The sequence below is a fragment of the Akebia trifoliata genome, chromosome 8 (assembly GCF_017979445.1).
Source record: "Akebia trifoliata isolate Shusen 1 chromosome 8, ASM1797944v1, whole genome shotgun sequence".
NCBI lineage: Eukaryota > Viridiplantae > Streptophyta > Magnoliopsida > Ranunculales > Lardizabalaceae > Akebia > Akebia trifoliata.
In genome coordinates, this window is record NC_141382.1 from 50,411,365 (window position 1) to 50,555,543 (window position 144,179).

General features: G+C 34.1%; 10 protein-coding genes and 1 long non-coding RNA gene across 16 annotated transcripts; 5 read left to right on the forward strand and 6 right to left on the reverse strand.

Moving 5' to 3' along the window:
- Positions 1-4,049: 4,049 nt before the first annotated feature.
- On the reverse strand, positions 4,050-7,324 carry LOC147397568 (uncharacterized). The gene has a single exon (XM_086449341.1). It carries the CDS (start codon positions 7,288-7,290, stop codon positions 4,195-4,197), a length of 3,096 nt encoding a protein of 1,031 aa, XP_086305467.1. The 5' UTR covers positions 7,291-7,324; the 3' UTR covers positions 4,050-4,194.
- Positions 7,325-29,327: 22,003 nt separating this feature from the next.
- Positions 29,328-32,573, reverse strand: LOC147397569 (uncharacterized). The gene is made up of 3 exons (XM_086450209.1): positions 30,600-32,573; positions 29,495-30,380; positions 29,328-29,413 (listed from the first exon to the last, which is right to left on the reverse strand). The coding sequence occupies exons 1-3, from the start codon at positions 32,571-32,573 to the stop codon at positions 29,328-29,330; spliced, it is 2,946 nt and encodes a 981-aa protein (XP_086306335.1).
- Positions 32,574-34,735: 2,162 nt separating this feature from the next.
- Positions 34,736-38,202, forward strand: LOC147397570 (uncharacterized). The gene is made up of 4 exons (XR_015180696.1): positions 34,736-35,217; positions 35,364-35,465; positions 36,264-36,329; positions 37,368-38,202. It is a non-coding gene; the product is annotated as an uncharacterized LOC147397570 (long non-coding RNA).
- A 21,460-nt stretch (positions 38,203-59,662) lies between these two features.
- Positions 59,663-62,857, forward strand: LOC147397571 (uncharacterized). The gene has a single exon (XM_086450910.1). The coding sequence runs from the start codon at positions 59,743-59,745 to the stop codon at positions 62,827-62,829; it is 3,087 nt and encodes a 1,028-aa protein (XP_086307036.1). The 5' UTR covers positions 59,663-59,742; the 3' UTR covers positions 62,830-62,857.
- A 4,310-nt stretch (positions 62,858-67,167) lies between these two features.
- PLA2-ALPHA (Phospholipase A2 family protein) lies at positions 67,168-69,531 on the forward strand. The gene is made up of 4 exons (XM_086449352.1): positions 67,168-67,357; positions 67,436-67,478; positions 68,302-68,427; positions 69,297-69,531. The coding sequence occupies exons 1-4, from the start codon at positions 67,229-67,231 to the stop codon at positions 69,473-69,475; spliced, it is 477 nt and encodes a 158-aa protein (XP_086305478.1). The 5' UTR covers positions 67,168-67,228; the 3' UTR covers positions 69,476-69,531.
- A 1,011-nt stretch (positions 69,532-70,542) lies between these two features.
- Positions 70,543-77,807, reverse strand: BZIP9 (basic leucine zipper 9). Of its 4 annotated transcripts, none has more exons than XM_086449351.1 (6): positions 77,354-77,807; positions 72,608-72,731; positions 71,813-71,975; positions 71,613-71,688; positions 71,314-71,439; positions 70,543-70,981 (listed from the first exon to the last, which is right to left on the reverse strand). In XM_086449351.1, exons 1-6 carry the CDS (start codon positions 77,675-77,677, stop codon positions 70,661-70,663), a joined length of 1,134 nt encoding a protein of 377 aa, XP_086305477.1. In that variant the 5' UTR covers positions 77,678-77,807; the 3' UTR covers positions 70,543-70,660. The 4 variants fall into 4 exon arrangements, with proteins under 4 accessions (XP_086305477.1, XP_086305476.1, XP_086305475.1 ...); XM_086449350.1 differs by having other exon boundaries at positions 71,786-71,975; positions 77,354-77,806; XM_086449349.1 differs by having other exon boundaries at positions 71,813-72,023; positions 77,354-77,806.
- An 8,264-nt stretch (positions 77,808-86,071) lies between these two features.
- LOC147397574 (Pseudouridine synthase family protein) lies at positions 86,072-90,172 on the forward strand. The gene is made up of 9 exons (XM_086449355.1): positions 86,072-86,480; positions 87,352-87,423; positions 87,592-87,750; positions 87,895-87,942; positions 88,030-88,110; positions 88,723-88,839; positions 88,930-89,031; positions 89,196-89,354; positions 89,745-90,172. The coding sequence occupies exons 1-9, from the start codon at positions 86,160-86,162 to the stop codon at positions 90,114-90,116; spliced, it is 1,431 nt and encodes a 476-aa protein (XP_086305481.1). The 5' UTR covers positions 86,072-86,159; the 3' UTR covers positions 90,117-90,172.
- Positions 90,173-90,729: 557 nt separating this feature from the next.
- Positions 90,730-94,577, reverse strand: LOC147397575 (cation transporter HKT1;3-like). The gene is given in 4 exon segments (XM_086451483.1): positions 90,730-90,928; positions 91,292-91,498; positions 93,474-94,081; positions 94,083-94,577. Coding segments are annotated over 4 exon segments (1,494 nt in total). The 5' UTR covers positions 94,563-94,577.
- A 3,305-nt stretch (positions 94,578-97,882) lies between these two features.
- Positions 97,883-109,398, reverse strand: GALAK (galacturonic acid kinase). 3 transcript variants are annotated; one of them, XM_086449356.1, is made up of 14 exons: positions 109,026-109,392; positions 107,616-107,729; positions 105,442-105,513; positions 104,542-104,585; positions 103,931-104,084; positions 103,694-103,759; positions 102,555-102,634; positions 101,676-101,775; positions 100,415-100,590; positions 99,745-99,785; positions 99,616-99,644; positions 99,290-99,359; positions 99,067-99,156; positions 97,883-98,346 (listed from the first exon to the last, which is right to left on the reverse strand). In XM_086449356.1, exons 1-14 carry the CDS (start codon positions 109,056-109,058, stop codon positions 98,102-98,104), a joined length of 1,314 nt encoding a protein of 437 aa, XP_086305482.1. In that variant the 5' UTR covers positions 109,059-109,392; the 3' UTR covers positions 97,883-98,101. The 3 variants fall into 3 exon arrangements, with proteins under 3 accessions (XP_086305482.1, XP_086305483.1, XP_086305484.1); XM_086449357.1 differs by lacking the exon at positions 99,067-99,156 and having other exon boundaries at positions 109,026-109,398; XM_086449358.1 differs by lacking the exon at positions 109,026-109,392 and having other exon boundaries at positions 105,442-105,497; positions 107,616-107,716.
- A 4,942-nt stretch (positions 109,399-114,340) lies between these two features.
- LOC147397577 (transmembrane protein, putative (Protein of unknown function, DUF599)) lies at positions 114,341-117,605 on the reverse strand. Its single transcript, XM_086449359.1, has 2 exons — positions 117,383-117,605; positions 114,341-115,039 (listed from the first exon to the last, which is right to left on the reverse strand). Exons 1-2 carry the CDS (start codon positions 117,548-117,550, stop codon positions 114,488-114,490), a joined length of 720 nt encoding a protein of 239 aa, XP_086305485.1. The 5' UTR covers positions 117,551-117,605; the 3' UTR covers positions 114,341-114,487.
- Positions 117,606-133,237: 15,632 nt separating this feature from the next.
- LOC147397578 (protein SMALL AUXIN UP-REGULATED RNA 51-like) lies at positions 133,238-133,974 on the forward strand. The gene has a single exon (XM_086451645.1). The coding sequence runs from the start codon at positions 133,321-133,323 to the stop codon at positions 133,822-133,824; it is 504 nt and encodes a 167-aa protein (XP_086307771.1). The 5' UTR covers positions 133,238-133,320; the 3' UTR covers positions 133,825-133,974.
- Positions 133,975-144,179: the final 10,205 nt, after the last annotated feature.

Below are 144,179 nucleotides of genomic sequence, written 5' to 3' on the forward strand. Positions count from 1 at the left end.
AAGAGTGTTTTTCTTTCATCTTTGTTCTTTAAATTTCTTTGTAACTCCATTGAAAAGGAATTGAATTGTAACATAAACTCTTCTCATTCTCTTTTATACCATGTTGTCTTTATTTTACTATTGTTGTAATTTGTTCCTCTCGATGATTGGCTAAACTCTCATTAGAGAGGTCGATGATACCGGAGCATCTTAATATTGTTGTTTCAATTCCATTATTTCTGTTTTAATTATATTCTTATAAAGCCTCTTAAAGTGAGATCATCCACTTTGTATTTCTAATTCTAACTTTGATGATTATTGTTTAGATAAGTTCAAACTTAATCATGCTTTGTGATGAATTTGAAATATAAGTTGGATATCTTCAAAATTTAGGATTCATAATTGCTATTTTTCTAGTTACCTTCAAGTGATTAATTGATTTATCTTCCAATCCACGAATAACAATTTGTTACGTGGATCGAGTTAAAAATAAGAATTATTCAACATTAAGATAACTTGCAAAGGTTAATTTATTCTCTCTAAGCCCCTTTTACATAATTTCAATATCTATTCTTGCTCTCATTTCAATTTTATTTCATTTCTTAGTTGCAATTTTCTAATTTATTTTAAAAATCTGTTTTTCAAAACTCTTTTTTAATTTCAATTCAAATGAACATTTGAATCACGATTGTCCCTGTGGAATGAATCTTACTTACCCAAATTATATTTTAATATTTGTTCAATCTACATAACATCGATCAACCCCTTAATGGGTCCTAAACCTTGCTTAGACCTACAACTTAATCATAGAAAATTATCTAACTTTATCAATACATGGCTTTGTATTATCACTCTCACCATTCATCTTATCACTACATAGGTGGTGGCTTAGAGATGTATATTCTATCTAGGAATTTTTTATTTTTTATTTTTGGTACTTTTTGATTGCTTTGTGAGGTTCCTTGAGGCTGTGAGAGTTGCAGAGATTTGAGAACTTGTGAGGTTTATCATTGTTACTAGATTGATCTCCCTCTCCTCCATGGACATAGGCAATTTGGCAAACCACATAAATCTTGTGTTCTTTGTGTGATATTTTTCTGTTTTATTCTTGCTCATCTTATACTTTCAAGATTGATAATCAAGTATATCAAATCACTTGGTTGGATGTCGCTTTAGTTTCTTTGGTGTGTAATTTCTATTTATATTGATCGAGTTTGGAAGGAGTGTCCTTCAATATTTAACTGATTGGTCAACCTTGTAAGAAAGGGTATACTTGAATTCTTAATCGCTCTCTCTATAGATGGGTTGGTATTATCACCATCGATCTTCTCCCTACTTAAGTAGGCTAGTGAGATGTGTTCTCCTTTCCAAATTGATGACTTCTTTTGAAAATGGTATACTTGGTCAACCTTGTAAGAAAGGGTATACTTGAATTCTTAATCGCTTTCTCTATAGATGGCTTGGTATTATCACCATCGATCTTCTCCCTACTTAAGTAGGCTAGTGAGATGTGTTCTCCTTTCCAAATTGATGACTTCTTTTGAAAATGTTACCAAAGTCACTTAAATGCCCTTATCTTCAATCGATTGCAGAAAACCTTTGCTTCTTTGTAACTAAAAACAAATCATCTTCAACCTCTCACAAAATCCGCCTTTAAAGTCAGACGGGACCTGTTCATCAAACGAGGTTGGATCGGTTTCCCAAGCATTCATGAGTTGAACCGATAGTAAAACTTATTTTTTGAGCATATTGAATTACATGTCCCATTGAACAAGTGCTCGATTGAGTCAATGAAGAGGCCAGTAGAGACCAAACTTAATAAATCTTAAATCGTTTATTGCATTTTTAAAAATCTCTTTCTAATATTATTATTATTGCGGTCAATTGATGGTTTTGTAAGAGTCAGCAAAATGCATGTGGATTCTATTTATAGATTCTGAAATCAATTCTAAGACATAATGTCGGCAAACAAAAAAAATTATTCTGCGGGTGAATCTTATGCAAACAAAACAAGGCTATAAGGCTATAACAGCTGAAAATCAAAACAAGCCAACTCCAAAACTAAAACAAAAAAGAAAAAAAAGAAAGAAAAAAAACATGCAAACCTCAAACAGAGTGCCAGCCATCTACTTCACTCATCGCCATCAACTATTTTCAACTGTTTGGGTAAAATCTTCTACCTACATCTTTGATATTAAGGTTTTACCTACTTAAACCTTCAAAACTTTAAGAACTCGATAAGATTTTTTAATAAGTAGAAAACGATAGAATTTTGCATAGGAAGAAAGGAGTTTGAAAATGAAAGATCAAAGATCAGGAGCTTGAAGACTGGTCTGTGTAGAAAACTAGGAGTTTTCATTAAGTTGAAGTTGAAACTGATGGATTAAAAATGCGGACTTGAAAAAATTAGAGTTTTTGGTTAAAAGTTGTAGATGAGGACAATTAGAAAACATTAAAACTTTGGGTAGAAATACCAAGGATTAACGAGGTTGAAAAGGATGGATTAAAGGTGAGGTTGAAAATCTGGACGATCAATAGTTTTGGAAAGAAAAAAGTATGAGTTTTGGGATACATTTTTATGATGAAGTTATTTAGGTCATTTTTCGTTAATCATTAAGAAAAGACCAAGATCAGGGCATTCATATCATCAATTTGAAAACATAGCATCGTATCTCAAGTGTTCACCAAAATGTAGGGAGTTACGTCTAAATCACCTGTGCTTTTAGAATGCCCATATCTCGATGCACTTATTGTAGGGATAAAATCGATATTTCACCATATAACCTTTTCATCATTTTGACAAATAACTTATTTAGCAAGAATAATGCTGAAGTGACCTCAAGATTGGACCTCACACCGCACACCTTGACATGAAAGTGTATGAAAACTATAGATGCTTTTCCTCGAGATATGAGTGAAAAAGTATCTATGATTCCGATCCACTTTATTGTCAAAAAGTTCAATATGAGGTCCAGTTTTGAGGTCACTCCAGCACGACTCTTTACCAAAACCAATTTTCTTTGGACTTTGTAATAATTTGGAATGTGTGTTGTCTCGATTAAAAAAAAATGATTTTTTGGCATGGCAGCTTACCCCTGTCATCTTCAATCGCTTCAAATTCTACACTAAATTCTTTCTTTTCCTATTTGACCTTGTCTGCACCTATTTGTTGAGAACCTTTAAATTTTTCTATAAAAAATTCATCCTCCTCAACTTCCCTAAAAATCTTATCTAATTTATAAAGTCGAAGGTTTAAGGAAAAATGGAATCTTGAGGTTGAAATGAAGGTAAAGATTATTTTTGTCATAGAGCTTTAAAATTATGGGTTTCAGGGGAAAAAGCAAGTGTTCTAGGCTAGAGATCGAAAATGAGAATACTTATGTTATTTTCTATTAACCTATCAGAGAAGACTGAGGTCAAGGACCACCTACGGTAACCCATCCCATAGTGGACTGAGTAAGACCGATCACAACTATATTACAAGTCTATTAATGGACTGATTTGGGTGAGAATAAACTTGTGTAAGGTAGCAATTAGCTACTATTATCATTAATTTTACGAAGTTTCCAGAAAAAAAAATGTCCTCTAGACATATTATTTGTAATTTCTGAAGGCACTGATTGAATGGAATGATGATATGATATTAGGGACTACGCCATTCATTTTCCCATTAGAATCAACTTTAGATATGGTTTCGATTACAAAATAAAAAATAAAAAAATAAAAAATTATCCCATAATAAGAAACATAAATCAACGTAAATAAAAAGTGATGGTTTTATGCTTAGGTTTTTAATATTTCACATCACGACGTCGACTATAGTAAAGGGTTAGCAACATGAGATTCTAATCTAGATTCTTAAATTAAGTTGTAGAAACTATGTAGACTAACAACACATACAGATGCATATTACCATAGCTTATACACTCTTCCTCAATAACCTCTCTTACTCTTTCTATTTTTGTAACGATTTCCTTTATATTGCTTTCTATAATTGTAAAGATCGCCTATGATTCCCTCTTGTAAGAATTCTATATGTACAAGATGATACAATCAACATTGGCACATAATTCAAATCCAAAACTTTCTTTATCAATATATGACATTTTATAGAGAAATCTACAAACAGAAAGTACTAACCATTTATATACATAGGTATCCCAAGCTATAATAGAACATCACCACCATTATTCTTCTTCATATACAAGATTTCTATTATTTTTTCGACACATATCCAACAATTTTCAATGCCAAGCCATCAACACATCTCCAGTACTCAAACCACAATTTTTTTTTCAGAGCCAACACCAAGAAAAGACCCCAAAATCCAACCCCATAACCCAAAACAACCACCCCATAAAACAACCACTTCAATCTCCCATCCTCTTTGTCTCCTTCTTTCTTGATGGCTTTTGTATCAGGATTATCATCACAACTCTTTCTTGTGGGGAGTCCACACAACAATTCATTACCAATGAAAGCTAATCCATCCCAACTCAACGTATCAAAATGAGATCCTGTTGGAATTCTTCCACTCAAATTGTTATAAGACAAATTCAAAGTCGTAAGAAAGTCGATCGAAGTCAAACTTTGTGGAATCACACCAACCAAATGGTTGAAACTGAGATCCAATGATTCTAATCCAACCATCCCTCCAACACTAGTAGGGATTGAACTCGAGAAAAAATTATGCGACAAATTAAGCATGTAAAGTCCCTTCAGTAGACCAATTTCTTGTGGGATATTTCCCGAAAGAATATTACACGATAAATCGATTCCACTGAAGTCGCTAAATACCAACACGAGCTGTTGAGTGAACCCTTTTGTCACTATTTCTAATTGCACCCCTAAAAACTCTAATGATGTCTGACAACCGAGTAAGGTTCTGGTCTTGGGTCGGCTCATTAGCGTCTCCAAATTGCTGATGTTATGAGGAATGTGACCTGAGAGATTGTTATTAGACAAGTCTAGGAATTGGAGTTTACGAAGATATGTAATCTCTTTTGGGATTGATTCATTGAATGAGTTTGAAGATAACACCAGAATTTGAAGATTTTGGAGGTCGCCAAGGAAAGCAGGAATCCTTCCATGAAAATTGTTGTTTCCTAAGTTCAAAACCTGCAAGTCATGAAGTTGTCGAATGAAACTAGGAAATGGGCCTACCAAATTGTTGTCCTGCAATTGTAGTGTTTTGAGATTTTTGTCCCATTCAAGTTCGTTCGGGACTTGTCCTGTGAGATAGTTTCCTTCAAGGCTGAGAGAAATAAGAGAATAGCAATGCTTAAGGCTAGAAGGTATTGGCCCGGAAAGTTGGTTGTGTGAGAGATTAAGACTTGCCATAACATAGCCTGGTGAACATATAGAGTTTGGAATTGGACCGGAAAGTTCATTTCCTGACAAGGAAACAAACCTTGCCTTAGCCAATCTTTTTCCTACTTCACTTGAGATTCTACCAGAGAATTTATTTAATGAAAGATCAAATTCTTCAACATTCCCAGGTGGAAGAGGAAGAGGGCCTTGAAGGTTGTTATTCTCCAAACCTAGTTTTGTGGTTAAAAAAGTGCTGCTGAGATGAAGAAAATGCGGTACAACTCCGTGGAGTTTGTTTCCCGATAGATCTAAGAAAGAGAGGTTCGGGAGTTTAAAGAGACAAGAAGGGATAAGTCCTGTTAGGTTGTTAGCAGGCAACTCTAAGCTAGAAAGCAGGGTCAGATCACAAATGAAAGTAGGGATAGATCCATTCAAAATGCACGATTTTAGTTTTAGCCTCTTTGGTTGAAAGTTAGATGGAAAAGGGTATTTAAATGACTCTACATTTACCCCACACAAGCCAAGTACTATACTACTTGGGTTGGACTTTTGGAACAAAGAGACCAATGACACAGTTCCTTCCATAGAGTTTTTAGCAAGATTAAATGTTCGAAGGTTTGAAAGGTTGCCAATGCAACTAGGTATTTTTCCACTAATTTTGTTACCTCCCAAGTGAAGGTGTTGAAGAGATGAAATCTCGCAAATAGATTCCGGGATGGGTCCTTCTAAACTGTTTTCACCAATGCTTAAGAGTTTGAGATTATCAGGACTGGAGGTTGAGAAAGGGAGGTAACCTGTTATGTTGTTGTTACCGAGGTCTAGATATTGTAAATTTGACAGATTTGAAATCGATGTAGGTATGGATCCTTGAATCCCACAATATGATCCATCAAAGTAGACCAATTTTGAGATATTGGAAAGTGAAGGAGGGATTGATCCGACAACATTAATTGATGAGATAGAGAACGTTTGGAGATTAGGCCATGAGAGGGCAAGCTTCCCAGTGAGATCCATGATGAGATTGGGATTGGCATCCACAGAAAGTTGTTGTAGTTGAGGAAGGTAAGGAATTGAACCTCGTAAATGACAGCTTACGAGGTGAAGGGTGGAAAGAGAAGTGAAATTAGCTAGTTGAATCGGGATTTGTGTGTGGATGAAATTGAAATCCATTAGGAGAGAGTTTAGACTTGAGAGATTCTGGAATTCAAAAATTGGAATTGGACTAGAAATACCACAATCAGAGAGAACAAGAACCCTTAGATCAGAAAGGAAAAATATCGACTCTGCCCAATTCTTACTTGAAGATGCCATAGATAGATCGACACCTGTCAAACTGAGCTCCCTGAGATTGACCAACCCTCTCAACCAACTCAAATCTGTTGAACAAGTGTAACTACTGCTAAAGTAAGAATATGGGTAGTAGAAGGATTCTTTCATGGTCGAGATATTCCAGGCATATGATGAGTGGTCATGAATTATGAAAGAGCAAGAGATATCGAGGTATTGAAGGGAAGAAAGGTTGGCAAATTGTGTTGTAATAGAGCCTGAAAACTTTGAATTGGAGAGGTTAAGATAAGAGAGATGTTTGAGATTAGCAATCTGAAGAGGGATTTTGGAGAATTGGAAATTATTGAAACTTAAATCGAGATACTTGAGATGAGTAAGGGTGAAAAGAGAGGGAGAAATTGTACCATTAATTGCAGTGGATCCCGAGGAAGTGGGGATGAGTTCTGAATTGAAGTTATGCATGAAATTCTCCGGCGTAGGATTTGGAAGGTCGACACTGACGACATGGAAGGATTCAGAACAATGAATTCCATGCCAATTGCAACAGTTTTTTCCTACCCAAGAGGATAAACGACCAGAAGGATCGGTGAGAAAGGATTTGAAGTTCAAGAGAGCGATTCTTTCATCTTTGTGGCACCCATGACTAACGGAGTCGGAGAGTTGAGACAGGAGGAAGACAAGAAGAGGAAGAAGAAGAAGTGGATGTAATTCCATGGCTGTGAAATTGTTTGCTTCAGAGTACTGCTACTTTTATAGCGGTGAAAACTTGGTAGTTAATTAGTTAAAAAGTTTTTAATTATCAGAAATGCCCTTGCAAGCCATAGGTCAAGCGGTAGAGAAGTGTCTTTCTTTGGTCGATGGGGACTACATTTAAAACTTGGTCCACCATGATAATTTAGTCAAGTCAACTGATGACTTTAGTGACTCAATTTGTCTTTTTTTTTTTCTTTACCTCAGATGTCTCTCACATACTTTAACTTTATCAAGTTGCAATATTTTGTAATTTAGATAACTAACAGAGATAGTAAAAAACAGAGATATATTAATGGTATTAGCAACACAAAACCAATTTTAGTTTTTTTCAAATTTATTTTCATACTTATATTCAATTTTTCAAAAAAAAAAAAAAATTTAATAAAAGGATTTTGTTAACTTAAGGCCTTAGGACACGTGTTAAAGTGCAATAAATACACCTTGAAAATAAGTACTTGAGGGTATTTTGATAAAAAAAAGATTTTATAAAGGGTATTTTTGATAGAAAATCCAAATTTTCAAAATGTATTTATTACACTTTAACATATATATGCCCTTAACAAGAACTTTAATAAAAGAGTTGTGGCCTAAAAGTGTATTGTAACCCTACATGCTTTTCATCCAGATATTCTTAATAAAAAAACTATTTTTAATTCTGACTTGGACATCTTAGGCCTGACCGGTCAATATGCTATTATTGAGTTTGTACACCAAGTTACTTGAAAAAGAGAGTTACTATTGGCACCCCAATTAAAAATAGAGGAAATAAGTGAATGGTTGATAATAAGTAAAGGTTGGGCTGCCAACAAAAATTCTCCTTTATTTTGTGTGTGTGTGTGTTAGATTTTTTTTTTTTTTTTTTTGGGTTAACTAGGATTTTATATGATCTTTGTCATAATTATAAGCAAGTAAAATTGTTTGAACGAGATTATAATGTGAGACAAACCTTGCTAATGTTGGAAGAGTGTTTTAATCTTTTATTGGGGTGTGATAAATAATTATTAAATTGGGAGTGTCAAATAGCAGATCTCTTAGAAAACTGCTTAAGTTGAGATGATTGGGGGCCAAGTTTCGAGCTGACTAGGAGTGTTTTAGAACTAGGGTTACCAACATGATTATTGTAGGGGTTGGTAAAATCTAGAGTGCTGTGTATTTCAAGGATTTCCTCCAAAAATTTATCGTTCTTTATTGGTTGCACTCAATCAAACGCAATCACCACAATCACAATTCAAAGATTACATTCCGAGATGCCAAAAAGTCAATCCACCGACTCCAGCAAGTATTTTTTCCCCCAAATACTCTCTCTTCTTTGAAAATGAGAGCTCTCAAGATTTGACAAATATCACATTATTTGACATTATTTGTTGTTTCATTCAAACTTAAATCTTTATGTTAATTTGTAGTTTCAATGCAAAATAAGTAAATAAATAAATAAAGAATAATGCTAAAGCAATGAAAAGCGGCTATGGTTCTGCACACTTTCACATCACGATGAGCAATATGAGGTACAATCTTGAGGTCACTCCAACACAACTCATAAATAAATAAAAATATAATGTCCTCTCTTTTATTCAATTTTTTCTCGCATGTTGTGCATGGTAACAAAGTTTGGATTCTGTAATTATTCGGCAAGGACTCAATTCAATTAATTTAGAGAAAAACATAAAAAATTTGTGAATAAAGCACAATTATTATTATTATTTTTTTTGAGATTATAGGAATGATGTTTTTTTGGGTTTTTTTTTCCAAAACCTATCATCTCCAACCTCTCTAAATACTCAGAATCTTATTCTTGAGATTTGAATGTTGATGAAAATAATATTTTAGAGTCAAAGGTTCTTGAAGATGAAGTAATAAAATAATACAAAATTTTAAACAAAAATGTTTGAACTAGTGTTAAAATGTTTGTAATGTTGAGATTTTAATTTAAGCCAAACCTTGTAATGTTTGAAAAGTGTGTTTTTAATTGGGGTATGATAAATAATTTAAGGAATTGGGGTGTCAATAGTAACTTTAAAAAATTACATATTTTTCACCTTGTTCCAATACCTTTAAAATGGACGGTAACAAACTCCAAATTAAAATTAAAATCCATGGCGGAAAATAAATTTACTTACATTTTTTATTTATTTGTTAAAATTTTGTGCTCTATATCCCATGATATTAGATAATGTCTTAGGATGGACATTTTTAGGAGGTTTGATTGAAACTTTCCTTACTTGCTAGGGAAAGTGTTTTTGTTTGATCGATGGGGACTTGCAGGCCAATTAAGTCAACTTGATGACTTTTTCTTTGACTTTAGTGTGTCAATTTGTCTTTTTTATCCCCTTCTTTTGATGAGCATGTGAAGACTAGGTTTAACCTCAGGTACCTTATGAAGTTTGAATAATTTGTATTTTAGATGAACAAGATAATAGTGTCAACCCGTATAACACGATTATTAAATGGGTCCGATTTGGGTTAGGGCATCCACCCACTTCACTCGTTTTGACATGTTTAGTTATTTGTCATTAACGAGTGGTTTTAAATATATCAACAATTAATTAAAAATCTTTTAAATTACCTATTTTTTTGTTATAAAACTTGATTTATGTTTTGTGATGTTTAATTTATATTTGTAGATATTGGTTTATGGTTGTGTGACTTTATTTTTAGTAATGATATTTTATTTTTGGTGGTGGAAATGAAATTATTTTTTCAAAAAAGATTATAATTTTATTAAACAGGCTATATATGAGTTGGGTCATGTATACTTATTTATAAATGGGGTTGGTTTGGATTTAAATTTTTGACACGATTACCAAACGGATTGGGTTTGGATTTGGCAAATTTTCATAATATCTTTACCTAAACATGAACATGACCCGACCCATTGCCACCCCCACTAGGTGATTTTTAGTGAGTCGATTTGTCCTTTTCCCCTTGGTAAACATGTGAAGTCCATGTTTAACCTCAGTTACCTCTCGGTAAACACGCTAAATAGTACATTGGCTGATGCGGTAAATGCACATAACAATTGATATTTTTCCTTGTGTAGCTCGAAGGAAAAGATAGGTGGTTCTGTGCACTTGCTACGTTAGTTGCGTACTAACCGTGTAGGTTTTAGCATGTCATTTTATCATTAGTCTTATTTTTTTTCCTTGTGGTTGTTGGTGTGTCATTGACTTCAACCATCTAAGAATAATTAATTATTGAAGGTATCCTGTAAAATTGACGGCATCCTAGACTCCAAAAGTCGATTCATGGTTGCTTGCAAGTATTTCTTCCACAAATGCTTTCTCCATCTTTGAAAATGGGAGTTCTTAAGATTGACAAATATCATTTTAAATGACCTTCCTTGAAGTTTCATTCATGTGTAATTCATTGTGTTCCGTCTTTTCTTTTTAACCTCAACTTATCTATAGAAAAAAACATAATGGCCCTCACAATTTTTTCCCTCCTTTTGTGTCCCCCTTGACAAGGTTATGTGATTAAACGCTAAAATTCTTCATTAAGAATTGTTTATTAGGTAAACAAATATTTGGTAGACCAAGCTATATTAACAAATATTTTGCTTGCATTATTAAGTTTTCCTTACGGAATTTTAAATGAGGAATCCGTGTTCCAAGAGTGGAAAAATTTAGTGTTTAATAGTCTTGTTTTAAAATTCAAATTTTACATAATAGAAGTTTATTATCTTATTCAAAGGTACATTATGCAATACCAAACATGCATAAGGAACACCATGCATGCCAAATATATGGGTTTGTGGTGTCATTTACAGTGCTGTTTAGTGTGCCTCCGGCCACAGTTCAGGTGCAGCTAGTAAGACTATAACAATGAAAATCAAAACAACAAAAAAGTGATTAACAAGAAGCAGCATGCAAACATAGAAACAGAGAGTACCAGCCATCTACACCGACAATATTTCTATTATTATTATTTTTTTTTTGGACATATATCCAACTATTTTCAACACCAAATTACCAACACATCTCCAATTCTTAGACGACCATTTTTATTTTTGAGCCAACACCAAAAAAGACCCCAAAATCCCCATAACCCAAAACAACCATTTCCCATCCCGTTCTCTTCATCGTCCTCTTCTTTGTAAGCTTTTGTATGAGAATCACCATCACAACTCTTCCTTGTGGGGAATCTAGACAATAATTCATTACCAATGAAAGTTAACCCATCCAAACTTTAAGTATGAAAATGGATTCCTCTTTGAATCCTTCCACCCAATTGTTATGAGACGAACTCAAAGATGTAAGAAAATCGATGAAAGTCAATTTTCTTGGGATCACACTAATCAAATGGTTGAAACTTAGATCCAATGATTCTAATCCCACCATGTCTCACACACTTGTAGCGATCGAGAAAAAAAAATTATGTGATTGATTGAGCATGTAAAGCTCCTTTAGTAGACCAATTTCTTCAAGGATGTTTCCCAAGAGAGCATTGCATGAGAAATCGACCCCACTAAGGTCGTTAAATACCAACTAGAGCAGTTGAGTGATCTCTTTCGTTACCATTCAAAATTGCACCCCTGAAAACTTGAATGAGGTCTCATAACCAAGCAAGATTTTAGTCTTGGGTTGACTCCTTAACCTCTCCAAATTGCTTATGTTATGAGGAATGTGACTCAAGAGTTTGTTGCTAGGCAAATTTAAGTATTGGATTTTATGAAGAAAAGTAATCTCTTTTGGGATTGATTCATTGAAAAAATTCGAAGACAACACCAAAAAATGAAGATTTTGAAGCTTGCCTACAAAAGTGGGAATCCTTTCATGATTCAAAACCTGCAAATCATGAAGTAGTGGAATGCACACTGCTATAAAAATGAGTTTTATGATTTTTAATTAAAAGTGTATGAATGCTATTAATTAAAAATGCCATAGATTGTGGACCTCTGCCAACAATAGCATTTTATTTGTGAGAATTCTATTAAATGTTGAAAATAAATAACGTTCGGGTGGTAGAACCCCATGTATTTAACGGGGTTTTCATTTTAAACACTATCAGCTACCCTACGACTCCAAACATAACTGTGGACATGGGATTTTCAATATTTTGGAAACATCCCTCCACTTTGGGGTGTTTTGGAGTCGCCACCATTCATTTTCGGAAAGGGGTGTGAATGGTCACCCGAAATTATTTTTCTTTGAAAAACATGGCATTTTGACATGTTGATGACTTTCGTACAGATAGGGTATATGGTCCAACCTTGATTCAAGGTAAGGGGGTCCATTTATGGAGTAGGGAAGGTGTTAGGCACCCTACTCCACCCACATAATGTGGTAACCTCGGATTCGATTTTTTTTAATAAAAAAAGAAAAGAAAAATAAAAAAAAGTTGATGTGTCTCCTCAAGTGTGAAGGGCTTTGATGTTGATTTAATCCATTGATGGCATTCTTATTGAAAAAAGGACTTAAATCATTGTGATGTGTGTGAAAGTATAGGGAAAGGGGTGAGTAGAGGAGGGGAGTTGAGGGGGGTGTTTCTTTTGCCAAACCCACCTTGATCTTGGGTTGATCTTCAAAGGATAAGTCCTTGCCTTGATCTTGACTTGCTTGAGAGTGTAGAGACTTGAGTTGAGTTGGAAATCCTAGAGAGTTGAGAGTGAAGTGTTGAGTATGGTAAGGTGAGTTGAGGATTGAGAGTAGTAAGGTGAGTTGAGGGAGAATTGTTGAGAGATTGATTCTTTTCTTTTGTTAGTTTTTTTGAGAGTCTTTTGTTGGATTTTTCATTATCTCTTGAGAGTTGAGAATGGAGGGATTTTTATAGAGGTTGGAGAGGTATTTTAAGGGTATAATAGGGTGAGGAATTGGAATAAGTGATAATGGCATGGGTTTGAAAGAAGAGGGGTATGAAATTTGAGATGAAAATAAGGGTAATTTTGTAATGGGGGAAATGGGTTGTGTTTTAACCCAAATGGTTTGGATCTTACCCAAATCCATTTGGGTAGAGTGTTTGGTGGGGTGAGATGAGTGATGGTTGATGGGAGGAATGGGGGGTGTAAGGGAGTTGTTTGGAGAATGAGTATTGAGATGGTTGAAGAGGTAAGGTGTTGGATTTGGGGGGATGGGTGGAGTAAGAGGTTGATTGGTTAGATTTTGGGAGAGTTGAAGGGATGGTGACATGTGGCAAATGGAGAGATGAAGAGATTAGTTGATTGGTGATGGTGGTTGGATGATTAGAGAGAAGAGTATGGGGTTGATGATGGGAGGTATGGGTTGAGGTGATTTTGTGGGAGTATTTTAAGGAAAAGTGATGGATGGATATGGGTTGTGATGTGGGTGGTTGATAGTGTTAGAGAATTGGGAATATGTTAGGGTATGTAGGGTATGGATTGTGATGTTGGTGGTTGATGATGAGAGGATGGGGAATAGGTTAGGTTAAGGTAGGGTTATGGGTTGAGTTGATTTTTGGAGAGAAGTGATGGAGTTGGTTGATTAGATGAGAGAGGTGGAAGGGTGTGATGACATGTGTCATTTTTTGGGTTTGAATTGGTGATTGGTTTGATGTGATGATGATGGGTTGGATTGGGTTTGGGTAGTGAATTGGGCTTAGGTTATGAGTTGGGCTTAGATTGGGTTGGGTTAATATTGGATTGGTTTTATGTTGGATTGGGTTTGGGTGTGGGCTTGGATAGGGAATTGAATAGTAATGAGGGTGGATTTGGGTTTAACAAGAGTGATTGGGCTTGGGTAGAATAATATTGGGTTGAATTTAAGGATGTAGGAGAGTGGTGAGGTGTGCGGGTCCATAGGCCACGTGAGTGGCCTCGGACATTTATTAATTGAAAATGCATTGGGTTTTTGTAGGTTTGGACTTTGGGGTCCGTTCCAATTTTTTTGATTTTTGGGGTATTCTACGTCGAGGGCCTGCTTAAATTCGGGTGTCTACAATAACAAAGGAAACAAAAATAGGAACGAATTTGTGCGAAAGTCTCCATCACTCACGAACATCTAAAGGTCTTTCCCCTCTCATGAACCCTAATCTCCCACTTTGTTCGATGGTTTTGCAGAAGACTCGACGGATCTTTTCTTTCTCTGTTCAATTTCAAACCCTAATTTTGTCTCTCTGTTTGATTTGGATTCCTTCGACGAAAACATGATATTTCTATGTTAGATCTCCAGAAATGACAATTTTACTGGAGATTTGATTGCTTCTAGTCTAGTTTAATCCCACTTTGATTGATTCTCAAAGAAGGAGTTAAACCTAAATCACGTGGGAGGTGGTTTTGCAATCTACAAATTTATAGAGAATTACAGGTTCAATTGACTTGGATTGGTTGTTTTAGTGGACAAAATAGATAGATAGAGAATTATGACTATCAAAGATTGGAATTCATTTTCTAAAGAAAGTATTCCTCTTGTCCCTCTTCATCTTCCTAATTTCTTTGTAATTTTTTGATTTTTTCTTTGAAAGAAAGAATTCTTATAGAAGTGAGATCTCAAGAGTGTTTTTCTTTCATCTTTGTTCTTTAAATTTCTTTGTAACTCCATTGAAAAGGAATTGAATTGTAACATAAACTCTTCTCATTCTCTTTTATACCATGTTGTCTTTATTTTACTATTGTTGTAATTTGTTCCTCTCGATGATTGGCTAAACTCTCATTAGAGAGGTCGATGATACCGGAGCATCTTAATATTGTTGTTTCAATTCCATTATTTCTGTTTTAATTATATTCTTATAAAGCCTCTTAAAGTGAGATCATCCACTTTGTATTTCTAATTCTAACTTTGATGATTATTGTTTAGATAAGTTCAAACTTAATCATGCTTTGTGATGAATTTGAAATATAAGTTGGATATCTTCAAAATTTAGGATTCATAATTGCTATTTTTCTAGTTACCTTCAAGTGATTAATTGATTTATCTTCCAATCCACGAATAACAATTTGTTACGTGGATCGAGTTAAAAATAAGAATTATTCAACATTAAGATAACTTGCAAAGGTTAATTTATTCTCTCTAAGCCCCTTTTACATAATTTCAATATCTATTCTTGCTCTCATTTCAATTTTATTTCATTTCTTAGTTGCAATTTTCTAATTTATTTTAAAAATCTGTTTTTCAAAACTCTTTTTTAATTTCAATTCAAATGAACATTTGAATCACGATTGTCCCTGTGGAATGAATCTTACTTACCCAAATTATATTTTAATATTTGTTCAATCTACATAACATCGATCAACCCCTTAATGGGTCCTAAACCTTGCTTAGACCTACAACTTAATCATAGAAAATTATCTAACTTTATCAATACATGGCTTTGTATTATCACTCTCACCATTCATCTTATCACTACATAGGTGGTGGCTTAGAGATGTATATTCTATCTAGGAATTTTTTATTTTTTATTTTTGGTACTTTTTGATTGCTTTGTGAGGTTCCTTGAGGCTGTGAGAGTTGCAGAGATTTGAGAACTTGTGAGGTTTATCATTGTTACTAGATTGATCTCCCTCTCCTCCATGGACATAGGCAATTTGGCAAACCACATAAATCTTGTGTTCTTTGTGTGATATTTTTCTGTTTTATTCTTGCTCATCTTATACTTTCAAGATTGATAATCAAGTATATCAAATCACTTGGTTGGATGTCGCTTTAGTTTCTTTGGTGTGTAATTTCTATTTATATTGATCGAGTTTGGAAGGAGTGTCCTTCAATATTTAACTGATTGGTCAACCTTGTAAGAAAGGGTATACTTGAATTCTTAATCGCTCTCTCTATAGATGGGTTGGTATTATCACCATCGATCTTCTCCCTACTTAAGTAGGCTAGTGAGATGTGTTCTCCTTTCCAAATTGATGACTTCTTTTGAAAATGGTATACTTGGTCAACCTTTTAAGAAAGGGTATACTTAAATTCTTAATGGCTTTCTCTATAGATGGCTTGGTATTATCACCATCGATCTTCTCCCTAGATGGTATTATCACCATAGATGGCTTTCTCTATAGTAGGCTAGTGAGATGTGTTCTTTTCAAATTGATGACTTCTTTTGAAAATGTTACCAAAGTCACTTAAATGCCCTTATCTTCAATCAATTGCAGAAAACCTTTGCTTCTTTGTAACTAAAAACAATTCATCTTCAACCTCTCTAAAACCAGGTTGGGTCAGTTTCACAAGCATTCATGAGTTGAACCGATAGTAAAACTTATTTTTTGAGCATATTGAATCACGTGTCCAATTGAACGAGTGCCCGATTGAGTCAATGAAGAGGCCAGTTGAGATCAAACTTAATAAACCTTAAATCGTTTATTGCATTATTAAAAATCTCTTTCTATTGTTACTATTATTGCGCTCAATTGATGGTTTTGTACGTGGGTACATAATATTCTATAGTAACAGAATCGGCAAAATGCATGTGATTCTAATTATAGATTCTGAAATCAATTCTAAGAAATAATGTCGGCAAACAAAAAAATTTATTCTGGGGGTGAAATCTTATGCAAACAAAACAAGGCTATAAGGGTATAACAGCTGAAAAAAAAAAAAAAAAACCAATACAAAAACTAAAACGAAAAAGAAAGAAAAAGAAAACTTGCAAACCTCAAACAGAGTACAAGCCATCTAGTTCATTCATCTTCATCAACAAAATTTCCATTATTTTTCCTACTTGCTTCCAACCATTTTCAACGCCAAGTTATCAACACATCTCCAATACTCAAACCACCATTTTTGTTTCAGAGCCAAAACAAAGAAAAGAACTCAAAATTCAACCACACTGTAAAATAACCATTTTATTCTCACAACCTCTTTATCTTCTTCCTCGTTAGCATCTATATGGGAATCACCATCACAGCTCTTCCTTCTCGGGAGTCCACACAACAATTCATTACCAATGAAAGCTGACCCATCCCAACTCAATGTATCAAAATGAGATCCTGTTGGAATCCTTCCGCTCAAATTGTTATAAGACAAATTCTAATTCGAAAGAAAGTCAATCGAAGTCAAACTTTGTGCGATCGCACCGATCAAATGGTTGAAACTTAAATCCAATGATTCTAATCTCACCATGTCTCCAGCACTACTAGGGATCAAACCTGAGAAACAATTATGTGATAGATTGAGCTTGTTCAATAGACCAATTTCTTGTGGGATGTTCCCCGAGAGTGCATTGCTTGAGAAATCGATTCCACTGATCTAGTTGAATACCAACTCAAGTTGCCGAGTGACCCCTTTTGTCACTATTTGCAATTGCACCCCTGAATACTTTGATAAGATTGCATAACCAAGCAAGATTCTGGTCTTGGGTTGACTCGTTAGTGCCTCCAAATTGCTTAGGTTATAAGGAACAAAACCCGAGAGTTTGTTGCTCGATAAGTTTAGGAATTGGAGTTTACGAAGACAAGTAATCTCTTTTGGGATCGATTCATTGAATGAGTTCGAAGCTAACACCAGAATTTGATGATTTTGGAGGTTGCCAACAAAAGCAGGAATACTTCCATGAAAATTGTTGTTTCTTAGGTTCAAAACTTGCAAGTTATGGAGTTGTCAAATGAAACTAGGAAATAGGCCTTGCAAATTGTTATTGTGCAATTGTAGTGTTTTTAGATTTTTTTTCCCATTCAAGTTTGTTTGCGACTTTTCCTGTAAGATAATTTCCTTGGAGGCTGAGAGAAATAAGAAAATTGCAAGGCTTAAGGCTAGAAGGTATTGACCCGGAAAGTTGGTTGTGTGAGAGATTAAGATTCATCATAACATAGCCTGGCGAACAGATAGAAGGTTGGAATTGGACCAGAAAGTTCATTTCCTGACATGGTAACAAACTTCGCCATAGACAGTCTTTCTCCAAACCTGCTTGGGAATCCGCCTGAGAATTTATTAAATGAAATATGGAGAATTACAACATTCTCAGGGGGAAGAGGAAGAAGGCCTTGAAGGTTGTTATTACTTAAAGCTAGTGTTGTGTGTACAATATAGTTTTTGAAATGTAGTGAATGTGGTAGTTATTCCAAGGAGTTTGTTGCATGAGAGATCTTAGTAAGAGAGGTTTGGGAGTTTGAATAGACAAGAGGGGATAGTTCCTGTTAGGTTGTTTACAGACAAATCTAAATGAGAAAGCTTGGTCCAATTACAAATAAAATCTGGGATAGATCCATTCAACTGGCACGATTGTAATTCTAGCGTTTTTATTTGTAAGATAGATGGAAAGGGGGATTGAAATGCCTCTACAGTTAAGGATCGCACATGGATTGGACTTCTGAAACAAAGATATCAATGACACAGTGCCTTCCAAAGAGTTTTGAGCAACATAAAATATTTCAAGTTTTGAAAGATTGCTGATGCAACTTGGTATTCTTCCATTGAAATGGTTTTAAACCAAAATTAATGTGTTGAAGAGATGAAATCTGGCAAATAGAAACTGGAATGGGTCCTTCTAATTTGTTTTGGAGTAAAGCTATAATTTGGAGTTTATTAAGAATTGAGATTGAGTGGGGGAGGTAACCTGTTATGTTGTTGTACCCGAGGTCTAGTTGTTGTAAATTTGAAAGATTTAAAATTGAACTAGGTATGGATCCTTGAATCCCACAATTTAGTCCAATGAAGTTGACCAAACGTGTGACATTTGAGATTGAAGGAGGGATTAATCTGATAACATTATTTGATGAGATGGAAAACGTTTGGAGATTCAACCAAGGTATGCAATTGAGCCTTGCAAATGACAGTTTTTGAGGTCAAGGGTGGAAAGAGAACTGAAATTAGAGAGTTGAATTGGGATTGGGGAGGTGAGAGAATTGAATCCATTTGTAGAGTATTCAAACTTGAGAGATTCTGGAATTCCAAAATCGGAATTGGACCTGAAATTCAACAATCAGAGAGAGCAATAACCAATAACCCTTAGATCAATAAGAAATGAGATATATATATATATATATATATATACATAGGGGACGGTTCAGCAGCCCTAAAGTTTGCCAAGTTCGGTGCCAAACATTTTTCAAAATATGGGTTAGAAGCTTTGGAATGAGCTGATTTTTTGTGAGGATGATCTCTATGATGAGGAGATCATCCTCACCAAAAATCAGCCTATTCCAAAACTTCTAACCCCATCAAAAGTGATTTACCAAAATTGGACGGTCCACGATTCTTCAACTTGTAAACTAGGGTTAGAAGTTTCAAAATGAGCTGATTTTTTGTGAGGATGATCACTTCACCGTAGAGATCATCCTCACAAAAAATCAGCCTATTCCAAAACTTCTAACCCCATCAAAAGTGATTTACAAAAAATGTTTGGCACCAAACTTGGCAAACTTTAGGGCTGCCGAACTGCTCCCATATATATATATATATGGGTGGCGTTCAAGGGCCAACTTTTTAGCAAACTTTTTGGCAAAACATTTTTCAAAACATAGGTTAGAGGTTTTGGAATGGGCTGATTTTTGGTGAGGATGATCTCTACGGTGAGGAGATCATCCTCACCAAAAATCAGCCCATTCCAAAACTTCTAACCCATGTTTATAAGTTGAAAAATCGTGGACCGTCCATTTTTTATTAACTGTTTTTGATGGGGTTAGAAGTTTTGGAATGGGCTGATTTTTGGTGATGATGATCTCCTCACCGTAGAGATCATCCTCACCAAAAATCAGCCCATTCCAAAATCTCTAACCTATGTTTTGAAAAATGTTTTGCCAAAAAGTTTGCTAAAAAGTTGGCCCTTGAACGCCCCCCTATATATATATATGGGGACGGTTCAGCAGCCCTAAAGTTTGCCAAGTTTGGTGCCAAACATTTTTCAAAATATGGGTTAGAAGCTTTAGAATGAGCTGATTTTTTGTGAGGATGATCTCTATGATGAGGAGATCATCCTCACAAAAAATCAGCCTAATCCAAAACTTCTAACCCCATCAAAAGTGATTTACAAAAATTGGACGGTCCACGATTCTTCAACTTGTAAACTAGGCTTAAAATTTTCAAAATGAGCTGATTTTTTGTGAGGATGATCTCTTCACCGTAGAGATCATCCTCACAAAAAATCAGCCTATTCTAAAACTTCTAACCCCATCAAAAGTGATTTACAAAAAATGTTTGGCACCAAACTCGGCAAACTTTAGGGCTGCCGAACCGCTCCCTATATATATATATATATATATATATATGTTTGGTGCCAAACATTTTTTGTAAATCACTTTTGATGGGGTTAGAAGTTTTGGAATAGGCTGTGAAGAGATCATCCTCACAAAAAATCAACTGATTTTGAAACTTCTAACCCTAATTTATAAGTTGAAGAATCGTGGACTGTCCAATTTTTGTAAATCACTTTTGATGGGGTTAGAAGTTTTGGAATAGGCTGATTTTTGGTGAGGATGATCTCCTCATCATAGAGATCATCCTCACAAAAAATCAGCTCATTCCACAGCTCCTAACCCATATTTTGAAAAATGTTTGGCATCGAACTTGGCAAACTTTAGGGCTGTTGAACCGTCCCCTATATATATATATATAGGGAAATGTTCAACACCCTAAGTTTTATCCTACACTTTAACAAATGTGTTTTGTCCTACATGAGTTAGAAGTTTTGGAATGGGCTGATTTTTGGTGAGGATGATCTCTATGATTGGAAGATCATCCTCACCAAAAATCAGCCCATTCCGAAAATTTTAGCCCCATGTTTACAAGTTGAAAAATCGTGGACCATCTATTTTTTGTAAACCATTTTTTATGGGGTTAAAAGTTTTGGAATGAGCTGATTTTTGGTGAAGATGATCTCCTCACCCATCAAAATTAGTTTACAAAAAATGGACGGTCCACGATTTTTCAACTTGTAAACATGGGGCTAAACACGTTTGTTAAAGTGTAGGGTAAAGCTTAGGGTGGGGAACGGGACCCATATATATATATGGGAAATGTTCAGTACCCTAAGCTTTACCCTACACTTTAACAAACGTTTTTTGTCTTACATGGTTTAGAAGTTTTGGAATGGGCTGATTTTTGGTGAGGATGATCTCTATGATTAGAAGATCATCCTCCCCAAAAATCAGCCCATTCCGAAATGTTTAGCCCCATGTTTACAAGTTGAAAAATCGTGGACCGTCCATTTTTTGTAAACCATTTTTGATGGGGTTAGAAGTTTTGGAATGAGCTGATTTTTTGTGAGGATGATCTCCTCACCATAGAGATCATCCTCACCAAAAATCAGTTTTTTTCAAAACTTTTAACCCATGTAGGACAAAACACGTTTGTTAAAGTGTAGGATAAAGCTTAGGGTGGGGAACGGGACCCTATATGGGAAATGTTCAGCACCAAACATTTTGGCAAAACATTTTTCAAAACATGGGTTAGAAGTTTTGGAATTGGGATATCATCACCAAAAATCTGCCCATTCCAAAACTTCTAACCCCATCAAAAATAGTTTACAGAAGATGGACGGTCCACGATTTTTCAACTTGTAAATATGGGGTTAGAAGTTTTGGAATGGGCTGATTTTTGGTGAGGATGATCTCCTCATCGTAGAGATCATCCTCACATATATATAGGGTCCCGTTCAGCACCAAACATTTTGGCCAACATTTTAGCTAACCATTTTTGTCCTACATGGGTTAGAAGTTTTGGAATGGGCTGATTTTTGGTGAGGATGATCTCTATGGTGAGGAGATCATCCTCACCAAAAATCAGCGCATTCCAAAACTTCTAGTCCCATATTTACAAGTTGAAAAATCGTGGACCGTCCATTTTTTGTAAACTATTTTTGATGCGGTTAGAAGTTTTGGAATGGGCTGATTTTTTGTGATGATAATCTCCTCACCCATCAAAATTAGTTTACAAAAAATGGACGGTCCACGATTTTTCAACTTGTAACTCACCAAAAATCAGCCCATTCCAAAACTTATAACCCATGTTTTGAAAAATGTTTTGCCAAAATGTTTGGTGCTGAATATTTCCCATATATATATAATCATATTTTATTTAGGTAATAAGTATTTAAATTTTTTTAAAATACTTTATTTTAATTAGAACATATAAAATCCTAGTTGACTTGGACGAGTTTTACTCATTCGTCTGAGATTTTCAAAATTTAGTCCTAGTCATCTTGTTCGTCTTGTGAGATTTTGCACTTTGGCCAAGGGAGTCCAAGTGAGATTTACAATGAGATCGGGATTGCCACCTACGTAAAATTGATGTAGTTGAGGAATGTGATTAATTGAACCATGTAAATGACAGCTTACAAGGTCAAGGGTGGAAAGAGAAGTGAAATTAGCTAGCTGAATTGGGAATTGGGAGCGGATGAAATTGAAATCCATTAGGAGAGAGTGTAGATTTGAGAGATTCTGGACATCAAAATTTGGAATTGGACTAGAAATTCTACAATCAGAGAGAACAAGGATCCTTAGATCAGAAAGAAACGACATCGGCTTTGCCCAATTCTTTCTTGAAGATGCCACAGATAGATCAATACCTGTCAAACGGAGCATCCTGAGATTGACTAACCCTCTCAACCAACTCAAATCTATTGAAGAAATGTAACTACTAGAAAAGTAAGAAAATGGGTAGCCCACCATGGATGTTTTTGATGTGGAGAAATTACAGGACAGTGATGAGTAGTCAATAATTATGGAAGAGCAATGAATTCCATACCAGTTGCAACAATTTTTTCCTTCCCAAGAAGATAAACGACCCAAAGGATCAGTGAGGAAGGATTTGAAGTTTAAGAGAGCGATTCTTTCGTTTTCATGAAAACCATGACTAAGAGAGTCGGAAAATTGAGAGAGGAGGAAGACAAGAAGAAGAAGAAGAAGTGGATGGAATTCCATGGGTGTGAAATTATTTGTTTGATCTGAGTGTGCAGATAGTTGAGGAAGGGGAGATACACGTTACATTCAAAGGGGTGTGTGTGTGTGTGTGTGTGTGTTAGATACACGTTACCTTAATGTACACAAATGTAGGAGGTACGTCAGCACCTGATCATCAGTAATTTTCATGGGAGTGTGATTTTGCAGACCCCGAGACTCACACTCTTATGGGCCCATGTGTGTTAAACAGCATCTCGAATTTATAAAAAGAATGAGGATCAAGTAAGGTGTCACGTTCTTGGTTAGAATTTAGAACACATTGTACTCCTAATCAAGCCGTTTTATACACGACAGGCGCTGTGTTTAATATCCAATAAAAATATTCCACCCTATGTTACTGTAGGAATGGGACACCATTCTAGACCACGACTTGAAAAAGTGAGTTGCAATCCAGAACGGTGTCTCGTTCCTATAGCAACCGAATCTGTTCATCAAACTTGCCAACGTTCATGGATAGCGATGATATTTCTTTATTGATGAAAATTGTGAAAATACAATATAACTTTTAGGGTTTCTGAACTTATAAAATATATGGCATTCTAGGGCAAAACACATGTTTTTAATTACAAAAATGCACTCAAAAGTTGTATGGACGCTAAAAAAAAGTCAATTTGGGCCTTCAGCCCCCACACCCCCGCCTATAGGATACCCCCAAAAAACTCAAGTGAGGGTCATAAACTAACAATAGGCAGCAATAATTTTTTTAAGAACGTGGTATTGAAAGCATATTTCTTTGATCCATAATTTATATACTCTAAAACTTGGACTCGCATGAGAATTGAATCAACTTGGTAATTCTTGATTTGACTTGAGCGAGTAGAAAGAATCTTTTTTTTTTTATCTTTTTCTGATAATAAGCATATGAAGGTTAAGCTTAATCCCAGCAAGGTTTAAAATGTCATATCGATTGAATGTTTCGATCAATAAAAAATTGATATGGCACCAGCCGATACCTTAATACATTCCTCATACATTTAATGTTTTGAGGGCAATGTTTCGTATACATTCAAATAGTTTAATTAAACCATGATCTCAGTTACCACTTACCTACTCTCTAAAACCTACCAAGTTTGAACAATCAATAAATAAGATGAGCAGAGCAACACAAGAACTTCATAGGAATTCATCCATTCCAGTACTACTCATGAGGTCTAGAGGTGTCAACGGGTCAATTTTGGTTCGGTTGTTATAGGAACAAATATTGCAATTGTTAAATTTTCTCGGTTCGGATTATCAAATTAATAGAACTAGATCTAGAATCATAAAAAATTCTCTTTCAAAAATTCCTCAGTTTCAATTCTCAATCTATTCCAACAAAATGGGATTTACAATCAGAGTTTTAGGTACTAATTTCAATTCATTCTAGTTAAATGGGTACCCATTGACACTCAATACGCTGGTCTTAGCAACATTGAAATTGACATTGTTTCAGATATTGCTGACGTGGATGTGTCTACGAAACCATAGATGCTTTTCATCGAGATACGAGTGAGAAGCATCTATGGTTCTGTGCACACCAATGTCAAATTTTCTATGTTACTATAGTATGACTCGTATATTTATTAAGAAGTCTTCTTTTTTTTCTATGAATTATTCTCCAACTTATTTCCCAACATATGAATTATTCAAAATAATTTTTCTCAAAAAAAAATTAAATTGTTATAGCAATGTGTTTTTCATTCAAAATCTTGGTTGCGATCATTCCAATCATAAATTATTTTTACAAATCCTGACATTTTGATAGGTCTTCATGCAATAGAAAATGGATGGAGAGTTCTCTCACAAGTTTTTTAAAATGATAAATAATATTAACTATTTTTATTTGGAAATAGAAGGGATATTTGAAATGTCCCTTCTATTTCCAAATTGATGACATGTCCCTCTTTGATAAGGGTTGGGATCGGTAGGCTCATGAAAGCGAACTCATATGTTCACACACAATCTTGACCGTGTATCTGTGAGATTCAACGATTGAGATATATCTTAGAGATCTATAATGTATTCTCAGGATAGATCTTTTATTCCAACCATTGGATATGGCATATATATGGTTGGGATTGTGTGTGAACGTATGAGTTCACGTTTCATGAGTCTACGGATCAAGACCCCTTTGATAAAACCTTCCATTGTTAAATAGGAGATATCTCTTATCTTGCAAATATTTTAAAAACGCATACCACATGATGATTTTGATTTTTTATTCACCCTATTTTGTAAAACACCCAAATAATAGTTATAATGGAAAAAATGAATTGGGCACTCCCTTATATCATGATCCCTTATTCCACTCTACGCGTGATTTTGGAGATCATGTCATCTCGTTTGTCTCATGAGATGGTGTAGAGCATGAATGATATCAAGATTTGGAACTGTGATATTGATAGTTAATTTGAATTAGTAGGAATATGTGATCTCCCATATATTTTCTGAAAATGTTTAATGGGTCCTATGAGTACAAAGACAAAATTGCCTCTAGAAAAAGAATCAGTACTGAATTTTTAAAAGGTTAATGATAATAAGTATAGTAAACATCATCTCGATATCTTCCTTGAACGAAACATGGCATCTCAACTATGTTGCATCTCGCAAAGATAAATGTGATGACTCTTACGAGATTTTCAAAATCTCTGAAAATCTCATCCAAGTAAAACTCCGTCAAGTCAACCAGGATTTATATATTTTATTTAAAACAATTACTTTTTTTATATTTAAATTCCTATTATCTAAATAAAATGTGATTTTATGACCAATCTTCCGATCTAAAAGATAATTTTTGAAAAAAAGAAAAGAAATATATATATATATATATATATGGGTCCCGTTCGGCATCCTAAGTTTTACCACACACTTTAACAAATGCGTTTTGTCTTACATGGGTTAGAAGTTTCGGAATGGGCTGATTTTTGGTGAGGATGATCTCTATGGTGAGGAGATCATCCTCACCAAAAATCAGCTCATTCCAAAACTTCTAACCCCATCAAAAATGGTTTACAAAAAATGGACGGTCCACGATTTTTCAACGTGTAAACATGGGGCTAAACATTTTGGAATGGGCTGATTTTTGGGGAGGATAATCTTCTAATCATAAAGATCATCCTCACCAAAAATCAGCCCATTCCAAAACTTATAACCCATGTAGGACAAAAAACGTTTGTTAAAGTGTGTGGTAAAACTTAGGGTGCTGAACATTTCCCTATATATATATATATATATGGGAGCGGTTCGACAGCCCTAAAGTTTACCAAGTTTTGTGCCAAACATTTTTTGTAAATCACTTTTAATGGGTTTAGAAGTTTTGGAATAGGCTGATTTTTTATGAGAATGATCTCTACGGTGAAGAGATCATATTCACCAAAAATCAGCTCATTTTAAAACTTCTAACCTTAGTTTACAAGTTGAAGAATCGTGGACCGTTTAATTTTTGTAAATCACTTTTGATGGGGTTAGAAGTTTTGGAATAGACTGATATTTGGTGAGGATGATCTTCTCATCATAGAGATCATCCTCACAAAAAATCAGCTCATTCCAAAGCTTCTAAGCCATATTTTGAAAAATGTTTGGCACAAAACTTGGCAAACTTTAGGGCTATCAAACCGCCCCCTATATATATATGGGAGCGGTTCGGCAACCCTAAAGTTTGCCAAACATTTTTTGTAAATTACTTTTGATGGGGTTAGAAGTTTTGGAATAGGCTGTGAAGAGATCATCCTCACCAAAAATCAGTTCATTTTGAAACTTCTAACCCTAGTTTACAAATTGAATAATCGTGGACCGTCCAATTTTTGTAAATCACTTTTGATGGGATTAGAAGTTTTGGAATAGGCTGATTTTTGGTGAGGATGATATCCTCATCATAGAGATCATCCTCACAAAAAATCAGCTCATTCCGAAACTTCTAACCTATGTTTTGAAAAATGTTTGGCACAATATTTGGCAAACTTTAGGGCTGCTGAACCACTCCCATATATATATGTGTGTGTGTGTGTTTTGACTTATTTCAAGAATTTTAATGTGTGTGTGTGTGTGTTTTTTGACTTATTTCAAGAATTTTAAAGTGGCGACCACCAAAGTCCTTAAATTAAAATCTAACAGTGTATTAAAAAAAATCTTAAAATTTTGTGACCAGATCATGTTTTGGGATGCACATGGATGGGAGGTCTGAAACTTTGCTTACTTGGTAGGGAAAGTGTTTTTATGTGACCGATAGGGACATGTTCAAAACTTGGACTTTGAATGCAAATTGAGTCAAGCCAACTGAATGCCTTTTAATTCAATTTGTATTTTTTTTCCCTTGATAAGCATGTGAAGATCAGGTTTAAACTCAGCTACCTCTCACATACCCCACCTTTAACCCTAGAGAGGATGCCCGTACCTAGAACTTTAGTTTATTTATTAAAAAAAAATAGTTTTAAATCTGACTTGGAAAGCTTGAGTTGATCGCTCCATCTGCCAATTTAAGTTTGTACATCAAGTCACTTCTAAACTTGATTGAGTTGAGATGATTTGGCTGGGTCTCGAGTTGATTGGGTCATTTTTAGATCAAAACTTGATTGTGGGGGTAAAATCAAGGATGGCGTCTTATTCATGGGATTCTTCCAATAATTATCATTCTTGAATGGTTGCAACCAAAACTAATTTGCAAGACTCCAAAAAACCTATTCACTATCTCTTGCAAGTATTATCCTAGAATAGCTCACAAGTATTTCTTCCTCAAATGCTTTCTCCGTCTTCTAAAATGAGAGTTTAGCGTCCAAAAATCATGTTAATTAAATGACCAGTTCCTTGTAATTTCATTCCCATCTAATTCAGCTTCTCTTTTTTTTTTGTTCTTTTGGGGAAGGGTTTTGTTTTAAACTCATCTTCTTAATCCAAATAAAAATAGATAATGACCCTAAGACAATTTCTTCTACTCTTCTTGTTCCCTTAGGTTAGAGTAGGTTTTATTTCCCACAAAAGCATCATAAACCTCCTATTATTTCATCATATACACTGATAATAATAGTTCTTAAAAAAGAAGAGATATGGAGTTTAAGCCCCCTCATGGGTCACCCATAGGGATTTATCCCTACTTACCTAATACATGTGGCTTGTGGGGTGTTGCATGTACCCGGGGGATTTGAGCGATATTTGGTGTTCTAAGAGGCTAGTTGCCTCACCCCTTCTAGTCGAGCCTATAGTCTAGAAAACCCATCATCAAAATAATAATAACAACAACAACAACTCTTCATCATCACAACCATGGCACGAAATTAGAATATGTTATTGATTAAGTTATTAACTACGAAAATTCTTCACATTTAAGTCTGGGAATTATTTAGTAGGCAAACAAATATTTCGTAGAACCAGAGTTATATTAACATATTTGTTATCAAGGTATTGCTTGCATTATTAAGGTATCTTAAGTAATTTTAAATGTGAAGTCCACATTCCAAGAATATGGAAAAATTTAGGGTTTAATACTATTTTTTTAAATCTTTAACTTAGCTCCCAAGTCCAACCAATCGAGTTGTTTTGTGACTCACACATTGATTTAGTTGAGTTGAGTCCCTCAAATTGACTCATTGAGTTTTACAGTTGTGATTAAACACACTTTCTGTTCAAGAAGATGTGATTTAACACAGATGGATTGCTTACATTACATGGTTTCCTTGTTTAACTTTTTACCAAATTTTGTACATGAATTATAGCATTATTTAAGTATTTTTTGCTAGATTTTTACCAAATAGAATTGAACATAGAATTTGTAGAAATCAGTTTTTAGAAACAACTTAGGCAAACAAATATTTGGAATCTAGGGGGTGAATCCCAGGCTTGTTTGCCCTTCTATAGTTTGCACTCCAATATTGCAAACTGCAAACATCCAAGTGTTTATAGTGCAACATATTTTTTGTAGCTAGTATGTAGGGGCAATCCAATTGGAATTTCCAACCTAATGCATTTTTCACTCATTTTCAATGAAATTTGTTCATATTATTTTTACTTCAACCCATCGGTGAGAATTTTTCATGTGATGTTTCTTGATTTCATTCTACATTTCCATCTCTAAAAACAATGAAAAAAAACGAGCAATAAAAAAGACCATTTCTTATCACTACAGAAATACATAAATTAAAATTTTACATAGTAAAAGCTCATAATCATATTCAATAGTACATTTATGAAATATCAAACATGCGTGAGGCACAAGTACACGTCGAACACATCTGTGTTTGTGGTATCACTATGGGCTACCATTGCACAGATTTGCAATGCAGCTTAGTGTGCCTTGAACCCACAGTTCAGGATGGGCGAATAAAGCTATAACAGCTGAAAATCAAAACAAACCAAACAAATAGCACGCCATAATTCATCGTCATCTAAGAGATTTCTATCGCTTTTTCGACATACATCCAACTATTTCCAACGCCAAGTTATCAACACATCCCCAATACTTAAACCACCATTTTTGTTTCAAAGCCAAAATCAAGAAAAGACCACATAATCCAACCCCATAACCCAATACAACCACCCCATACAACAACCACTTCCCTTTCCCAACCTCTTCGTCTTCCTCTTCCTTGTTAGCATCTGCATCAGAATAACCATCACAGACCTTCCTTGTGGGGATTCCACACAACAATTCATTGCCAATGAAAGCCGACCCATCTAAACTCAAGGTATCAAAATGAATTCCTGTTGGAATTCTTCCACTCAAATTGTTATAAGACAAATTCATAGTGGACAGAAAGTCCATCGAAGTCAAACTTTGTGGGATCATTCCATTCAAATGGTTGAAACTTAGATCCAATGATTCTAATCCCACCATGTCTCCAACACTAGCAGGGATTGAACCCGAGAAAAAATTATGCGATAGATTAAGCATGTAAAGCCCCTTTAGTAGACCAATTTCTTGTGGGATGTTCCCTGAGAGAGCATTGCACGAGAAATCAATTCCACTGAGGTCATTGAATACCAACTCGAGCAGTTGAGCAATCCCTTTTGTCACAATTTGCAATTGCACCCCTGAATACTTGAATGAAGTCTCATAACCAAGTAAGATTCTAGTCTTGGGTCGACTCATTAGCATCTCCAAATTGCTTATGTTATGAGGAAGGTGACCTGAGAGTTTGTTACTTGACAAGTCTAGGAATTGGAGTTTATGAAGAAAAGTAATCTCTTTGGGGAGCGATTCATTGAACAAGTTTGAAGATAACACTAGAATTTGAAGATTTTGGAGGTCGCCAACGAAAACAGGAATACTTCCATGAAAATTGTTGTTTCTTAAGTTCAAAACCTGCAAGTCATGAAGTTATCGAATGAAACTAGGAAATGGGCCTTCCAAATTATTGTCGTACAATTGTAGTACTTTGAGATTTTTCGCCCATTCAAGTTCATTCGGGACATTTCCAGTGAGAGAGTTTCCTTGGAGGCTGAGAGAAATAAGAGAATTGCAATGTTTAAGGCTAGAAGGTATTGGCCCAGAAAGTTGGTTGTGTGAGAGATTAAGACTCACCATAACATAGCCTGGTGAGCATATAGAGGTTGGAATTGGACCCGAAAGTTTATTTCCTGACAAAGAAACAAACTTTGCCTTTGATAATCTTTCACCAATCTCAATCGGGATTCCTCCCAAGAATTTGTTGAATGAAAGATCAAGAACTTCAACTTTCTTAGGTGGAAGCGGAAGAGGGCCTTGAAACTCGTTATTGTCTAAATCTAATGTTGTAAGTATCCAATTGGACTTGAGATGAAGAGAATGTGGTAGAGTTCCATAGAGTTTGTTGCCCGAGAGATCTAAGTAAGAGAGGTTTGGGAGTTTGAAGACACAAGAAGGGATAGTTCCTATTAGGTTGTTTGCAGCCAAATCTAAGAAAGAAAGCTCGGTCAAATTACAAATGAAATCTGGGATTGATCCATTCAAATTGCATGATCGTAGTTTTAGCTCCATTGGGCTAAAATTGGATGGAAATGGGTATTGAAATGTCTCTACAGTTAGCCCAGTCAAGCTAAGACCTATCGTAATTGGATTGGACTTATGGAACAAAGATATTAATGACACGGTTCCTTCCATAGAGTTTTTAATAATCTGAAATGTTTGGAGGTTTGAAAGATTGCCGATGCAAGTGGGCATTCTTCCACTAATGTTGTTACTTTCCAAATGAAGATGTTGAAGAGATGAAATCTCACAAATAGATTCTAGGATGGGTCCTTCTAAACTGTTTTGAGCCAATTTTAAAACTTGGAGATTATCAGGACTAGAGGTTGAGAAAGGGAGGTAACCTGTTATGTTGTTGAAACTGAGGTGTAGATGTTGTAAATTTGAAAGATTTGAAATCGAATTAGGTAAGGATCCTTGAATCCCACAATTTGTTCCATCGAAGGTGACCAATTGTGAGATGTTCGAAATTGATGGAGAAATCGATCCAGTAACATTAGTATATGCAATGGAAAAGTTTTGAAGATTTGGCCAAGGGAGAGCAAGCATCCAAGAGAGATCCACTATGAGATCGGGATTGGCATCCACATAAAGTTGTTGTAGACGAGGAAGGTAAGTAATTGAGCCTTGTAAATGACAGCTTATGAGGTCAAGGGTGGAAAGAGAAGTGAAATTAGCTAGTTGAATTGGGAATTTGGAGGTGAGAAAATTGAAATTCATTCTGAGAGTATTCAAACTTGTGAGATTATGGAATTCAAAAATTGGAATTGGACCAGAAATTTTACAATCAGAGAGAACAAGCAGCCTTAAATCAGAAAGAAACGATATCGGCTTTGCCCAACCCTTCCTTGAAGATGCTAGAGATAGATCAACACCTTTCAAACTGAGGCCCTTGAGATTGACCAACCCTCTCAACCAACTCAAATCTGTTGAAGAAATGTGACTACTAGAAAAGTACGAATATAGGTACCCCATGGATTCTTTCAAGGTTGTAAAATCAATGGAAATAGTTGAGTAGTCACTAATTAGTGAAGAGCAAGAGACATCGAGGTATCGCAAGAAAGAAAGGTTGGCAAATTGTGTTGTAATGGATCCTGAAAACTTGGCATTCGAGAGGTTAAGATAAGAGAGACGTTTGAGATTAGCCATCTGAAGAGGTATTTTGGAGAATTGGAAATTGTTGAAACTTAGATCAAGATACTCTAGATGATGAAGGTTGAAAAGAGAGGGAGAAATTGTTCCATTAATGGAAATAGTGGATCCGGAGGAAATGGGGATGAGTTCTGAATTGATGTTACGCATGAAATTCTCTGGTTTAGGGTTTTGAAGGTCGACACCGATGACATGGAAGGACTCAGAACAATGAATTCCATTCCAATTGCAACAGTTTTTTCCTACCCAGGAGGATAAGCGACCCGAAGGATCAGTGAGGAAGGATTTGAAGTTCACGAGAGATATTCTTTCATCTTCGTGGCAGCCATGAGTGACGGAGTTGGAGAGTTGAGTGAGGAGTAAGACAAGAAGAAGAAGAAGAAGTGGATGGAAGTCCATGGGTGTGAAATTGTTGGTTTGTTCTAACTGTGCAAATGGTTGAGGAAGTCTTATTATTTGTAGTCAATTAGTTACATGGCTGTTGAAACTAGGTAGTCAATGAGTTGAAGAATAGGGATCGAGTTAAGTCTCCCGTTCTTAACAAAGGTCAGGTGGCACCCCATTTTATGCCACATGGCATTTTTGAGACCCACTAACCATATGGATACGTGGTCCATCCCTTTGTGAACCTACATATCTGAAATCATAGTGTTTAATAACTTGTATGCACTAGATCCAATCTCTTGAAAAAGAATTTAAATTCAATAATTAGAAATTATCGTTAAGATGATTATATTATCAATGGGGCACATCACCAATCAAACTGATCTTTTGTGTGTAGATTCACAAAAGGATGGATCACATATCCATCCGGTTAATGGGTCACCAAAAATGCCACGTGACATAAAATAATGTGCCACCTGACCTTAGTTAGTAACAGGACACTTGACTGGATTCCTATTCTTAGTTGAAATAGTTTTTAATTATCATAAATGCCCTTTAATAGTCGGCGAGATACCCATTCAAGACTTATTCAAGCTTACTAATAAGTGTCTTGGGCCCAAGGTGGACTGCCATGCCGGTCAAGTAACGCTCAACCCTCATGATTTTGTGACAGAGATCAGATTTAAGACAACGAATTTTTAAACAAATAAAAAAAAAAAAAAAAATTAGTAAGTCAATTTGATGCATAAGGAGATTATTTTTAAAGTTTAGACTTGCATGTCAATTTAGTAAGTCAACTCGAGGACTTAGATATTTTGGTCTCTCGTTCGTGCCCACGCTTCCTCTGCCCAGAAATTTAGTTTTAAGAGTTCAAGGATAGAGGAAACATAAAAAGGGTGAAAATTTTGTCTCTAATGCCCACGCTTCCTCTGCTCAGAGAGGTCTTGAGAGAGTGAGAGAGAGGCCGAGAGAAACTTCGTTTGAGTGAGAGAGGCCTGCGACGTGAGTGAGCTTGATCGAGAGAGTGAGTGAGAGGTTCAGTTCAGTTTAGGCTTTTTAGGGTTTTCAGGTTAGAGAGAGTAGAGAAGGAGAGGAAGATCGAGAGCTCTTTGCTTTCCCCGTTTTAAATGGTCACAGGGAGTTGACACTAAAACTTAAAACAATGAGGGAGGACACTGTAAATAAAAGCAACTTATTCACTTAACTATATGAAATAGATGGCAGCTGCTGGATCGAGCGCGATGTAATGACATAGATCATCAGGACACGATTTGTCCCCCTTATTTTGTATGCCGAACGCTCCCCTATATATATATATATATATATATATATATATATATATATATATATATATAGGACAGCGTTATTACGACCCCTATTATGACTCACATTGCGACACACCGTTTTGTCTTATATGGGTAAAAATATTTGGAATAGGCTGATTTTTTGTGAGGATGATCTCTGTGATGAGAGAATCATCCTGGCAAAAAATCATCCCATTCCAAAACTTCTAACCCCATCAAAATTGATTTACAAAAATTGGACGGTCTAGAAGTTTCATAATGAGCTGATTTTTGGCAAGGATGATCTCCTCACCATAGAGATCATCCTCACAAAAAATCAGCCCATTCCAAACATTTTTTCCCATATAAGACAAAACAGTGTGTCGCAATGTGAGTCGTAATAGGGGTATACGGAACGTGACCGATATATATATATATATATATATATATATATGGGTGGCGTTCAAGGGCCAACTTTTTAGCAAACTTTTTGGCAAAACATTTTTCAAAACATAGGTTAGAGGTTTTGGAATGGGCTGATTTTTGGTGAGGATGATCTCTACGGTGAGGAGATCATCCTCACCAAAAATCAGCCCATTCCAAAACTTCTAGCCCATGTTTATAAGTTGAAAAATCGTGGACCGTCCATTTTTTATAAACTGTTTTTGATGGGGTTAGAAGTTTTGGAATGGGCTGATTTTTGGTGATGATGATCTCCTCACCGTAGAGATCATCCTCACCAAAAATCAGCCCATTCCAAAATCTCTAACCTATGTTTTGAAAAATGTTTTGCCAAAAAGTTTGCTAAAAGTTGGCCCTTGAACGCCCCCCTATATATATATATAGGGTCGCGTTCCAACGACCCCCATTTCGACCCTCATCGCGACACACGAAATCAGCCGTCAGATTTTGCGCAGATCAGCGGTCCAGATCGGGTGTAGCGGTACAATCGATTGTAAAATAACGAATTTTCGTTATTTGCAAACGCCTCCCCGTAAAAAAAAAAAAACAGATCTGAGATCGATCTTCGTCTGCTTCTTCACTCTCTGCCCTGCGTTCGAACGGCTGAGATCTCCATCTTCATCTTCTTCTTCACTCTCTTCCTCTTCGACAGATCGAGATCGATCTTCGTCTTCTTCTTCACTCTCTTCCTCTTCGACAGAGAGTGAACCATCTTCGTCTTCTTCTTCCTCTTCTTTGTTTCTAACCGATCTCCATCTTCGTCGTCTTCTTCCTCTTCAAACTCACATCACCGTTTTCCTCATCTCTCTCTCTCTCTCTCTAATTCGTTGCGAAGAAACGAAGAGCTAGGCTGAACCCCAGCTCGACAGAAACCCAACTCGTCCATCCCTCCCTCCATTATCTCACTCTAACATGTAATTTAGCAAGAAATTGTTTAAAATCAGTTAAGTAATGAATAATTTTGATTAGTTGTTTGCATGATTCTAGTTCTATAAATTTCCCTTTTTCCATATAATTCTATTAGAATTGGAGCATTTAAGATTTTAACATTTGGATACAGGTTGGAAAAGCATATTTTGAGCTGGTAGATTACTTAGAAGCTGATCACGCTTTTAGTCTTGCACGACGGGCATCACCTTATAGTTTAGAAGCTGTTCTTTTTGTAAGTTCCTCTCCCTCTCTCTAATCTTGGAGTTTTGTACTGTCCTAGTCCCTTAATAATGGAAATCCAAGGTGATGAAAGCAAGTTATCTTAGATTTATTTTCCTTTAGTAGAATATATATCTTAAATGGAAATAGGATTTTGTTGTTATTAAATAATTTTAGGAAGTTGTTCATTTGCATTTGGATCTTCCTTATTTTGATTTTCTTAGAATTAGGAAATCTAGTATTAGAGAAGTTTATAAATTTGGATGTAATTGTGAGAGGGAGTTGACGAATACAATTTTGGGGTTTTCTTGGGTGAGATATCCAAGTTTTTAAAATGGATGACTTTGTCTCGGCTGAGGGATTCCAGTTCCCCTTATCATAGTTATGTCGATTTCATCAAGGCCACACCATGATGTGGAATCTGCTCCACCGTCTTGATTTTGATTTCAGAGCAAGTTCATTCTTTTCGTAAGGTTTGAATTACCATTATGATGATTAAATATCATAATGAGAAACATCAATCACCCCCCACTGCCACTGCTACATCCATTGTTGCTACCAACTTCAACCTTTGTCTGCACTGCTGATGGATGTTCTCTAGATGAAGCAAGACCTTTTCTAGATAGAAATTTCATAGATGGAGATCAATGGCTACAACTTTAATTCTTTTTTCAATTTGTATTCTTCCACCATTTTTTATGTATACTTGGTGTAAGAAATAGTGATGTGGCGTTTCTCTTGTTTCTGAGTCAATATTCTTTGTTGGTGATCTTTATCTCTTATATGTTCTTTCGATGTTTGAAAATCGCAGAGAAAAGTCGCAATAGAAGACTCTCTATGACGACCAAAAGCTCCTTCAAGTTGGAACACCCCCTTGGTTTGTTCTCTCTCTCATTTAGAGTTTTCTTTCCTGATTTTATTTATGGAATTGGGATCGTTCTTGAGGCACCCCCTTTAGTTCTGTATTTGAGAATTAAAAGGGTTATTTATAAATTGGTTTTACTTTAACTATAATTCAATTCTGCTAGATGAGCATGTATTTTGTGAAAAAAATTCCCTAAAATTATCAAAAGTTCATATTTTTTATTTGGGTATGTGTTGAAATTGTGTTCTTGGTTCGAATTCACTCAATTCATGTCTCATTGTAGAGTTTAGTGGGGATTTTTGGGAGAATTAGGATTTTATTTAGGGGAAAATGGCTTACTTGAAGCATCTGTTCCTAAACATGTGAAGAGGAAGTTTATTCCTTAAAAGATATGGAAATATGTTGTTGCTTGCAAGAGAAAAAGTGTGTGGATTTGATATTGCCTTCAGTGAGGGAAAACATGAAAGCGGGATGAGGAGTTGGGTCTTTTGACCCGTGACAACATTATCACCACCACCAATAAGAGTTACCAGGTAATTTAGTTAATTGAACATCATTATACGGTTATCATTTTCTTAAGTTTGCATGTATTGGTAAATTTGTATGTCCGTTACTACAGAATCAGACAGGGTAATAAGGCCTCGATGTAGCCTAAAGTTTACTAATTTTTGTTCTTAAAGTATAACAGATTGTTATTGACAAAGAGAGGAGATTAGCTAGGAAAACAGTGTAAGTGTGATTCAATTGTTACCATAGTTGTGTTTTTTTTAATATTAAGGCTTGACAAGTTTTTGTGTGACTGAATTTTGTATATTGTTACAAATCAAATACTAAAATAAAATAGTTCATGTTTGCCTCCCTCATTGGTTTGTTCATTAGTGATTATAAGAGAGAGTGTTGGGAAAGATGAAAGCTATGCTTGTGGCTATTGATGTTGCAATTGGTAATTTTTTGCAAGGATAGGATAATGTTGAATTACAAATAACATCTAAATTGTGTACCAATATCTTTATTTGGTGTTTTAGTATTGAAATGTTGGATCTCTTGCAGTTGGATGGTACCATCATTGCTCCAACAAGCTTCAAAGCTTGGGGTTCAGAATTGTTTCAATGGCTTGAATTCACAAAGCTGAGAGGGATTACAATTCAAGGTGAAGGTATCATCAACGGCCGCGGCTCAAACTGGTGGAAGGATTCACCGTTGTACAAACATATTGTAAATCTTTGTAATAATTTGAAATAAAAATTAGATAAATTAGAAATTGAGGACTAGAATAGACATTTGTAATTTGTATTTTCTGTATGGATCCATCTAAGAAATCTTGTAATATCACCAAAATTTTCAATAATTTTTTTATGAGATCCCAAATTATGGTTAAATGAATCACATTCCTTCATTCCATTATATAATTGTGTGTTATGTAATTTATTTATAAAATTGTCGTTGGTTAAATGATATATTACCTCTTTAACTTGGATGATATTTTCTCCTGATTGTTGTACCATTTGAATTTATTTTGGGAAACTCCAACTACTGATGTAAAATTTCAATTTTGTGTGGAACGATGCATTGTTTATTATCTTCAGCTCTATTTTGAACAATATATGATAAGACTGATACACTTTAGAGTGGAACTTCACCACTTTTGCTAATGCATTCCACTTCTAAATAGTATAGTCGAGGATGATTTGTTACCATTATGACTTTTTAATAGCTTGGAGATGATTATCAGTTTCCAATCTTCATGTATGACCACATTCATGGTCTAGGAACCTTAGTACCGTCAAAGCTTATTTCATTTTTACTCCAAGTTTCATAATTTCTATTCGTAAAGAGTTCAATACGCTCATCCTGTTTTTTATGAGTTGCACTTGTGGTGATGATATGAGTTGAACCAAATCCAATTAGAGGTAAAAAAAATATTTATTGTTGTCTAGATGAATGGCTGCACTCGTTCTCACCAAATACTCATACTTCTCCATGCCAAATTGCTGCTTCAAGTCCTGTAAATCTTTCCATGTCTGAATAAGGGATAAATTGCAGCGTTCCTGCGACCCTCATTACGACCCCCTTTGCGACACACCGTTTTGTCTTATATGGGCAAAAATGTTTGGAATTGGCTGATTTTTTGTGAGGATGATCTCTATGGTGAGGAGATCATCCTGGCAAAAATTCATCCAATTCCAAAACTTCTAGACCGTCCGATTTTTGTTAAAAAATTACAGACCGTCCAATTTTTGTAAATCAATTTTGATGGGGTTAGAAGTTTTGGAATGGGATGATTTTTTGCCAGGATGATCCCCTCATCACAGAGATCATCCTCACAAAAAATCAGCCCATTCCAAACATTTTTGCCCATATAAGACAAACGGTGAGTCGCAAAGGGGGTTGTAATGGGGGTCGTAATAACGCTGTCCATATATATATTATATATATATATATGGGTCAGGTTCAAAGGACAACCATTTCTACACACATATAGACAACGTGTTTTGTCTTATATGGGCAAAAATGTTTGGAATGGACTGATTTTTTGTGAGGATGATCTCTGTGATGAGGGGATCATCCTGGTAAAAAATCATCCCATTCCAAAACTTGTACCCCATCAAAATTGATTTACAAAAAATTGGACGGTCTATAATTTTTCAACAAAAATTGGACGGTCTAGAGTTTCATAATGAGCTGATTTTTGGCAAGGATGATCCTCCATCACAGAGATCATCCTCACAAAAAATCAGTCCATTCCAAACATTTTTGCCCATATAAGACACGTTGTCTATATGTGTGTAGAAATGGTTGTCCTTTGAACTTGACCCTATATATATATATATATATATATATATGAACAGCATTCCTAAGACTCATATTGGGACTCACATTGCGAGACACACCGTTTTGTCTATATGGGCAAAAATATTTGGAATGGGCTGATTTTTTGTGAGGATGATCTCTATGGTGAGGAGATCATCCTTGCCAAAAATCAGCTCATTATGAAACTTCTAGACCGTCCAATTTTTGTTGAAAAATATAGACCGTCCAATTTTTGTAAATCATTTTGATGGGGTTAGAAGTTTTGGAATGGGATGATTTTTTGCCAGGATGATCTCCTCATCACAGAGATCATCCTCACAAAAAATCAGCTCATTCCAAACATTTTTGCCCATATAAGACAAAACGGTGTGTCGCAATGTGAGTCTCAATATAAGTCTTAGGAACGTGACCCTATATATATATATATATGGATCAGGTTCAAACGACAACCATTTCAACACACATATAGACAACGTGTTTTGTCTTATATGGGCAAAAATGTTTGGAATGGGCTGATTTTTTGTGAGAATGATCTCTGTGATGAGGGGATCATCCTGGCAAAAAATCAGCTCATTATTATAACCTTCATTCATTTTTGTTGAAAAATTATAGACCGTCCAATTTTTGTAAATCAATTTTGATGGGGTTAGAAGTTTTGGAATGGGATGATTTTTTGCCAGGATGATCCCCTCATCACAGAGATCATCCTCACAAAAAATCAGTCCATTCCAAACATTTTTGCCCATATAAGACAAAACACGTTGTCTATATGTGTGTAGAAATGGTTGTCCTTTGAACCTGACCCTATATATATATATGGGTCGGGTTCCTACGACACATATTGCGACTCACATCACGACTCACCATTTCAGCCATTCGATATTCGTTAAATCTACGGTCCAGATCGCGACCCATTTTTAAAACGATGAAGTTTCTATATTTACAACTACCTCCCCGTTAACAAAAAACAAATAAAAAATAAAAACGAAATTTCAGCCTCAGCCGAAACTTCGTCTTCTTCGCAAATTTCAGATCTAATTTCAAACGAAATTTCAGCCGAAATGCAGAGAGAAATCTGAGAGAAATCTTCTTGTGTTCATCTTCGATCTCGAACATCAATCGACTTGCTTGCTAAACAAAACCGAAAGAAACGAAGACGAAAGAAAATCAGAACGAAAGAAAATTCATCTTCTTCGTTTCTACCCTCTCTTCTCTTTCTCTTTACAGCGCTTCTTCCTCATCTCTAATCCCTCTTCTCTCTCTCTCTCTCTCTCTCTCTCTCTCTCTCTTCTCTCTCTAAAACAGACGAAGACTCACACAAACGAAGAGCTCGACAGAAACCCTAAGGTAACAAATCACAAACCCTTGTTTTTTAATTTTTTTGCACTTTTATTTGTTTAATAATTTTTTTTAAAATTTTTTTGCTGAGTTTCTTGCAATCGATCTCCATCTTCGTCTTCTTCTTCTTCTTCGGTTTTTAGTGTGTTGTTGGGTGGTGACTTAGGGATTTCAATTTTTTCACTTTCTTGTTGGATTTTTTAAAAAAAAAATAATTTTTTTTTTATTACAGAGACAAGGTTGGTGGTGACTTAGGGCTTTCAACCTCTATTCATAGATTTTTCTACAACCGGATAACCGAGGTTGTAGAGATTTACCCATTTACCTAAGAAATCTTGAAAAAAATACCACTCTTGAATTCCTTAAAGAGTTTACACCCAAAGAAAAAGAAAAAAAGAAATCCCTAGATTGAAATGATGATGTCCATGAGAGAGTTTAATGACTTCTATATTAAAACTTTATCATTTCTGTTAAATATGTAATTTTTACCTATCAAAAAAAGATAAAGAAATAATGATGTAATGGAAGAAAAATTTAATTTAAAACTCCTAAACCAAATTTTTTTAGTTTTAGAATTTTGTCTATTGACATGGATTTTTAATCCACTTAGGAGAAGTAGACATGGGGCTCTAGATAACATGACAATAGTTCTATAATTCCTTATCTTCTATTATATATGATTAATGGGGATGGCGGGCTGGGGATGATTCCAGAACAACTAAAATGAGTTATATTGAATTGGGTTTGTATGTGAATAAATTTCTTCTTTTTTTTCTCTTGGCTTATGGTGTAAAATTTACTGAATTTCTTTAATAATACATTTATTTGAATTGAGTTTCTAATGCAGAAACTTGGTGGGTTTAATAAATTTTATTTTGCTATTTCATAGCTCTTCTACATAGATGCTATTTCATAGCTCAAAATTTGGGGTGCAACTTGGTTCGGTTTAGTTTGTTTGGTATTGTTGTACTTTATTTCAAGTTATGTCTTCAATGATAAGCTTGTGTTATTTGCAGTTAGTTATCACAATGGTGGGCTTTGTATGAAGGATTGAAACCTCATTGAATGTCTTTTCCTTAGGGGAGATGTTCAAATTCTATGCACTACTAATACTCTTGCACATGGAATCAACTTACCAGCACATACAGTAGTAATCAAATCAACACAGTACTAGTATGTTGAACTTCTTTTTTCTTTTCAGGGTTTATTCTTCTAAGGAATGAGTGCTTTAGTATCAACCTGTTTTGTCCATTTAGGTTGTGTGATGCTCGAAAGAAAGGAGTACAAGGATGGCCAACATTGGTTGATGTTCCATGGGAAGGTGCAGGAGAACTATTGGTTGAGCTCTTTCGGAAACACGCTCAGCAATGGAGTCAGGCAGACTGTTGGATGCAACTTTACAAATCTAATTCATGCATATATACATGTATGAGTTGTATTATATACATGCATATATACATATATTCATGCAATGGAGTCAGGTAATCTTTTATGTATTTTTTTTTCTAGACTTCATGCCTTGATTTTGATCCTTTGCTTGGTACTACTAACTCCATTAAGATTCTTGTTCTGTTGTATGATCTCTTGAACAGATAAGTAGAATTATCAATCTGCTGATGAATCCACGAAGAAACAAGAGCATACAAACAGCAATGGAGGTTTGGGGAATACAAATGTCGAGATAGAGGAGTTGATTTGCATGGACGGGTGAAATGGGCAATAGCATTCAGCTACGATGAAGCAAGACCTTTTTTGGATAGAAATTTCATAGATGGACATCAATGGCTACAACTTTAATTCTTTTTTCAATTTGTATTCTTCCCTTTTTTATGTATACTTGGTGTAAGAAATAGTGATGTGGGAGTAGGTTGAGTGCATGATGTGGCTGTGTTGGGAGCATATTTATGCAAGGAATCTTTGTGCAATTGTGTGGACTTAATTATAGGTAAATATATTCTAATAAGCCAGTTGTATTGCTCATAAAATATTTATTTATGAATTTCCAATAACAAAGCTTGGGAAGTGACATGGTAATTATAGATGTAAGAGTGTATATAGAATAAAAATGTCTCAAATCAACCAACAACACCAGGAACAAGATACAACATTGATTACCTTCAGTTCAGGCCTAAACAAGCTTAATTTTACCAGAATTATTTGCACCGAAATAAATGCCTCCCTAAAATGTATAGAAACCATCTGACAACCTCTTCGAATGATTTCAAGCAAACTCTATCATTGTCAAACTAGATGAGTTCTAGAAAGATTAACCACATGGATCCAACAATTATCAACATGAATAATGAGGTTTTGGCACAAACTCTATCCTTTTGAACCAACAGGGATGAACAGTTGGATAATTTATTATAACTAAATCAGCCGCAAAATTGACTTTAGATCTTTTATTAACATGATTGAAATATTAAAAAAATCTCCCATCTTCCCAGGGAAGAATGCCACAGTTCATCTGTAACAGGAGAACCAAGAAAGGAGAGCTTTCTCCCTTTTCCCATCCAACTCATTGGTCTTTTCAGATAGCAAACTTATTTTCTACCAATGAAGGGTATCATCATATACATTTCAGTTTGGAATAACTGAGAAAGAACACAATATATAGATATTGATTGCATGAACCTCTCGTCTTGTCCCATGTTCCAAAAATGTTTAAGGTTAAGGTCTAACTTAATTCCTTCCACCTCAAAATAGTCCTTAACACGATATCGAACAGTTTTCACTTTGATGAATTTGTCACCTTTTACACTTGTCAAATACTTTTTGATCAGTTCTTGATCATTAGATAGTGCATATATTTATAAATGGAGGGAGAGGGCCAAGAGTGTGTGAGCAACACCAAGAACAAAAAATATACTTACAGTTCTTCCATTCCACAAATGGAGGTACCACAAATATTCACCAAAATGTGGTCCAAACACGCTGTGAAAAGGGAAGGGTTCTGCTCCTCCCAAATTGAGGAGGACTGACTAAAGTTTGACTGGATTTCGTAACAAAATCAGTTTCACTTGGTAGATATACAGTTATGCAAAGTAACAACTTTATGCTTTTTTTTTTTTTTAAGGCAAAAAAAATCAGTCTATTGTGAAGGATAAGTTGTAAATTGTGTTCTTTAATTAAACTCTTGTTGTGTATTAAAAGCCGAAATACAATACAAGCTAATAAGGGGCAGAAAAAATGACTAGAAGCTAACTCCCCCATATGACACATAATCCAGGTCTCTAATTCCTAGGTCTGGATAAAAACACAGGCAACCACCACCCATGTTCAGAGGTTGGGCTATGATAAGTTTGTTATACATATCCAGCACAAGGTTTTGTATGTTATTGAATGGGTCCAAACCTGATGCCACACATTGCTTCACTTTCTCAACAAACCAACCTATCCCATAGGACATGGCAAATTATTTGGTTTGGTTTGATCCAGACTTCAAACATGCGTAACAACAAACAAGCATTTTGAGAAATCAAGTTAGAGTCACCCATATAGATAATACACTCCACAAGGTGGAGTTAAGTATGTATAGACCAACTCCATCATGAGCCTTAAAAACAAGCATTTCATAAGTTTCAGACAATTGGCTTAATAAGTATCCAATTTGTCGTTAGGAGACGTTACAGAAACAAACAGATATAATCTCAATAGATGGACACTTTACAACCATCACAAAAATAGAGATTTTTCCAACAGATCAATACCCATTTAAAAGAGACCCTCCTAAAACTTATCCACACACACTCCATCTTTTAGAACCTCATAAGCCTCCCTAGATATCAACTAGCTTTCCTTTCTCCAGATACCCAGTCATCGTGGCAAAGAAACGCAAGACAGATGAATCCTTGTACCCGACTTCACATACAGAAGGTATGAATACAGTTAGCTTCTTTGTTTCTTCATTGAACTCGAAGTTGGTGGCATCTCGAGGAAAGATGCCTACTTCCATGTCATATTCCTATAATAACTCCAGCAGTGGCTTTTGCAATTTCCCTGTAAAAAACAAATCTCCATTTCATTAAAAAGTTGGAGAATCCTTTTCAGAGAAGAAGAAAAAAAAAGTTACATGTCAATGCCATCCTACTTGGAAACATGACTCACATTCTCAATTCAATTCCATTAAACTACCAAAGCAGCATAAATAAAACTATTCAAGTAAAAGAACACCTAATCTCCATACCATCTCACAACTGTGTCATAAAGGCTAAAGTGCATTGAACTTGGTATTATATTGGCATGCCTTTAGTGTATTGTGGTTCAATTCGTGCAGCTGTAGCTTCTTATGACTTACAAGGAATTAATTTTAGTCAATGAACTACAAAGAAAAGGTTAACTTATTGTTAAACTTGCTATAATGTATTACTGGATTGCTTTACATGCTAGGGAAAGAAAAACAGACAGAACATTTGTAGTATTATGTTTCTACCTGATGCATATATGGCAGTTGATATACATGTGAAGTAAATGAAGAAAATATTGGAAACTAACAAAGGATAGTGAAATTCACCTTTGAATTTATTAACCAGCCATCTGGTTCCTCCTTCTATGGTGTTTGACAATGACTAATCACATAGAAAAGATATTTCAGTATGTAAATAACAACTTTATGTTTGATTACTAAAATACCAATTGCAGGGAGAAAGAAACCAAATAATTAAACCATGAAAGATGCCGACATGGACAATGGTAGCAGGAAGAGCAGTAAAACCGATCCCATAGGACATGGCAAATAAGGTGCTGAGGTATAGTGGTCCAGTACGCTTATAGGCATTGAGGTCAATATTGAAGTTGGAATTGACGATACTAGAAAAGCAAAATGCAGCCATTTCAATCCCACAATAACAGCATCAAAGTTGGGAAGGAACATAACACAACATAAATACAGAAAAATCGAAGACAAAACAGGTTTCAGTGGAACAGAATTGCCTGAGCATCAGAGTTTGAACTAGAAGGGGACTGATCTGACCCAGATGAGGAAGTGTAGCTGGTTTGCCACGTTACATTTTGAACTGACCTATTCTCAACTTTTCTATTCGGCTCTTTAAAGAGCTCCAGAGGTGAGCACCAACCACCTAGAAAACACAATTACAAGAGTTCCCAATTTTTTTAATTTTTAAAAAGGAATTAGTTCTATAAAATGCAGATTATATGAACATAATCAAGGCAACTGCGGTCCATCTGTCAAACTTTGAGATATGCCAAACTGAGGAACATAACCAAGTGCTCCTAGTCTCATGGTTTGAGATAGTGAAATTAACTATATGATACTTGTGGGAGAAAGCTGAATAAAAAATATATACATCCATGAATAGAGCCTTTGCTAGAACAACTAGAAGATAAACCAAGAAAGACCAAAGGGAAACTAAATGCAAATATGCTACTCATTGAACTAAACAAAGCAACAGGTATACAAGCCCCCTCAGAGATAACCGCAGCAGCTTAAAATATATTATTAAAAATGAAAAAATAGGAAAGGAAGAACAAAAAGCACATATCTTCCAGCTAACATCTATGCCAAAGCAATCAAATATTCGAAGAGTGATTCAGGTATCCTGTATGTTATATCCACTGTGTACAATTACCAATAGATATATATATACAAAGGGGGCAACAATAATTGCAAATTATATGAAGGAGGAACAATGCAGCAACAAACATCTAAATATTTCATTTTTAACAAAGTAGCAAACATCTACTTTAAACGGGTGGTCGTCACAAAGAAAGGAAGAAAGGATGAATAAAAGTAAATAAAAGAAAAAGGCAAGCAATGCACACTTGATTCAGTATGATATTCAAATTAACAAAATTCAACTAACAGAACTATGATTTAGACTGGATTGAATGGAGGAATAAGATTCCTTCAACAGACCCCAAATTTTTTATACAAGGCTTTGATGAGGATGAGGATGAGATGACACTCCAAAATGTACTCAAATGGATTAATACACAAGCAAACTAGTTCAATATACACAATTGCAGCATAGTTTTTTGTTGACTAAATATCCAGGACCTACACATTTGAAAGACCCTTTAACCAAGCATGATTGGTCTGCCCATCCACTAACACTAAATAGAGCAGCAATTGCGAAATTGATCTTAGTTCCAAACAAGAGCAATAGAGAACCTTGTAATCCCATAAAATCCAACTACAGCTATAAAAGCATTGATAAGGGAGAACCAAACAAACCAAACTCAGGTTGTACAAGCTATGAAAAATCTAAAATTTATTAAACCCACCAAGTTTCTGCATTAGAAACTCAATTCAAATAAATGTATTATTAAAGAAATTCAGTAAATTTTACACCATAAGCCAAGAGAAAAAAAAGAAGAAATTTATTCACATACAAACCCAATTCAATATAACTCATTTTAGTTGTTCTGGAATCATCCCCAGCCCGCCATCTCCATTAATCATATATAATAGAAGATAAGGAATTATAGAACTATTTCCATGTTATCTAGAGCCCCATGTCTACTTCTCCTAAGTGGGTTAAAAATCCATGTCAATAGACAAAATTCTAAAACTAAAAAAATTTGGTTGTAGGAGTTTTAAATTAAATTTTCTTCCATTACATCATTATTTCTTTATCTGTTTTTGATAGGTAAAAATTACATATTCAACAGAAATGATAAGGTTTTAATATAGAAGTCATTAAACTCTCTGATGGACATCATCATTTCAATCTAGGGATTTCTTTTTTTCTTTTTCTTTGGGTGTAAACTCTTTAAGGAATTCAAGAGTGGTATTTTTTTCAGGATTTCTTAGGTAAATGGGTAAATCTCTACAACCTTGGTTATTCGGTTGTAGAAAAATCTATGAATAGAGGTTGAAAGCCCTAAGTCACCACCAACCTTGTCTCTGTAATAAAAAAAATTGTTTTTTTTATAAAAAAAATCCAACAAGAAAGTGAAAAAATTGAAAGCCCTAACACTACCCAACAACACACTAAAAACCGAAGAAGAAGAAGAAGACGAAGATGGAGATGGAGATCGATTGCAAGAAACTCAGCAAAAAAATTAAAAAAAAATTATTAAACAAATAAAAATGCAAAAAAATTAAAAAATAAGGGTTTGTGATTTGTTACCTTAGGGTTTCTGTCGAGCTCTTCGTTTGTGTGAGTCTTCGTCTGTTCTAGAGAGAGAGAGAGAGAATAGAGATGAGGAAGAAGCGCTGTAAAGAGAAAGAGAAGAGAGGGCAGAAACGAAGAAGATGAATTTTCTTTCGTTCTGATTTTCTTTCGTCTTCGTTTCTTTCGATTTTGTTTAGCAAGCAAGTCGATCGATGTTCGAGATCGAAGATGAACACAAGAAGATTTCTCTCTACGTTTCGGCTGAAATTTCGTTTGAAATCAGATCTGAAATTTGCGAAGAAGACGAAGTTTCGACGGAGGCTGAAATTTCATTTTTATTTTTTATTTGTTTTTTGTTAACGGGGAGGTAGTTGTAAATATAGAAACTTCATCGTTTTAAAAATGAGTCGCGAGCTGGACCGTAGATTTAACGAATATCGAATGGCTGAAATGGTGTGTCGCGATGTGAGTCGCAATATGTGTTGTATGAACCCGACCCTATATATATATATATATATATATATATATAATATATATATATATATATATATATATGGGGGCGGTTCAAAGGCCATATGAGAAAACATATGAAAAAACTTTCGTTTTTCAAAATAAGAGTTAGAGATTTTGGATTGAGCTGATTTTTTGTAAAGATGGTCACTATGATGAAAAGATCATCCTCATAAAAAATCAGCTCAATCAGAAACTTCTAAATCCATCAAAAGTGATTTACAAATTAGTAATAAAAATTGGTAAAAAATCGACGATCCACATTCTAAATCACTTTTAATGGGGTTAGAAGTTTCAGATTTGGCTGATTTTTTTTTTTTTTGGATGATCTTCCCATCATAGAGATCATCCTCACAAAAAATCAGCTCAATCCAAAATTTCTAACCCATATTTTAAAATTTTATTAAAAACGAAAGTTTTTACATATGTTTTCTCATATGGCCCTTGAACCTAACACTATATATACATATATATAGGGTCAGGTTCAAAGGACAACCATTTCTACACATATAGACAACGTGTTTTGTCTTATAGGGGGCAAAATGTTTGGAATGGACTGATTTTTTGTGAGAGGATCTCTGTGATGAGGAGATCATCCTTGCCAAAAATCAACTCATTAAGAAACTTCTAGACCGTCCAATTTTTGTTGAAAAATTATAGACCGTCCAATTTTTGTAAATCCATTTTGATGGGGTTACAATTTTGGAATGGGATGATTTTTTGCCAGGATGATCCCCTCATCACAGAGATCATCCTCACAAAAAATCAGTCCATTCCAAACATTTTTGCCCATATAAGACAAAACACGTTGTCTATATGTGTGTAGAAATGGTTGTCCTTTGAACCTGACCCATATATATATATATATATATATATATAGGGAGGCGTTCGGATGCCTCTGTTTTAACAGTCATTTTAACAAAATAACCTCGACCGTTGGATATATAGCGATTGGATGGTCGAGATTGCTGATTGGGTTTAAGTTATAATTTATGACTTTTTACAGCGCCATCCCTCGTTTGTGTGATTATTAGTGCCACCTCCCTGGCACAATTACAACTGAGAGTGAAAAAGAACATAAAGTTCTTATCTGACGATAAGTCAAGATTATTAAAAGAGATCGTTAATGGTGTCCATGTGAGGCCTTCTCCTCCTGAAATTCCTGTTTCTGGGTTCTCTTTGCACGATAGTGTCGATACTTACGACAACGATGGCTGGTGGGTTGGGAGGATTACGGCAGAATCTGGGTCGAAGTACTCTGTGTATTTTGAGAGCACAGGAGATGAACTTAGGTATCCAATCTCCCAATTGAGGGTTCATCAAGAATGGGAAGATGCCAAATGGGTTATTTTCCGAAAAAGAGGGGATTTTTGGATGAATTTCCTTTTCTTTTTTTTCTTTTCTTTTTTTGAAATAGAGGTTGGTAGCTTTAATGACGGCCATATAATCCAATCTGAGTCTCAATGTTGGGGTTTTTTGGTTTAAATCTGTAATGGGTATTCCTTCTAACAGATGTATGTTTAGCTTTTCTTTTTTATTCAATAATGTTGGGGTTTTTTGGTTTAAATCTGTAATGGGTATTCCTTCTAACAGATGTATGTTTAGCTTTTCTTTTTTATTCAATAATGTTGGGGTTTTTTGGTTTAAATCTGTAATGGGTTTTCCTTCTAACAGATGTATGTTTAGCTTTTCTTTCTTATTCAAGCTTGTGATGAAGGCTTTAATGGTTATATAATTCTATCTAGTTTTTCTTTTTTCTGAAACCCTTTCCAAAAAACGATTCTTTCGAACTAGATCTAAGGTTTTGAAAATGGATGCTCTTTTGTTTTTGTTGAGAGAGAGAGAGAGAGGGTTTCAGCGGAGCGAGCGAGAGAGAGAGATCGAGAGAGTTCAAGGGTTTCAGAGAGAGAGATCGAGAGGAGACGAGAAGAACTCTCTCTGTTGTTGTAATTGTGCCAGGGAGGTGGCACTAATAATCACACAAACGAGGGATGGCGCTGTAAAAAGTCATAAATTATAACTTAAACCCAATCAGCAATCTCGACCATCCAATCGCTATATATCCAACGGTCGAGGTTCTTTTGTTAAAATGACTGTTAAAACAGAGGCATTCGAACGCCTCCCATATATATATATATGGATCAGGTTCAAACGACAACCATTTCAACACACATATAGACAACGTGTTTTGTCTTATATGGGCAAAAATGTTTGGAATGGGCTGAGTTTTTGTGAGGATGATCTCTGTGGTGAGGAGATCATCCTTGCCAAAAATCAGCTCATTCCAAAACTTCTAGACCGTCCAATTTTTATTGAAAAATTATAGACCGTCCAATTTTTGTAAATCAATTTTGATGGGGTTACAAGTTTTGGAATGGGATGATTTTTTGCCAGGATGATCCCCTCATCACAGAGATCATCCTCACAAAAAATCAGCTCATTCCAAACATTTTTGCCCATATAAGACAAACACGTTGTCTATATGTGTGTCGCAATGTGTGTTGCAAGAACCCGACCCTATATATATATATGAACAGCGTTCCTAAGACTCATATTGGGACTCACATTGCGACACACCGTTTTGTCTTATATGGGCAAAAATATTTGGAATGGGCTGATTTTTTGTGAGGATGATCTCTATGGTGAGGAGATCATCCTTGCCAAAAATCAGCTCATTATGAAACTTCTAGACCGTCCAATTTTTGTTGAAAAATTATAGACCGTCCAATTTTTGTAAATCAATTTTGATGGGGTTACAAGTTTTGGAATGGGATGATTTTTTGCCAGGATGATCCCCTCATCACAGAGATCATCCTCACAAAAAATCAGCTCATTCCAAACATTTTTGCCCATATAAGACAAAACGGTGTGTCGCAATGTGAGTCTCAATATGAGTCTTAGGAACGTGACCCTATATATATATATGGGTCAGGTTCAAAGGACAACCATTTCTACACACATATAAACAACGTGTTTTGTCTTATATGGGTAAAAATGTTTGGAATGGACTGATTTTTTGTGAGGATGATCTCTGTGATGAGGGAATCATCCTGGCAAAAAATCATCCCATTCCAAAACTTGTAACCCCATCAAAATTGATTTACAAAAATTGGACGGTCTATAATTTTTCAACAAAAATTGGACGGTCTAGAAGTTTCATAATGAGCTGATTTTTGGCAAGGATGATCTCCTCATCACAAAGATCATCCTCACAAAAAATCAGTCCATTCCAAACATTTTTGCCCATATAAGACAAACACGTTGTCTATATGTGTGTAGAAATGGTTGTCCTTTGAACCTGACCCTAGATATATATATATAGGGGGGCGTTCAATGGCTAACTTTTTAGCAAACTTTTTGGCAAAACATTTTTCAAAACATGAGTTAGAGGTTTTGGAATGGGCTGATTTTTGGTGAGGATGATCTCTACGGTGAGGAGATCATCATCACCAAAAATCAGCCCATTCCAAAACTTCTAACCCCATCAAAAACAGTTTACAAAAAATGGACGGTCCACGATTTTTCAACTGGTAAACATGGGTTAGAAGTTTTGGAATGGGCTGATTTTTTGTGAGGATGATCTACTCACCGTAGAGATCATCCTCACCAAAAATCAGCCCATTCCAAAACCTCTAACCCATGTTTTGAAAAATGTTTTGCCAAAAAGTTTGCTAAAAAGTTTGCCCTTGAACGCTACCCATATATATATATGTATAAGGTCCCGTTCAGCACCCTAAGCTTTACCACACACTTTAACAAACGTGTTTTGTCTTACATGGGTTAGAAGTTTTGGTGAGGATGATCTCTATGGTGAGGAGATCATCCTCACCAAAAATCAGCTCATTCCAAAATTTCTAACCCCCTCAAAAATGGTTCACAAAAAATGGACGGTCCACGATTTTTCAACTTGTAAACATGGGGCTAAACATTTCGGAATGGGCTGATTTTTGGGGAGGATGATCTTCTAATCATAGAGATCATCCTCACCAAAAATCAGCTCATTCCAAAACTTCTAACCCATGTAGGACAAAAAACGTTTGTTAAAGTGTGTGGTAAAGCTTAGGGTGCTGAACATTTCCCATATATATATATACTAGACTTCACCCAAGCCCATAGCATGGGCATCCTCTCAGAGGTTATGGGGGAAAAAGTGTAAAAAATAAAATTAGTTGATGTAGGGGTGACAATCTTAACACAACCCACTAACACGACTCGAAGATAACATAAAATTGTTGGGTTTAGTGTATTATTGAAAAATTTTAATATTTAAATAATAAAGATGAAAAATAATAAAATAGGTTAAAATGATAAAAGAGAAAATATAGTAAAATTATAGAGGATGAAGTGCAATAAAAATAAAATGGTTCCTATTAAAATATAGTTTGATGGTAGAGCTTAGGGGTAAAAGTGAGAAAAAAAAAGGTTAAAAAAAGAAAAAGAGAAAATATAATAAAGTTAGAGGAGTAAAAAATAAAATTGGGTAAAGAGAAAAAAAATAATAAAGTAGGTCCCACATAAAAGGTTTGTGTCAAACAACTACAGCAACTCAATTGTGTTTTGTCTTACATGGTTGATGAGTAGGTTTTATACCTACGAATTAACCACTTTTTAATATAATATTTTGTTAATTTTAGAGTCTTTTAGTTGTTTTTATTTAAGTTTAGTTAGTTTTATACTTTTTATGTGATTCTATGTTTTTATTCGATTTTTATGTTTATTTTGCAGTTTAGGAACAATATGGAACATTGGGATGTTTGCATACGTTTAGGAGAAATTCGGACTCCAAATTGGTTCACTCTCGGAAGAAGGAAGCTAAGCATACAAGCTAAGAAGTCTTCAAGCCGCAGCTTGATAGAAAACGAGGCCGCGGCGGGAATTCAAGAATGGCATAACAGAAATATAAAAATACAAGCCGCGGCATGATATATTGGGAGACCATGGCCTGCTTACGTTTCCAGCTTTACACGTTAATTTGTGGTGACCGAATTAGAGACGGATTTTGGGACTCTTAAACCCTAATGACTCCATATCTATAAATATGAAAGTTTAACCCTTATTTGGAACAGAAGTTTTGGGGTTTTTCTTGGAGGCACAAGATCGAGAAGGAGGACGAGAGCTGGAGATTCGACTTTTGAGTTTTATCTTTCTAAACTTTATCTCTTCTCTTGATATTTGTAATCTATAAGAATGGCTGAACACTTTTGTGATTTTGTTTTCTTTTCAATGATGAACTAATTTCTATTCTAGGGTTATAATGGAACCCATTCATGATATTTGATTAGTTTTATTTCTTTCTTCTCTGATTCCACATGTGATTGTTTATTCTATCCTATGTTTAATGCGATTTAATTAACTGGCCATTGATTGAATTGATTCGGTGAACCTTAATAATATCGACAGAGTTATTTTGTGTTCATGACCTAGATAGAGTAACATATGCTAATTTGAGATAGACATATACTCAAGTTGCATGTGCATCCCTTATGAGAGCTTATTCTTAATGAATTCTTCTTGATTTAATTCTCATAGACATATAGGGAGTTAGTTTAGAAGGATATTTTTACATGACCATCGACAGAGGCTTGTAGAGAATTTAGTGTTCTTGGGTGACAATTGTAGTGGATTAATTTATCATAGAAGGAAAGGTAATCTAATTAAGTGGATTGTTTGGGGGAAATTATAAACCTAGATTTCATCACTCATTGATTTTAATTTACAAATTCATTTTCTCCGTTACTTTTCTTGTTTAGTCTTAAATCCTATTTTACTTTTGTTTGGATAAAATTAGATTGAGATAAATTGGTAATTAAAAATAGATTGGTATTTAGTCTCCGTGGGAACGATACTTTCTTATCACTTTATTACTTGTTTCGATACGTATACTTGCGTGCGTAAATTTAGACAACAATGGTTTAGAAGTTTTGAAATGGGCTGATTTTTTGTGAGGATGGTCACTGTGATACTTTAGCGTAAAGGATCTATGATATTGTCGGAAGAATAGACTTCCCTTAAATATGTACCTAAACTCTTCCCAAATATATCCTCTCAGTCATGTTCACCATGCAGTTAGCTAAAGAAAATCTAGTTTCCTCCACTCCAAAGTTCCTATGAGAAGCAACAATCGCTCCAGAAATCATAGCCATTTAGTAAAGAATGCACTTCTAATTCAAGACACCCGTATTTTAATATTAGAATTGCAGAAAAATAAACTTGAATTATAAGTCTAGAACAAAGCAAAGAAAATTTTTCTTGAACCATAATCATAGATTTCTTTTCCCTTGAAGAGGCTTTGAAATATTTCAAGTGTTGAAAAATCTAACGACGGCTTGGAAATCGTTCTATGGGTCTGAATCTCTTTACCTCATAAAGTGATCTTCCTTACCAAATATGAAGTCAATGTATCCTCGAATGTAACATTGGTAGAAATAATGTGTTCCACTAACATCTAAAAGTGTATCCTATTAACCCAAAATTCCAACCCTAATGATCATAGATTTGTCTCTTGGAACTCTCAAGGCAACCACTTGCATCCCTTTCTCTCACAGAATTGCTTCTACTGTATTCTACAATGAACACATTAACTTGTATAACAATCACAATCAAATGATTCTAAATCACAATCTTCTTTTATAAATGGAAATTTTCTAATCATTTAGTTCTGAAAAATAAATCAAATATTTGAACTATTTGTCTTGTTACCCCGAGATAGTGACTCACGTTGCACAGAAGTAATTGAATTCTATGTCGATTGTAGTTATGTTGAAGGTCCCAGTCTCCTGCCCATTGAAGCCTTTATCAAAGGCTTTGGAATGCCAATAAATCAAAGTTTCAGAGTTTTGGTTTCCATCGAAGGAAACATAAGGCTTGGTTGTTGAAACAACTATACTTTTCCAACAAATATTTAGAATGAAGAAACATACCATCAATTTGAATGCTAAACCTACTAAAATATGATTGACACAGAAGCATCCACAAACTTTCTTGTTGCATCATCTAGACATGTTAAAGATCAACAACAACAACAACAAAAATCACTACGAAAATTCCTTTTCTATTGTAATAATACTTACAATAGAAAATTTCATATGCCAGTAAGGGCACTACATGAAAACTGGAAAATTTTACAAAAAAAAATTGACGGGCCAAGGCCCACAAATTTTAGAAACCAAATTTTGACGGTCTAGGACCGTTGAAATTCTTGATGTTCCCAGATTTGACGGCTTGGAGCTATCGAATTTCTCTCATCCTTTATTAATTTGACAGATTCAGCCCGTCGAAAAAAAATATTTGACAATAAAAAATTCAACGCCAACTCAACCTCTTGTTCCGTTGAGTTTTATGAAATTTGACGGCCCAAGGCTGTCAAATTCGGGCTTTTTTCACATTGTGGAGGTCAAATTGGATCACCATTATATATATATATATACTGGTGTGTGAATGCAAGTATAAGATTTATGCTCAATTAACAGAAAATTGGGATGCAAATCTGACATTTTCACACTAAACACACGCACGCACACTTAATGTCATGTGTACATGCACAAAGACAAGCATCATACATATCCACAAGTGATAATTGTTATGTAAGGATTACTGGGACGTATTCAGGATTTGATTTTCAATTGGATTTATTATCATCTAAAAAAAAAAAAAAAGTAACTACCCAAATTTAGAATTGTCAAGCCATCAAAGAAGAACCATCTTATCATCAAAGGCAATGTCATATTTCAGTGGGTAACCATGTTGATCATATTACTTCAATCATGCTCCTCATTTAATAATTCGGTATTTATTATCCTTTTGATACAAAGCAACCTAAGGACATTGCAACTTGTTTATATTTCATCGTTAACAATGCACATCATCACAATGTTCGGATTGACTCAAGAACATAGCACTTGAGACTATAATTTTAGTTTTCCCATTAAAACCTCCAGTAAATTAGAAGGCATGGCTTGAATGATTTAAATTAGATTATTCAAAAGAAAAGTTGCTATTATAATTGCCCACAAATATGATTTAAAATAAAATTTTGGATAAAGGACATGATATGCATATACAATAAGCTTATAATAGTCCAACATGTCTAAAGTTTATTTGGTGAAAGGAAAACTTCTAACTTGGTAGAACAAAAATAATTCTCAGGGAAAGCAAAAAAAATTGATTTGTTCAAAACTGAGTATTCTATAAATAAAATGTAAATGGTGATCCAGAAGGTCTTATAAAAAAAAAACATTCTTAAGTAAAAAAATATGTACGTTGCAGTGTACCATGGATTCAATCGCCTTTTACTTCAATGTTGCTTGTATTAAATGTGTAACAAATTCATTGTCACTTCTCCTACAAGACCTTAATCCACTGTTTTGTACTCAAATATGAGTCTTCTAGAACTCTTACTGATTCTGTCCTGATGTAGCTCCTTTGAAGGAGATGCAACAGCCATCAATGCATTCTTAGAGAGTAGACACAAGGCCTTAATAAGACTAAGCCTTGGGGGCTTGGTTTTAAAACTCATTTTGACATTTTGTCTCGTCTATGAATAAGATTGAGTCATGTCGGACGAATTTTCCGATATGTTTGAGTCATCTCAATCAGCAATGAGACAACTGAACCATGGTTTTAAATCTCGTCCCATACGTTTTACTTGTCCATCCGTCTCATTGGTGGGCAATATCAAGACTTATCAGACGAGTCGTCTCGGTATCATACGAGATTTAAAACCATGGTTGGGGGTCCGCTTAAATCCCTCAATTACCTTCGGAAAAAAAAAAATGTAAACAAATTAAAGTTCTATTTTTTTTTACATTTTAAAATGAGGGTTATGTTAATTAGTTAATTATTACTTCAAATCATGTACTTAGGTAATTATTATTCATCAAAATCTTATCCCGAAAATATGAAGTCAGAATGTTGATAATGTTAATTATTAGAATTCAGTGTCACATATTATATTAACAAATTAAAGTCAAGGGATAGATATTTTTTTAGAATAACAAATATTTTGTTGAATTGGGTTTATATAAACAAATATGTATAATCAAAGGGGATTACTTCATTAATAAGTTTTATTTATGGGATTTTAAATGCGAAGTCCATGCTCAAATTTCAAAACAAATGAGCATCAGATCCAAATTAATAATCTAATCGAAGCCTAGAGACAAGCAAATATGAAGAAAGCATGGTGTTCTTCAGTTCTTAAATAGGATTCTGCGCCATAGCAGCTGAAAATAGTTGCGAAAAAACTGATATTAGAACCCCTAGATATCATGCGACTTCAATTCAATGAGATTAATATTTTTTTTTTAAATGGTGTTTTGGTGAATATTTGAGTTACCCTATGTCTTCAAATTGATCACGTACCCCTAACCTCAGTCTTCTTTAATAAATTATTAAAATGACCCAAATGCCCCCATCTTTAATATGTAAGCAAAGGTCTTTGATTTTTTTATTGTGAATAATGCCGAAGTGACCACAACATTGACCTCAATTCACACTTTGCTAATATGGAGGTGTGTATAGAACCATAGATTCTTTTTAGGCAGATTTACCAAAACATGCACAACTTTTCATTTATTTCCCAAAACAGTACACTGTAGCAATTAATTCCGAAAACGGTAAATTTACCGTTTTCGGAATTAATTTTTTTTACCAAAACGGTAAAAACAGTAAAATGTATTTTTTTATACCAAAAATACCCTTTTTTATTTTTTGACTGAAATTACAAAAATAAAATTGATTTCGGTAAAAAAAAATTACAAATATATATGATTGATGGATTACCGAAAGAGAGTGAATCTTTTTAGTTGGATTTTCATTTTTTTAAGGTTAAAACTGTACATATATATGTAAAACAAAAAAATGGTATTTTCGGTATTAAAAAAAAATATTTTACTGTTTTTACTGTTTTGGTAAAAAATATTAATTCCGAAAACGGTAAATTTACCATTTTCGGAATTAATTGCTACAGTGTACCATTTTCGGAATTAATTTCGAAAACTCTACCGTTTTGGTAAATTATTCTTCTTTTTATGAGATACACAACTGAAAAGCATCTATGGTTATGTGTGCTCCTTCACGCCGACAAAGTGTGAATAGAAGTCAATCTTGAGGTCACTCCATGACTCTTTTATTAGTCATTCAACATTATCGGTAATCTATCACTTTCAACTTTGAAAAGGTCCTCTGTGATTTTTCTTTCCCAAAATCAGTCACCATCAACTTCTTCAACCATTACGGTAGTATATGTTAATTTATTCAACCTTATCTTCAATCTATCTTTTTCATATTAGCATTAATCCTCTATAGTAATTTTCAAGTTCTTTGACCTCCATGGTAACTTATTTTTAATATATTCAATTTTATCTTTAGCCTATTATTTTGACCTAGCCAATATCTTCTGGATAAAATCCTTTAAAAAAAAATTATCCAAAATTCAATTGTATTCTATTGGAGGTGTCCAGACTTCGAACCTATAGGCCCAACTAACATAAGTGAGGTAACTGGCATCTTAGAATATCATATCTCGCCCAAATCCCCTGAGTACATTTAATTCCCCACAAACCACACATACTATATAAGCCGAGATTAATCCTTGTTGATGGGGACAATGATGGGGCTTGAACTCAATACCAATCCTTTTTTGAAGGGAGTCCTTTTGCAAAAGGAAAATGCTGGAATGACACAAGGTATTTACTGCGATTCTCACAAGTCTAACGTGGGATGTCCACATAACCATAGATGTGTTTTCTCGTGATACAAGTAAAAATCATCTATGGTTATGTATGCATGTCCATGTTAGAATTATGAGAATCACAGTAAATCCTATGTCCCCCTAGCACGACTCTTTGCAAAATCCTTTCTTACCTTGAAATTTGGGAAAAAAATTAAAAAGTTTTTTACTACAGGTTAAAGATGAGGGGATTTAAGATAGTTGTATTAATCTATTAAAGAATAGTGAGATCAAGGGGGCATGTCTACAATTTGAAAACACAAGGGTATCTCAAATGTTCACAAAAATCTTGAGGCTTATATCTAAATCACCTTGTCTCATGTGTCAAGAGAAGACTTTTGGTTCTATAATTTTTATCAATAACAAATCAACTTGTTTGACAATAAGTTTTAAATTAAGCAATGTAATTACTACAGTTCTCTCCCTTATTCTCTTTCAATAAAAGGAAAAAAAAAAATTAACCGACGCAATTACTTCATCAACACGCTTTGGTTAAAAATAGATTTAATAATCAATAGTTTTGTAACTGAATGAGTCAGCTATATAGGTGACTTAACGCAGTGGAGTTTAAGGAAACATATCGAGTCAACTTGACCCAACCAACTTGGGAGCTGAGTTGGATTTAAAATACAGAATAAACTACATTTGTAGAGGCCTCCAACTTCTTTGAATACGTAAGGCCGAGCTGAGAGAAATATTTTAAAATTATTTGAATAATTGTTAATAAAAAAAAGATCAACGAAACAAAGCCTCATCCCAAAGATTGGAAGTTGGCTTAACAAATCTTGATCCTCCGTACCTCTCTATCAATATCAAAGTCAGTATTAATAATCCATAACGTTTAAAATATTTTTAAATTAATTTTCAAATTTCAACTCTCACATAATTTACAATTATTACGATCTTACAAAAGAAAGATGTAAAGCTTTCTTCTACAATCAGATCAAACAATTTAACTGCCATGGAATTCCATCTACTTCTTCTTCTTCTCTTGCTCCTCTCTCAATTTTCAATCCACTATGGCTGCCTTGAAGACGAAAGAATCGCTCTTTTGAACTTCAAATCCTTTCTTACTGACCCTTCAGGCCGCTTATCCTCTTGGAAAGGACAGAACTGTTGTTATTGGCATGGAATTCAATGTTCTAAATCCTTCCATGTTGTAAGTGTCAACCTTCGAAACCCAAAGCCAAATCATTTCGTGCGAACCATCAATTCGAATCTCATCCTCACCTCCTCTGAATCCACCACAATTAACGGTACAATTTCTCCATCTCTCTTCACCCTTCATCGTCTCGAATATCTTGATCTAAGTTTCAACAATTTTCACCTTTCCAAAATCCCTCCTCAAATGACTTATCTCAAACATCTCTCGTATCTTAACCTTTCAAATTCTATCTTTTCAGGCTCTATTACCACACAATTCGCAAACTTATCTTCCTTACGATACCTCGATATCTCTTGCTCTTCCCTAATTACTGATTACTCGTCGTTATCTTATAATTTCTCTTTGTCGAAAGGATCCATGAACTACCCTGCTTCTTACTTCCCTAGTAGTTACATTTCTTCAAGAGATTTGAGTTGGTTGAGAGGGTTGAACAATCTTAGGGTGATAAGCTTGAGTGGTGTTGATCTATCTATGGCGTCTTCTTCGATGAATTGGGCAGAACCGATTTCCTTTCTTTCTGAGCTTAGGGTTCTTCATCTCTCTGATTGTAGAATTTCTAGTCCAATTCCAATTTATGAATTCCTGAATCTCTCGAGTCTCTACTCTCTCGAAATGGATTTCAATTTCCTCGACTCCCCAATCCCAATTCAGTTAGCTAATTTAACTTCTCTTTCCATCCTTGACCTCACAAGTTGTAATTTACTAGGTTCACTTGCTTACCTTGCTCAACTAGAACTACTTTATGTAGGTGCCAATCCCAATCTCGTCGTTGATCTCACTTCGATCTTCGCTCTCCCTTGGTCAAATCTCCAAATACTATCTATCTCATCAACTAATGTTATCGGATCGATCCCATATTATATTTCGAACGCCACACAATTGGTCAATCTCCATGGATCAAGTTGTGGGATTCAAGGATCTATACCTACTTCAATTTCAAATCTTTCAAACTTGCAAACACTAAACCTCAATTTCAACAACATAACAGGTTATCTCCCTTCCACAGTCTCCAATCTGAATAATCTCCAAGTTTTATTATTGTTCCAAAACAATTTAAAAGGACCCATTCCAGAATCAATTTGTGGAATTTCGTCTCTTCGAATCCTTCATTTGGGAAGTAACAACTTCAGTGGAAGAATACCAGATTGCATCGAAAAGCTTCAAAACCTTCAAGGATTTTATGTTACTGGAAACTCTATGGAAGGCACTGTTTCATTGATCTCATTGTTTCAAAAATCCAACCCAATTTTGATAGGTCTTGGCTTGAGTGGGATAACTGTAGAAACATTTCGATACCCTTTTCCGTCTAACTTTCAACCAGAGAATCTAGAGCTACAGTCATGCAATTTAAATGGATCTATCCCACATTTTATTTGCAATTTGACTCAGCTTTCTTTCTTAGATTTGGCTTCTAACAACCTAACAGGAACTATCCCTTCTTGTCTCTTTGAACTCCCAAACCTCTCTTACTTAGATCTCTCACGCAACAACCTCCATGGCACTCTACCACATTCTATTCATCTCAATCTCAATTTCCCAATCTCCACATTAAATTTAGCTAGTAACAACTTTCAAGGTCCTCTTCCTCTTCCACCAGAGAATGTTGAAGTTCTTGATCTTTCGCAGAACAAATTCACGGGTGGAATCCCGAGTGAGGTTGGAGAAAGATTATCGAGAGCAAGGTATGTTTCTTTATCAGAAAATGAGCTTTCAGGTCCAATTCCAATCTCCATATGTTCAATGGGCTATGTTTTGATGAACCTTGATCTCTCTTCCAACCAACTTACCGGGCCAATACATTCTAGTCTAGAGCATTGTAGTTCTCTAATTTCTCTCAACCTCGGAGGAAACTATCTCACGGGAAATGTCCCGAACGAACTTGGACGAGCAAACAATCTCAAAGCTCTACAACTAAACGACAACAATTTGGATGGCCCTTTTCCTAGTTTCATTCAAAAACTTCATGACTTGCAGATTTTGAACTTAGGAAACAACAATTTTCAAGGAAGTGTTCCCGCTTTCATTGGAAACCTCAAAAATCTTCAAATTCTGGTGTTATCATCGAACTCCTTCAATGATTCGGTCCCAAAAGAGGTTACCAACCTACATAAACTCCAATTCCTAGACTTGTCAAATAATAAATTCACAAGTCACATTCCTGATAACATAGGAGATTTGGAGATGCTAACGAGTCGACCCAAGAACAGAATCTTACTTGGGTATGAGATCTCACTCATGTATGCAAGGGTGCAATTGCAAATGGTGGCCAAAGGGATAACTCAACAGCTCGAGTTGGTATTCAACTACAACAGTGGAATTGATTTCTCATGCAATGATCTCTCAGGAAAAATCCCACAAGAAATTGGTCTACTGAAGGGGCTTTACATGCTCAATTTCTCGCATAATCATCTCTCGGGTTCAATTCCAACTAGCATTGGAGACATGGTGGGATTAGAATCATTGGATCTAAGTTTCAACAATTTGACTGGGGGGATCCCACAAAGTTTGACTTTAGTTGATTTTCTTACAACATTGAATATGTCCTATAACAATTTGAATGGAAGGATTCCAACAGGAATGCACTTTGATACTTTGAGTTTGGATGGATCAGCTTATATTGGTAATGATCTATTGTGTGGACCCCCTACAAGGAAGAGCTGTGATGGTGATTTTTCTACTGAAGTTGATAACAAGAAAGAGGAAGATAAAGAAGATGGGAGAGAGAAGTGGTTATTTTATGGGATCGTTGTTTTAGGTTATGGGGTTGGTCTTTGGGGTTTTTTCTTGGTTTTGGCTCTAAAACAAAAATGGTGGTTTGGGTATTGGAGATGTGTTGATAACTTGGCATTGCAGATAGTTGAATGTATCTCAAAAAATAGATAAGAATCAAATAGAGATTTTGATTGTATTGTTGAGGTTTTTTTTGTTTTTTTGTTTTTTTGTTTTGTTTTGTATATTTATAACTTTCATATTCTATACATGATATCCATTTCGAGATTTAGGTACCATACGTAAATTAACTAATTCGATGGATTAAATAGGATCTTTGATATTAGAGTCCTGATAATATGACTCACTAGGTGGCATACTCAATCGACTCCTGACGTGGACAAGTTTGGGAACCATAGATCTGTACGCCTCGGGATACACAATTCCCTTGGAATTCACTTTTTTTTTTTTTTTTTTGATAAATATAAATTATATTATATTAGAGAAGAAAAAGGGGAGGCTGAGGTAGCCCCCTAACAACCATAACAAATACAACAAGTAGAACAGAAAAAAGAGAGCAAAAATACACTCCCAACAGGAATCTACGAGTTACAAATGGTGTCCCAATTAAAAACAAAATCTTGAAACCCCACTCCTTCAAAGTCTTTACTCAACTTTGACCAGAAGAATAGAAGACCCAAAATCTCTAAGATCACTGAGTGAGGCGAGCTCTCCTTGCTATGGAATACCCTGTTGTTGCGTTCTCTCCAAAGACCCCAAGCAATGGCGGAGGGAAGGATAGTCCAGAGATGTCTCTTCTTAGAAAAGAAGATATTGAAACTCCAACCCTCTAGAAGTTCAAAGAGAGAAGACGGAAGGACCCAATCCACTTGAAAACGAGATAAGAAAAACATCCAAATAACCCGAGAAAAAGGACAATGAATAAGAATATGGTTGACAGACTCCCCATCTTTAGAACAAAGATAGCAAAAATTTGGAGTAATCCACCCCCAATAGATCAAATTATCCAAGGTGAGGATTCTACCCAAAGACGCAAGCCAAAGAAAGAAGGCCACCTTAGATGGAACTAGAGCAGACCAAATAATAGAAGGAGAGAAAGAAACCTCACCCAACGGCAGCAAACAATAATAGAAAGACTTGACAGAAAATTTCTTATCCTTAGCCTTGAACCATTCTCTTCTGTCACGTTAAGGAGTCAATTGAGTATGCCACCTGGCGAGTCATATTATCATGACTCTTGATATTAATTATTTGATATACGGATGGAATCACTCTATACACCTCCCTCCTCAAGTAAAGTAGGCCATCCTGGACAGTGAACTTGTTGCAAAGTTCGTCGAGATCTTTGTAAATAAATTGGCAATTTGATCTTTTGAGGATGGGAAATTCATAACAACATCCTTGCAAGCTGTCTTTTATGGATTTTGTTAACGTGTGCCCTAAGTTCACACTTAAAGTGCAATAAATACACTTTGATATGTACCGAAAATGCTCTTTAAATTTTTTTTTTTATACAAAAATACCCTCAGATTCCAATTTCCAAAGTGTATTTATTGCATTTTAACATGTGCCCTTAGGACACACATTAACAAGACCCGCCTTTTATTGGATAAAGTGAAAGTCAATTTCAATATGCTTGGTGTGAGCATGACAGACTGAATTCCTAGTTAAGTAGGCAACACCCAATTTGTCAGATACATACAATAAGTGAACAAGATGGTGAGAAGCCAAATTCCTTCAATAAAGATTGAACCATTTAAGTTATAGTTCTTGCTAAGGAAACACCTCAATTTGCTGGTTTAGTGCAAGATTGAGAGATTCGGTAGGTTATTTGCATGATCTCTAAGACGAGATTTTTGGTCGTAATTAGAGACAATATATCCACTTTTCTTAGATGATTTGGACAACCTGACCAATCAGAATCAGAGAATACAATGGGAACCATTGAAGTGAACGACCTAATACATTATATTTTTAACCTAATAATGCATGAACATACACACCTTATTTTCCAACAAGATCCGATCTCGATCTGGTGAGAAAAAGATAGTGGAGAGCCCCCACTCTACAATGATATAGGATTGCACCAAAAATAATAGGTGCATCATATGGCTTGGCTCCAATCAATATCAGTCTGCTCCAATAAGTCTTAAAGTACATTTTAGCTATGAGGGGGAAAAAAAATCATTGAACGTACAATAAGCTTCCATCCCCAAAAATTGAAAAATAAAAATAAAAAAAATAAAAAAGAGAGAGTCAAGATCTTCAACGATTAATTCATTTTCGAAGACAATGCATGAGAGATTAATTTGCATGTTAATAAAATTGAATGACTAAATACATCATCTATATAGATAATAAAGATAAATAGATGGTAGATCATGAGGCATCTTTTTTTTTTTTAATCTTTAATGACAAGGGGTGTTTGGACCTATATAAGTCCAACTAGTAGGGACAAGGCAACTGAGCTCTTAAAACACCATCTCTCTCTCAAATCCCCTAAGTACATGCAATACCCATCAAACCACACATATCAAGTAAGTTAGGATAAATCTCTATGGGTGGCCAATCACAACGTGAAAAAAGTCATATTCGATGGTTCAAAGCTATCAAATTTCTTAAAATTCGACGAATAAAGACATAAAATTTTCATGGTCGAATTTTATTTTTCAACAAATTGAAACCATCAAATTATGGAGGATGAGAGAAATTTGATGGCTTCAAACCTGTCGAATCAGAAAATATTTTTTAAAAAAAAATGATGGTCCTAGGACATCGAAATTCAATTTTTAAAATTCGTAAACTTTGGCCCATCGAATTTTCATATTATATTTTTCAATTTTCACATAGTGAATGAGAGGGTTTGAACTCAAGACAAGGGAGGCCTGGCCAGCCACTATGCCCAACACTTAGTTAGTTACAATGGGGCCTTCATAGTGATTGTGTTTCATGTAGCTAGGTTCCTTTATAAAATGCTTAAATAATATTTAGATTAATCAATCTCTTAAATATGAGGATATAACAATGGCGTATTTACTTAGTTGTACATTTCCTCATATCGATAGTCTTCTATGTGAAGGATCCAATCAGTTGATGTGGACAGTTGATCTATAAATATTTTCTATGATATTTCAAAATATCTAGTTTACCATCCAAAGCAATGCACAGGATCATATATGAAATGGTACCTACCTGCTATCATTTCAGGGGTGGGTCCCACCAAATATTGTGAATAAATAAAGTGTTAGATCAAATGTTTGATGAGTTTAGTAGTTTGAAAAGTATGCTATTTGGCATGTAAAGAGAGTGATTTGGTAGCTAATCAACTTCCCAGAGTACCAGATTCTATTTTTTTTCTGGATATTTATAGAATTAGATGCGGACTGCGGTGAGTCTATCGCGAGAGAAGATCTTGTAGTCCATGGAGTTGGATAACTAATCAGCTCCACCTCCCCCCCCTTTTGCGCTGTTTTAATCAACATTTCAGACAAATGATGATCCACAAATGTTTGGCCATAATAAGTATTGTTGGGGTTTGAGGTCAAGAAACTCTAAAACATTTGAACCCGACACATCTCACATTGAGATACGAATCAAAATTCTACTCAAACCCCCAACCTAACCGAGGATGATAAAATCAAGGGTGCCCTTAGCAATCATCATGATCTAGATCTATTGACAAACCCCTCAACTATCTTAGAGTTGGGGTGCTAATTTTCAAGTATTGATTGAATCAATGACTATTCATACCAATTTATGATTCCATATTGAATCAATTTCATACCAATTCCAAATATGTTGTGGTAAAACTTTGTTTAGAACGATGTGGTAGAAAGCAATGTGCAACTTGAAGGATATGATCAGTCGTGAATTCTTACACCCACCATCAAAAATACACAACAACATGTGTAACCAAGACTAATAAAAGAAATCTGTCCAAGAAGTAAAGAGGACTAACTATTAGGCAACCATCTTCTATATAAAAGGTGAATTATTGAAGAAAAAAATAGATAATTTTTCCAAAAAATCTCCCTATTACTCTTTTGAATAAATAATTGATTAGATTGTCGAAATGGATTAATATGCTCACAAGAAGGTTAAATGTTGTCCATCACAACTTTTCTCAAGAATGAGACCAAAAAACATGTCATTTTACCATCAAAGTAAAAAAAAGAATGTCATTTTTCATATATATATATATATATAGAGAGAGAGAGAGAGAGAGAGAGAGAGAGAGAGAGAGAGAGAAAGAGAGAGAGAGAGAGAGAGATAATGGGGCCAAAATAAAGCCAAGTAATGTAGTTAACCAACTCCCATGAGTACTGGATGTTGAGTTCCTAAATGGACCCTAAAAGAACAAAAAATTTCTATAAATTATATTATATTAATTGGGTGAGAAACGTGAGCAACCAAACAAAAACATGTCACGAGTCATAACAAGACAAACTCAGCCATTCATAGGTGGCTGCACCTCTCTCTGTCTTTTTACTCTTTAAATCAGAGCCCATAAGGAAAACCAAGCTTCACCTCTCAGACCTTAAACACTGCATCCATGGCTAGAAACCAGTCCTTGAAGTTAGCTCTCCTCCTCTCTTGGTCTCTTTATGCCCTTCATTTCTCATCTATTTCTGTTTATGCCCTCAATGTTGGTATCCAGACCTCAGATTCTGCTGTATCTGTGGTTAGTTCTTCATCTTCATTCCATCATATTTTGTAAATTAAAATGTTATTTTTATATAGAATTTTGAATTTTTTACAGAATAAACAGTGCAGTAGAAAATGTGAATCAGATTATTGCTCAGGTATACTTTTTCTTTGTTTCTTGATTATTTATGTTTGATTTTTTTTTTTTTTTTTTTTAAGATTTCTTTAACAATAGTACAAGAATATATAGGTGGATTGAAACAGTAAGAAAAGTTGTGAAGATACATGCCTTAAATAAGATATCTTAAATTCAGATAATGTTGAGTTGAATGGAGAAATTAATAAAGTTTATGTTGTCGATGCCAATATTTAGAGCAAGGGGTATATCTTGTGATGATGATTATTTATCTTACATTTCTAATGGGTTATCTTAATTTGTTTTTTTTTTTTTGATAATTTTAATATTTTTATTGCCACACCAACTATTTTTTATAACACACCAAACAAGGATATTAGAAAATAAATACACCAAGTAACTATCTGATCACCCTCATATAATCAATTTCTTTAGAGCTCAAAAGGACAATTTGAAGAGCTTCTTTGGGAAGAAGAAATGACAATGGGGTGTGATCAAAATCTGACAACAGACAACCTTAAATTTCTTTCCCAATAACTAACTCATTCTCATAATATATCAGTCCCTTTAGAGCTCAAAAACCTGATTGAAGAGCTGTTTCAGGTAATTAAAAATAATAGACTAGTTATCTGCACCTCAAACAACATTTTTTTTGGTTTGGTGTTTCATAAGAAATAGAGGATGTGCCCACATAAATTCCCTTTTAGGCCTTTTTTCTTGAGAACTTAATATTGTTACTACACATGTAATATTGGTGCTTGAGTCTTTTTCTTTATTTATCTTTTTTTTATTATTATTATTCTAATTGTAACATTTTTTTCTTTTTTTAATTTTGTTGAAAATAGTGCCTCCATTTCTAAGATATGGGAAGTACTGTGGTCTTCTATATAGTGGATGCCCAGGAGAGAAGCCTTGTGATGGCCTTGATGCCTGTTGTATGAAGCATGACGTCTGCATTCAAGCTAAGAACAGTAAGTTATATCCATCCATGAAAAAAAATATGGAAATTTAGAACATTTATATATATAATTTATAGTCTTAATTTCAAGCTGTAAGTTACTTACCAGCCAACAGTATCACCAATTAAAGAAAAAAGAGATGGTACCCATGGAGAGAGAGAGAGAGAGAGAGAGAGACTCGTGACCTAATAGTTAGTATGGCGCAAGTTAGAAGAAATTTTCGGAAGGACGGTTCTCTCATGTTCTAGTTTAACTCTAGAGGGAAATAGAGTTAGACAACTAACAACTAAACAAGAAAGAAAAAAAGAACACCCATGCACTTGGTGGAAAACGACACTTAAAAAATGGATTTTTCTAGCGCACCTGGTCCATGCCTGGCCTGGCATGGATCAGGTTTGGACTGTACAATTGGCTCATTAAGGTATCGGGCTGGGTTAGGCCCGTTACATGTTAAGGATGGGGATCAGACTAGACAATAGGTCCATGGACAGCCAGAATAAGTCCTTTGTTATTTAGCCTGACCCAACCATTAAATGGGCCGGGTTTGCGTTAGGATTTTTAGGCCCAAGACCAATCCATTGACAGCACTTAATTAGAGAGACAAAAATGGGCCCCAAAATCTTCAAAAATGGTCCCATATAAAAGCCACAAATGCAACAGATTAAGTTGAGTATCATAAAACCTTGAGATGTCAAGGGGAGGGGTGCAATGAATAAAATAAAGAAATTGGTTAACTGCACTCCAACAGTTGTGCTCATTAGAGAAAGAGAATGGTTAACCACTATTCTCAGACACAATAATCATAGTTGCTATGGGGTGTTAAAAATAAAAGTTGGTGTTGCAATAGAGATTTTGAAGTGACCATGTATTGTTTGTTGCAGATGACTACCTTAGCCTAGAGTGCAACCAAGAGTTTCTAAGCTGCATGACTAATGTCAAGGACTTTGGGGGAGGGTCCACGTTTAAGGGAAACAAATGTATGGTGGGAGAGGTGGTTGATATAATCTCCCTTGTCATAGAAGCAGCTCTACTAGCTGGAAGAGTTCTTCATAAGCCATGACAAGGTTTCATCTGCATGTATGTTTTATTTTTATTTCAAAAATTTGATTCTCTTTCTTCCTTTCTCTCCTTCTTCTTCTTTACCTTAATTGGAAAAAAAAAAGGGTTTAAATTTTGGAAAATGACTATCCAACAAGTCTACCATCACCCATTAATTTAAGGTTTACGAGCCTCCCACTTATAATGTCTCCGATGATGTGCGCTTCTATAAGAATTGAGGTTGCAAAAGGATATTTTAGTCCATAAACGAAAAAAGAAAAATATATGGGCATTGACATCCAAAATCGCATAACATTAAGTTTAATTGGGCAACTCCCTGCAAATGCTAGAAGAGTGCCAGATGGCATACTCAATCGACTCACTGATATGGACAAGTTTGGAACCGTAGATCTATATGCTACGTATAAGTAGATTGAGTATGCCATCTGGCGAGTCATTTTATCAGGACTCATGCTAGAAACAAGAAGTTTTCTTCCTATTTTCAATTTCTGTGTTTGGTTGGCAGTGCTTCTCAGATTTTTTAACAAATACTAGTTTTTGAGAGCCGAAAAACACTTTAAAGTGCCAAAAGGACGATAAATGTATCGAATGTTAAGGTAGTTTTCGTGAGATAAAAACCCTTCTTTGGAAATGATGCATACTTTTATCGTTAATGTTACTTGTGTTGCTAAAGGACTAAGATAATATTATGTGATCCTTAACCTTCCCCAACCACCATTTCATCATTATAAGGTACTAAACCTAATGCTTTGAATAGAAAGAGTTGGTTTGGGAAATCTTTTGGCAATAGATATTTGTCACAATAATTGTCAACCTCATCCATGTATTTTAATATTAAAAAAAAAAATCCATTTTAAGTAATAATGAGAAATATTGATGGCCATAATCAATGGTATGTAATTAATTTGTTGATTCACTGATTTAATCAGTCTGTCCCTTATTCAGATAATTTTCTGAATTTTAGGGAAAAGGGCCTAATTTTGTGACAGTTTACATGTTAAAAACTGTCTTAATAACTAACCTCATGTATGAAAAAATTTGCAACATTTAAACTAAACAAAGGAAACGAAGGCAAATGAGTCATTGTGTTTCACTATCATTACAACTAGAAAAAACAAGGAAAAGAAACGATAGTTTTCCACACAAACTAAAGTCTAAAAACACAACCAAATTAATTAAGTCATTCTCATGGCCAAATCCCTGAAACACTGCTCATAGCCTCAGTGACAATTATATTCTGCAAATGCTCCAAGCTTGCAATCCTATGTAATGTGGGTGTATTCTGATTCAGTCTATTCTTCACACCTCCATTACCCACGTCCACATCTTCGAATTCCAAGGAAGAAATCAATCCAATGTCCGATATGCCACCATATGAAACCTCATCTCCTCTGGCCCCCATGGTTGGTGTATTAAGTGATGGAGGGGAACTGGAATAGCTTTGCAGGAGATGGTTCAAACTACATGTCAGCGAACCTCGAGCAACCATATCCTCAGCCAACTTTACCTGAAAAAAATAAATTAGAAAGGATTCAATTATTCTAGTTGATGTCAGGGTTGTGGGGTTTAATGTAACGATTTCGGTCCTCTTAACCATGTTGTGTAAACTGAATAACTGGTTTGATCACAAAGGCCTTTTATTTCCCATTTTAGCCATTATAACAGCCGTTATACCATCGATTTAAGTTTTAATTAATTGTTATATTTTTTGTTTGTGGTAATTTAAACTAGATAAAACAGTATTATTAACTACATATGTATTTAAAATTCTAAACTACAAAAAGAAAAACCTTCCATTATGATGGTAGTTGTAAAGATCAACCTCTAATGCATACATACCTTCACTCTCAAAGCTTCCACATCTGATTTAAGAACCCTATTATTGGTAGCAGCATCGGTGAATTGTCGATTAGCCTCCGTAAATTGTTTGTAAAGAGAAGCATGTTCTACCCTCAATTGATCAACCTGTGAGAAATATGAATCAAATTTTTTGAAATCACAAGTATTTCAAACAACAAACGGTACACTTCTCCGTAATGAAACATCGTTTGCAATTTTAACAAAATAGAGCTAAAAACTTTCAATTCTTCCACCGATTGCAAAACCCACTATACAACATTAGAAGCTATTAGTGATACCTGCGACTCGAGTTCAACCAAATGTGCTTGCTTTCGTCTCCTCGATCGTCTAGCTGACTCCCGATTTGAAACCATTCTGGAACCAAGTATACCAATGAACATATATGGTTCACTTTATATACCTGAATTGAATTATTATTGCAACCAAACATCCCCTTAAACAAACGACGTACCTTCTTATGCGTTTTGCATCAACGTACCTTCTTGTGCGTTTTTCATCAATGTGACCCATACTCTGTCCACATGAACCGGCTTCTATCTCAATGTCACCATCATCTGATTGCTCCCCCGAGGAACCGCTTGTAGCTCCTTGTGCTTTATTATCTCCGCTTTTCGATTTACAAGCTGATGTTGGACTTCCAGCTGACCCATTGACAGTGCATCCAAATGTTATACCACTAGATGCAGGACCTACAATCAAGTAAAGCTCCCCAAGAAAAAATATTTAATTGAAGCCATGGCACAATGACGGAAGGAAGTCGAAAATTAGAGTTCGAGACAAATGTGCATTAGTTTTTATATTTATACTTTATAACATGATGTGGTTTGGCCAGGCCAATTCATTTATGCTGCCTAAGTCTCTCTTGAAATTGATGTTGAATTTCCGGATCAATGTGTTAGACCTTCTAAATCATATGGCCGAAGATCAAAGATTATTAGATTAATAGTCATTTGATGTCACATAACAAATGCTAGGAACAGAGGTCCAAGTTCTCAAATCCTGATGACTATATGTTAACTTCTACTCAGGTATGGGTATCCGAATGAGAACATGAGGGAAGACTTTTTATTGTTTTTAGGTTCTTTGTGAACATTTGGGTTTGCTTGGATTGGCATCCTACTAGAGATTTGCTCAAGATTCTCCTACAAGAATTCTTAGCTTTGATGGAAATCTAAGTTCTATCTCTTACTTTGCCTTGCATTCTTCCAATTGTTCTACATCAGGTACATACATATACACAAATTATATATATTTTGTGTCATCTATATCATACCACACATGGATGATTGTGAGTCGATGGTCGCTGAAATGCTTGGATGCTTGGGAACGATATTATGAGACGATACAAGGCTCTCTGTTAATCCACCATGACAATTCGGAAAGTTGTTTATTGTCTCCTGGTTTCACATACAAATGCAAAGATTTCAGTATATATTTCCACATGGGGAACCAAACAAACACTTGACATAATGAAATAAGTTCTTTGAAAGATATTATTCTTTCTTTTTATTTTTTTCATAAATATGACAAATTAACTTCAACTGGAGTCTATTGAAATAACCCAAGAGTTTGGGACTTTGAATTGGTGCGAGCACTTATTTGTAATTTTCACGAGCGAAATTTTATATGGAATTATTGATCATGTGAGAGCATGAAAATTATCTGAGTACAACGACTACCTTTCAAGAAAACCAAAATCCAAGATCTCTTAATTAGAAAAATGGACCATTGACCAAAAAAATATATCCATAATCTGTTCGGTATTACCCTAATGAGTTATGCTTCAGGTTCCAGAGTCGAGTCGAAAATGACAGTGGCACCCATTACAATTAACACGTGGTATGACAATTAGGTGAATTACAACACTATAGTCCAAAAACCAACATGTGTCCATCAAGTATATGGGTATTCTGCCTCGGGGCAACCCAAGATGTCATGCAAATTCTCATAAAATTTTTTATTAAATAATAATAATAATAATAAGCTTATAGCCTACTAATTTTGGCCTTCCCTTGATAAACCTTCACATCAAAATTCATATAAGCTCTATCAACTTGTCTACCTGCCCATTTATCTTTACTACTTGGTCTTATTTATTAAAAAACTCTAACCATTAAATAAAATTTTACTAATAAGAGAAAGTAAGAAATGACAATTCTTATGTCTCCCTCATTAGACAAAATCATAGGTGTCAAAATCTAATTGTACAGTGGATTATAATGATTTCAAGTCTACTTATTTTGATATATAAATCAAACAGATAAGAACTAGAACTACTATATATAATATGCTTCAATAAAAAAAATAGGTTTTTTTTTTTTTTTTGGCGAGTAATTAAATTGGACTTGTACTCATGAACACAAAGTTTGCATTGCTACATGTTAGCTGACTAATGGGTATATTGCTACCCTAGCCAAATCAGATTAAATGATGTAGAACTTTGAACCAAAGTATTTTTTTATTATTTTATGACGAAACCAAAGTATATTGTTTTGTGTCTTATCTTCGGTTGGGTAATTTCGTAACTTTTGTCCAAGAGGCAATTTCATCTTTATATGAATTATAAATTCATAGCCAACTCGTTTTAGAGTTTGTATTAAGGTTTATTTCTTCAATTTTTCTGAGAGAAAAAGTGTGAGAGAGTATCATTAGAAGGGGAAAATCATTTTCTCGAATAGGGTGGGAAAAATAATTTTCAACCCATATTGAAAATCGCTTTGGGATGCAAAGAGATTTACATAGTTTTCAAACCCTTACTTTCATAGTTTGTAGAGAGATTTACCGGGAATACCTATATGTTGCAATTTTATTACAAGAACTCCCTTACTTTATTAAGTTTGTTATTGAATAAACATTTATTTTATGAATCAGACTAGCATGACTAGCTTAGTAAGATTTAACTAAGGGATGTTGAGCCCACATGGATTATCAAATTCGCAATCCAACACCACATACTTCTAAATTTCATGAAAAAAATAGATTAAAAAGAAAAAGAGTTAAAAAAAAATCACTTTTGAACTTGATCCAAAGTGTTGGAAATGAATGACTACTGAACTCCTAAATTTAAATTTAAAATTTAACGGTGAAAACTAACTTTTTTTTTTGAATATTTTTCTTCAAAGTTCTTAGAATTTTTTTCCTTTTATGACCATGTGACATTAGATCATATTTTTAAACGCCGCAAATTGGTGTAGTCAGAATCCACTCCAACATATGTTGAGTAACAAATTAAGGCATCAATTTGAATTTTATGACATGAATCTCCACTTCTAGATTTTTTGGGTAACAAACTTGATAAAAGTAAGGTTTAATTAGTAACAAACTTCATAAAGTTTGCAAAAAAAATGCAACATCAAGGTATATCGGATGAATCTCTCTAGTTTTTATTTGTGAAAACCCTTTCCTTTCTAACATAGTAAGATTTTGAGACTTACTAAGGGTCATTTTGGATACCACGTTAAAAATCTAACACAACGGCCCTCTAAGTTTCATTAAAAAAATTCAGATCTAAAAATGCAATTTCTTTAGAATTAGATCAAAAAATTTGAAACTAGATGGCTATTAAACTTCCACATAACTCCCAAACTTAAAAATGGAATTCAATAGTGAAAAATAGCTTCTTCTTTTTTCAAAATTCATAGAATTTCATCGTCAATCATCCTGAAGCATCGGATCATGATTTTGGATGCAAAGAGGTGAAGCCAGGGGACCTTAGTAAGGATGAAATCCTTACTAAGCTAGTAAGGTTGGGGGACTCTTAGTCGTGATCCAATACGGTATCATGTTCCTATTACAACTTGGGTGTCTCTGTGACAAATTTTTGTTGGAGTTCAATCACATTCGGTTGCTTGTTCAACTTGGCTAAAAGCCCTTGGTGTTTCATATTCCAACAAAAACGCGTCATGTGAACAACTTACCTTTATTATACGAAGAATAACGATAAACTGACACTCCTCTAACATACACCCTGATATGGCAAGTGTTAGAACCATTAGGTTTTTCTCGAGATACACAAATATATATATAATGTGAAGTGTGTATCTCGAGGAAATTTATGATTCTGGAACATGCTACGTCAGGAGTATGAAGTATGGACACCTTACCTTTATTATAAGAAGAATAATGATAAACGGACTCCCCTCTGATGATACACCCCTGATGTGATATGTGTTAGAGCCATAGATCTTATTTCTTGGGAAACATAATTATACTTTTTATGGAGATGTGAAATTGTGTATCCCTAGGAAAAATCTATGATTTTCACAAATACCACGTCTAGAGTGAGAGAGGATGTTTGTATGTCAGACGTGAGAGTCAGAAAATCACGACTCTCATATGAACGGGACACCGTATTTGGAACGTAGTCTTTTTTACTTTAGTGAGACGGATACATCAGTACTCGACTGGGAAACAAAAGGTTTTTTGTCCGTATCTGCGTAGGTCCAGCGATTCACCTGTTTTCGTTGTCGTGTCGACTCTAACACACGTCATACTTGCAATACTAAATCACATTTCTCACCCGTAGTTTCAAAATTGGCGCACTCAAATGAAATTTGACCGAAATTCTTTTGTTCGCATAAATGTCAATTCTGGATTTCGAAGAATTCCGGATTGACTAATCTCTCCAACCCACGTATACGGAGTACATCCCTTATTTATAAAACTACACCCCCATTTACTTTGTGTGATTGGTGGTTGGTTATAGGAGATTAAGTGAAATCTCAAATTGACTTTTGGATAATGTTCAAGTAAAATTAAAATGTACATCGTGGGAGATATTTTGTATGTGGATGTGTGTTAGAATTATAGATATTTTTCATCGATGTACATTTTAATGTTACTCAAGTACAACTCTTAACTTTTCTGTGAGGTAACTTTTTGGATAATAATATCAAAGACCTAAGTTCAAATCCCACCAGCATCGAGTTATTCAACTCATTAAAAACAGTCTTACCAATAAAATAAAATAAAAAACTTAATGTCTAATATTATATGAAATGTATATTGGAATCCGGCCACTAATACCTGAATGAAATTCTTTGGGTACCAACTCTCCCCACAGTTAAATCAACTCTTTGATACCTATTCTCACGAATCTTTTCCAATCAAAATTTAAGTTAATCCCTACCTTTTAGTTCAATTCAAAAGAATAATAATAATAATTCAATAACATGAGTCAAGCAAAAGAAGTATGCCTAAAAGTATTTGTCCCAAAAAGGATGAATTCTAGAATTCCGTTTGTTCTCTAGATTTGAAAAAAGTGCTAAATTTCAAGAAGAAAAAAAAATCTCTTATAATAATTATCCATATTTCAAACTTTGTAGGAAATTCATCTTCACGAAAAAAAAAATTACAGAAAAATCAATCTGAAATTTCACAAAATCTCGAATTGATCAATCACATGAGCCCAAGTGTATTGAGGGCATGTCCAATTTACAAAACTATTTTCATTGGATTTCGTGCTATTAATCAATCAAGAAATGAAATTTGAAATTGACTTTTCTATGAACAAAAAATATCTCTACCTCCACTTCCACGACTTTCGTCATTCAAAATTATTTCTTAGAATAATGATGAGCTGACTCAAAAAATATTCAACTTAGGTGGCATGAGCATAGATTTTTCATTCAGTATCTCAAGGAAAAAATCTATCATTCTGTGCATATAGCACGTCAGCTGAGTATGATTTTTTCGTCCTCACTGAACTTAGGCACCCTCTTAAAACTGGTGTTTAAATTTTAAACTCGTACAAAGCTTGAAATATGATTAATGATTTCGAATTATTAAAATTAACAAATAAATCCACGTCAGTCAATTTGTCTTTTTGCGTCTGCATGGCACAAAGCGACAAACAAACCACTACGTGGATTTGTCAGTTTGTGCGCTTCCACATAACTTTTACCTCTGTACTTCAGGCCATCTCATATTTTCTCGAAAGAAAAAAAATCCAAAAATGACGTAAATTTTAAATAAAAAAAAAAAAAAGTAAATAGAAACAAAATTAACTGAAACAACTAACCTGGTCTGCAAAACTAAAGCTGAGATCGCTTGCACAAACGTCGTTGAAGTATTTCTCTTCTCCTTGATGAACACCGAAAAAACCTTCTGTTTCTCCACAAATTCTTGCTTTTTGAACCCTTATTTCACCAATTCTCTCATCTTTAGATCTCAGATTATCGATATAGCCGATCTCTGCTACAGACATGGGTCTCAGAAACGCCTCAAAATCCAATTCAGAAGCGCTTCGCTTCATGTTTCTACCCAAGATCATCGATGTGTTGGAGAGAGTTGATGATCGACTCGTATCGCAGTCGATCACGTTTTCCACTTGTTTTCGATCCATTTTACGTGAAGATTTGATTGTTTGGATCTGTAAAATTTCAAGAGAGAGGGAGAGACGATAGAAGTTAAAAGAGCAAAGCAAGCAAAGCTTTAAAAAAAGCAGAAAAAAACTAAGTAGGTTTGTAAAGAAAAGCTGACAGTCATTAACATGACCTTACGTGCTTTATAAAATTAATTTTACTCGAATGCCATTGCTCGTGCTTCGTATTTACGAGATTGACCTTCCTTTGTACGCTCGCTCAATTTAAGTACCATGTGCTTTTGATTCTACTATAATTACAATACCACAGGCCTTTATTTATTTAAAAAAAAAAAAAAACAAACAATCAGATTGATTTTTTATATCTTACTTAGGATGTAGAGAATGTTCACTAACCAGTTGTATTTGAAAGAATAATATCACTAAATTTGATTTTGATTGGTTTTGTGGGTTTCCATTTAATTTTTCATTGAATCAAGATAGGTAAAATGCTCTCTGTGTCTACTCGCACCTTTTGGTAAGAGTTTAAAACACATTAGACTCTCATTTAGTTTTTTAATAAAATGTGCCATGTAGACATCGTATACGTTGCTATAGGGACAAGTTACTTTTCTGGATCTATCAAATATATCTTCTTTTGAGATATTGTTTTATTATTTTAAATTGTATCATTTCTTATCTTTGGATTACTATTTTATAAGATCTTCAACTTAAACAAAATACTCATTATGATCAGTAGTATCATCATAAATAATAAGTGCCAGCTAGCTTAGGAGCATAGTCACCAAGTCGGGATTCGGGAATAAGTCGACAAGGGAAAAAGTCAAAACAAACAAAAAATTAGAAAAAAAAATCGAGAGAAAATCAGAAAAAAATCGAAATAATATTAAGATAATGTATTTTTTCTACTAAGTGGTGTTATCATTTATATCATCAAATCCTATTTTAAACTATAAGAATAAATGGTCTTTGAAAAAATTCCTTTAAAATAGTTTACTTAGGAAAAAAAAAATTCACATTTTTTATGTTTAAATCGTGATTTTTTTCAAAAAATCATTATTGAATCGTTAATCTTTAAAATCGTGATTTAAACACGATTTTTTACAAAATTGACAACTTTGGTGACTATGCTTAGGAGTACGCATTTGTTGTTAAGTTGTTGTGCAAAGTTAACAAATCAATGGCATTACGCCACATGTGTTGAAAAAAAAAATCGAGCATGGTTAGTTAGGAATTTGGAATTTTAGTGTTTTTTTTTTAATACACTTGGCATCATTCGATTGGTTCATCAGCTTAGCACATAAATTTCTTAATACCAAATGTGTACTCTTAACTTAGTTGGCAATGTGTTTGGGTGATGATACCTGAGACCTAGGTTCAAATCCCACTGATATTGAGTTATTGAATGCATTAAGAACATATTTACCGATTAAAAAGAATTTATCATAAATAACAAAATTGGGGTTTGGGAATAATGACAACATAAAATTTTGGAAATACAAATGGGGAAAATTTGGTAAGATTTGAAGAATAAAGTATAAATATTATAAATTGTAAAATATTTCAAAGCAGAATATTAAACAAATTATGTACGATATTTCAGATTATAAAATATAGTTTTGTATATGTTAAACATAATATCAATTTTATTTTTAATACTTTGTAGGCAAATCTGGATTAAATCAATGATTGAAAAAAAAAAAATTAATCATAACTTATTTCAAAATGTCAACATTTTTTATCCTTGTGAACGTTGGTAATAATTGTTTGTGTTAACGGATCGGGTTGGCCGATTTAACAACCAATATGTTGGAACTAAGGTCGCTGATTGGGTCCACAGTGAGAATATCTAGGTCAATCTAGGGGGTGTCAATTAGGCACATGGATACGAATATTAACTCAGCTTGGCTTACTAAAAACAGAGGAGTCGTGATAATTTGACTTAGGCACGTGGCACACTCAATTGACTTACCTGATGTGGCAGGCTTGGAAATTGTAGATGTGCTCTCCTCAGGAAACAAAATTGTACTTTTTATGGGGAATAGTACTTTTGTATCCCAACAAGCCCACATCTACATTTCTCAAGTCTATCACGTCAAATAAGTCGATTAAGTTGTCTCGTGCCTAAGTCAGATTATCAATACTCAAAAAAGAGGGTTAAGGCCTTGATATTGAGCCTGCAAAGATATATGGCCTCTGATATTTTATATTTACATATCATGTAAAATTACTAAAAATGATAAGTTTGTTTTGTATTTCCAACGTTAATGGAGGTTGAACCTCTATTTTGGTATATATCTATATATATATTCTAGACAATATTTTGACAAAATCCAAAACAATATTCTAGACAAAGTTTTGTCTTATATGACTAAATTCTTTTTGGAATGAGCAGATTTTTTGTGAGGATGATTTTCTCACCATATAGGATTCATCCTCACTGAAAATCAGCTCAAAACTTTTAGCTCATATAAGACAAGATGTTTTGTCTAAGATTTTGTCAAAAGAACACACACACACACACACACACATATATATATATATATATATATAGGGGTGGTTCAAGGGACATATGTAAAAACAATGGTCTTTCAAAATATGAGTTAGAGATTTTGGATTGAGCTGATTTTTTGCAAGGATGATCACTATGATGAGAAGATCATCCTCACAAAAAATCAGCTCAATCCAAAGTCTCTAAATCCATCAAAAGTGATTTACAAATTATTAATAAAAATTGGTAAAAAATCGACGATCCACATTCTAAATCACTTTTAACAGGGTTAAAAGTTTCAGATTTGATTGATTTTTTTTTTTTTTCGGATGATCTTCTCATCATAGAGATTATCCTCACAAAAAATCAGCTCAATCCAAAATTTCTAACCCATATTTTGAAAATTTATTAATGTTACATTATTTTTACATACGTCCCTTGATCCTGACCCACATATATATATAGGGTCAAGTTCAAGAGCCATATGAGAAAACATATGTAAAAACTTTCGTTTTTAATAAAATTTTAAAATATGGTTTAGAAATTTTGGATTGAGCTGATTTTTTGTGAGGATGATCTCTATGATGGGAAGATTATCCAAAAAAAAAAAATCAGCCCAATCTGAAACTTCTAACCCCATTAAAAGTGATTTAGAATGTGGACCGTCGATTTTTTACCAATTTTTATCACTAATTTGTAAATCACTTTTGATGGATTTAGAAGTTTCTGATTGAACTGATTTTTTGTGAGGATGATCTTCTCATCATAGTGATCATCTTTGCAAAAAATCAACTCAATCAAAAACCTCTAACCCCCTATATACATATAGGGGGCGGTTCAAGGGCCATATGTAAAAACATATGAAAAAACAATGGTTTTTCAAAATATATGTTAGAGGTTTTGGATTGAGCTGATTTTTTGCAAAGATGATCACTATGATGAGAAGATCATCCTCACAAAAAATCAGCTCAATCAGAAACTTCTAAATTCATCAAAAGTGATTTACAAATTATTAACAAAAATTGGCAAAAAATCGATGGTCCACATTCTAAATCACTTTTAATGGGGTTAGAAGTTTCAAATTGAACTGATTTTTTTTTTTTTCGGATGATCTTCCCATCATAGAGATCATCCTGACAAAAAATCAGCTTAATCCAAAATTTCTAACCCATATTTTTAAAATTTATATATATATATATATATATATATATATATATATATATCACAAGAGGGCTTCAACTAATTTTAAAAATTGCATGAATTTAACATGAATCGTGATAATATGACTCACCAAGTGACATACTCAATTGACTCCGTGACGAATTTATATATATATATATATATATATATATGTCACAAGGGCTTCAACTAATTTTAAAAATTGCATGAATTTAACATGAATCGTGATAATATGACTCACCAAGTGACATACTCAATTGACCCCGTGACGAATTTATATATATATATCACAAGAGGGCTTCAACTAATTTTAAAAATTGCATGAATTTAACATGAGTCGTGATAATATGACTCACCAAGTGGCATACTCAATCGACTCCTTGACGTGATAAATTCAAGAACTATAGATTTGTATGTTTTGGGAGACACGATTGCACTTTCTCAGTGTATGCCGAGGGAGCCATGTATCCCTTGGCATATAGATATATGGTTCTCAAACTTGTTCACCTCAGGGAGTTTATTGAGTATGTCACCTGGCAAGTCATATTATTATGGCTCATTCAACATTTATAAATTCAAAAATAAATTGGTGTCTGTTAGGAACAGAATTCGGCTAAAGCAACTGATGCCCAATGAGGGCATTGGACTTATTTCAGCGAAATAACTATTCTTAGATTTTATTTTTTTTCTTCGTTAGAGACGTAAAGCTATGTTTTAAAAACTCGAAACTCCATTAAACCAAGTTGACAACTTGTAGGCTAACTCAGGTGTGTTAAATCGGCACGTGAGAGGGAGGTATTTTGGTAATTTATTAGAATTGTTGGGATATTCTTTGGGAACTGGTGGGTAATGGTAATGGAGGTTGATATGGACTCGCACCGACTTCAAAGCAGATGGCATTAAAAGTAGGCTTCCTTACTTTTGTGTTTGAGTCTTTGAGCTGCTTTGCTTTTTTCAGCTTTAACGCTTAACTTTTGAACATTAAATTACAAAAATGCCCTTCTCGACCATGTTAGAAAAATAGTAGGGAAAGGACACGTGCTATAAGGAAAACAATCTACAAACCGTGGGATCTAACATTCAATATAATTTTTAAAGATAAAATGATTTTTTTTTAATATTATTATATCCTTGGCATTTGCAAACTTGTAACAAAAATTAAATCCTTTTAATATTATTATATTCTAGTAGGTGGCATCTCCAAACATGTAACAAAAATTAAGATTTATATTAGATTAAATTTTTTCATAATTATTTTAAAAATATAAATAGATAATCTAATTTATATAATAACTAGAGTTCCCCATGCTGCCTACAGCACAGATCTCCTCATTGGGGGTTGGGCGGGTGGCCGGGGGGGGGGGGGGGGGTGGTAAAAGCGAAAAAAAATAAAATAAAAAGAGATATTATTAAAAATAATTGAGGTTAAAAGATAAATAATAATAATAATAATAATAATAATAAAATGAGATAAAGAGGAGATATAATAAAATTAAAATGAGTGGAGAAGAAAAATAAAAAAGTGTGATATGGTAGCTGAGGTGACATTTATCCTAGGGTTTAAAACTGATCAAATACAGTATGGATATGAGTATATCCATATCCATATCCGAATTTTTTATTCATATTCATATTTGGATTCAACTCGCATCCTAATAACTAAAATCATATTCGAATCATTTTATTTTTATTAAATTCATATCTAAATCCGATCGACGAATTAATTAATTTGAATTGAATAATGTCAAATCATTTAAGGTTGTTTTAAAGAAAATTACTAAAATATAATCAAATGATGACATGAACTCAAGACCTTTTTATTTTAAAGAGAAGTCTTGACCATTGTACTTAACTATTGTTGGTTGATGGAAGATAACGTGAAAAATATAAAAATACAATTTGCAAAATAATATATCATTTGAATCTTGACAGATATACTAGATGGGACCAAACCCACTAAATTCAAATTCGGTACACTCAAATTTTAAATAAAATCCATCCCATTTAAGTCCTAGTTTATCCCCACCTCAAAAAATACAAAACTATAACAATTCAATTGTATATTATAATATATATTTATAATTTAATATATATTACAAGAGAATTTATAATTTAAAATATTAGTTAGAGTGATTTTGTACTTGCATGGTAACCTTTTCACATGATAATTGAAGATGAAAGGGATATTAAGTAAAAAAAGAAAATTTTAATGTCAAAAACCTTCTACTGGATTTTTTTATTTATTATTATTATAGGATAAATTATACTTTGACCCCTATAATTTGGTATAATTTCATGTTGACCTTCTAATATGTTGATAATTGTAGTTACCTCCCATTTCATTGACGGTGTTAAAATTCAGATGTTATTTTATCCTCTCATTTTTTTTTTATTTAAAAAATTAAATTTTAAACGATTAAAACACTTTTCTTTTAGCGTTCACACTCTTACGGTTAAACCCATTCACCGATTCTTTCACAGGGATATTTAAGATTTTAAAAAAGAATAATATTTTAAGAAGGATAAGATAATCTTTATAAAAATAAAAATCATTTTTTTATGGTTTGGTCACTACAAGTAGATGAAAGGGGAATAAGTGAGCCCATTAAATAAAATACTTATAGGGGATGTGGTAAGTGTAATTTCAAAACGTTAGGGGGTTAACATAGAATTATACCAAATTACATAGGTAAAAGTGTAATTTACCCTTGATTTCAGTAGTTAAGAAATAATTATTAAATAATATAGCAAGAGATTGGTTGAATGCATACCTCATTTGATAATATATTTTCAAGTTCTATTATATTACTCAATCCAACCCAAAGCAATTATTATATAACCAAGTTTGGAAGAAATGCACTAAATAAATGTATTTTTTTTTCTTTTTTTCTTTTACTCTACCCCTTCAATGTCATCCACCCAAGATCCACATTTCTTTTTTAAGAAATAACAATTGTGAGTGGGTGAGAGTTTGTCAAAGAAAAGAGAAGGATGTAGATAATGAAATATCACTTTCCTCTGCCAATCCCTATCTACCCCAATAACAGATGAAAGAGATGAACTTTAGTAACATTTGGTGACGATGATCAGACACATCTCAACTATGATTATATGCACCATGATTTCAAATCTTGGTTTGACGTCTCATCTACTTCATGGACGAGTTATCTCAAACGAGTCATCTTGTCTCAGATGATATTAAAAAAATTTATAATTATTTATTTAAGTATATTATCTATAAATAATTCTATTATTTTTATAAAACAAGGGCACAATATGATTTTTTTTATTTAAATATTTAAATCATAAAAAATACAACCCTAGTTGGCATAACTGAGTTTTACTACCTTGTCCGAGATATTCAAAATATCGTTCAAGTTATCTTGGTTTTCTCGTGAGATCATGTCAAGCTTGAAATGCAACGTGTATCTGTCTCGTTGGTGTACAATATTGAGATGACCCGATCGAGTCATCTTGGCCTTAGATGAGATTTGAAACCATCATGTTATACACTAATAATGATGACGAACTTTTTAGTGTTGGGATATTAATTTGATTTTCGCACTGGGGCGTTGTCCACTTGGAATTGAACTTATGAGAATAAAATTTATTCAATGACTAATGGACTAGTGCACGTCACAAGTTCCTAGTTGCACTCAACCTTAAAAATGTATTTTTATAAACCTTGATTTTGCCTAATCTTACTATTTAGAGCTTATTCATCCTCTCATGATTTCTTCTTTGCTCATGTTCTATTTTTCTTGTGATTGACTTTACTTGTATGTCTTCAACGCCAATTGAAGGTATAGATTTTTCAATTTATATTTAGATTTTGTTTAGAAATTGGTAAAAGCTTGTGCTTGAATCTTATCTCTTCGAATTTCATAATCTCTAATCAGCCCAAAAACAAGTTTCTTTAACCTCACAATGATTTCAAAATCACCAATAACAACCCTATCTGATTTATCAATTTGGATTACATGGTTGACTGAAAGGATTGGTGATATCTGTATACAAATTAAACTAAGCAAAAATTATTGAACAAAAATTAATTTATGCGGGGATAATCGAGGAAAGAAGGACAAAAAAGGAGTCCAATACTTTTTTCTATTATCTTTTATATCGATAGTGCCTAATTGGTAACGATAAAGAGTGATGCGCAACTAGTCAGTCCTAACTGAGTCCTGATCAAATCAACTTCTTATTGGATTTCACCATTTGGATCCAACTCAATCCAATATTTGATATTAATTGAAAATTTTCCCACCATTTTCATTTCCCTTGACGATTATAATAAAATACGTTGATACATCTGATCCAATAAAATTTGATCTAATTTAATTATATTAATTGCATTAATCATCATATGTATACAGTTGATATAACATAGTATTTTCATCTCTGTCATTCCCTCTAGTTCTTGAAAATCAAAGAACGAAATAGGGGGTCGTCAGGTTGGGAGTTAGGGCTGTGCCAATGTCCGATGGCCTTCAACCTTCGGATTTCGGAGTTGATTTTGGATGTCGTATTTTTTCGGATTTGAATTCGGATATGATTATATCCGATTCAATTAATATCGGTTTACAACCCGATTAGATTTAAGGGTCTTGTTAGCTAGGAGCACAATAGATACACTTTGGAAATAGGATTTTGTATAAAAAAAAATACCATACCCTTAGAAAATTTGTTTCTTACCAAAATACCCTCAAATTAAATGCAATTTTAGTCTTCTTCTTCTTCTTCTTCTTCTTCTTCTCTCTCTCTCTCTCTCTCTCTCTCTCTCTATAATGAGAGTGCTGTGCTCGTGATGGTTTTACCATAGTATGTATCGGGATGAGCAAAACCCTCCTTCGTAAGGGCATTTTGCCTTGTATCAGGCACTTTTCAAGACTATCTCCACCCAAACCTGCCCGTGCTGCTCCTGTAATCCGTGTATCCAACAACATAGCCCAGCTTTCCTGCCCGAAACAAGAACCTAAGCCTCGGCAGCTCCTTTCTCTTCCTGCTTTCCCTGCCCAACACCAACCCCTTCCTGGCAAGAACTCGGTCAGCCCTCCTGGGCAACCTGCCCGTATCACCGCCATCACATGGCTCAAGTACTACTTCGATGACATCCCTGCCTCTCTCATTCAATCCCACTTCAACAAGGGCCTCGTAAGTTGAGAATATGTGCTAATTATAATTTTATTTTCTTCATTTCTTGCTTAAATTGCATATTATAGCACCAATCAATTTTGTTTTTTTCGGTCTGTTTGTTGTATCTGTTTTAAAAATCATGATTGGATTAACCTCATTATCTAAAATTTACATGTGTGAACATAAATTAAGCCCATAGTTAAGTGTATATTGGCTATCTACATTACTGTATATAATCATATTGGGGCATTATATAGAGGAAGTTCGCGTGGAAATATAATAAGCCAGGTTAACTACTATGTCTTTAAAGCACACAGAACACTTAGATGAATAATGTTACAAAGTTTAATTAATTCCCTTTTTATGCACACAAAAAAAGGGGGGGGGGGGGGGGGGGGGGGCGAGATTTTATCAGGTGTGCCCATTTGATAGATTTTCCACATGGGCTCCTGGAAAATTTATTCGTTGATAGATTTTCCACATTTGATAGATTTTAGGTTTCAGATCTTATTCATTGTTTTTGGAAACCCTAAGGTACTTGAAAAGGAATAATGTTCAATAAAGATGGGTGTGATTATCAGTGTGGGTTTGTTTATAGGATGCGAGTTCCTCGCCTAGATCAGACCATTTTCAAAATCTTGTTAACTAATTTTGGGCAGGATTTGGTTTATTTGTCAACACAAACAAACAAACTGGAAAACTTCAATTTACTTTGACTCAATTATTTCACTTGGTCGACGAGTTGGGGGCTCATCGGGATAATTTTAGATTCCTTCTTATTTTAAAACTTGCAACTCCGATATGAGCTTAGCGTCTTCACTTAATTCAGGTCAATTTTTACCATAGATTATTATTTGTTATCTGTACTTCCATTCTGTGTATCTTTTAGGTTCAAATGGAATGTTCGGATCCTAGTGATACATCCAAGGGAGAGCAAGCCCAAATCCCATCCGTGAGAAAGGTACCAATCTCTATTTATTTTCCTGTATTTATGTTTTGTGTTTTTTTAACCAAAATTATTTTAAACCACTTTAAGGACCTATATGAATTTAAATTAGACCAAATTTGGTGTCTTTTTTGTGATTCTATTTTGGTTGATTTAGTCTACAACTTGACATTCTACATACAGATTAAACCTAACGAGGTCATGGAGGTTGGGGCAAAAATATATGTACCTGTATCCGTTGCTGAGAGTAAAATTTCAAAGAGATTTGATACCATTCCAAGTGGAACTCTTTATCCAAATGCTGATGAGATAGACTACTTGCAAAGACTAGTGATGTACAAGGCATATTCTTCCTTCTTGTTTCATTTTTATTTTTATTTTTCAGGGGTGTTTGTTGGTTATTTGTTTTCCAACCATTATTGCAATATTTTTCTCATTCTCTTTACGTTATTGTATTTCACATTATAATATGTTGTATAATTTCAGGATTCTGCTATAATGGTGCTCAATAAGCCCCCTAAGCTGCCAGTCAAGGTCAGGGCACATCCTTTGGCCGTTAGATTATCTGCACCATTTGTGCTTGTCGATGATGATTGTTTTGGATGATTGGTTGTTTTATAGGGAAATTTACCAGTCCATAACAGCATGGATGCCTTGGCGTCTGCTGCATTATCTTATGGTTATGAGGAGGGTCCCAAGTTGGTAAGCTCCTACTTGTATTTTATCCGCGAATCCAAAATCCTCCATTTCTCTCATCTTCACAAAAGTGATACCCTTATTCGATAAATGTTAGACAATACTTTAAACAGCTTCCCAAACAGACTTGGAAAATGGGTGTTGAAGAAACATATTTAAAGTGGATTCCAACCCTTGAAATTTGAAAATACAGCACACATGGTGTCTTGAATGTACCCCATTAAACAGGAAACTATGAGTGCTTGGGATCCCTAAGCAAATTCAATTAACGTCACGTGATACAAGTGCATTGGATCAGGATTCATTTGATGGGTCCGATCCAGTAGATCTCTTTGGTCAAATATTAATTTGAGTTGATCATGTTCACTCAGACTTATCTACCTCATTCTTTTGGATGACCATGAAAACAACTGAAACATAAAAAAAAAATGTTTTGTAGTTTGGGTACTTTCCATCATCCTATCTGATTGATTTTTTACCAACAAAATATCTAGGGTTGGACAATCCGATTAATATTTTATTTATGAAAATAATTATCCGTAGTTTTTTTAATATAGATTTACCCATATTGTTTGATGGTTCCTTCTAAGAATATTTTGTTTCCTGATTTTTCATCAGGTGCATCGGCTCGACAGAGAGAGCAGTGGCCTCCTGTTAATGGGAAGAAGAAAAGAAAGCATCGCTCAACTCCATTGGTTGTTCAGTAGCACAAAAAAGGCAAAATCCTCATCTAAGGTACTTCCATGTCCCAATCAATGTCTAGTATTTAATAGGAAAAGTTTAGTTGGGTTATTTTTTGAAGAAATGTGCTAATCAATTATTTAGACTTGGAATGATGCTTGTGAAGCAAGAGCGCAGACATATTGGGCATTGGTCATAGGCTCTCCCAAAGAAAAACAAGGCGTTATCCATGCCCCTCTTTCAAAGGTACATTGCTGAGCAATTGTATCATATATGATGGAATTTAAATGAATCATACAACATTTCATTGTACTTGGTTCAAATAAAGTTGTAATTTAACCATTTTAAAATCACATTAATAAGACCCTTCCATTATTTTCTCCAATTGAGTTAAACAATTGCCATTGCAGGTGGTTCTTAACGACGGGAAGACAGAAAGAGTCATCATTGCTCACCCATCGAGCGTAGAAGTTTCTCAAGATGCTATAACTGAATATCGAGTATTGGGCCCTACGATTAATGGATGCTCATGGATTGAGCTACATCCCCTTACTGGTCGGAAGCATCAGGTACCATGAAATGGCAGTAGAAAATAAAGAAGAAAGGAAAAAAATAGAGTAAGAGAAATTGAGAGAAAAATAGATTATGAATTAACTCTCATGTCTCCATGAAATTATTATTTATATTAAGATAAATTGAGAGTGACAGAAATACCCTCATACAAAGACTGAAAATACTAATAACTATATAATGGTAAGAGTGGAAGACTAACCTACCCTTACTACAATGGCTAGTCAAAGGATTCCACCTCCAACCTTAGGATGGAAATTCAAATGTATATATCATCTAAAAAGTTATAATTCAATTTAAAATGTTTCTATGGTGATTTGCGCAGAATGTGAAAATGTTGGTGTGTCAAATACAAATTTTTCCTTCTTATTTTTCCTCCCCTGTTACAGCTCCGGGTCCATTGTGCTGAAGCACTGGGCACACCCATTGTCGGAGACTACAAGTATGGTTGGTACGTGCATTCAAAGTGGAAGCATATGCCTCGAGTTGACATTGAGCCGATGACTGGGAAGCCTTATAAAATGAGAAGGCCAGAAGGTCTGGATGTTCAGAAGGGGAGTGTCCTTTCCAAGGTTCCTTTGTTACATCTACATTGTAGAGAACTTATACTTCCAAACATTGCAAAGTTCCGCCATGTTTTGGATGGACAGCCTGACAAACACCCAAAGCTTAGCTCGAAACCGGATGTGCTTCGGTTTGTGGCACCCATGCCCTCTCATATGAAGATTAGTTGGAATCTTATGTCCTCTTACTTGGTGTAATACCGTACAATTTACTTAATACCTTATTAATATGATTAATTACCTTTTTATCATCAGATCTGCTATGCAGTAAATCATCCTTGTGCGTGTTTATGGGCAGATTAACGTTATTTAATATTTTAATTTATTGATCTTTTTCATTTCTCTATCTTTGAAGGCCATGTTGGAGGATTTGGAAAAAAGCTATTAATGGCCAAGCAAATCTTTATTTAGCTGTGTAGATGATCAGTAAATTAGATTCTCAACATATGATGACTTCTACCCCTCAGCCTGCTTGAGCTCTTTGCACGGGTATCAAGCGCATGCATATAGATGGTATTATTGAATCAGGACCCAGAACAGTGTCCTGTGCCTACATAATAGGAGCGGTGTCTATGTGGCAAGATTTGGTTGGTGTTTAAAACACATCGGGCTCCGAAACAAGCTGTGCACGCAGCCCTATGTGTTTTATATCCAATCAAAACATACCACATAGACACTATGTTGCTATAGGAAAACATACCCATTGCTTTATATACTATACAAAGTCCTTGTATCTGTGCATATTTATATGATACAAGCCCTCTCTGCCTGTTTAAGGAGCTATTTATATGATATTTTTCGAATTTCTGAGTTACATGAGATTCCAAGCTTTGCCTCCTTTCATGCTGAACTTCTTAAGTCTCCCAAAAAACATGACCAATATTAGAATCAACTTCCCATTATTGCTCCATCTTCCAGAGAACCCATACCATGTATCTGTGCAGTTGTTGTGGGGATTTAGTTGTCGTTTGCAGCTGTAGCCTGTTGTGAACCCCACATTTCCATATGCACTGCATATCATTTGCAACCTCCCCAAGTTTAGAAAAACCCAACGACTCTCCATAAAACCCATTTCATTGTTTCTTTATATTCTACTAAAGTTGAATGGTGGGAAATTATTCAAGTTGTGGAATCCAAAAATTGGGGTAAGGTGTAGAAGATGATGACGACAACGACGACAATGTTATAGTAAATAATTAAGTCAGAAAATGATACAGGGAAAAATCTATAGAAGTCCAACAAATCTAAAATTAAGTTATTCTACCTTTTTTTTTTTCTTTTTAAAATGCATGATTAGGTATTAAAGTTGCTTTTATTTTGGAAAAATAATTTTATAAAAGCTCTAGAGAAGATCAATGGGGAAAAATACTTGCCTGATCACTTCAACAACAATGTTTAAAAGTGTGAAATTGAGAGGATCATCCTTCATCTTCTTCCTCTCAGTGATGCAAATAAGGATGATGAAGATAACAAGATAAGAGAGCTGTGAAAACATGAAATTATTTAAAAACCCTCCTCTTTTTATCTTCTTTTTTTCTCCTCCTCTGATGGGCAAAAAGGATGTATAAGGAGGGAGGTACCTGTAAATTAAACTCATTACTAATGAGATTCTTAACTAAAAGCTTACTCAAATTTTTATTGAATAAGAAAAAAATTGTGATGGGTGGTGGAGAAGGTATGGTTATGGTGCTTTGGTGTAAGATATAATGGTAGGTTGTTATGCACATAATTGTAACACCACAATATACAAAGAGAGTTTCTATTAACACACCAATCCTTTTTGAAATTGAACTAATGGATAATTAAAAATTGGTCTGCCAATAGAATCTCTCTTATTGAAAAGACGAATCAGTATATCAATATACACTTTATTACGATGCAGCAAAAATTCCCGTAATAGTAAATTTTTATGAGATATAAACGATTATTATGGACTTAAGTTTTATGTTTCTGCATATAAATAACAAGAAAAATCTATTGTCCATTAAAAGTTAAAATCAAAGATCGAAGACCCTACTAGAAGAGATGGAGAATAACAGATTTCATTCTCATTAAATTTTTTCAGAAAATCTTTAAAAATAATCTCTTCTTTAGTCGTCTAGTAGAAAGAAGTAAAGGATTTTATTATCATTTTGGAAGATGACATTTTTGTAAATTACATTTTTTTGAATATTTTTATAATATTTATAAAATGCTATCGTACAATAACAACAAATCCTCTTGCTTTTTATCAAAAGAAAACCAAATCAATCGGATTTTTAAAGGTTTTTTTTATGGAAAAAAAATATATATTAAAGGTTCATTGGAAGCATTGGATGTTATAACCCTCAATACCATTTTTTTCATATATGCCCTTAGAAACAATTATATTTTTCTTTTATATTAGGGATAATTATTGCAAAGACCTATTTTTTAAAAATATGTAACAAAAAGTCCCTTCTAAAAAAATATGGACTCTTTAGTACCCAATTTATCAAATATTAGTCTAAAAAGGATTTTTGAAGCAAAAATACTATAATTACCCTTTCAATGATTTTTGAAGTTTAAAGAAATATGTTTATCAAGAATATTTGAACTACTTCTATGTTTTATAATTAATGACATGCCCCTTAACTATGGTCATCTCTTGTAGATAAATTAAAATAAAAAAAAAAACTTATTTCTTTTACCAAAGCTAATAATCTTTAAAACATAGATAATGATGGAGATGAGGATAATCATTATCAGACTGATTTGGTTTATGAATATTAAATTTATTAAAATATATAAATAATTTTAAATAGTTAAAACATCATTTAAAAACTCAACTCGAATGTTCATCAAATTGATTCAACTAAAAAAATTAGCAAGTCGACACAAATTAACCTTACAAAATTATATTGAATTTTAATTTTAATAAATAAAATATTTACTTTTTACATAAATATTAATAACTAAATAAATTGGTCGAGTTTTTTAATTAACTCGCTATATTTTTAGATGAAACACTTCGTAAAGTTGTTAAAAGGGTATTTCAAGTATTTTAAAAAGAAGATCTTCAAAAAATTCTTAATAGACTAATGTTTTATTAAGTGGGACTCAAATGGTCCGTATTATTTACTAGGGGACTATTCGATACATGTTCTCAATAAAGAGTCCTTCAAAGTCATTCTCCCTTTATACTAAAAGACATGTTTATGGTCATTGTCAATGGTATGTTTGTAAATATCACGAAGTCTCGGAAAAATTATTAATGAAGATGGTATTTCTTAAGGATGATAATATAATCTTTTTTTATTATTATTTTATTGTGCTAGAGTGACCTTAGCAGGGGACACGTGGGGAACATCGTGACGTGGTGACGTGCACATTTCCGTAGATATGTTTTACGCATATCTCGGAGAAAATGCATCTACAGTCATGCGCGCGCCACCAAGTCAAGATGTCCCCCAGTGAGGTCCCTCTAGCATTAATCAAAAAGAAACTATGAAAAATAAACACTGATATTAGAGTTTTGTTAACACCCAATGCTTACATTGCACATAAACATCTAGAAGGAAAGAGGGAGGAACTAACATCATTACGACGAATAGAACCAATATTGCAGGTGAGATAATCGATAAATCGACAATGGATTCGCCTGCATGTCTCGAATTAACAGTTTGGAACAACACCCCAACAAACTTCTGATAGGAATTCATCCCATCTAAGGCTCCTGAATTCCACTCCAAGCACGAAAACAGAACAAATTGCACTAATAAGAACCCAAGAACAGTAACAACCAACAATAAGGAATGCATACTAGGGAGCAAATGATCATATCCCATCTCTCTTCCATACTTCAACATATAACTGAATTCAGCTTTTCCAGTAAATCTCCCCAAGACCCATATCACAAGCCTCAAACACGATGGAAACAACATGTTTCCAAGGAGAAGCTGAGGTATTAGGAGCAGAAGGAGACCTGAGTTCTTCTTGAACACAACCATGTTTTCATTAGTTGGAACAAGACCACAGTTCACAAAACTAGAAACTACTGTGAAAATAGAGAATGTCTGTAACTTAATGTTCTTGTTCTTGAGTACATCACTTGCACTTGGAACAAGGCTCATATAAATGAAGACCAATGTAGATCCGCCAATAAGAACAAGTAGAAGATAACCAAGGACAACATATCCTAAGTAAATTTTTTGAATTATACTTCAAATCCTCACTACCCATGATCTCGATATCATTGTTGACGATATTGTGACCCAATTTTTCATTTTTGAAATCGATCACGGCTACTATTTCTAACTCAATTTGATCGGCATCTCGGGAACTAATAGAGTTGAGTTTGTTATCAATTTTATCTTTTTTCTTGAACTTCACCCATTGAAGTTCAAGCATTGAAATGAAGACCTCCCCACCAATTAACATCAAAATGGTTAAAACTACAAGTTGGGTATTGGAAAAAACCTCCATTTCGATCGTGGACATGCTTGAAAGTGTCGTTGCAGACACAGACATGAAGAACATATCGAAATCCTTAGGCCTAAAAGAGTGGGTTCTAGGTTTCAACACCTTTAAAATCAAGAAACCTACTATTGAAACGGATAGAAAGTAACAAAGCTGAATCCAGAAAGGGTTTAACAAAAAGACTAAAGACCGATACAGACACAACATTAGAACACGAAATGATTTGCCTACACATGCTAATTTTATACATGAACAGGTACAAAGATGGTGTAATTTTTTGCCATAAAAAAAGAAAGTTATTCATATTTACTTGGAAGAAAATATGTTGTTTGGTTTATCAAAAAAAAAAAAACAGAATATGTTGTTTGGAGCAAATTTGAAAGCAAGTTGCGGTATATATAAGGAGTTTCAAGTACTCACTGTCTTGTGTATCCCAAGGCAAATGATCTACGGTTCTATGATGGGGGCATATGTCAGGCGGGGCCTCATACTATCACGACTCTTTTTTTTTTTTTTTCGGGGTATCTGTTCATTGTGACTTTAGACAATTATCAATCATTAGATCTTTCCCCATATGATTTAACATACCTAATACTTTCTTCCGCGTAAAACTCATTATTCGATTACATTGTTCAACATAATATTCATATGGTCTTTATCCTATGATTCTTGTCTAATCCTCAAAACTAATAATTGTGATAACTGGGGAAAAAAAAAAAAAAAAGGAGGGGAGGTGGCCGTGGTTGTGCCTTTCACATTGTGGAATCTGAAATTAATGATGGTTCTTGGATGAATATTACATGAATCCTAATAAGGTATTTATAGAGATTACATCAATCAAAATATGAAAACTAGCATAATATATAAATATTCTATTTTATTAATATTCATAATATTGAATATCATAATTATGGGGGGAATTCTTAAACATAGACACGTGGCTCGAGCAAAGCCCGGAAGCAATCATTTTAAGCTCGGATAAATTGCTATATAAGACCGGTTTATTAGAATCTTCGGATGCACGGATGCCTAAGCTCGGATATGAGCCACCCGTCCATTAAGTAGCCCGGACAATGATTGTCTAGGTCGGCGAGAGGGATTTGATAGATGTACCATTGATTGACAGCTCTAACAACCCACATCATGTCAGATCAGCCCTGATCATCCCAAAAGTGGCAGGACAGTTGCAACAACTCCTGCAGCTGACATGTCAGAGAGTGAGCCAACTGCCCTTAGCAAACTAACTGCTCTTGGTCATTTCAAACGGTGACACAGAAAACGATCAAGTTCAATGCTTATAAAAGGAAGAGGATTATGGGTAAAAGAGGTTCGAATTCTTCTTCTCTCAAAACTAAATTATATTAATCAAATTGTCTAACTTGATCATCGGAGTGGGCTGATTTGCGGGTCCGCCCGAGCTTGGAGAGAGGAAAAATGTAGAGCAAATTCTTGCATCTACAATAATTAATATTGCTAGTTACCTTCCATTTGTGATGAGATACATTGATAATGATACAATATATCTCCTGCATCATATTCTCTTACACACATTACCCAGTTAATGAAAATTTAAATAGTAAATCAAGTTGTGTTGGGTATCCAATGCTTCAAACTAAGTAATGCATCACATTCAACGGTGGAGACCAATTCATCGGCACCTGGCCCCCATGACAGTTGTCGCATTTGGATAGTGGTTCAAGCACTTAGGAGTGTTACAAAAGTCGAGGAGAGGTAGTGTTTCTATACATCATAAAATCTATAAGTTTGTGGCTGTGATTTGAACACGTCACTTGTAAGCTTTCTAACCCACATTTAGAAAATATATATACAAAATATGATCCTTTTAATTTTATATCATTCTTCAATATTCTAGAAAAAAAAGTTGTCGGCTTAGCCAGTTCTGCCTTTTCCAGTAAGTTCACCTTGGATTTAATTTAGGAAAAATTATGTAATGGTCCCTGATGCTAATTTTTCTTTTTTATTAGTCCTTTATTTTTAGGGATAAGCTAAATAGTTCATCGGTTACTAAATCCATCTTTTCTAATCAATCCCTCAAACCCATTTCTCTTCTTTTTCAATAGTGAACCATCAAAAATACCATTTTTCTATATAGAAATCATTTTTAGTCTCTAACCATTCAAACTCATCATTTTTGTCCCAAAAAATTAGATTTTCGACATCCTGGAGAATCTTCTAACGAAAAGGATTTGAGAAGGAAAAAAGAATCATTTTCAAGGGTTTTGAAGATGTATGTAAAAAATTAAGATTTTTCAATTCTTTTACTTCGTTTTTGAACATAATGGATTGATGATACATCAAATAGGTTAAAAAGATTTATCCTATAAAGTTTGATTTTTAGTGGAAAAGTCAAGGGCTTTTGGCCTAGAGATTGAAGATGAAGGGCATTTAGAGTTTCAGACCATTCCATTAGTATCTCATTGAAGACCTCGATCAAGGGAAATGACATCAGTTCGAATAACACAAAAGATCAATCAAATTTTCATTTTGAAGAGTATGTCTAAATCACCCTTTATTAAATACAGAGAAAATTATATATAAAACATAAAGAGAGATTGCCTTTTTTTCACTTTTAAAAATGCCAATGAAGTTTCTGGTAAGTGGTCACACATGAACAATTACAGTAGAATCCCAACTTAGCAGATGTCATGGTGTGTAGTGCTGGTTTTCATCAATTTTTATTTTAATTTCTTCTCAAGTGGTAGAAAATTTTATAATGTGAAGACCTAATAAATAGGATAAGGCAATGGTAGTGGTGGGGTATGTATTAATATTAATCAAACATTTGATATTAATCTTTTTTGCATTTGAATATTCCTTCTTTTTTTTTTTTTTTTTTTTTTTTTGCTTTCCTTTTCTTTTTCTCTTTGTGAGGATGGGTGTCTGGGCCGGCTTGCACGCACCAAATAATCCCTCCTCCCCAAACAAGGCTTATAAACGGGGTTTTTAACTTTGCGGTCCGTGGCCACAGATAGTAGCAACCGGTGAAAGTTGAATTTGAGACCACAGGGGGAGTAGACCCCTTGACCCCGAAATGCTACCACTCGGCCACCTAGTGGGGTCACATTTATTTCAACATCCTCATCGTGGTATATTTTTTTATAGACATTTTCGAAATCATTTATTTTTATTTTGTATTATTGTAAATGATGTTTTCTCCTCTTGTTCTTATAAATGGAATGATCTTGATAATGTTTCATGGTTGACTCCAGATCATTGATTTGATTTTTTTTTTGTTAAAATCTAATGTCTTTCGATCTTTTTTTTTTCTTCTTTTTCTTTTGAGATGGTTAATTGTGCAACAAAGCATTTTGTTACGTAACTGACTAATTAGATTTGAGATCTACTAAACAAATCTTGCTCCTCCATTCCACCATTTGGAATCACTTCTCATGTTATTGACAGTTGGCTCATGTCTCATTATCTCAATCCATGTTCTTTGGGTCTTCCTCTCATTCTTTTAGAATCTTTAGTACAAATATTTATTCTAATCGGGGCTGTAATCATCATTGAACTTACTCAAACCACTTCAATTGTCTTTCTCTTAATTTATCACTAGTTGGAATTACTACATTTTCTCAAATGCGTCCATTTTTCATTCATGCATATATGTAAATTGATAAAAGTACCCAAGAAAAGGTACGAAAAGAATGCTTACAATAAAAAAAAAAAAAAGGATGAAAATATTCCATATGAAGAATGAAATTAAATGGCTGAATGTCAATGTGTTAGATAACACGAGCGCAGCCCCCAGCTTCACAGATAAGTACGGCGGTATCCTCTTTAAGCTGACTGGCCAACTTAGGTTGGAGCTTACGATACTCATTCCTGACAAATGAAGCAGCCTCGACTGCATGATTGGAATCAACAAATGCAAGACAGCATCCTCTAAATCCTGCACCACTGAACCGCGCTCCAAGCACTCCAGGACTCCTCAGAATGATCTTGTACAGTTGTATCAATGGCTCAGAGCCTGTAGTTCATAACATCAGAAAGTTCAGTACATGCATTTAATGGAGTCCTAATTTGAAAATGTTTATGCCATTTAGAAAAAGAAATAAGTATAAAATATGAATAAGGTTGCAATATGTAATTCGGGGTAGATACTCGAACATGATTGCAAATGTTGAGGTTTGTCTGGACTCTGGAGCAAATGATTTTAATATAAATGACCGTAAAACTAAATATTCTCTAATGAGTATTCCCAACATGATTGCCTGATTTCATTAAGAACCTCAAGTCCCCCCTCCTTTTTTTTTTTTTTTTTTTCCATTAACGACGGTTTCAAAATATGTAAACTTGTTGCCAACATGGGTTGGGTGTCAGACACAAGGTTTGAAATGCAACCATGAGAACCATAAGCATTGAGATATTAGGATAATACAAGTCAATTTATCATTTGAAAATCTGTTCATAAGTGCATTAAGGGAAAAGAATTATAGATAACTTTAAGTCTCCTTATTCCATAGTTTGGTCTAGTGAAGTATATCTTTCTTTCTGGATTTGTGTGTATGTAACTGAACCGCTTCCATGGCATGGTGAAGGTTAGGGTCCTTTGCTAATAATCTCTGACCTAACCTAATTTTTTTATCGGTGTGATCTCTGCCTAATTTTATCCATTATTGGAATCACCCAATGCTTGACAAAGCAACTGAGACTGAGAGACCTAATGAACGAAGCAACTCCATCTTACCACACTCGTAGTTCTGAATTGAACTTAGACCAGAAGCAGAAATGAGCTTTCCAAAATCTTCCAATTTACCAGAAGCCCATGCTTCAAGTCCTGACATTTCCAGTTAAATCACAAGTTTTGTTAAAGTGGGTAATTATTAGTTGAATGAATAATAAAGAAAAACCAACACCAAGAAACAGTTCGCAAAAGAACTGATAAGAATCCATAGAACTGGTAGTAGTACCTTTAGTGACCCGCATATTTTCTGAGAAATAATGCTCTGCTCTTCTAGCTAGATTAGACTCTAATTTGCACTGCAAAAAAAAAAAAAAATTTTGAGAGACTAAATCAACTTAACAGAACCTAAATTTACAAAGCCAAACTATGCATCAAAACAAAAAAAACCACACCAAACTCAAGAAAGAAGAACACTTTTTTTCCTCCCAGTACTCTCATTTTCTAGCAAATTTTGAAGAATATTCCGGTTGAGGAACAATGTATGTGTTTACTAGCAAATTATGATACTTTAGATAATGGAAAAATTGCAGTAAAGGACAAGTACAGTAATACCTTGTGAGCTTCATAAGCATCTGGTTCAACTGTTTTGACAAGACAACAAGATACCCAAAGTCACTACAAAAAAATAAAATGTACTTTGTTCAAACTTATAATGCTTTAAAGTGACATCAAAATAATGACCATTGCACAGAAGAGGCTCCAGTTGTCCATTCCCAGAAGCGCTGCAAACATAAATAGAGAAGTTTATTTCCACACATCATGCGTGTGCAGAAGTAACAAAGCAACTACTGGGGAAAACCCAACTATCTATATGGCTCATGGACTTATTTTAGAAGGGTGAAGCACCCATGTCCAACACGTGTCAGATTCCAACACTACGGAATCAGGTGCGACAATTATGATGCAGTACATTATGTGGTAACATTTTACTACCTTTGATATTGAATGGGGAAAAAAACAGTTTTTGTTCTATAACATGGAAAGCCAAACAGAGATCTGATGAAGGACTTGTCGATAAAATAACTAGCTTTGAATGGGAAAAAAGAACAATTTTGTTCTATTTCGTGGTTTACTTGTCTAACTTAAATCATGTGTGGACTATCAAACATAGAAAACCGTATGCCTCTCATCATCCAGTTTACTTCACATTCATCACAATCTTCCTTTTCACTGTTGCTCCCCGACAAACAAATTATTCAGACTAGGCTGAGAAGACCAAAAAATCAAACATTTGAAATGTTACGTGATGTCTCGGAACTACAATCTTCATACAACTGAATGAGGATTGAGTCATGAAAATGATGGCATTTTTCATTGGGATGTGTTCAGTCAGAATATAAAAGAATCTTACTCTAAAAGAATTCTAGCAGCCTCTCGGCACTCATTAACTCGGCGATTATATCCAGGATTAGTTGTCAAAGCCTGCTTCAATCCTGAAAATGCTAATAAAATCTTGTATGCCTTCAGATCCTTAGATTCTTGGTTCTTTTGCAACTTCAATGGATGTATAAGCTTGTGTTCCTTAGTCTACACAGGTCAGACTAGATTTATGAGCAAAACTCGCGATAATCAAGATAAATAATTGAAACAGTTTCAGAATGCACATTTGAAACAAAATCCACATTGCAAGAAAATAGAAGAAATAAAGGAAGATACCATGTCATTCTAAAGCCAGATTGAATAGTTAATGAACCCCGTGACAAGATTAAACAAATACATTGAAGATAAACGTTATTAAAATGCAAATAAGATACATAATCATCATTGAAAGTCCAAGTATACAGATGAGACCATTCAGTACACAAGGAAAGAATTTGATCGGAAATTCTTTGAATTAGTTCACCCATTTTTACCCAAAAGTATTTCTTTTTGTTTTTACATAATCAAAATTGCAGTGCACAAGCACTAATAATATTAATTATCTCTTCCATAATCACTGATACTATAGCCAACAATGGCCATTCTCTTAACATCTAAAATTTCTCCTTCATATTTCTATCTACTGTTATCCTTGCTCAATTTCTATTTATAACCCGTCTTGAGTATCGAAGTCTGGAGCTATCAATTTCATTGGCCTTTGCCCCATTTCCACTTCGTCTCTCATGAGCAAGCTATGTTTAATTTTTCTCCTTTTCATTGTACATATCTAAGCTTTTACACGTTAACGTCCCCATGTTTTAAGTGGCAAGATGAAATATAAACTCCTAACTAGCCTCTTGTGGGCCTAGACCCATAGCTCAGTTAGTTTGACACATTGCAAAACAACTTTGAGATCAAGGGTTCAAGTCCAGCATACCCATCCAAAAATTAAAAAAATTGAAAATCATCCGGTCTATTGTGAGAATCAATCACGGAGTACACAAACTAGATTATTAACCTACCAACTTGACCTTCGATAAAAACAGTTCCACAAACTTTGCTATGCTCAAATGCAGATATTAAGAGGGATCAACTTAGAGCAAGTCCATACTGGAAAAACATGAATGTACAATGGAGATACTAATCAACATATAAAAAAAAATCAACTTAGCAAGTAAAATGAAATCACCCTTTTCTTTTCATCAATTTGAGAACATCAAAACCACTACAAATACAGGAACTCAAGGCATTACCTTGCAGTTCATACAAGTAAGACAGCCATAACTTGAAAGCAATATGGCCGATTGGTCCAGAATACCATTTCTCAGACCTAAATATTCATTTTCAATAAGCCTGCAACAGAACCAAAAAAAATGACATTTTGAAAAAAGTAATGTATGAGAAACGTGAGATAGCAGTGCCTTACTCGATGGTCTATAAGATATAAAAAGAGTTTCCCAGTTATCATATGAATTGTAGGATTAGGATCATCTATTAACAAGTGCATCATCAAATGAAAGCAAAGCTGTCACCAGAAGAGGTGGACCAACAAATGAACGAAGAATAAAGCTGATCAAAAGTAACAGAGATCCATACTTGCATTAGTAAGATTTTTCTTAACTTGTTAATGATATAGGATTTTTTTTCTGTAGGATTTCATATTAATTAAGACAGATATTAGAATTAGCTAACAGAAGACACAACTCCTGATAGAATTGAATGAATGAACGGGATAAGTTTAACAGACTCAAAATTTCTGGTATAAGGGTCTGATGATGACGATATTAGAATTAACAGTTTTTTGTGTGTATAAGAAAAATATTATTTTCAATGGATTTAGGAAAGCTTTATGGTTGGTAATCTAGAAAAATAGGATTATGCTATATGTAAACTCACTTTTAGTTGATTTTGATTTTATGGGAATCAAATAATTTAGTAGAGATTTTTCTATCGTCTGATCTTTTGAGTAGGATTGAACAGACCAACATGTATTCATTAGGACTCATGTGCATCAATCCTTCTTTCCACACCAATTATATTATTGCAAAGAGGAGCATCTGATATATTTTTTGAAGAAGAAAAATTGATCTTAAAAAAATAAAAAAGTTTATTAGAAGAAGGAAGAAACTTACCGGTCCAATTCAATATTTTCTGTAGGAGATAAAATTAAATTGTTTGCACTCTCTAGAGCCAACAGGTATGCTACTCCGACCTAAAATAAAGAATAACCGAATAAAGAAAATGAAAAAAGAAAATGAACCACACAAAAAAGCTAACAAAGAAATGGTTATAATTACTACTGATAATGAAATAGTAGATCCTTGATCTCTCTTTATTTTCCCTCTTATACTTCATCTCTTCTTTCTGATAAAGTTTTACTTGTTAATGATCGAGAAAATGAACAGTAGATTGTGGCCTAACGTTATGTTCTAAATTCCGCAAACATTACAACTTCAACATAGAATTGTAAGAACTTAAGAGAATTCCCTTGTGCTTAAAAGAGTTCATTTTTATGGTAAGCTTCTAGTTCTTTTGTTTATACATTGGTAAGAGAAATCTTCAAACAGGAATCGTAAATCTGACCCTAAATTTTTTTATTAGGGCTAGGATGACGATACTGACCTCATTAATTACTATCCCCACTCCTGCTTCCTAAATTCCCCTTACTCCTACCAACAACACCATAACGATTCCATTAAGATTACTTTTCAATCATTCGAAATTTGTGAACATAAACGTTGACATATTTGCACAAAATAAGTTTATTTCTGGAAGTACCGAAAAGTACTTAAATTTAAAACTAAATTTTTAACATTAGAGAAATAGGATATAATAGTTTGTAGATTATGACCTCATTGGATCATAACTGTTGCTTTGGATTTTATTGACTTAAACGGCATGATCACACAAACATTTAAAATGTGTTTCTGAGTTCTGACTATGAGTCCAAGTCTTAAATAATTGTGTATTGGCATGCACAGTACAGTGTACACTATTGACCTTGTTTGTCTAAATCCAAATGGTTGCTGATCATATTATTGTGAGATGCGATTTTATGCTTGTCTTTAAGATTTCCTGAACTTTTAAAGCATATTTCCCATGTTTTCTATGCATTCCATATTTCTGTAATTTTTAAAATTGCCTAATATTTCTTCATTGATTGAAATATTTCCATTTACCTTGCAGCAGTATGTGTAAAAGGTTTCCAAATTTTGGAAGGTGGTAACCAAAAAAGTTAAGTGATTGCAATTTAAAAGAACAAAAAACTTACAGCAGCTGAAGAGCTAAGCCCTGAACTATCAAGTCCCTCAGAACCGCAAATGAATCCTATGATACCCTGTAACAAATAGCCAATATATATAAGTTCTAATAACAAGAAGTTACAAGGATGGATTAAAAAAATTATTTAAAAAATATATATAAACATATTCTTGATAATTTCAAAAGCTTTTCCATGGGGATTTGCATCAAAAGAGCTAAAATCAACATCTCTTGATGCCTTACAAACCCGAGTGAGTTGGTTTCCTCCTCTCTGCAAAGCATACAATGCTCCTCGTGCATAATTTCCCCAATTATTTTCTTCATGGATTATGGATGGATCAATCACATGGGCCTTCCCACTTGTTCCAGTGACATGAAACGGGTGCTGAATTTCATCAATTCTGCACAATCCAACCACTACCAAAAGCATCAATCCGGTAACAATCCCTACAATATAATCTAAAATGCCAAATTTATACAGAAGGAATAAATTAATGAACACCTGAAATGCTGCAGATCAATATTTTATTTATGCCAAGAAGAGTTTGAATGCCATGATTTTTGGTACCATTATATTGCTTATTCAATTAATAACCAAACAAGCCAAATATCATGCAATTCTTAAGGATGATTTTGAGTGAGGTGGAAGAATAAACTAGGAGCAGATTTATGCCAGATTACAAGTTTTTTTTTGTTTATTTTCTTAAAAGAAACATGGATATAGTGTTTTACACAAGTTTTTTTTTCCACAATGGAAATCATAAGTAGACCAGAAGAAATTGCACCAAATAAATGATAATTTTCAGTTCAATAAATAATGATAGTTGGGATTATAACATATTAGAGAAGCAACAATACCTAAATCTCACTTCTCCTTGGAACTGTCCTGACCGAAGTAGAACCTACATCAAGAGTTTCTCTTAATTATCAGGCAGAAAATATATACATACGGCTCAGGCAAACTCTAGTATATAACATATACAAGGGAGTTAAAGAAGGTATATATTTCAAAGCACTTTCAAGTATACAATTTCAACATATATATAAAGGGTTGGATTCCCTTGACTCAAGAAATAACACACAATCTAAATTGTGTAAACACAACATCTGACAGTCCTCAAGAAAAGTTTTCATCAGGGTACGTATTGTTGGATTACGTATAAAAACCTAACCATTGGAGATTGTGCTTAGACGGTCCAGATCATGTGTTATTCCTCAAGTCAACTGAACCTGACCCACACGCACCTAAACATGCACATGCGCACGCACGCGCGCACACACACACACACACACAAATTTTGTGTTTAAATGTGATCTTGTGATTGCCCATGGCACTTAACTAGCCTTAGTATTGCTTCTCTATATTGGATGTCTCTATAGGGGAGGATTTTGCATAGTTTTTTTCATTTTTTTCCTGGCAGGCTTGCACTATTCAGCACCATTAGAGTTCTCTCTGTATACAGCTCCTGTATACAAAAGTTTTTTTCCCCTTCTTATCAATATAATTATCTTGTACCTTACCTATCAAGAAAACAAGTTTGATATGTTGGGAAGTCATTATTCCCGCCTTACCTGTTCCAGCATTCTCTTCAAAGATTATATTTTTTTATTTGATAATTGATGATAAAATCGACACCATTATTCTTCACTAATTCCTTCATGACATCAAAATAAAAGATTAAAAAGAGGACGAGAAGAACATTTGTGATACTTGTTAAACTTTTTTTGTTGTCATCCAACATAGAAAATCGTGATTACCTGAGGATCACCCGAAGCAATAAAACCCAAAAGTATTCCTTTGTCAATTGTCATTGCTGAAACAGTCCCACCCTGTAAGCATTTAAGTAATATAACAAAAAGAAAAACACTTAATAGTTCTTAATTCCAATATCGGAATGTCATAAACAATCAGCACGAGTGGAAAATCCCACACAAACAGGTTAAACAAATTTAAACCCACAAAATAAACCAAAACATGCAAAAAAGATATCCACAAGCATGGATTTCAGGTAATTACACCCATCAGCAAATGGAAATGTGAAACCTATTATCTACCATAATTGACAATGAAGTGTTCAAACAAAGAAATCAAATAAAATGCAGGTGTACAAATAGGAGCAAATTTTACTTGTGTGTGTGTTAAACATTTCCCGTCAACTTCTAAGGCATCTGAAACTTTTGTCTATCTGTGCGATCAAAAAGTTCAATTGACCAAAATAATCTATCAAGGCCAACTATATCAAGTTCACCTAATTTCTATTCAAGTAAACAGAAAATATAAGGTAAGCAGTCTAATTGAACGAATGACCATACGGACTATGTGACTAACATTGTCTAGCAGGTAGACAGGACCTTCTCCCTGACCATCACTTCTGTTGACCAAAATCAAAAGAAACCTTAGGATCTGTTTTCCATTCTTCTTAATCACAATTGTTTGTTAACCAAACTTCACCTAGAGTAACCACCTGTTTTAAGGAAAAACGTCAAAACCACATGAATTAATCAGGATAAAAAATAAAAACAGTAAATGTGACAGTTTTGTGGAAACCCGCCATCCCTGTCTAGAACTGTAATAAACAAATCAAATTACGGAGACAAGCAAAACCTCATAAAAAAAGTAATATTTTAGGATGAATGCGAGCCCTGAGGAAAAACAAGATGCCTCATCATCATCTTTGTCTAACATGTGTTCTTATAAATGGTTTGGTAATTTACAACACTTAGCACTCATCAATCATTATCTATGCCTAACCCCGAATATTTTAGTCAGCGATATAAATCATCTTTCGCCATTCAACTCTATTTGGACCTATATCTTTTGCCAAGGTATGTGACAACATATATTTTCTACTACCTCAATGCACCGCATTTTGGGCATGCTTATCACTTTTTCAGATCCTCTAATTAGCATCAATTCTCCTTCACATGGGTGCTGTTGTTGGCCTTCATTGTACATGCCCAAATCATCCCTATAAATTTTCCTTCATTTTATCACCAACTAGGGCTACCCGAGTAGAGATAAATGTCTGGCAATCAAGAAAAAACATGTTCACATTATGAGTGTAGCAGAAATGAGGATGTAGAGATGAATGGGCAGTTAGACTAAGAAAGAAGTAGAAATGTAATCATTCAAGAAAATTTAGGAAGAGCTCAAGGTTTGGGCATCAACAAGAACAACCAATAATCTAATCTAATCAATAAGAACAATCACTTCGGTGAAACTAAGGTTCTAAAAGGGTGAAGGGAAGGATGAAATGAAGTTGTTTGAAAAGATAGGAAGTCGCATGAACTGACTGAGGATATGTCTCAAGATAGAGTTGAATGAAAAAATTGTGGTTACGGCATAGATGATGACGATGATTAGAACCATTACAAGACTCCTTCAAACGTTGGGGTACATGTCAAATTAAGACAACAATGAGAAATCTTCTTTACTCTAGGAGAACTAAAGTTTTCATAATATAAACGAGGAATATAACCACCTCATTTATATCACATTACCAAAACAATAGGATCCTGCTCTTAGTTGGATACCTATAACAATACCAAAACCACCCTTATATGGAAGGTATCAAACAAGAAGAGAGGATCCTCCTTTTGCAATTGTGTAACTATCACTAGCATCCATCTAATGTAAATACCTTAAACTAACAAGAGAGTAACGAACGAGTGGTGGGCACAAAGGCCAGGGCCTCCCTTCAAAAAGGGAGAGGTCTTGAGTTCAAGCCCCTTCATTGGCCACCCACAGGGATTTATCCCGGCTTACCTAGTATGTGTGGTTCGTGGGGTATTGCGTGAAACTTCGGTGGATTTGGGTAAGTTATACGGTGCTCTAGGAGACCAGAGTCCTCAGTACATCAACCAAATATTGCATTCAAATAGTCAAATTAATATATATTTAAAAAAAAAAAAGATTGAATATAAATACTAACCTGATGATCAATGTGGGCCCCCAAGGGGCAAATCCTATAAGGAGAGACTACAACTCTAACCTCCTCAACACCTCTTCCACACATTTCTGCCACTATCTTCCTTACTCTATCCAACTACAATAAAAAATCAAAAGCAGCAAAAACCATCATAAAACAATGAAAGGGTATCCTAGAAAGAAAATTCACCATTGTAATTACTTTACTACCTCTACTAATTAGAACCTAAAAACCACCAACCCACCACAAAAAGAAATCATAAAACCGTCATTTGAAACTAACAATGTATTTCCATCACAGATACCCACTGAAAAGACCAACAATCTATAATTTTAAAACTACAAACCAGCAACCCAAAGCTCAATTTTTGCAAACCAGGATGTAGATACAGATTTTGCCAAACACCTGTCTGGATTCAAATGTGTTGACCAGAAAGTCAACAAGCCTTTTATAAAAAGGGAAATGTTCAGCACCCAACATTTTGCCCAACATGTTTTGTCGTACATGGGTTAGAAGTTTTGGAATGGGCTGATTTTTGGTGAAGATGATATCTATGGTGAGATCATCCTCACCAAAAATCAGCCCATTCCAAAACTTCCTACCCCATGTTTACAAGTTGAAAAATCGTAGACCGTCCACTTTTTGTAAACCATTTGTGATGGGGTTAGAAGTTTTGGAATGGGCTGATTTTTGGTGAGGATGATCTCCTCACCATAGAGATCATCCTCACCAAAAATCAGCCTATTCCAAAACTTCTAACCCATGTAGGACAAAACTTGTTGGGCAAATTGTTGGGTGCCGAACGGGACCCTTATAAAACAGATAATGCTTCATAGACATAAAAATCTCAAAGATCTGAGTTGTAACTAAAACTCGTCCTCCGAGACAGACGTATCGCCCGAGTTAACTCGGTATTAGAGCAGAACGAGACCAACTCACAAAGTCACTTTTTTTACCAAGATTTAGGACTCATGTTCAATTTTTTTTATTTGTCTCACGAGACGTCTCAAACGCATCGAAAAACTCGTCTGAAACGACTCAGTATCGGGCCTGGACGAGACGAGACGCGAAACCGAGTTTTAAAACCATGGGACTTGTAAGGTCGTTCTTGCACAAATCAATTCGTCCGAGCTGACAGAGAATCAGCCGAGTTATTGAAAAGTGCCTAAAACCCACTGATAGAGCAAAAACACCAAATCAAAACTAGCACCTCTAAACCATACCCACCATAGCAATGAAACCCACAAATCAAAAGAAAAAGAAAAAGAAAAGACAGACCCAGTAAAACTCATCTCAGATCTTGGCCATTTCGTAAGAGAAAACCCAAAATTTTCATCAATTTCAAGAACCCATCAAGGAAAATAGGCACATTGAATATTAAAACAAAATACTCGGTTATGGATCAAATGTTACCTCTCCTTCAGAAGGCCAAGACAAAACACCCATCTTCAAGAACTGGTCACTCAAACGAGAAACGAGAGAAAGGACGCTAGAGTGCTCAACACATCAAGGATTGTGGGAATTATTATAAATAAAAAGTTGTAATCCTAATAACTGATCAATTTTGGTTTTACTAAAATACCTATCCAAATCAATTATTAACCCTAACAATAGAATCCTAATGAAAACCAACAATCTAGCTTCTTGTTGGACCGGGTTTTCTCTTATAGATAACCCAGAACAGAGTTTCTCTATTATTGTTTCTGAGAGACGAAGAAAGTCCAAGACATGACAGTGGTGGGGGAGCCAAACAACATGGACATGGCGGTTAAAATGTCAAACGATTGAAGATTAACCATTATAATAAATAAAAATAAAAAATATATAAATTTTAAAAAATTATTAGATTGCCCCATCTAACAGAAAATATTGGTTTTTGATTAATCTATATGTGGCCAAATCTTACACTTGTAATACAAACCCTCATAGTGAAAACAATGCCATAATGGGTTAGTAGCATGTAATTTTCAGAACTTTTGATTAGTGGTTGAGAGAGAGAAGGGTTTGGACCCCACCATGTGTTGTGCAACAAACCCATAATCCATTATTAAGAATGTAAGGGTATGTAGCATTGAAATGAAAATATTTTGGAGGGAAAATAAATTTCTTGAAAATGAGTTAATGAAAAATTGATTTTTTGAGAAAATGTCTTTCAGTGTTTGAATTCAGCTAAGAAAATTCAAGTTGGGTCCTTAGTTTTGTGGGTGGGATAATTATGGTATAATGACATCAAGAGATGAGAAAATCAATTTCATAGGAGTTTTGGTCAGGAAATCAATTTTTTATTATTTTTTTTAGTAACAAATGTGCAAAAATACTCTTGAAACATGAGCCATGGAGAGTAAATGATTCAAAAATCTGTTCTTCTAATTCTCTACTTGATTTCATAGGTAAAATAAGGCCACATTTAAGTGTAATGTTTAGGATTGGATGTAGTAAAATATCAATCATCTATCAGGTTTATGAAGCTTCTTATATTATTTTTCGATAAGCTTTCTCTTATCGTTTGAGGAAACATGAGGAGTGGGTGAGATCTTATACCCACACACCGTGTCTAGGAAAAGAATGCGAGAAAATGAATTCTGAAGGTATATATGATTGAGCTTTTTCTTGAAAGAATCCTTCTTCTTTTTTTTTCAAGAAAATGATTTTTCATCCAGGCTAGGAAAGTCATTTTCTTGGGAAGTTGGATTTGGAGATATTTTCCATTAACTTTTGAAAATCATTTCTCAGGGGAATAATTTTCCCACAAAAATCTACCATCATCAATCTCATTTTTTGATGAAACCCAATTTGCCCCATGCTCATGCAGAGCCAAGGATTTGTATGATAGTATAGAAAACATTTTCTCAAGAAAATCAATTTTGCTGATGTTTGATTGCACCTACAAAAATGTCAAAAAGAGAATTGGTTTTTAATTTTTGGGATAAGGATAATCGTGAGAAAATAGTTCTAGGATCTTCCTTCTTCATGAGAAAATTATTTTCCACAATGAGATATTCTTTCACCTTCTAATAATGTTTAATTTATATTAAATCTATTTTCATCTCTTGGCATGGAAATGGTGTGAAGTAAGCATAGTTAGTAGTCAATTGAGATAAAGTAATTAGAGATAGCTTCAAGTCTAATTATTTAAGGTCATGTGTTAAATCCCTAAGCCATGCCACCATTATCAAACCAATGTCCAAAGGTCGAAATCATATGTTGTTTGATAATAATAATAATAAGGGACAATGACCACAAAAACCTATTTTTTGAAAATATATACCAAAAGATTCCTTCTAAAAAAACATGGACTCTTTAGTAGGGGTGCATATGGTTCGGATTGATTTAGATTTTGGCAAAATTGAAATCGAATCAAATATGATCGATTCTACAAATTTGAGATCGAACCAATCCAATTACCCTATAGAACCGAACCAATCCAAACCAAACTTGGTTCGGATTGGTTCAAATCGGTTCTCGGTTCTCATACTTTCAAATAGAAAAACAAATATTTTTTCTTTCAAAAAAGGAATCATTTGGATCAGATCATAAATAATACTTATTTTTAAAATGAAAATGATTTATGATTAAATTCTGACTAAAATTTGTATAAATTGAAAATTAGAGAAAATTCAATGAGACTAAAAAAAATTACAATTTTAAAATTGGTATTTTGGATGGATTAGTGAGAAAATTAATCCATAAATGGTAGATTAACGCATCCAAACCTAGATTCGTATAGTACATTTCATCTAACAAACACGGTATAAAGGTTCTCGTTAAAAAACAAGGTATCAAACTCTTTGAAAAAAAAAAATTCATAAATGGGTTGATTCATTTGAGAGTTGAGAGAGAGCTTTGTGTATATTTTTTATGAGTTTTTGTTAGAAAAAAAATAGGGGAGATAAAGTTGAAGACTTTGATGAGTTACTTTTTCGTAACATATATATATATATATATATTATAATAGATACTTCGGATTAGTTCGGTTCTCAGATTGGTTCGGTTCTATTATACCCCAAATCCATAACCAAACCAAATCAATCGGATTTTTTTATATACAATCCGTACCCAAACCAAACCATGCTCAATACAAACCAATCTAATCCAAAAGGCTTCGAATTGGTTCAGTTATTGGATTTACCCAATCTAATGTGCACCCCTACTCTTTAGTATTCTTTTTATCAAATATTAGTTTAAAAAGGATTTTTGAAGAAAGATACCACCCTTTCAACAATTTTTGAGGTTTAAAGATATTTGTTTATTTGAAAATATTTTAGATATTCCTATGTTTTTAAATTAATGAAAAACCCTTTGGTTATGGTCATGATCTCTCCCAAAACAATAAAAAAAAAAAGATATAAATAAAAAAAATCATTATCTTCTCTTCCCGAAACTAATAATCTTTAAACTCACATAGATGATGATAGAGATAAGTATGGCCATCATCATTATAAAACTGATTTGATATATGTATGTCATATTTATAAAAATATATAAATAATTTTCAATAATTAAAATATAATTTTAAAACTCAACTTGAATATTCATCGATTTGATTCAATTCAAAATCTAGCAAGTCAACTTAAATGAGTCGGTATTTCAGGTATTTTTCTTAAAAGAATCTTCAAAAGATTCTTAATAGGTTAATATTTTATTAAGGGATTTAAAAGGTTCGTATTATTTATTAGGGTACTATATATTTTCAATAAAGAGTCCTTCAGAGTCATTGTCCCTAATAATAATAAATCAATATTGATTAGATCATCTTTGGTTCACGTCCAATGATATAAATTTTTTTTTTTTAAATGATCAAGAAAAAGGACCACTATTAGTCACAATCTTGCAAACCACTAGTTTCTAGTTGCACCCAACCTTTAAGAAATCCTTTTTTTAATATCATTATCTCTAGCTTAACATACTAATTAGGGTTGTCAATGGATTGGATCAAACCCGAAATCTGATCCAATAACTTCAAGTCTGGATCGATGTTTAGGATTCCAATAAAGATTCAATTCAATATCTTACTCGATCGGATCTTGATCAACCATGTCCTAATTTGATAATATGTTGAAAGTACATACATTATATTATATAGTTGTGGAGAGGTACAAAGTTTATTTAGAATTTGTATATAAATTCAGGTTTGGCCCAATCCAATCTGATTCCGATCCAATTGTTAATGGATCGGATTTAGATCTTAATATTGAGTTTCGATAATAATAATAAAAAAACCATTCCAATAAGGATCCGATCCGGGCCCAATCCCTTGACAGCCCTACTACTAATCACACTTCATTAACAATATCTTTAATTTGCTATGCAAATATATTTCTAATTTTTGTAAAAGATGACTGATGACATACACTTCTAAGCAGATCGGTAGATAAGCCAGGGGAATGAATAGATCCAAACTGAAAGCATATATGCTACGTATATTATAAAGAAAGATGGGATCGAATCTCAACTATCCAGTTTGTATGGAAGAGGCTTTGATTCCCCATTTTTACGATTGTGTAAGTGAGATTCTATGGTTAGTTCGACCATGGCATCATGGATAGTAGAATCTTTAGATTTAGGTTCTACTTGTAATTAAAAGTGATTAGTTCCCAAAAGACCTAATTGCTTGATCTATATATGAATATGCTTAGTAGGTAGAGGCTGAATTTAGTTACCAAATCACATGAGCCGGCATGTATTGAATGGCTTCCCCAATTTACAAAATTACCCTTGTTATGCTTGATGTGGCATGTGCTAGAGAATCCTTGAGCAAAAAAACACTCATGTATGTTTGGCCATGATCGAGGAAAAATGATTTTTTTTTCTATTTTTGGAATGCAATAAAAAAATGGATTGCAAATTGGGAGTTTTAAGTAATGGAGTTCAATTGGTAATTAATGGGTAATTTGCTATTTGTGAATCCTTTAGGAAAAATAGTTATATTAAATTGGATGTATTACAGAAAGACCTAAGCTTCTTTAGGTAAAAAAATATATAATTTGACCAAATTCTAACAATTATCTTCAACAGGGGAAGTATGGTCATGATCAGTTCAGCTTTGGATCAAAATATTGAGATTGATAAGAATCTAATCCGACCCGGACTAATAAGTCTCGTTTGGTTGCAAATCCAATCCAATTGTTGTCAGATTGGTACAAGATCGATCGATCCTGATCCGGCTCAAATCCAATCGTTGACAACCCTAACTCCTACTTCTGAGGATATCATGATAAGAGCATCTCCAAATAGACTCTTTAAAATCTATTACCTCTTTATTTGAAAAAGTGAGAAGTGAAAAAAACTGGCTCCAAGAGAGTTTCCAGACTAGTTATTTTAATATTAAAAAAATGAAAAACACTTTTTTTACTAACTTAGTAAGATTTTGAAATCTTAACTATCGATCGTTGGGCCCACATGAATTACTACATTGGCAATCTAACACAACATCTTTTTAGATTTTATGGAAAAACTCATATTCAAATTTTATTTTTATTTTTTTATTTTTAAATCCAAAATTCTTAGAATTTCATTCTCTACAAGCCAATGATATCAGATCATATTTGGATGCCAAGATGTGTGCTTATAACTCTCAATAGGTATTAACAAATGTAAAATAATATAAAATATAAAAAGTAAAGAAAGAATTGTTGAGTCTCTTAAAACAATCAACATTGTTGTTGGAAATGCTTTAATGTGTATAGTAGTCATTAATACAACTTATTATAAACAATAAGATATGCTGATGTGCCAATTATAAAACATTTTAAACAAGCTCATGGTACATTGGTTTTCAAACTTACAATTATGCCCTTAATTGGGTGCAAAATATTGAAAGTACCCATGAAGTACCATTTTATACTAAAAAACAACGATATATATTTATACTCCTCTTACACTGGTACAAACTCCTTGTTCTCCACTTCTCCAACCTTCCCTCTGATCCCACCACTTCCCTCATTCCCAAAAATAAAATCAAGATTGTACAATATAGGGACCATAGTCACTGAACACAAGAAAACCAACACTGGCCCAAAGATCCAAAGCAGAAGAGGTAGTGCTCCATAGAAGAGTCGGTTCCCCACTGTGTTTAGAGTGAAACCTTTCTCTAGTAGCTCAGACACATAGGCAGGTGTGACAATGCACATAGAGTCTTGTGGTGAGTTGATGAGGAAGTTCACTTGGTTCACAAACCTGATTGATAAAGAATGACATAGGAATGCAAAGAGGAAGATCAAGAGGAGTGTAACATATTTTAGTGCCATCATGAATTCTCCATGGCCCCCGTAAATTGTATCGTTGAGTGGCTTTTTTATGCTATATGTGCTACTTATGACAGCCGCCAGACCCGAGCATAGGAGGATGGAAGTCGTAGCCATCAGAGTCGAACCCATTATGGAATTTCGAAGGGTTTGTACAGCCAAGATGTTCTTCTTGTCATTGTCCTGCAACAAAACCACAACGATGTAAACGATTTGAAAAATATCTATTTTTCAGAATGTTTTGTTCCAGACATTTTTATTTAAGCAGAGAACAAAACAAAACATTGACCACAAAACATTGAATGTTTCATAAATGTTTCGATAAGATACATATATTAATTTTACTCCCAACCGAAACATTCTTTCTAGATAATGTTTTGAACCTTGATGTTAATAAATAACAAAATCATTGCTTTTTTTTTTTCTCAAATAAACATGGATCCCTAGAAAATTTTTATTGATATTTAAAGGAACGGTTTGGATCTCTAGGAATGAAATGGTAGATTTCCTCTCATTTTAATCTCCAAAGCATGGTTTTAAAACTCGAGTCAATTTGAATGCCAACTGAGTTGAGTCAAGTTGATAGCTTCTGAGTTGACTTGGATGGATGAAAATAAATAGGGTAAATTACTATTTCGTAATTAATTTACGATTTCAGCTCACTATTCATTTAATTATCAAAACGTGAACGGGCAACGAATTTGGAGGTTTCAAAGTGACTATTTCTCAGGTTTAAAGTGGCAATTTTATAGGTTAAAAGAGAAATCGTTACTTTAAACCTGCAAAATAGTCACTTTAGAACCCATCGAATTCGTTGCCCGTTAATTTGCTAATTAAAATGAACAGTGAGCTGGAATCCTAAATTCGTCCAAAGTTGATCAAGAAATAGTAATTTACCCTTTTTGTTTTTAAACTGAAGAGTTGAGATGGTAAGATCTAATTAAACTGACCCCTACAAACTCAATACTAATCTCTAGGAAGCCTATGTTTATTGGCAAGTCGCAACTCACAAATTTTAAGTGTATTTTTTGTTTTTTTGGGTGGGCAAGAAAGGTGGTTAGACGTCATTGTGAACCAAAGTTGTGGGATCAACTCTCCACACGACTTTACCGACTTAGCTAAGTTGGCACCTTCACAAATTGCCTCTATTTGAAAAAGGAAATTTTGTTACAAACTAAATTGAGTTCAATACGCATGGAACTCTTAACAAACAAACTGACTTTATTTAACAAAGTGGATCGAGTTCAAGACGGATAGATTGATAAGTATAGTATTAGTATTCATTGGTGTTGGACACAACAAGAGTCTGACAGTAATAAATTGAGTCCTGATAATGAGTTCTAGATGGCATACTCAAATGACTCCATGATGCATGCAAGTTCAGGGATGGTAGATCTGTACATTTTGAGATACATTTTTTAATGGGAAAATGCAATCATGTATCCCGAGACATTCAGATCTACGGTACCCGAATTTATCACATCATGGAATCTTTTGAGTATGCCACCTGACAAGTCATATTATCAGTGATTCTAATAAGTTATATGAGTCGGATTCATACAAGTTTTAATATATGGGGTATACGAGCAAGACAAAAATTAAGTGTGGTCCAAATTTTATTTGATGTGGCTTTAATTGGTGTCCAAATATTTCATCTAAATATCTAATCATTGGTGAGGGTATTTGTGTCAATGATAAATGACATTGTGGGTCACAGGAGGAGGATCTCCACTGAAATTGAAAAAATTAAGTGTGGAAAGTTTTGTTAATAATGTTTTCTTTTCTTTTTAACAAAAAGAGTGGATGATATTACAATATTTTACCAAAAACATTTCCAAATAAATTTTACATAAAGTTTGTGGATTCTCTTTTCTCTGATAGAGGAACGTTACCCAATTACGTATTAGTTATATCATATATGTGGCACATTCTATGTGGATGACAGTATCGTAAATTTTATGTTCACTGTAAATTTTTTGTTCACTTAGACAATAAAATGGGGCCTTTAAGTGCTTTGGTCGCCAAACATGATGAAAAATACTTGAATCTAATAATAAAATTTAAGAAATCTGGTTGATTTTGGAAGAAAAGGATTTTAAAAAGAGAAAGAAGTCGATATGGTAGATAAGAGATGCTCTAAGATTATGCATAATGCACCCAAATACCTTAGATATTATATTTTAAAATCGTCAAGAGAAAATTCAAGACGGTCTCAACATAGACATACCGAGATGCTCAGAAATATTCTAGAGAAAAATGAAACATGCATCTTCGAAACATTCAATATTTTGGGAACAATATTTTATTTGTATCGATCAAAATCGTCTAAAAAGAAATGAGACCACCTTGAATTATGTATGTACGAGATGATGATCTCATAAAGAGTAAGAGTGGTATGAAATTGAAGATGTAGGCAAGTAGTCAAGATGTATGACCGACTACGTTAACATGCCCATATTGGGTGTGTGGCTTTAAGGAGTATCATGCATGCATGCATGAAAAGATCGACTAAGAGGGTTCTCATACCTTCATCATGGCTGTGACCCATAATCGTCTACCGGCCGCATTAGTTCCAATGATAGTGGTTAAGGGTTGGGTTCGAACCTTGTGCCACAACCATAGATGATAAGCAATGGTGATCAAAAGTCCTAGTGGAACCAAAATTAGATCTAAATAGCTCTTCCTCCATTCCATCTCTCTCTCTCTCTCTCTCTCTCTCTCTCTCTCTATCTCTCTGTGGCTCTGAGACTCTATTCTCTTTTGCAAACTCCCCACAATTATATTTATAGGTGCTATATCAATGAACGTGGACTTGATTCAACACCAAACCCACGATAAGAAAAGGCAACCTTTTTCTTTAAGCTAGAAAACAAATGTGGCCCTGCCAAAGTAAGGATTTTGCCACCTTTGGCCTCAGAATTTGGAATTACTAAAATGCCATTCAAAATATATTTCCATGGGTACCCTTGTAAAAACTCGCATTCCATCGTATAACATGGACCACACTGGCCCAACTGAAATACTTGATGACCATGGGTGACATGTTGATAAAACTATTGTGATGGAGAGGTCGATGAACATATAAAAGTGTAGATTCCTCTGTGGTTGTTCGTAACATCTATTCTACTTATCTACTACTAATTATTATTTTTATCTCAAGGTTATAATTATGTAAGAAGAAAAATCTAGACGATTGAAGTTGAAACATTCCATGATATTTTGAAACATTCAATATTTCAAGATCAATGTTTTTGCTCTTATCCCAATTGAAATTGAAATGTTTTGATCGATGGAAACATTCTAAAATAGAACAATAAGATTTGAACCATAGTTTCTATGATATTTATATTTTGACGATCATCGGAGATAAAATATAAAAGGGCATTTTGGTAAAATAAAAGGATTATTGGGGCGTTTTGAGTCAAAGGAGAGGTGGTCGTATAAGTGATAATCTGACGAGGCGTTAGAGATAATATGAGACAAAGATGGCCAACACGCACGCCATTTTCATGAGGGATTTTAGTGCAACCGTTTCGTGAGTGAAAACTTGACGTTTCAAGCAGCAATTGTTGTGGATGGCCATTAATGACTTACACGTGGAAGCAATCTGGTGCTTGTCGCTTATTTAACGTGTTCTTAAGCCGCTCTTTATGGAAAAATACACGAATAGTGGGAATTTGGTGTCATAACCACATAAGTGGGTGAAAGTTGATATCGTCATCCTCTGTTGTTTTAAAATGACGATTCCACCCCCCTCATCTTCAGTGTTTTGCAATGGGAAAAGATAATATGCACTTGACTCAACTCATTTGAATCGAGTTATTCTTGTACAATTTCATTCTTTTTGTAAGATTAAGAATTCGGGTAAAATTAGAGAGTTGCTATTGCCCACATCAATTTTTACTAACGCCCCCCCACCAACTGTGTATCTATATAGGAATTGGTGTGGCATTAGTAAAGTTCAGAGCGGCAATAGTGACTCTCTAAAATTATCCTTGATTATTTTATTTGACTTTTTGCAGTTGAATATGGATTATATCATTATATCCAATATGAATATTTGTTTATAGGTTTAAAATAGGAAATTCACAATTAGGTATACATATAACTCAAAATTAGGGTTTTCGCATCCACTCTCTCTCACACACACACACGTGCGCACACACACACGCATAGATGTGTCCAACTCGAATATCCACTTAAAATACAGATACAATTTTGATACGAATATCCTAAAAAAGTTAGATAAATAGTTGAACATAAATATCCTTGAAAAGATCAAATAAAAATCTTAATATTAATATATGATTCAATTAACACACAACCGACTTGTTGCCAACCCTACTCGTCTTGATATTCCTCCACATAGGGGCGGAGTCAAAACTCTCTCCACGTGAGGGTGACTAAGAGTAAAAAAAAATTTGTGGGGACAACTTAAAGTGAAAAAAACATTTGCGGGGGTAATAGTGGTAAAAAAAATTTATCCACCACTAAAATTTGTCACAATAACTCACTATTCCATAGACTTGAAAATTCTTATGGGGGCAAGTGCCCCCACTGTAAATCCGCCCTTAGCTCTACTCAAAATTACTAAAGTTTTGTTTGTAAGTACTATGCATGCTTCTCAATGGAAGCACTTTTAGAGGAAACTTTGACAATGTTCAACGGGTACTTATTGAAAATAAATTATTTAAATAGTTTGATAATTACATATACAAGTTGGTAGCAAGTGCAAAAGTAGATATATCATAAGGGTTATTTATAATTTAAGATATTAATTTTGAAAATGACATGGTAAAATGATATTTTTGTAATTTTACAAAAACTAACCAACCAACATTATTATAGGATGGAAACATTGTAATTTATTGATTTTTGACAAAAATGACATTAATAATTATTAAATTTAAATATAAAAGTGAGGCCATTTTTATTCTTCTATATTTTGGTGTCAAGAAACACCTAGTCGACCTTCTTTCATTGCATTAGTTATAAAGATAAATGATTAATTGATCTTTCGAAACCTATCTTCATCCTTATTACTAAGCTTACACAGTGGTGACATAAAAAAATTGAGTCGTGCTTGAGTGATCTAAAGCTTGGCCCTTATATTGCACATCTTGACGTGAAAATGGATAGGAACTATAGATGTTTTTTCACTTGTATCTCAAGAAAAAGCCTCTATTGTTCCCATACACTTTCATGTCAAGGTGTGCAATGTGAGGTCCAATCTTGAGGTCACTTCAGTATTATTCAAAAAGAATTCGAAACTTCTACGTAGCCGTGAATGCACCATTAATTGAATTAAATAGACATCTAATGGGTTGGTATAGCTTCTTTTCATTTCAATAAAAGTAGTATAATTTATACTACTTTCATTTATATGAAAATAAAAATAAATATATAGAGAAGAAATGAAAAGAAGGCCATACCAACAAATAGGAATAGTTGAAGCACACATCGGGTGGATTAAAGGTGTTTCTATTATTAAATAATAAATAAATAAAATTAAAAACATTAACTTCAAACCACGACACTTTTGTCAAATGAATGGCTGAGATGAGAGGATATACCATATCTCAGCCTTATGTTTGATAGAGAGGCTCAAATATTCTAGGAGGTTAAAATGAAAATAGAGAGCTGATATTGGCACCTTAAGTTTTACTTATTAAATCATAATTAAAAATAAAGAAAATAAGTGAATGATTAGGAATAAGTAAAAACTGTGGTGCCCATAGAAACTCTCATATTTTTTATTTATTTATTTTTCATTGATTTCTATATATGTTTTGGGTTTAGGTTTTATATGAGTTGAATCATAATTGTAAATAATTACTGAAATTGTTTGAATGAGTATTATAATGTTTTGTAATGTTTATCTCGTACTTTGAGTCAAACTTTTATAATGTTTAAATCGTGTGTTTTAATCTTTAATTGGAGGTGTGATAAATAATTAAAAAAAATAGGTGTAATAAGTAAAAGCTGGGGCAATCAATAGCTAGCAGCTCTCTTAAAAAGGATTTTTGTCTCCTTGGCTAAGCCATGCAAAATAGTAGTGCGGAGCGCATAAGCACGCACACACGACGTTATAAAAGCTAGATTATAGGCCACGAGATATAAGATTTTTTATGGAAGGATATAATAAGGTTGTTTGGTCCATAATAATTGCATTATGAATATGCTTAAGATTGGGAGTGATGTCTTTTCATAAAGAAGTGCTAAGTACGAAGGGCACACCAAGTGAGTGGCCAACAAACCCGCGTTCACCATAGTGCTCCATGAGAATAGATTTTGTAATTTCTTATTTGGTGGCTTTGACCATCTTACACCCAATAACATTACATGTTGATCTTCATACCTATGTCATCTCAATCAAACATGTGTCACATCTCGAAGTAAAAAATCCTAGAGATATTAATTTGATAGACAGGATAAGATATTAATTGTGATCTAAGAAGAATCCATGATAGTTAAAATTGTCGAAATGAAACAAGTAGAAATTAATTTAAGAGTCATGTTGGAGATACGACGAAAAGCATCTATGATTTCCATTCACTTTCACATCAAGAAGTGAGATATGAGGTTCCAGCCTGAAATCACTTCAGCATAATTCTTAGTTTAAATCCTTAAGATTCTATTGTTGTGTAAATGTATTCATTTATTGTCTGAGCTTGGGCTTCAAGAGACAAAACAGTACCCAAAGTAGATCTTTCCGGAGCGGAGTAATGCAGGAGAATATAGAGTAATTGGAATTTGTTTGATCCGTGGATGTAAACACATTGTCAAACCATGTAAATCCTTGTGTTTGTCCGACTGTTTCTTTTCTCTTTGCTGCTTCATTTTTTCACACATATAATTGACGTCATTAAATAGAGCAAGAAAAATTAGAGAAAGGATGATGAAACGAGTCGACAAGATATCAGTAGTAATGATGTAATGATTTGAGGATAAGATTGTAATCCACATATACCCAGTCAATTTGGCACATAAGTTAGGGACAAAGAATGGATTCTCAATAATTTGAATCTCATTTCATGAGGTATATTGTATTGAAACAATCCTCTATAAGTATGGTAAAACACTTTTGAGTATGTCATATATTCATTTTTATGAAGCTTTGTTCGTCATGGTGGTGTTGGTAGCTTCAACTCGGTTCTTGGTGGTTATTGGTGTAGTGGTAGCAATCTTGAGTGTGGGAAATATGTATTATCGATATGTAGTTACTTAAGGAAGTGCTCTCGATTAAACTCAGCTCATGAGTTAAATGAGGTTTTTGTTTCAGGCTTTTTATGGAATTTGTTTAAAACTAAGAGGGAATAAATCGTCTTTCAGCTTTATTTTCCTTCAATTTTGCATATGTTTTTTATACAATTTCTTATTTTTATGTATTTTTTTTGAAATTTTTGCACCAAAAGTTCTCTTTCTCCATCGCAATCGAATTGTGATCCAGATTGAATCCAACCCTGATTACCTTTCTCTTATCAATTCATAGACACCTTTACTTGTATGACTTTGATGTCTGATATTTCTCAAATAAATGATTTGGTTCGATTGACGAGCATCCAAGTCCACATCACTATGTATGGGGGCTGGCCCCTCCCCTACATATGGTGGCTAGCCCATGTTTGATTCACTTTAGAATTTCGTCTCTATTTCCTCCTGAGACAGACAAATTTCCAATATGAAAATTCTTTAGAAGGAAATATCTTAGTAATTAAGGTCAGGGACGCTCTTTGGGACTAATGATTACAAGCACTTTTATGTCTTTCTCATGCAAATTGGATAGTTTTCGGGAAAGAGTCGTGATAATCTGACTGTCCCATGTGGCATACTCAAAATACTCTCCTAGCATGGGATGTGCTAAAACCATAGCTTTTATGCCTCAGGATACACATCTGCACATCCCCATAAATATGTGTGGTTGTGTAGTCCGACGAAAAAATATCTATGGTTCTAGCACATTCTACATCAAGAGAGCATTTCGAGTATATCATGTGGAGGAATCTGAAAATCATTACTCTTCATGAAATTTTATAGGATCGTGCTAAACTGACTTCCAACAACACTGTGAATGCATATAGAGAACCATCAATTCTTCTTCAGTGTACAACACTCATAACTCGAAGAAAAACATCTACGGTCCAGTGCACAAACAATAATGAAGGTAGTGTTATTTTCAAAGTCAATTTAGCATTTTTCAATTTTACATTTATACTTGAGGATGCCCGTATCAATAATTAGTTTGTGCTTATCGACACCGACATCCTCTTTGGGGTTAAGGGGTAGAAGCGGAAAGATAATAAAATTAAAGGGGTATTATTGAAAAAGAATTAATTCTAAAAAGATAATAAAGTAAGAGTATTCTTGGAAGGGAAGGGAAGGAAAAATAATAAAATAAAAAATTATCCTCGAAATTCAAAGCAAGATTAAATCCCAACCCTTTTTTTGTGGGTGATAATTATTAATTTTATGGTTGGGATCCGTAAACTCCTGGAAAAGGAACTCATATGTTCAGACATGGTCCTAACCATGTAATGTGAAATCTAAAGGTTGGAACTTATATTATAGAGACAATTGAGATATATATTTTATTATAACAGCCCGATTTTCCATTTACATGGTCAGGATCATGTGTGAAGATATGAGTTCAGCTTTCATGAGTCCACGGATCCCGACTTTTACTTTTTAATCTCGTTGATTTTGCAAGTAGGTTGGGCTTTAAAACCTTGCCAGCTTTGTGCCAGTCTAAGGAAAGTTTATTCATAAGCCACGCCTAGGCCTTGTTTTATGTTCGCAATGGATTTTTCGGTTGGGCCTGGTTATTTTTTTAATATCTTATAAAGCCCAGCCCAACCAAATAAAATTCGCATGCTATGTCATAGAGGAAATCAGAGGTGTTGATCATTTATAGTCTGATACTTGTTGGATGTGTTCGACACTTGTTGGGCCCAGTGATCACATGAACATTAGGTACACTTCAAGGTCAAACAAATCCATTTTTGTGATTGTAAAATGCTTACGTTCAAACCAGGATGTTAATTACATCTCAAACTGTTGAAAAGTAATTATATTTTGTTTTTAAGTGCACAAAAGCAATGATAATATGCTACGGTATAATGGCATTTTTGTAAATATTATAAATTCTTTAACACATATTCACAAAAATGTCAATGCTTTGAGACATTAAAATGATTACTCATGTTAATGAATAAAAGACAAAATATAATTATTTTTAAGGGGCAATTTGAAAAAAAAAATTAATTTAATTTGGAGGTTATAAACATCAAATTGGTCCTTCTCAAATGTTAATTGAACCCAAGTTTATGGTATTACCACCCATAAACTTTACCAAATAAACTAGTTAGCACCTCCGTTCTTGTTTTTATTATTTGCTTACCAATCACTTTCTCATATTAAAACAAATTTAAAAAAAAAAAAATGATAATATCTCTATGAAAAGGTAAATCAATTGTCCACGGGCCACGAAATAAATAGTATTGGGCCTTTGAGAAGCATATCTAGGCCCAACAAAAAAAATGGCGAGGAACCCAAGTACCCTTCCTTGGGCCATCATAAACAAGTACCAGCAGCCCAACCAAATAAATGGTCATGTGCCTAGACCATGAAGTGAAGCCCATGGAACCATGATTAGGGTGAATATTGTTTAAGTTTTTAAATAAAGTAAAGTAGTGCATGATATGATATATAAGAATATGTTTTCCAACCTCTTTTATCTAAAATAGATTTCCAGTCGATATTATCTTCATGAAATACATCCCAATGTATTACACACAACACAATGATCATCTGTCAATTAATGTCCCATCAAATCATTTTCCAATCATAAGCATCATTCAACAAAACCATCTAAACCTCATTAATTAATTAAAAAATATTAAAATTAAAAAATTAAAAATGCTATTAAATATTGAGGAAGACTTAAAAGAAATAATAATCAAATAAATTTCTATGATGAAGATCCAGTTCCCAACACCTATTGATGCAAAAGTGAGAATGATTGATTAATGTGGGTCCACATAGATCAGATCTCTGACTCTTTTGTGAGTTAAAATGGCTCAGAGCTGTCACTCTATTATTGCTGTTAGAGCATCAAATAGCTGACGCTTTTGGGTTCACTTTGTTCCTTGATTTGAACAATTCTGTGTTCCTTTGAGTGTAACGAGGAAACTGAGATACCCTCTTTAATGTCCAAACAGGGAACGAAGGAAGGAAGGTGAAGTTATTGTGGTTCATGCATGCATTCGAATAGAATAGAATAGTGATAATAATGGGTTGGGTCGGGTCGGGTTGGGTCGGATCTGGGACCAATTCAATAAGAATCAGATTGAATCTTCATTTAATCAAATCACTATATCTAATAAATCATATATATAAACTTATATATATTTCCAATCAAACAACAATTTGGGTTGGTTCAAAGTAAAAGCCACCACCACAAAGAAGGTACCAAGGACTTCGGTGGGAAGGGCAACTTGGTGGTGTGCTATGACCACTAACGAGAGAATGGCTTAACTTTCTTCAAATACATCATAGATGGAGATTGAACTTTGGCATCTTGTTCAAAATTATAATTTGCTAAGTATGTTCGGTCAACTGAGAAAAACAAATGCAATTTAATATCATATCTCAACATATGAAAATGGGGTTTTATTAGGTCAATTATTAGAACCATGTGAGGCATAACACATATGGAATTTGCTTCCTTGTACAGCAAGAGGGACCAATTGACCTATTACCATCCTAATAAATCATAGGTAGAAGAGTCTAACTTTAAATGACAAACTATATGTCTCCTTCCCAGTTTCTTGTACTTTACTTTCTAGTTCAGCTACCACTTTATCTCATAAGTTGGATAATTTTTTCAAACTTATTTATAGTCAGTAGCCAAGGGAAGATGTTTAAATTATTTTAATACAGGGAGATACGTTGAGTTTACTTAACTAATGAGAGAGATCAAGAAAATGACTTGGATATTGAGGTTTTTTTTTTTTTTTTTAAGTTATGTGTCGTGATAATCTGACACCCCCCTCTAACATACACCCCCACCATAGAAATATAGATCATTTGCGTCGAGATACAAAAGAAAAATATTTATGACTCTCTATATCCCGAGGAAAATGATCTACAATTCTATGATGGGGGTGTCAAGAAATCATTATTCTTAAGTTATTCTAGACTGGGTGAGTGACAATTTTTTGTAGGCTCAAGTAGTATTTTTAGCATTTGATGATAGATTTGTGGCTAAAAAAAAAATTGCTCATAGAAATCTAGGATCCACCAATCACATGCACCCATGTATATTGAATGGCATTCCTAATTTGCAAAAGTACTCTTGTTAGTTACAAAACTACCCTCGTAGGCTTGATGTGACAAGCATTGAGGGGTATGTGAGCACTGAGAGAAAATATTCTGAGTAAAAAACGACTTAGGTCTGTGTAGTCTTCCTATGAAGGATTTTTCATGCCCCTCTCCTCGACATGTGCAAAACCCTTGATCAAGCTTGATGAATTTAACTCACCTGCTCCAATGAATGATGCATTTATTCTTGTTCTTGTTCTTATTCTTTCGCTCTTGATGACGAAAATGATGATTGATGAGGTCTCAGGGTGGTTCCTACCAGTGATTTTTTGAATATCAAGTTAAATTAAAATGATACTGGAAGATAATACTGAAGTCAGGTTATTTAGAAAACATGATGAACAATGAATTGAGAGAAGTGGTTTTGTTTAAATTTGAGTTGCTTTGTAAAATCATCCACCAACTAACAATTGACCAACCTCTTGTCTTATTTCGAGTGAGGGTTTTATAGTCTCATTGTTTGGACAGATAACACAATAGAACTTACCCTAGTGTATAAGCCGTGTAGGTTATCAACTAGTTGTTGTCTTGGGCTCTGTTCTCACGTTTCATTAATGTTTGCATTTGAATTTAATTAAAAATATCTCTAACATATTAATTACTGAGTTGAATCGATTTTATGAATTTAAGACTGATGAGTTAAAAGATGTCGTTGTCAACTCTACTTTGATAAGTATTTATGAATTTCACATTAAATACGAAGATATCTTCCTGATATTTAGCTTAGGACGCTTTGATTTTTTTGTCGTATTGGCCCCGAGGCAATACTTCTGGTGTTACTTTCTTTCCCCTGATGAATATTCCCATGGGTTATCAAGTCCGATATTGTAATATCTCAAGATCTTCGGGACACATGTCATTTTGTAGTGTTGTGACTAAAATAGGCTCTACACTTCTCATCAAAGGTAGAAGTTAAAAATGGATAAATTGCTCAGATCAACTTCCCACGCAACATTTATACAATAATATAATAAATTAATTTAGAGTCATGATAAACTAAAGCTCTTGACGTATAAGGGATAAAATCTATAATTTTGTGCAATATCATGTCAAGAGTGTCAATTTTTAATAAATTAATTTAGACTCATGATAAACTAAAGCTCTTGACGTATAAGGGATAAAATCTGCAATGTCATGTCAAGAGTGTCAATTTTTACTAGTCAAATTATCACTAATCATTAATTTAACAATATAAAAAAAAAAAAAAAAAATCAAACTTTCAATGTAAAATAAGAGAGAGAGAGAGAGAGAGAGAGAGAGAGAGATTTACTACGCATAATTGAATATGGGAAGAAAGAGAAGTTGTAAATATCAAGTTGCTACTTACATCATTTGTAAGAATCTGATAAAACTTAAAGTTATGATTTTTTCATACAATAATGTCCTTATTTTTTTAACTAATAACTAAATATGCTTTTAAGATATTAAAAGAAGGGCTTAAAAATCAAACTTCTAACATACTTAGATAGGGATTTTTTATTTTTTAAGTTCATAAAAGTTTGGGTCATGTGAAAGAAGCAAAGAACGGGTCAACGCTTTTGAAAACCCTAAAACAAAACTAATCTTCACCAAACCCTAAGAACTTCACATGACTTTTGCAATCATCCAACAATTAAAAAATAATAATTAATCAATTTAATCTCACTTTTAAGAACCGTAGATCAAATTGTACGAATCTCTCTATCTCTTCCTTTGACTATTGACGAAATAATCAACTCCCATTATTAATTCTTATTTTAAACCCAAATTGGCCAAGTGGTTCACATTTTATTTCATAATTTGTGATATATTTTATTTCTGGCATCTTCTTCCAAGATCTTCATAGAAGCCCTTAATAAGCACTAAAATGACCAAAAACTCCATTTGTCCTTGCTTTATGGATGCCTTACAAAGCCCAAAATTTGTTCACTTACCCCTGCTTTATTGATACACCAAATAATGTTTGGCATGAGATTTATATATAGATAAATGAGAGAAAATAAATCTTACTTACAAGAATATTAGCTTAATATTTGCCTTTTTTCTTAATCATGATAATCTTACTACCCCACGTGACACACTCAATTGACTATCCTAACGTGGCAAGTTCGGAAACTATAGATCTATGCTCCTCGGTATACACAATAATACTTTCTCATAATAAAAAAATTGTATTATGAGGAAATCATAAATACCGAGGAGCACATATCTACGATTCCCGACCTTGTCACGTCAGATAGTCGATTGAATGTGTCACATGGAGTAGACGGATTATTGCGATTCAATTTTTTTAGAACCTGACCTGATGAATCAATATACACCTTATCACCATTCATATTTTTATTGATCATTATTTGGTATATAATATATCTTGTCTAATATTTTATTTAGAAGCTGGTAAACTTGAATTATTAATTTCAAGTAGCCATCTTATTCGACCTTTAGTTTTGCTAAGAGTAATAGAATACTAATTAATTTAACAAACCCTAGATCGTAAAAATTATCTCTTCTTTAATTTTTCATCTAATTATAAAATTAAGAGTAGTCAAGGAATTCCTTGATTATGTTTGAAGCTTGAAAGAGAGATTTGTATTTTATTTATATTTTCTTACAAAAATTCTATCTATCAATGGAATAAAGTTCTAGTCATAGTATTAAAATTCGACTCAAATTGAATGTCCACGTATCAAATCAACCAAACAGCTCGATCTTGAATCCACTTGGCAAGTTGTTCTTCAACAAATATATTATACATAACCAAATAACTCGCTGGGTCTTCTTACTCCACTCAATGTACTTTTTTGCTGACTCAAGGATGTCTTGAGTTAGTTCCATCAAGTTAAGTAGTCAAATCACCTCGAAGTAGTCAAATCACCTCGAAATCCAACCCAATCGAGTCAAGCCAACTCAGCTCAGTTTTAAAATTAAGGTTTTATATAGTCAAATAGATTAATGATAGAGCTTTGGTCAAATATTTCTTTTTATTTTTTAAATAACTAATCTATTTTTCTTTTTTCAAGGGAAACAAGGGGTTATTTGTCAACCTGAAGTGGGTTTGGACAGATTTTGAGCTTAAGTCGTGGGATCAACATAAAACACGCCTTATCAACTTAGTTAAGTTGTCACCTTCAAGTAACTCATCAAACTTAATAAGATTCGATTACCCCATTTAATCAAAGTTAGTGGTGACATTCAAAAATTTTAAGTAATTTTATTGTACTTAAATGGTTAGTTGTGATTGTTTAGTACTTAATAAGGATGGGCATTTCACATGGAAATCCCTCGATTGGCATCTTTCACGATCTTCCAAGCACCCAAAACCCAATAAACAAATCAGAAAAGTTGAAATCAGTAACATTAAATAGATATTAACTTACCAAAGCATATCTAATGGCCAAATTATTGGAAAAAACTTTGAAGCGGACAGTCCGCTTCAAAATTTTGACAGAACCTCTTCACACTATGACACATGATGTATTGAAGTAAGGATGTGAATTAAATGCGAAAATCGAGGTGTCATATAAGCATGCTGCCCGCTTCGAAGTCGGACACCAAATTATTTAAGAGAACTACGACTCTCAATGGTTTTGAAGCGTTCATATTGCAAAATGTCAAAAACAATCTGCCAACTCTCTCTTAATTTATCGGCTAATTCATTTTTTTGAATGCGTCCATTAGTTGGTCTCTCTTATTTATAAGCAAGAGAGAGAGAGTTAGTGGTTACTAATTAGTTAGTGAAAGTAGGTTTTGAATCTAAGTCATGGTAGTGACACTCACAAACTTCAATCAACATAACAAGTTAAAATCTTCAAAGTATAGTTGGTCTTACTATTGTCTGATAAAAAAATTTCTTTAACTCGATTGATATGCGTACACATAATATCACATATATGAACCTACTATTTTAATTATTCCACTCAGACTCTATGGGTATCATTTTTCTCAATCTGTGTTAGAGATGGTGTGAATGTATTTTATTTATACTTATTTTTAACATCTTGAATAAGACTATAAGAGAACAATTCTATTAGAAAAACAAAATTAACTAATTAATAGAAACAAAGTATAGAAGTAGACACCCAGGAGAAATTTTCATAAAATCAGTATAAAGACCCCAAGAGTTTTGATTGTTGAGAATTGAGACTGATTTCCGAACTTGGTTTCTCATCTTAGTAATTTTCTTTTTTTCTTTTTCTTTTTTGCTTTGGTGTGCCACATGTACCATCCCATCTGGCATGTATACAACAGATGAATAAAGAGATTTGAAGCCATATCCTAAAGAGCAAACTCAGTCAGTATTGCCATCTCAACTAATCCCAGGTGGGTCTCATCTTGGTATTCAAAGAGATTGAATTCAGTCATTTTGTACGAGTTATCTTATTCAAAGCATTTGAGAAATCAATTCAATTACATTTTTTTTTTATAAATAATAATTTCAAATTTAAATAATAATAATAATCATTTCATGTTCAAACATAAAATATTATTTTATTAATTATTAAAATTTGTATTACTTCATTAAGAAAAAAAAATGAAATTTTATTAGCTTGACTTTGATTTTCAAAATATTGGAATAGTCATCTTAGATCAGTTGAGTTGAGACTGTTGAATCAGAATTCAGAGACAACAAAAGCAATAGGTTAGCCTATGCTAGACCACTTAGCTTAAGAACACATTAAATTTTCTCAGAAAAGTGACAGAAAAACAGAAACCCAAGAGATCTTAGGTTCTAAAATCTAAGTCTAGTCAGCTTAGATTTAAATACCATACACCCATCTTGGGTTTTGATCTTTGAAGTTTTTTTTTTTTTTTTTGAAGATTAATGGGGGGTTAGGCTGACCCCCAACCAGAGAAAACTAGCTACAATCTGTCATATCTATGCCCAGAGGCTTCCTTACAAACAATGTCCCTAAGACTAGTTGGGAGATCCCCATACTCAAAAAGAGTTATGCCCGTAATGGGAAGAATGGAGGCTAGAAAGTCCGCCGCTTGGTAGCATTCTCTAAAACAGAAGCTGAACTCGATTTGATGAAAAGACGAAGCTTTAGCTCTTATAGCTTTGACCAACCTCTCTTCCTTCCATGGAATACCTTGCTTCCCCTTGATGCATTCGATTGCCACCTTAGAGTCTGATCTAACCTGCAAGTTCTGGATATTCTCTTCTACTGCTATAATCATTCTCTTTAGAATTGCTTGAAGCTCGTGGAAAAGGACGGTTTTCCCTTGTGTATGCTCAGCTAGGGCCTTTACTGTAATGCCGTTGCTATCTCTGATTATGGCTCCTTCTCCTCCAACATCCCCTCTTAGAGATCCATCAGTATTCAGGACATGGAATTCCTCTGGAGGTTTGTCCCAGTTGCACCTTACCAAGGTTCTAACCTCAAAGTTCGGTGAGAGGCTCCATAGATCCATGAAATTCCTTGAGTGGGCATTATCTTCAACACTGGCTGTTAAGCTTTGGAATCTCATCTGGACATCTCTTACAATGAAGGACTCTAGAAGCTCCAGAGGGTTGTAGCTGTTTTGGAACAATCTTCTACATCTTTCGGCCCATAAGTGGTGTATGAAGGCGTTGAAGGCGAGTTTCTTCATGATAGTTATCATAGAATTGCCACTAAAGTTGTTGCAAGCCCATTTCACTTCTTCTCTCCAGTCTTTGTTCGAGTGGCTTATACATGACCTTTTTAAGATCTTCTGCCAAAGCTTAAAAGAGTACTCGCACCCTAAAAACAAATGGTCTTCATTCTCCGATGAGTTTCTGCAAAAACAACAGCCTGAAGTTTGAATGATGCATTTTCCCTTCAACCTATCTTGAGTCTTCAGCCCTTTATTAAGACATAGCCAAGAAGTAGCACTGTGCCGTTTAATGTTGTTTAGGAACCACACCAATCTATGCCACGTGACTTGAGTAGATGGATGTTTAATGCTTTTATAAGCTGACTTCATGAAGAACATACCTTTGGGGTCGGGGGTCCATATAACTCTATCATGCTCAGTACAATCCAAGTCCAAGGCACTGATCTGCTGCCACATCCCCCCCAACGAGGCCGCTAAGTGGTAAGGCATGAACCATTGCTCATTTAAAATCAAAGTGCTAACCTTAGCTTCTATGTGCAATCTGTTCTCATAAGGGTTGTGATGTAAAGTGTTTAGAATTACCCCCCTATCTATCCAAGGATCCTGCCAAATGAAGGTATCATTTCCATCACCAATTCTGTGCACAATCCACTCTCTGACGATCTCCCTTAGTTGGAGAATTTTCCTCCACATCCAAGAGACTTGGTTGTGTCTTATGGGCATTGTCCAGAAATGATCCCCTTTTATCATGTTTTCCTTGATCCACTGAACCCAAATGCTCCTTTTGTTTGAGGCGATATCTCATATTTGCCTAGCTATACCTGCCTTGTTTTGAATCTCCAAATCACGGATGCCTAGTCCTCCCTCTTCCCTGTCTCTTGTTATTTTCTTCCAGCTAATGCAGTGCATTTTATTGCTCATATTTGGGCCAGCCCATAGGAATTTAGCGCATATACTTTCAACCCCTTTCAACACTTTCTTGGGTAACATCAACACATTAGACCAGTAGACCTGCATGCTGCTGATCACCGACTTGATAAGCTCCATCCACCCCGCTAAAGATAAAAATCTTGCTTGTGATCTTGGTGAGAAGAGGTTGACAATCAGCTAGTTTCAGTCTTGAGGAAATGAGGGGCAGTCCGAGGTATTTGAAGTTGTTGGAACAAAAATCTCAGTAAATAAATACAACTAAAAGAAATGATTTGAGAGAGAGAGAATTAAAACAAACCAAGAAAGCCTAACCACATGAAATCTGGAAACTACTCATCGAGAGATTAAATAAATAAAACCCTTGATGGGTTTTGATTCTCAAGGCAGTTGCAACAGCAACCGAATTAAAATTAAATTGAATATTATAAAAATATATAGATATTAAAGAAACCCAATAAAAATAATCAAAATTCAGAAACCCAAGGATCTCAACTTCTTTATATATCTCGAACACCACTCATTTGAGAATACACAACACAATCAAGCATTTCTGAAAGGAAAGAGATACTAAGTTAACAAATCTTTCTTCAACAACCTCAATGGATTCCAAGAAGTCTAACAAGATTAGTGAGATTGTTAGGCTTCAACAGATCCTCAAAAAGTGGAGAAAGCTAGCAAATTCACCAAAGAACACCAACAAGAGCAATACCACCACCACCACTAATGGCAGTAAGAGTATCAAATTTCTAAAGAAGACCCTCTCTTTCTCCGACAACTCTGTTTCGGTGATTTCGAACGATATTGTCCCGAAAGGATTCCTTGCTGTTTGTGTAGGTAAAGAGCTGAAGAGATTCATAATCCCAACAGAGTACTTGGGTCACAGAGCATTTGCAGTTCTACTTAGAGAAGCAGAAGAAGAATTTGGATTTCAAAATGAAGGAGTATTGAGGATTCCTTGTGAAGTTCCGGTTTTTGAGAAGATCTTGAAGTTGGTGGAGGAGAAGAAGGAGGTGTTCTTCATGCAGGAGGAGATTCTTGGGTGGTGTTCATCAGAAGCTGAGTTAACTCAATCTCTCCACCCTTACAAGCCAATGTGCAGATGACTTTTCATTTTCTTTCTTTCTTTTTTCCTTTTTTCTATATCTTGTTTTCTTTCTTTGTATGGGAGAGAGATTTGAAGTGAATAAGGTAGAATTCTTGTAGTAGGGAGAGAGTGAAATTTGGAAATTTAATATAAAAAATCCAAAAGTTTTTGTTCCTCCATTCCTGATTTTAGTAGATAGGAGATTGAAGTTTCAAATCATAGTTGTTCCTTTTGTGGAGCTTGACATATATGCAAACCCATTGATGAATTCAAGCCTATGGATCTGTGTTTGTGTGTATGTGCACAAGTGCACTATAACACAAGTGTGCGAGAGCACCACCATTAGATCTGACTCACTGCTCAAATTATAAAGCGCTAATCATGGTCTAATCAAATGGAAAATAAACATTATCACCCTCTAGACCGTACATGTATCACCTCAACATATAGCTTTCTATCTTAAAGTGCATCTATATGATATGGGATGGGATCTCATATTGACATCCAATGAATATACATGTTTGGTTTTTAGTCAAAAGGAGAAGAATATACAAAACACACGAGCTGTAATTCACAAAAATGAAATGGCATGATCTCTAAGGATTTAGGATGCATGAAGACTTGGTCAAGGAAACATTCCAAATTAGCTAAGGATAGGTCAAAATCTTCAAGTAAAATGTATAATTATTAGTTTATTCATTCAATTTTATTAAAAAATGTATTGTGAATCTGACTTAAGTTCAAGAACTTTTAGTAGGCACCATGTGATACTATGTCACTTTTGAGTTTTGATTGCCAAAGACAATGGGGTCTTAGGGAGAGGTGGTGTATTTTACACTAATAACCAAATTCTCAGTCACTTTTGAATGCCAAAGACAATGGGGGTCTTGAGGGAGAGGTGATGTATTTTACACTAATAACCAGGGAGAGGTGGTGTATTTTACACTAATAACCAAATTCTCTGTCACTTTTGAATGCCAAAGACAATGGGGTCTTGAGGGAGAGGTGATGTATTTTACACTAATAACCAAATTAGGAGTCATATGGGTAAGCAAGAAAATGCTAAAAAGGAAAGTTATGATCTTAAAAGAGGCCCATCTATTGAGCTGTACCGTGGTCCTAGAGAAGATCATTACGGCATAGTCCCCTTGTCAAAGCTTCTAGACACAATGGCTTTAGTAGATGATGTAAGATCATGTTGTCTTCATCTTAATCTAGGTTTAAGAGCCTAAAATAGTACAACAGATTTTATTCTAATTTGCATCTCTGAGAGAGCATCCAATGTGCCTGCATGTGGAATTGTAAATATAAATTGAATATAATGCACTCATTTCTCCCTAATCTTAAGCAACTCTTGCAATAAATCTGTTCACCTCACATGCCACTCTATGTTATAAAATATGATAATTTAGATACATCTTTCCACTTTTTAGTAAAATTTTTGTGATACCCATATGGTTGACTACCTCTTGACCTCAATCTTCCTCCAAAGACTAATAAAATATGGCCTAAGTGCCCTCATCTTCAACCAGTAACCAAAACCCATTGTGCTTACATATAGGATAAAATGAAAAGTGCTGATTTTGTAACTCAACCTGACAGGATACCTCAAAAACTCACTGACATGGCTGGTGCAAGAACCGTAGATACACAACTGCACATGTTTTATGGTGATGTGCAGTTATGTATCCCAAGGGGAAAATCTACGATTCTTGCAAGATACACGTTAGTTGAGTTTTTGAGTTACCCTGTCATGTTGAGCTACAAAATCATTACACTAAAATGAAATGTACTCCGATTTCAACCTTCAAACCTAGAGAACAAGTAGGATTTCTTGGACAATACATATATGGGTAGAAAAATCTTAGAGGTTTTCTATATGAGGATTGGAGACAATTTGAAGAAGATTGATTGAAGATTATGTTCAATAATGTAGAAAATTGCGTTCGAGATGAAATTGGCCCAAGGTAATATAGTTGGACCTGTAGTATCTACTCCTTGGTATAGTTCCTTTTACCAATATAATATCATTAATTAACAGAATATAAATCAGCAACATAACAAATAGATAAGCAAAAGTTTATCTTGCAATTTTTCTTTTTGTTTGTTGGGTAACTACACCTCAACCCACAAACCCAATGTTACATTGCGTTATGTCAACCAACCGTGCTATGGTTCTAAGCTCAATAATTTATCCTAAAGGTTGAAGAGTCCAAAGATGATCCTTTTTTTCTTTTTTATTTTTAAGAAAGATCAAGTGATTTTGACAAGGGCATTTAGGATATTTTGTTGTTAGTCTATCAGAGGAGACCGTGATCTTAAAAGCTACCTTAACAGATTGAAAACAGGGGTAATCTTGAATATTCAAAAAAAATAAAAATAAAAATGTCCTTATAGTTTTAAATCTGAATCTGAGAGCCATTCAATGAAGGTCACGTGGCATCTGAATCAGTGCCCACACGTACTCTTGATTGATAGACAAGTGTTGGAACTCTTCATCGCAATGCAAAAGAGTAAAATAACATCGATTTTATTATATCAGTTAGAATTATGTTATCTGTTGGACACATATTGGCTAGTATTTTCGTATGGGTGGGACACGCCTCTGTTCGATCTTATTTCCAATCTCAAAAGCATAAAATGCGGCCCATGGGTAAAAACAGTGGACTTAAATTGGACTTTAAGAAGGTAAGCCCAATAACCCAACTGACTGCAATGTACAGCTCATTTCCAACCATAGACAAAATTAGAAATCCAGATTCACATTGAATATATTATCTAATCCTCACCGGGTAATTTACACGTGTCAAATAAAAAGAGCGTTCGTGTTTAATGGAAAATTATTCCTGGAGCACTATATCAGTAGATCTGCAATATGAGGCGACAACGCGTGAATGTTAAGAGTCAGAAACGTGAATAACGGCTAACCTGTCAACGGTCAACAGAAAACGGTGGACGTCTAGTCAGTTTTTAATAAATTTTGTGGGGGGCATCCAAGGAGGCTGACCCTCCTCACTTTCCGGTCAGTCTGTTTGGTACAGTCGCTTGGGTCCACACAGAAGCGAGGAATCTAGACAACGTTGACCGCGGTCACATCCTTCGATTTTCTGTCTAAAATATATACTTTTATTTATTATATTTCTTAATAAGAAAGTAAATTACGAAAGTAACCTTCCATGTGATCATCCGTTAAATACGTTAAATCAAGGTTATTATTTCCATGAATAAGGGAGAAATCTAGGACGTTCATCAGATAAATACATCTGAAAGGTATGTTACATGATCTAGTCATCTGGGCTGTTGTTGGTCATCGGGCCTTGTTTTACAAATCCCAATGAAAATCCATAAACTGAGGACTAATTTTATTTTGATATATCTGTTCTCAAACCTTCTCTTTAGTCATTTAAATTATTTTTGACCTAGATCAATCTTCTCATTTATTGACAAAATTAATTTAAACGATTATTTTACTTATATATATATATATATCCTCTATAGTTTGTTGTGCCTACAACATGATCATCCTCTTTGTGATTAGAGGGATAAAAAGAGGAAAGACAAAAAAAATTATAGGAGTATCATTGGAAAAAAGGTAAAGAGTAAAGATAATAAAAATCGAGAGAAGAATACAAATAATAAAATTGAAGAGATATTTTTGAAAATTTAGGGAAAAAAAGAATAAAATCAAAATTATTCCTCGAAATGCATGTGACGTTGAATCTAAGCCATTCTTTATGGGGATAAACATTGGAGGAAGATAATTGAATGAATATTTCCTTCATTCAATTCTAATTTAAGTGGATCTTTTATTAGTAGTTCATGTAACATTATAGCATGAATGGAAAGAAAATTATGGTAGGATAATGTTAGGGGTTTATAGATTTCTAAAATAATTACCAACTTGGCATTATCTTTCTCTATTATCCAAACTTGACACCTACAATTCAATGTTATTAAAAATAAATAAAAAATAAAAACTGCCCAAGAACTTCATTCCTATTCCCCAATTCTAAATTGGAAAATGTAAAAAAAAGGTTTAGATGAGAAGAGATTCCTAGGAACTAAAAAAAGGTATTGGTGGGAAAACTTTATTAACCAGTATAAAACCTATGTTTTTCTTATCTAACTAGTAAATTTACTTCGTAGCAGAAGGCAAAATTTAATATAATCAATTTTTATTTTGTATTTTCGAATCTTTTCATTCAACAATTTCAAAAGAGAGATACTAGCAAAAAAAATTAAATTAAATTAAATAATTAGATGGTTATGTAGTAGGACTCGTCTACTGGTGGATCGAACATCTTCACTAACGAATCATACGTGTGGCTTGTTATAGATATTATATTTTTGTGTCTACTTGAGCATCAAAAAGAGTTCAATGCGAGCTCTTCAAAACGAAAACATATCCAATGGAAGCATGTAAAGGATGATAGATCATCAGACATTCAAATTTATTATTTTCACGAGCACGAGACGTTTCACATAAAACTAATGCTGAAGTGATCTCAAGATTGGGCCTCACAACGCACACCCTGACATGAAAGTGTATGAGAACCATAGATGCTTTCCTCAAGATACAAGTGAAAAAGCATGTATGATTCCTATTCACTTTCACATTAAGATGTGTTATATAAGATCCAACCTTGAGATCACTTCAGCACGACCCTTCTCACAATTAATATTGTATATAAATATATCTTGTATCAAAATAATATCTATCAAAAATGAAAGCTACCCATCACGTTTATTTCGGCTTGAAGTTACTTATCAACCATGCACCTTGCTTACACTTTTTGTCATTTTAAAATCTGTTTTTATTTTTTATTTTTTTCCTCTAACTAGGGTAACGCAACTCTTCCCACAAAAGTAGGTGGGTAGCATGGCATTTTTGGCAATTTAAGTTAAACTGTTTGGTATGTTTAGAACAATAATATTTTTAGAGAGTTGTTATTGCCACACCAATTCTTATATAAATCACTATAGAATTGTACATAATTGGTGTGGCGTTAATACCTCTTTATTTTTTATGAGTGGGGATCCAATCAAGTGTCCCATAGGTCAGGTGGCACCCCATTTTATTGCACATGGAATTTTGAGGACCCACTTATCTTATGGATAGGTGTTTCATCTCGTGGTGAACTTACGCACCAAAACTCATAGTGTTTGATAACTTGTATGCACTAGATATAATCTCTTAAAAAAGAATTTAAATCCAATGATTAGAAATCATTCTTAAGACAATGCTATAATAAATGAATGCAAATCACCAATCAAATTGATCTTTTGTGTGTAAAGTCACCAAGGAATAGACCACATATCCATACCGTCAGTGGGTCAACAAAAATGCCATGTGGCATAAAATGGGTTCATTTTGACCTTAGTTAAGAACGGGACACTTGATTGGATCCCTACTCCAACACACTCAAGATCCAATATGATGTCATGTTCCTATAAAATAAGATATGTCTCCATGTGGCATGTTTTTATTGGTGTTTAAAACACCTTGAACTCCTAACCAAGCCGCTCACATAGTCCAATGCTTTTGTTTCTTAATCAAGTCGTGCCACGTAGACATAGTTCCTATCTAGAGAAGTGGGGGACCGAATGAGATCTCGACTCTTACCAACGACTGAGATGAGAGAAAAAATAGAGATTATGACTACTTATTTACTTGGGATCCTTAATTTTTAGCATTTTTGACCATCGGTCTCAACCTTTGATGGAAAGCCTCAAACTTAATTAAGGTTACAATTTTCATTAAACCTAAGCAGCATTGATGGAAAGTGTTGACTTTATCAACCCTTTATTATGAAAAAAGTGTTATAGGGAGTTAGGGAAAAAAGTGCTACGACTATGGCATTTAATGGATTATTGGGGTTGTCCTAGGCTGAATCCAGTAGGAATTATGTTGTACCTAGAAACGATTCGATAAGAATTAGATCAAACCCAAAATCAATCGGTTGAGAATTGGATCGAGTTTATCAAATATAAATATAATGATCCAAATCATATTGAAACATGTTTGGTCCTTATAGGATTGGACCCTTATCAGAACGACCCAAATACTCGATCCAGATTCAAAGTTATTAAATTATATATGTCTAATCTGATCATTTGACATCGCTAACTTCAACGATATCCCATTGAGTTCCAAAAGACCCTCTTTTCCATAGAAGAAAGATCACAACTTTTTATTCGACAATTAAAAGATTACGGTGAGATTCATTAACAAACCCTATCATTGCAAAGATTTTAAAACATAGATGATGAGTAATATAAATAGAGAGACAAAATCTAATTCATGTCCCCGCTTGCCACCCACAAATAGTAGGAAATTGAGTAAAGACATGGATGATGACATTGACAATTCAACAATGCAACTTACCTATTATTTACTTTAGGAATCTTTGTCCCAATATTGGACTACATCTAACCAAAAAAGTGAGATTAGATAATCTTTTTTTTTTTTTGTAAATCCATAATTTTTGGGAGTCTAGAAATTATCAATCAGGATCATTTTGATGTGATCCTCAAGCCATGGATGGACTAAAAAGCTGATTAGATGAATGTGTCATATAGTTTCAGGTACTTGTGACAACCACAAATTTTAATTTTTCATGTTAAAGGAATTCTTGTAATTATAGAAGTATATCCTGATCAGTTAAATCTGTACGAATGTTTTGGGTGTCAGTATCAAACTTTTGATACCAACTTCTTTATGTAAAAGTTAGACTTGACAAGTCACGGGTTATGTAAACTCGAAGCCTATTGAAATTGCAAATATACCCTTACACTAATATTGATTATTCTAAATTAAAGATTAAAATAAAATGACCGAACAAAGACTACGAACAGAATTTACATGCTTCGGCAAGGTTGACAATAGAGAACATAATGACATCTTTTCACAATTTCCCTAAAAAATAAAGTTAGAATCATTCAATCTCAACTTTTCAATAAAATTGAAATACCTCTCCTGAGAAACCTAAAATGAATTTACTATTAATAAATAATCCATCCAAAATATAAAATTGCTCCAAAGAAAATCATCCTTTAAGAATGAGAAAAAAAAGAAAGTAAATAATTCAAATATTAATTTTACTAATAAACGAGTAATTAATAGGAAATATAGTTTCTATGTAAGATTAGATTTGACTTAACAACTAATTAGGTAGTCTAATCTATGAAATGAAAAACAAAATCTATCTTAATTTTTTAAGGAGTCGTGTTGGAGTGATCTCAAGCTAGAATCTTATATTGCACTTCTTGACGTGAAAGTAGATAGGAATCATAAATACTTTTTTACTCGTATCTCGATGAAAATCATCTATGATTCTCATATATTTTCACGTTAAAAAATACAATATGAGATTTCAACCTGAGTTCATTTCAGCATTATTCTTTTTTTAAAGAAAAATTATCGTAATAACTAGGATGGAAAGATGCTTACTGGGGATTTTTCAAGAGAAACTAATCCCAAACTAGAAAATGAGTAATGTTGAAGTGACCTTAAGATTGGACCTCACTCGAGATATGAGTGAAAAAACATCTATGGTTCCTATCTATTTTCACGTCAAAATGTGCGATATGAGATCCAATTTTGAAGTTTCTCCAGCACAACTCCTAGAAAATTTGTATTTTTTTCTTCTCATCTCCACTGTCTATTTGACTATGTGCATCAAACCTTATTTGAGGGTAGAAGCAATCTTCACTGCGAAGTTTAAAATTTTCTCAAGGAGTTATGTTTAAGGAAGAAATTCTTCATTCCATCGATTACGGGATTCTTCAAAGAAGGTTAAATTAGTCAAAGTAAATGTGATCTAATCACGTGAGGGATACTACGTACAATCCAATTGTACTGGATTGGTTATACGTTGACGTTTGATTCTATCACCTTACTTTGAATATTTAATTATAATGAGGAGGTGAAACATTATCCAGTACATCGCCACCGTTTGTCAATCCCATACTGCACCATCTCACGTAGAGTTGGAGATCTCATCTACTAAAGCAACAAACAATAGCTACATATCTATGATTAAAAATCAACCATGTTGATAACGTTGAGCTCAGCTATTAGGTTTTGATTCCAAAATCAAACTTTTCATTCGCAATAATAATTAAATCAATTTAGAATTCGGAAATTATTCAAATATGGTTTATTGGGATAAATTGGAAAATTTTCTTAAGAAATTTGGGTTTCTTACAAAAAAATAAAAATAAAAAATCATGTCTTCAACCTCCCTAAAACCCTAAATTATTCTTGAGATTTGAATGTTGGAAGCAAATAAAATTTATCTTATTCTATGATTAACTCCATTTCTTAATTTTATTGGCTAATCCCTTAGTCAAAGTGCTTTTGAAAAAATTTGGAGAATTTTCTAAATATGAACCCATTGATATTTGATAGCCTTATTACTTATACTAATAAAAAAAAATTAGTGGGGCCCGTCAGATGGGGGATTGACTTTACCGTCCGCATCCAATGTATACGATGGGGACAAAATCACCACTATTAGACTTGAGGAGATAATCTATCATTTTTTCGCTTGAATCAAGTCAGGGGTGGAGCGGATTTTGCTCATGTGGGACAACTAATAGTAGAAATTTTTTTGTGGGGACAACTAAGAGTGAAAAAAAATAGTTGTGGGAAAAACTAAAAGTGTAAAATAAATTTGTCGGGGTAATAGTAACAAATTTTTTTATCCATTAAAATTTGTCGCCATAGATTATAAATCCATAGATGTCCAAAATTCTTTGGGGACAGGGGGTAAATTCGTCCCTGATCGGGCAAAGCTTATTTCAGCTTATTTTTAATTTTTTTTAATTTTCAGATTTTTTACTAATTCAAAATCACCCACAATAGATTTTTAATAATAGATAGCTTAAAAATGCTTATAAAAGGAAATCTTGCCTACCAAACAGAATTATTTTACCTTTTAACTATAGATTTTCAAAAGATGAGGGTAGGTGAAGTTGTAAATTTACATGAGCACCCTTATTGTGATAACTAAAATATTTATCCAATATTAGAAGTCTTAAATATCAAACTAACTGGGTTTGGTGAAATTACGTAAAGAATACCACTATGTATGGTAATTCAAATCACGTGCTTTTAAAGACTATATTTATTTTGCTTTATTATCTCATTTATTATTAGTTTGACATTATGTGACTTTTATACATAAAAATGACAACTTACATTATGTAATATCCATTGATATTGATATTTATTTCATAATACATATAGATATAATCCAATGAACCGAATAAGATATATTGCTCTAGATAGAAGTGAATTTGTAGAGTTAGATTTGTGTCGTACAACAACAAGACATAAAGCAGCATACCAAATATTTGGAATTGATTGAACAAATCTTGCTCCTCCATTTCATAATATCAGAAGCCAAGATAATAATGATGATGGAAATAATAGAATATGGGGAATAACATAATTTTTTTTAATAAAATATCTTAGATATTGTGAAATATTAAGTACAAAAAATAGAGTTATTTAAATACGATGAACAAACCCATAGATAAAATGTTTGAGAAAGGGATGCATGAATGTATCATTGTTGCAATGACATGTGGTCATGTTAATTAACTAATGACGGTTTCAAGTTGGTTTGTCGTTTAATTATTGCGAAATGATAAAAATTAGGGGTGCACATAGGTCAGCTTGATTCAAGTTGGGGGTAAAATTGGAATCAAAACAAACTTGATCGGTTATACAAATTTAAAATTAAAATCAAATCGACTACCCCGTCATTGTTATGTAATATCTTAAATCCAATGGAAGATTCGTCACAATGAATCATAGATCTAAATACTATGAATAAACCCATAAATACAAATGCTAGTGTCATATTGGATTTTCATGAAATGTGTCTTTGTTTTGGAATGACTTGTGGTCGAGTCAATTACGTGTTCGATGTTGGTCTGTCATTTTAAGTATTGCTAAATGACAAAAATTAACAAATATCACTTTTCTTCTTTTTCAAATCGATCACAGACCCCTTCTTTTAACTAGACCTATATGCCACAAACTAATACGAATCCCCTACCATATGAACATATTTGGCATAAAAAATGCATAGAAGCAATGTTCAAAAAGCATTTTAAGTTGATTCCAAAAATGGAAAAGTTGTTCCCATGCTTATCAAAAGAATTTTACCCAAATTCTTCCTTCATTCCACTCATTTTAGAACCATGGTTACAATATCGAAAGTGGGAATTGGATTCCTATCGTCAAAATCCCAAATAAGTGAGAGAAAGTAATGTTGATTACACTAATGATGTTGGTGATAAAATTAGATGAATTGCAACTCATGTTTACAACTTTTTTTTTTGAAGAGTAGTGATAAACATATG

What these genes read in the sequence shown, in the direction of transcription:
- BZIP9 (XM_086449348.1), bottom strand. Translation starts at nt 77,677, where the DNA reads ATGGATCGAAAACAAGTGGAAAACGTGATCGACTGCGATACGAGTCGA. An exon ending in GCTTTAGTTTTGCAGACCAG is followed by an intron (nt 72,732 to 77,353) that starts GTTAGTTGTTTC and finishes ATGTGAAACCAG; the next exon opens with GAGACAATAAACAACTTTCC. An exon ending in TGGTTGAACTCGAGTCGCAG is followed by an intron (nt 71,440 to 71,612) that starts GTATCACTAATA and finishes TATTTCTCACAG; the next exon opens with GTTGATCAATTGAGGGTAGA.
- LOC147397578 (XM_086451645.1), top strand. Translation starts at nt 133,321, where the DNA reads ATGGATTCCAAGAAGTCTAACAAGATTAGTGAGATTGTTAGGCTTCAA.
- LOC147397577 (XM_086449359.1), bottom strand. Translation starts at nt 117,550, where the DNA reads ATGGAATGGAGGAAGAGCTATTTAGATCTAATTTTGGTTCCACTAGGA. An exon ending in GGGTCACAGCCATGATGAAG is followed by an intron (nt 115,040 to 117,382) that starts GTATGAGAACCC and finishes GTTTTGTTGCAG; the next exon opens with GACAATGACAAGAAGAACAT.
- PLA2-ALPHA (XM_086449352.1), top strand. Translation starts at nt 67,229, where the DNA reads ATGGCTAGAAACCAGTCCTTGAAGTTAGCTCTCCTCCTCTCTTGGTCT. An exon ending in CAGATTCTGCTGTATCTGTG is followed by an intron (nt 67,358 to 67,435) that starts GTTAGTTCTTCA and finishes AATTTTTTACAG; the next exon opens with AATAAACAGTGCAGTAGAAA. An exon ending in TGAATCAGATTATTGCTCAG is followed by an intron (nt 67,479 to 68,301) that starts GTATACTTTTTC and finishes TGTTGAAAATAG; the next exon opens with TGCCTCCATTTCTAAGATAT.
- LOC147397574 (XM_086449355.1), top strand. Translation starts at nt 86,160, where the DNA reads ATGAGCAAAACCCTCCTTCGTAAGGGCATTTTGCCTTGTATCAGGCAC. An exon ending in CCCACTTCAACAAGGGCCTC is followed by an intron (nt 86,481 to 87,351) that starts GTAAGTTGAGAA and finishes TGTATCTTTTAG; the next exon opens with GTTCAAATGGAATGTTCGGA. An exon ending in CCCCTAAGCTGCCAGTCAAG is followed by an intron (nt 87,943 to 88,029) that starts GTCAGGGCACAT and finishes GTTGTTTTATAG; the next exon opens with GGAAATTTACCAGTCCATAA.
- GALAK (XM_086449356.1), bottom strand. Translation starts at nt 109,058, where the DNA reads ATGGGTGTTTTGTCTTGGCCTTCTGAAGGAGAG. An exon ending in CAAGGAGAAGTGAGATTTAG is followed by an intron (nt 104,085 to 104,541) that starts GTATTGTTGCTT and finishes TGGATTGTGCAG; the next exon opens with AATTGATGAAATTCAGCACC. An exon ending in GCTGCTAGAATTCTTTTAGA is followed by an intron (nt 99,786 to 100,414) that starts GTAAGATTCTTT and finishes TTATGTTTGCAG; the next exon opens with CGCTTCTGGGAATGGACAAC.
- LOC147397571 (XM_086450910.1), top strand. Translation starts at nt 59,743, where the DNA reads ATGGAATTCCATCTACTTCTTCTTCTTCTCTTGCTCCTCTCTCAATTT.
- LOC147397568 (XM_086449341.1), bottom strand. Translation starts at nt 7,290, where the DNA reads ATGGAATTACATCCACTTCTTCTTCTTCCTCTTCTTGTCTTCCTCCTG.
- LOC147397569 (XM_086450209.1), bottom strand. Translation starts at nt 32,573, where the DNA reads ATGGACTTCCATCCACTTCTTCTTCTTCTTCTTGTCTTACTCCTCACT. An exon ending in GCTCACCAGGCTATGTTATG is followed by an intron (nt 30,381 to 30,599) that starts GTGAGTCTTAAT and finishes CATGACTTGCAG; the next exon opens with GTTTTGAACTTAAGAAACAA. An exon ending in GGCGTTGGAAATAGTTGGAT is followed by an intron (nt 29,414 to 29,494) that starts GTATGTCGAAAA and finishes TTTGATTTTCAG; the next exon opens with CTGTTATAGCTTTATTCGCC.